The sequence below is a fragment of the Diplotaxodon limnothrissa genome, linkage group LG7 (genome assembly GCF_057381915.1).
Source record: "Diplotaxodon limnothrissa isolate DT_005_m linkage group LG7, D_limnothrissa_male_GT1.1, whole genome shotgun sequence".
Taxonomy (NCBI): Eukaryota; Metazoa; Chordata; class Actinopteri; order Cichliformes; family Cichlidae; genus Diplotaxodon; species Diplotaxodon limnothrissa.
In genome coordinates this window covers 33,494,690-33,638,868 of record NC_140602.1, presented here as the reverse complement: position 1 = coordinate 33,638,868, position 144,179 = coordinate 33,494,690, and the positions used below count along the sequence as shown (strand labels likewise).

Sequence of the window (144,179 nt, the reverse complement as noted above, 5' to 3'; positions counted from 1 at the left end):
GACATAAAGAGACGTTGTACACACGATCACACTCCACAAGCGTACTCTACAAACCGGGTCTAGGTGCCCTCGCCCCTGGAGGGGGGAACTGCACCCAGACCCAGGTGGTGTTTCCCTTTTCCCTGCGGTGGGGGGAGGCAGACCGCCCCGACTCCGCAGCAGCAGGAAGGCTCCACACTCCAGACCGCAGTCGGACGGCCAACTCCTCCTCCTAGCCCCCCTGCTCCAGCAGGTCGCAGAGAACGGGGGTGAGAGAAGACTCCAAACCTCCCTCCACCCGCTCATTGTAATGTTGATGCATGTGTGTTCTAAGGTGCATTTAAAACCCAGGAGGGCATGGAGCTACCTGCCAGAGAGCAGCAGGTAAGCGCATGGTCCCTCCTGCTAGCCCTCAATGTCTACGTGTATTTAAAATTGAGAGGTGGGCAACGATGCCAGGGGTGGGGTGTACACCCTGATGGTACTTTGGACTCCGTGTATCGTGCCCACCCCCAAGATCCTATATGTATGTGTAATGAGAGTGTGAGTAATGTGAATGTCTAAGTTGTGGGATAAAATTGAGGCAGAGGCAGCCAGAAGGGGACAGAGGGGGGGGTAGCCTCCTCTGCACCCTGGTGACATACCCCTACTCCAAGGCCCTGCATGTGTGGGTGGTTGTGGTGGAGCGGGAAGAGGGAGGCAGCTGGAGATGGGGAGGGAAGGAAGGGAGGGGCAAGTGACCCCTCCCTGGGGCCAGCTCCCCCGCTGACCCCAGTAGGCACCCCCATACTCCGCGACCCGCCAGGGAAAGGGGGCCCAGGCCCATCCAGACCGGGCCCAGTGCAGCAGCGCCGCCCGGCCCCACAGAGCCCGGGACAGTCCACCCAACCCCACCACAGAGAAAACTGCACCCACCCCACCATCCACTCATCTTCCAGACTACATAAGACAATAAACACCCAGGCTGAGATCTTCCTCCACCTCTCCTGTATCTCCCCCTCCTGCAGAGGGAGCTCCTGAGGAGAGGAAAGCTCCTGCAAGATGTGACAATCTCCCCCACCAGTTGAAGAGCCCCCCAGGTGGCTCGACGCACCGGCGGCACCCTGCTCCAGGGCTGGGCCCCCATGCACCCACCCGCCCACAACCCCGGCAACACACCAACCAGGACCCAAGCCCCCGAGGCCCAGTCCGGGACCCAAGCCCCCGAGGCCCAGTCCGGGTCCCAGCCCAGAGACGGAGCGCCCCCAGAACCTCACGCCCATCCCGGACCCACCCAGGGCCAGCCAGGCTACCAGGTCAGTAACCCACGTCCGTCAGCACAGACCCTCCCCTAGCCCCGCTGCACGCAGCCGCGAGGAAACAGTCACCGGAGAGCCAACAGAGCCCCTAACCGGACATGACCGCTACCCCGGGTTGAGCCCCCCAAGGAAGATGCCTCCGGGGAACCCCCCGACGCCCTAAGCCTGTCCCTACCCCCACACCAATCACAACAGTGAAGGCGGGACCAAACTATGACCCCCCACCCCCACTAGGTGATGGAGCTGATCAAAGGAGCCCAGAGCAATTGATCTGATGTGGTGGCAGAGGCTGTATCAAGACTAATGTAATCTAATAGATAATTTCTATATTGGTTAGAATTAAGATTATTTTTATTTTTCCAGTTCATGAGGACTGTTTTCTTGGCTATGCATAGGGCAGTGAAAACCATATGGGCTATATTCTTTTCTGAGGTGACATTATCTAAGCTGCCCAGTAGACACACTAAGGGGGAAGTTGGAATGTTACATTTCAGACACTTCGATAAGTCTTCACATATCTCGCGCCAAAACTTCTGAACTGGTGGACAGAACCAAAGAGCGTGGATATAATTGTCCGGTGAATTGGTTTGGCAGTGTGAGCAGTTGTTGGTAGACGTAAAGCCCATCTTGAACATCCGATGACCTGTATAGTGCACTCTATGTGATATTTTGTATTGAATTAATTGAAGACTGGGATTTCTAATTAGATGAAAGGTTTTTAAGCAAATCTGAGACCAGAAGTTTAGGTCTAAGTTAACTGATAAATCCGCTTCCCATTTTGCAATAGGAAGTGATATTGATTCATCTGTTTTAGAAAGCATTCTGTATATTTTGGAAAGTAATTTGGGGGTTTTAAGAGTAAGAAATTGAACCACACTTGGTGGTGTTTGTAGTTCAACTCCCATTCCTGAATCTTATTTTTTCCTTGTGTGAAACAAAAACTCCTCAGTACCATAATTGCGTCCAGCGATGGTGCACTTCTTGAACTGCATGATATTCTGCGTCAGAGTTCCTGTCTTGTCGGAGAAGATGTACTGGATCTGACCCAGCTCCTCATTCAGGGTGGTGGTCCGAGCCTGCAGACAGTTAAAGGAGTTTATGCAGCAGAGCTGTAGTGATCAACTGAGGGTGGAAAATCTGCCATTTTCACAAAATAATCTCCAATTAAAAAGGTCTGGTTTACCACAAAACAGCATATATTCTTCATTTATGTCATATGATTTTGGTTTGGTACAAAAAAAACAAAACACTCCCACAAATACTCTTCGCCTGTTTAAACGTCATTATATTCTTGAATACCGGAAATGGCCATTTAATTGAGGGGCAACACTCACAGGCCTTCAACAACATACAGCATAAAAGTGCGGTGAAAAAAATCAGTTAAAAAAGATAATTGAAAAACAAACATGCAAGTGTTAATGTACCTTAGCTGGGGTGTCTTTTTCTGCAAAATACATCTGCAGGTCCCAGTTGATGAACTTACTCTGGCCCAAGCGAATCACCTCCACGCTGTAGACAAAGCACAAAAACTTTTATTTGGTGTACTGTTGAACACACACAAATCTGAAAGTGAGCACAAAACGCATTAATATAATTGTTTTCACTTAATTTTGTCTGGCTTTATGTACCTGACATAGAGCGAAATGGGCACCATGGTGTTGAGAACGATGATGTATCCCCAGAAGCTAAGGAAGCCTCTGTAGCCGGGGGTCTGATCTTTGCCATCGAACAGATACCAGGCCTTGGTGCCGATAGCCTCATACCAGTATGTGTGACCAATAGCCAAACCCGCGGACACCAGGATGAGCAGTGCAAAGATCTATGGTGAGGAGTAACAGAGAGACACCAAATAGCTGTTGAGAAGACTTCATATACTACTTGTACGGCTTGACTTACTTATTGCAAATGTATTGTTTAAGTGTCAGTGCAAGAAATTTGGGGGGGGGGGGGAGACCTCAAAACATATTCAGAAAAAGCAAACATCATCAATAGCATATTTGCATCACTTAAACAGAAGCCTTCAGGAAGATTGGGCTTACACATTCAGTCATACAGGCCAACATTTACCTCAGTCTGTGGCGAGGAGGTGCATCAGATAATAGATATGAAAATAAATATACACTGTGTGTTAAAATGGTGATTGAAGCTTACTGTGTAAACCATGTAGTTCATCAGTTCATCAATTTTGGTCCTCTTGAACCTCGTCTTGCCACCATTTTTCATGATTTTGGTATCACCTCCTACAACAAGAAGTCAGTAAAATACGTTCATTATTTTAACCTTTACAATCAAATTAACCAAACTTTTGAAATACCAATGTTTTAAGAAGAGGAACTGCCAAACTACAACACAAGAAAGTACAATCTGGTATTGAGTTAGAAACAAAAACCAATAACACACACATTTATATTTAATTATTTATATACTTTTTAAACAAACAACAACAACAACAACAACAAACACACACCTGCAAAGATGACCAGCCCATGACACCAGTCAGTGTTTCTTATCTTGCAACCTCGGAGCAGCATGTTGTCCAGTTCCAAAGGGTAGCGCTCCCTGTCCCACAGCATCATCCCCGTAAACTTGTCAAGACGGTTGTTTGGCTCCTCGCACTCGATCAGGGCTACGGGACAGAAAAAAAGGCGTTGGTTCAGAGAAATAAAATAAGAAATAGCTTGTTTCTGTAAGCATGATTCAAACTGAATGAGTGTGTTGTGGTGATCCAGTTCTTACCATTGAAGTCAGCGAGCTGATGATCCTCCTGAAGTCTTTCATCAGTCACTCGAAGTCCCATCCTAAACTTGAGGTTGGTTTCGCTGCAACGGGAAAACAATATATACACAAAGACCTGAGAACTGATTCCAACCCCGTCTGGGAGAATGATTAAAAACAAAGAAAAATCCCCAGATCATTTCTTTGTTTTTGCAAAAAATAAATAAATGATTATGATCTTGTTTGTATCACTTTCTATTTCATTTCATTTCTATTCCCATTCACTGTAAACACGTTCTATTGGAGGATCTAACTGCACCACATATACAAGTATCTGTTTGATTTAAAGGTGTTCCCTCTTAAAAGCAGAACGCGTTCACACACCAGAGCAAAGACTGTTTGGTTCTTAGAAAAGGCTTTTCAAATTTGCTCTTCTCTTCTCAGTTAGTAATTTGTTGACTGAACACTTGGGAAAAAGACTGATTAAATAGAAATTCCTCAAACACAGTACTCTACTCCAACAGTCCATTGCATCGTTTGTACAGTTTAACCTAATATATGGTGATAGCACAGTACATGGCGTTTTCCCCCTCTTTCTTACCCGTCGAGTTCAGCTGTTTCAACATAACACAGGCTGTTTGGGTTGGAGCTGGACAACAGCAGGAGGTCAGCCTACAGAGTGAAAAATATATATATAAAATATCTGAAAATATAAACATTTGAGTTTTCAAATTTATAAAGCACTCAAAGGATTCAAGGCACACATCTGCGATTTCTTAAGACTTTCGCTTTTGCTCAAAACTAAATGATCAATCAGCTAATATTTTAAGTTCTGGATTATGCAATGCTGTATCATTTTATTCAGCTCATTTCTTTATACCTAGCAGATGTGGATACATTTTAATCCAAATACATTTGATGAGTGGAGTGCCTCCAGGATCGATCAGGAGTCCCTTTTAAGTAAAGTATAAAGAAAATGACTATACACTGAAGATTATATTTTTGTAAACGTATGTAGATGACACATTAGTTTATGTAACAGTGAACCTCATAATGGCCTCAGCATGTCCCTCTAAAGTCCATTTGCCATCTTTGAGTTTTCTTCTGTACCTTTTCTCTACAGTTAAATATATATAAAAATGGATGCAGCTGTTTGATGTTACCCATTAGTTTGTGAAATCTCAAGTTAAAACTGAGCACTGAATTTACTACATCATGAAAGTGACTGAAACCACACACACATCCTGGATAATGCTTTCTGATTCTAACGAAGACTATTATTTTAAAGATTACATCAATTTAGTGAGGTTATTGGTCTTCACGTAATAATATTTCATCTTAAAGTCCCATAGCGCTAAAAAAGTTGAAATTCAGTTCACATCGTAATAGGGATTTTTGAAGGAAATAAATTAAGTGTGTGCTCATTATGTGAGCTTGTTATGGCTGATTTAAATTAAAACTAATGCAACCTTGTAGGAAAAACCCCCACTTTGGGTGAATTATCATACCGGAATAAAGTCATTTTTCTTGAGACGAACCACATCTCCAACCTGGATTTCCCTCCACTTGGCCTCTTGAAACCTGAAGCAAAGAGAAAAGCACAAAAAAAAAAAAAAAAAAAAAAAAAAAATGGGAAATGGGTTTTGTTTTGTTTTTTTAAATTGATTTAAAAAAAAAAAAATTTAATAAGCAGCTTTCTTCCAACCTGCCATTTAGTAGAACCTCAGACTTCCTGTTGTTGATCTCGTTGTCCATCCTGTGGCGTGCCTGAAGTAAAAAGACATAAGAACATGAAGAATAAAACAATCAAAAACTATGCAGAGTAGCTGTAGGAGCATCCAGTCAACTTGAACCTTTTCCTCGTTCTTCTACAAAGGAAACTGAAAATATATCGCTAGGTTTTTTTTGAACTGATTAAAACAATGCTGCATGTTGTTTTGCCAAGATGAACAATGAGAGTAAGCAAGTTTGCACCTGAGGGCCAAGTCGAGAAGACAATGACAGAAGAATTAACCTCGCATGTCTTCCAAAGACCAAATCTTACCAGATCGTCCACCAGATCTTTGATAGCGGTGATTCCAAGCACGATGACCAGGGGAATCAGAGTAGTATACCAGGGCAGAGTAGAAATCTCTGGAATAATCTAAACAAACAAGACATTTGGTGGCACTCACTGATCCCCATTCTTTGCAAAACTGTCAGTCATAAAACAGATAATGCATAGAAGTAATATTTATACCTGTAGGATGAGCAGAGCCAGGAAGTAGACATTGGCTACTCTCCTAAACTGCTCATACAGATTCAGGGGCAGAAAGGTCAAGAAATTGTACTTGTACGTCTTAATGGCATTTCCCTGCAGAGAAAAGAAACAAACAATTTGCTTACTTCTCTATTCCAAAAAAACGAGTCATTTTAAACGCAAGAGCTTATTTTGGCAGCTTATTTAAAAACAACTTGATTTCAATTCTACTACAAAAGTAAATTCAGACTAGGCTTGAAGACTACATGTTTATGATAAAGCAAGAGTTATAAAATTCTCGATTCTGGTTAGAAAGACAAAGATGCTCTGCAGAAAGTAGGGTTGAGAAATTGTAAACTTATCATGCTGTCAGTACTGAGCTGATGCTGTGTTTCATTTACAGATAACCATCTAAACTCTGCTTATTACACCTGGTTTCCACTGAGCAAGACACTGAAGCTCTGCCACTGTGGGAGAGCTCAGAGTTTGATTTCACAGAGGGCAGACTCTCTTCTTACTGGTGCTGAATGATAAGAGCTGGCTCAGGGCAGATCCCCCCAGCTGGTGTCCAATGGGGTGATGGACATTGTTCTATCTGAGGCTATGCTTCCATTCTGTATCTGTGTTATGTTGAACCTTCACATAAATATCAAAGCAAACAGAAGCAGTTAGCCAAAGGTTCTAGTCTGGAACAGCGGATTGCTTTTTAGACTAAGACCTGCAGGTGAAGCAGGTTTTTTTTTGTTTTTGTTTTAATAAAAATTCATTTTCTGTTGCAAAATGTCATGGGAGAAAATGGGAAAGGTTTCCAAACTTGTCTTATTCAAGCTAGTGATCTCAGTCATCATCAATATGAGAAAAAAGAAGTATTTCCTCAGGAATATGTCCAGTTCTTTGAGAAACTACATACTATTAACCACTTTTATAGCAATTAACAGTAAGAAACGCACTGACGTTTTGGCATCTTGCTAGTCTGAAGCATTCAGGTTTTTATTCACGCCATAACACAATCTTGTCTCGCAGCCACAGGACTTGGGTATTATAAGTCAACCATAAACTCCTCTTCATGCCGAAGTATTATAGAGCTACATAAGAACTGATCCATTTAAGATTTTACCATGCCCACACACATCAATGAACTCTAGAAGCTACTAAATCATGGTGCATACTTGTGTTTTGCTTTTTTTTGTTTTTGTTTTTTAATTTACAGGACTGCACCTGTTTTTATTAAGACGTCAAGCTTTTGGCATCTGTTTACTACATGCATTAAATGTGAACTTTTTCAGAATATACTTGTACTTCTTTAGATTAACACACAAAAAAATATGGCGTCATCAACAGGTTATTATGCAGTGGTATTGATGTAATTTATTTATAATGTAATTTATGACACTTTAGCACCACCGGGCAACGCTATGTGGCTTCAATTATATAGTAGAGAAGGCAGCATATCCATTTTGGGCAGCTAATACCAAAACAATCTAGAGATCCACAGAACTACAGAAGAGCTACGAGTATTTTTAAACATCTCCTGGCATCAGGATCTACCGTATCTGACTGTGTTTGCTGGTGAAAGAAAGGCCGCCCCAGGTTTCAACCTTGACAAAGGCCAGTGACACGAAGCATAAAAATCTCTTCCGTGTTAACCGGCTGTCAGAAGGATAAACCACTACTTTAAATGGTTTTCCACATGAAGGGAGACAAATTTAACAAATGAACTGTGTGATGAACAAAAGCTGTACATAAATCAAAGAACAAGATTTTCTCATTTGACTCCAGTGTAGCACGCCCAACCCTCATCGAGTTACATCCACCTCATCCCATTATTCATCTACAGTTCCATTCATAACTGAACAGCGTACAAAATAAAAACATCATATTTTATAAAACACCCTCTCAGTGGGATGCCTGATGGAAAATACACACCTGCCCTGGTATTTGTTTAGGGTGTGCCATGTTCAGCTCTATATGCTGAGGGTTTGGTTTACACCACAACCAACAGTCAATCTGCAGATAAGTACATTAAATGGCCTGCTGACGTAATGTCTAAACTTACAGAGTATTTGCTCTTCTTTATACACAGAAAGACTTTTTTCTTAAACTCTGGCAGCTGGTGATAGGGTCGGTCATTGGCTTTCACTTTCCAGGTGACGTCTGCGAAACAAGAAGAAAAAAAGAAAAAAAAGACAGTGTTTTAAAAATATACCTAATGTTGATGAAGTAAACTATAGAATAAATAACATGTCTGTTACTTATATACTCTAGAAAGTTAGGCTAAAACACAGACTGTATGTGAAAGATGGATGTAATCAACATAACTTCACCCACCAGTTAAATTAAAAACAAGAAGAAAAAAAAACAGAACAACTCAATTTTCCAAAGTAAAAATCAAGAAACTAGAAATGTCTTGATGCATATGCTCAATCATCCAGGTAAGTAAATCAAAAAAGATTGATTCTGTTCATCTGGACGTAGCGTTTTGTGGGAGAAACGTTTCGTCACTCATCAAAGAGACTTCTTCAGTCTCAGCTGACTGCAGGTTTCCCCAATCCTATAAACAGGACATTGCACAGTGACTGAAACCAGCCAACTGAATGAACAATGGGCTGGGAGGTCAGTTCCTTGATCATAAATATGCAAACTGTCATAACCATTGATCAACAACCACTGATTAATGGCCACTAGTACCATTCACAGAGAGTTCGGGGATGGCTGCAATCACAGCATTATAAGATGGTGACAGATGTACCCTTAGGCCCCCTCCTCGATTCAGAGATGGTCTTTCCCTTTTCACGTAAATGGCCTCCTTGACTCTGCGCTCAAACCAGCGTTCCTCCCTGTCCAGGATGTGCACATCCTCATCATTGAAAGAGTGTCCACTGGCCTGTAGGTGTGAATAGACTGCAGAGTCCTGGCCTGACGAGGTGGCTTTTCTGTGTTGTGTCATCCGCTTCACCAGAGGTTGTTTGGTTTCCCCGATGTATAAATCCTGGCAATCCTCCTGGCACTTCACAGCGTACACTATGTTACTCTGTTTGTGTCGGGGACCCGATCCTTGGGGTGGACCAATTTTTGGCGCAGCGTGTTTTGGGGTTTAAAAGCTACAGAGACCCGGTGTTTAGAAAAAATGCGTCTCAACTGCTCCAATGCTCCTGACACATATGGGATCATTACAGGTTTTCACTTAGGCAGCGGTTGTCCTTCTCTCCTGGATTGGTTGGAGCTTTCTTTAGGCGCCTTCCCAGCTTTGACAAAAGTCCAGCTGGGATAACCACATTTACTCAGGGCCTTCTTGATGTGCTGTTCTTCTGCTTCCCTGGCCGCTGTCTCTCTGTCAGTGGGGATGGTGTTCGCTCTGTGTTGTAGCGTCCTGATGACACTCAGTTTATGCTCCAGTGGATAATGAGAGTCAACCCCTTAAATACTGATCTGTGTGTGTAGGCTTACAGTAAACATCAGCTTATCAATGGTCATAACAATTTGCATATTAATAATCAAGGAACTGACCTTACAGCCCACTGTTCATTCAGTGGTGCTAGTTTCCGTCATTGTGCAAATGTACTGTTTATAAGGTTGGGGAAAACTGCAGTCAGCTGAGGCTGAAGAAGTCACTTGGATGAATAACGAAAGGTTTCTCCCACTAAAAACGCTACGTCCAGATGAACAGAATCAACCTTCTCAGAAGAAACTAGAAAGTCCCCAAAAGTGGGTCACAGTATGATGTGATGCTAGGACATTTAACCACACATCAACCAGTATTATTTGCCTTATAGTGACATTAGTTATGCACATGTTAATAACACTTAAAAATCCACTGAGAATTTAAGGAGGCTCAAACATATTTGTCATTCACCTCAAATTAATCTCATGTCCATTAAAATCTGATCAATACTTTGGGAGAAATAGAAATTGGTATGAAACAGGAAAACTGCTATAAAATGACACATTCATCCCCTGAATCAGAAGGAGAAAAAAAAAAAAAAAAAAAAAGGATCAGCGCACGTCTTGAATAACTCACCAGTGGGTCTTGTCTCCACTTGGGGTTGCGGTGCTCTTTCTGGTGCCTCTTCTTCCCCTTCAGAGCTTTCCTCTTCCAATTCGTCATCCGTCTCATCGTCACTGTATGGCATGACCTCATCATCAGGCCCCAGGGAGCTCCGGGTGTCGACACGTCGTCGACTCATCTTGGCGGGTCAGTTATCTCTGAGAAAGGAAAAAATATGAAGAGATCAGTAGGTTCAATAATAATTTTACAGATTGTTTCACAGTGGAGTCTTCAGACCGTTTCTGAGAAGTTCTGCAACTTTTTAAAAACAATCAATCCAACAGCTACGTTGTGCAACGACTGCAATGATGCACCAGGTGCCTTTTTTTCCCAGACCTGCTTACAAAAAAAATAAATAATAATAATTAATGAATACATAAATGAATAGATGGAGTCAGCAGATCAGTTTAATCCAGACAAAACTAATATATGAATGATCTGTAGTGTGATTTCCTGAATAAAGGTTTATACTAAGGATGCATCAGACACTAGATATGACTTAGATGATAATACCAATGCTAAAAGCTAACCTGCTCAGGATGTGGGGCCTCTTACATATGTTAGTATCAAGATTGTCTTAAAGAAAATGTAAACTCACAATCTCCAGAAACTTAAACTGACAGTTTTCCTTAGGGCTCGTTCCACATAAGCCCTCAGATTCAGCATATTTTATTTGTACAATAATTATACAATTTGTTCTGGCCTCAGTTTTCAGACCCACACGTTGCATCCATCATTTATATACAGCTCATGAAGTCGTGATTTGCATTTTTCTTTTTAATTCCAAGTCTGTTTCATAAATGAGGAAGATGATGCAAACACTATAATGCATCATACAAAGTAGTACAGTTGAAATCAATGGGGCCTTCAGATTTCCATAATGTACACAGTAAACTGTAAATAAATGCATTGACTATAATGAAAACAATCTAAATAAATTTAAAACATTAATATTTCAATAAATAAAAGAAAAAAAAATTGGTCAGGTTGACAAGGATTAATGGTTCCACAGGCCTCAGTTTCTCAGACGAAGAAGTGAAAGTAAGAACACTGCAGGGGGAAAAAGAAGGGGGAAAAAGCTGTGACAGCAGTCACAAGTCTAACAGGTTTACAGATGCCACACACTGACTTAAGAATATGAAAAGAGCAGGAATGCAGCTGAAGCAGGAAATGCAGATCTGCCTCCAGCTGACTGATCAACTCTAAAAGTTTTCACGGCCGGAAAACTGACCGCCCACGTGTAGTATCATTATAGCCATTAATACTCAGTAATCAGTCACAAGAAGGGAGCTGTACTTCTGTTTTTCTCCCTACTTTGACTGACAAATGCCATGAGCAAAACGATGCAGTGTGATGACGTGGGATCCGTGTCGAAGTGATCGTGTCCATGTGAGGAATGCAATCACTCCCTCCTTGTCATCACCACCTCTCATTAAGGATGAGCTTTTTATAGCCTATTTGCGACGACTGGAACAGCAGGACAAACCTCCAACAGCAGTTTTCAGAGTTTAAAGCAAAGTCTTGTGTTTGAAAAGTTTATCTGAAGGGGAGGTGTGGTTCTGTGACATTTAATAAAGCAAACCTTGTTGGTCTTACCGCTGCACTGAATGGCATGACACAGATAATAACCTATGTGCTTCTGTGCGGTTCAGTTACTCAGTGGAACACAGATTATTTATCGACTGCTAATAATAGTTCCTCACAAAAGAAATGTTTCTGTCTTCTTGTTTCCGTCGTGTTCCCTAAAAACTACCGTGTCCACCTGTTTTTGGAAATTACAGAGGTCTTAAAGCACATCTTCAGAAATGAACCAAGCCGAGTGCAATTTACAGGATGGAAATATACAGGATTTGGTTTTCTCTGTTGATATTGTATTTTAACTGTTGTACAGTGCTTTGAGACTTATGTCTGAAAAGAGTTGTATAAATAAACTTTACTTTCTAACAAAACATTTTTCCAGTTTACTTAAACCTGGCATAGTTTTCATTTTTTCCTAATGTGACTATTTCTTTTGCCAACTTTGCACTCTCCACGACAAAGAAGAGAATCGGGGAAACATCCAGTCTCACAAAACAGCACGAGGCACAAGATCCACTTCAAAATATAGTTTGCCCTGATGAGGTAGCAACCTGAAATCCTCGCCAATAGTTAAAATGTGCAATTTTAGACCAGAAACATATTTACAGCCTGGTACAAAATGTTGTTGATCTCTGTAGCGACTTAGTGACAACTGTACACTGGTGACAAAACAAAAAAACAAAAAAACAAAAACAAAAACCCACTCATCCATTTATTATTAAAGTTTAAAGTTATGTATTTTAAGGGGAATAGCTGCCACCTGTCTTCATGCTACACCAGTCTCTGACCTCAACTGTGTTTTGTGTCTTTTGGAACATTTGTAATAGAGTTATATGATAATAATAACTTTATTTGTGTAATTAATCCCATTTACCTTTGGGTGACTGAAATTCTAATATTGGATGGTATGTTAATTAGCACTTATTAGCAAGTAACTAATCAACCAAGAAATTAACCAAGCTTTATAGCTTATTTTCTTTGTCAGCTAATACTAGAAAGCACAAATTCAGGGTTTAAATATCCAAAAGATGAAAATTTATTTTCATAATATCAATGTGTGTCCATCTTTTGTAGACAGATTAAAGGTGGATGTAGCTACAATGATGTCATCCACTGGTTTCTGAAGCCTCGAGATGAGCGTTTCCATTGTTACAATCTTGTGTGGGGGGAAAAACTGGATGTGACAAAGAAAGGCGGGTCTCAATGTGGAACTGTACGCTCATGGGCTCACAACTTGTAATTGATAAGTTGTTACCCAATAAGCTTGTGATTTCATGCCACAAATAAATTTTTAAACACTGGGGTTTCTTTGTTAGGTTTTTTTTTTTTTTTTTTTTTTAAATTGAGTGGACATATGTCTAACACCTTGTTTCAGTATATATGCAGCAATAGAGGCAATATGCATGACGCCATAGTTCATTTTAAATAAACTAGAGGGTTATAACTATAACATACATTACTGTTTTTAAAAAAAATAAAATAAAATTGTTTGGTCTTACCTCAGCTTTGATAGATAATGTAATGAATTGGCCATTTTATCTCCCTCTGACATCTGACTGACTAACAGTTCCTGATTAAAAGGCGCCAAGCTCAGATTGGCACGCTCAATCAGCTTAATGTTTAATGTTGTTAAAGAGTCTTTTAGCACAGCTGATAAGGTTGATTAATTTGGTTTCCAAAAACCAAACATAAGCACTGAACAATGTCAGGAGACACAGAAATGTACCAAACAGAGCTTAGCAGGCCACTCGAGGCAATTATAGTGCAGTCAGCATCCTGTTCTTCGTCTTCATATTAATGAACACTTTTTCCACTTTGAATTTAAACATCGGTCTATCTGTATGCAAGCGCTCTTCCCAAAAAGAGGTTTACGTCAAATTAAAACTGCACAATGAATAAATCAGTGGCAGCTAAATTTCAAGCAACTCATTCAGATTCAAAGCTTTGGTCACACTTGGAGCTTTTGCTAATATTGTTTTTTTACAAAACAGGTGTACTTAATGACACGTCAACACGTCTGCCATGTAACAGGCCCATCTGACAGCTGACATTGCCGGCTTGGACCAGCTTTTCTTGTGTTCCTATTATGAATGTGAGCCACACAAAGAAATTCCTTTCCACTTGTTGGGCAAGAAAATCGAGTTTTAAAGCCTTCTTAAGTCATAAAGGAAAAATATTTTAGTCATTGAGTCTTCAGTCTACACAACCATGGTTTCAAAGGTTTCTAAACCAGACGACATGTTACGTCTCAGTGCATTTATCACCTTTATCGCCACAATCAGTGTTCATGTAACAGCGTTTTTGCAGGAAATGTTCCATAGCTTGTAACTGATTGCCCAATTCTATGTTCTGCCAGCTTACATTTACTATTTATTACCAGCTCGGTGTCAACATTTAATTAAATATTAATCATGCTTTCCTTGCCAGAGCCTCTGTAAAGGCTATTTATTTATTAATTGGTAAGCACAGAAGTCTTCTCACAGACCAGGAACACAGCTCGGCACGCTTTGTGCATACATGTTTAAGCCCCGCCCTCCTCACAGCCTGTAGTGTGTTCCCATGCGTCGTGTTCGTCAACAGTATTTCACAACTTTAATTAACAGTTGCAGCAAAATTTCCACCAATGACTTGTTGGCACACATGAATTTCATGTCTGACCCACAAAAAACAGGGATGAACATATTTAACACACAACGAACACACAATATACTGTACATGCAAGATGGTTAATAGCTATGTATTCACTGCCGCTGAATAAAGCCGTTTTGCTTAAAAGGTTTTATGTCCCATCAAAGATAAAGCAGAGCCATAGAAAGGGAAAGAAAAAAAATGGGGCGGTAAGAGTATGTCTTCAGACTCTTGCTGTGATTATACTGATAATAATACACTCAACAAAAACAGCAGGAAACTGCTCAAACAGACTGAACAAACAAGGTAATATTCAGATCGCTCCTAAAAGTTTTCATTCAGCTAGAGATTTATATAAGAAGTTCATTTCTATTCAAGCTCTCCATTTACAGTGGGTGTTTTGGCTGAATGGGCCTTGTTTGAACATACAAGTCCAAACACGAAAACATGGGAACACAGAGATTTGATGACGGGAGGGGCGGGAGAGGAAGAGGGGGATCGAGTGTGTAGAGTAAAAACTTGCTGCTCTGACCTCACTTGGCATTTCCACCATCTCTCAGCAAAAACGCCACCTTTAAAAAAGTCAAATTATTCTAAACAACAGTCCGTCTAACCAGAAAAACTTTCATCACCCAGTCAAACAACACCACGCCAAAGGAACACACAATGCCAAATAATGCTCTGCGTCACTCCTGCATTCACGGATATATCCTTTAAGACACCTGTCATCACTGCAGGTATGCATGCCATCAAAACAACTTCTTCCAAGCGAGTTGGCTTCATAAATGCACAAGTCTAAAACTTCTGTTAAGTTACAGTTTTGCAGCTGCTTTAATAAAAAGGCAATTACTGGGAAATTTGTCAGGATATCCAGACCAAGACTTCCTGATGTGTCCATGCGAAGTACAAAGACAGCTGATGGTTACAAGAATGCACTCCAGTAAATGCAGCCGTCTCCAACAACTCCGTGTATGGTTGTAAGAAATAAACAGGGTCTTTATTTCAGTGTGACCAGCTGTAAAGACACGCTAAAGAGCAACACACCATGTCCACCTAAGCAATCCACTTAACATAAAAACAGCTCTGGACCAACGGAGTGGAGCTTTAGCCTTGCTTAAAGTCAGATGCATCAGTGTCAACATGCCCACAATATTAACTCACTCTTCATGTTTAAAGTGAAAAATCCACAGTGTTGTTTCAGAAAAAGCAAAAAAATACAACCAAAGAAGGCTCAATGATCCGTGGACTAATATTCAGTCAATTAACAAGGGGAGAACATGATATAGAACTCATTCAAACAAATGCAAAATAGATGTGTCTAAGAAAATATATATCTGGTACGGGAACTATACTTTTGCTGAAAAGAAGTCTGCAGCGCATAGTGAGGACAGCAGAGAGGATCACTGGAGGCCTCTCCCACCCGTCTCCCAACTCTACAACAAACACATCATCCGACGTGCGAACAGTGTAGTGAAGGACACTTTCCACCCCTCAGATGCACCTTTCTCCCTCCTTCCATCTGGCAGACGGTTTTGCAACATCAAAACCATAATGACCAGACACTGCAAGAGCTTCCCCCCCACCCCCCCAAGCAGTCAGAGCCCTCAACTCACTACCACCAAACAACTGATATACACAAACGCCTTACAATACTCACCAAAAGACTCAAAAACAATAAAAACTTGCACAAATTCACTACAAACTGGACCTGAGAACAACATGCTTATTTGCACACTCAGTGTGAAGTAGTCAGACTCGAACGTCAAAGAAGGTGGTAGGGAAGCAGACTATGCAGACATTTTAGGTTTCCAAGGTGAGCAATTTATTTACAGTGAACTTAATTTAATGTAACTTAACAAAACTTCCCCCAAATCAATTCAATTAACAAAACTCAACATAACATGGATCTGGTGACACAGCTCACCTCTCCTCTCTCCTGCATCTGGTAGAGACTGGCTTTAAATAGGGCCATCAATTTCCCTCCAATTGCCCAGCCAGTACCACTCACTCAACTGAGGGATCTAAAACTCTACACAGATTATCTAAAAACACAAAACCTCTACACACTTCTAATATGCACATTTACACAACTAAATGGCAGTATTAACGAAAGGAAAAACATTCAACAAATCACTTTAAACCTTAACACAAACAAAATGAAGTATCTCTATGGACAAAGAAACCCCTCCACTTGGTTTGACCTGCTGGTGTCATATGTGACATCATCAGGACTTTAAAATGAGGAAATGCCAGGCGGGCATTTCCCACACCTGACCCTTATGACGACTGAAAAGACAAACAAAGTAAGTATGAACAAATGACTTAATCTGTAACATAATAAAGTATGAAGAAACATAACTTAGTATTTGTCTTAATTTGCAGAATGTTTGATTTGCCGGCAACAAAACGCTTACACAAACAAACCCGGGATAGTGAGTGAAGCAATGTTACTTGACAAATAGCAAATCATAGCAAATACATAGAAACGGAATAACGTGTACAATGTGCAAAAAAAAAAAAAAAAAGTAAACACATGTGGGACAAATGGAGAGAATTATAACTGCTCCTCCACTTTGTCACACTCAGTCACACGGTTACTGAACACATCTACATAATACTATATTTGCACATTTTGGACCTTACACATGCCTTCGTCCTGTCTTGTCTACAATATCCTGACCATAACTTGAACCTGCTATTCAATACCTACTGCACAATCCACTTTGTATTGTCTCTGTCCCATCTTTGTTTATTGTACAGTTAGTATTGTATAGTTATTATTATAGTATTGTATACTTAGTAATAGTACTTTTTAATCTTTATTATAAAGACAATAACGATAACAAATAATCATTATTATTTATTTGTAATTCCTAGTTTTCTATCTCTTGGAGATAGATCTTTTATATTCTTATAAATACACCATGTAGGGCTTGGGGTGAAACAGCATTTCAGTACAGTGGAACCCCGACTTACGAATGCCCCATTTAACGAAAAATTCAAGTTACAAAGGCACTTAACGGCAATCTTTCTGCCCGTGTTACGGCAAAATGCCCGTGTAACAAAATTTGCTGGCTCTGATTGGCTGAGTCCAGAAGGCCCACAATGCCTTCCGAATCATGTGACAACCCCCTTGGCTTTCGTACTTGTGCTTCGCTGTTCCATTTGAACAACGTATTGTTGTTGCAGTTAGCAATTAGCCTATAGCCTATTGTTCACTCAAAAGGAGCGATGGGTGCTTCTACTTATGAAAATTTTTCACTTACGAAAGACCCTCGGGAACGAATTACTTTCGTAAGTCAGGGTTCCACTGTACGTTGTATACTGTGTATATTGTTGTACTGACAAAGTTCTTGAATGTTGAATCTTGAAAGAAGCATTGAATCATATGAAAATTATGTGGTTTTACAAAGCTGCAAATGAGCCGTTTATCAGGAAGTTTCCACTCCTTTTTAGTTTCCCCTCCTTATTAGCCATTCATGATTTTTGCATCAAAATTACTATAAATATGCCATTACTGCACTGAACTGGATGATGCTGAGAAATTTCCCAAGCATCTGAGAAAAATGCTTGTGTTTGGCCACGATGAGTCTGATGTTTAGCATTGCATCATGAGCTCCAGCTTCACACGGCTCTAAATGAGTCATTTGAGACCCTTCCTTTTCAACTTTTAAATGTTTATGGTGGTAATGAGACACACTCTTACCGTAGTTCAGGAAATAGTTTCCCTTATCATTATTTTTTATTTTACCAACATGTCTCATATCTGTTGATTTTAAAGGCTGGCAGGGCTTTTGTCTCACACCACAGACTGCACTTTATAATCCAGTTAACATGACACAGTTGAAATGTAGAAACCTGCCCTGTCAGAAACAGTATCAATGAATACTACTCTTTGGGTTTGAAAAAAATGAAAGAAAAAAGGTTTGAGTTGAAATATAATGGTAACAACTTTTTTTTAATGCTTAATTTTCTTGTCTCAACAACCACCATGCTGCAGAGGGGATCGTGCTTTTTGATGACCCTTTCCTTGTGTCATGACTCTGAGATGGCTGTTCAAATCTTATGTTTACAATGAACAGCCAGTAACAGGGGAAGAAAAAAAACAAAACAAAAGGGCACTTTGGGCTGTGCCAAAGACATGAAATAAAGATTATTTTGAACTGTGAATCATACAAAACTATTCTAGAACAGTGCAGTCGTTAAAATAAAGAGCTAGGTCCCCTTTAACTTCTGGAACTAGACCAGTGAAGTTAAATGTCTTTTCCTGCGGCTGATATCTTCAATCTGTTGTCAATATTAAATGTTAATATATTTTCAAGTTCTTTAGGAGGTATAAATAAATATATCAGACACTACTGTGAAATAACGAAGAAGCGGAACCTCATCAACTTGACCTAAAAAGCTGGTTTTATCACCTGGGAAGTCAACTGAGGATGAAATAACTATAATACAGAAAAGGGCCATTAGATTAATAAATAATGTAGGGTACAGGGACCATACAAATGCACTCTTTGTCAAAATGCAAGCTATTAAATTCCAAGACTTGGTGAAGCTTAAAACAGCGCAAATAATGTATAAAGTCAGAAATAAATTGCTTCCCAAAGAAATCTGTAAATTGTTCATAGAAAGAGAAGGTGGGTATAACTTAAGAGGGAGATGGAATTTAAAAATACAAAGTGCTAGAACAACTTTAAGAACTATGTCAATCTCAATTGCAGGAGTTAAATTATGGAACAGTCTAACAGAAGAAATAAAAGACAGTCAAAACATAAAACAGTTTAAAGTAAAATATAAAAACCTAATTTTAAATAAGTATAAGAATGAAGAAAACGGGGTTAACCCAGGACGGTAATGTTGCTGGTAATGGTGTTGCGGTTCTTTTTTGGTTGTTTTTTTGTTTTTTGTTTTGTTTTGGTTTGTTGTTTTTCCATAACTTGTGTATCTGCAAATATACACATTCTGTATTTTTCATATGAAAGAAACTATACTGTGGTGGGGCTTGCTAATTTCTTGTTTTTGATTTATGTATGTTATGTTTTGTTTTACTTCATATGTTTATATGTTTCATATGTTGTTTGTTTAATTTAAGACAAAAAAAAATTAAATGAATGAGAGGTAAAACTTGAGGGGGTAGGGACAAATAAGTAAATACTTCAGCCTACTCCTTTTCAAACAAATAATGGAATGATATTTTGTAATGATTGTGAAGGCACATGTTTGAAATGTTTGAAATAAAAATGAACTGAACTGAACTGAAAGCAGCCTCATTAACAAACAAATTCATCAGTTTTCTTTCCGGAGAGCTCAGCGGTTCCTGCACAGGTCTCCCTGATAACAGATAACGACCAAAGTGAGGCTTAGAGGCAGCCACGCTCTTCAGGATCGCTCTTCAGAAAACAGGTTTTGCTATCTGGTACAGGATATCCCTATGGCAACCAGGGGGAGCAGGAAGGGGTGGGGGTGGGGGGGGGGGGGGGGGGGGATTCACAGAGTGGGACAGAATAGAGCATACCTAACTGACGACACTGAAACCTGAGGAGGGAGGAGGTACAGCGCTCCGTGAGACTGCTCAGGTGAGCCTTCAGACAAGTCAAACAAGAAGCACAAGACTGCGGATCTGTAGATAATGACCCTTAAATATCAAATTTGCATTTGGCCTAATATTTAGTCTATGTCTTCTCTAAGATCTGCGCAGAAAGCCATCCAAAAAAAGTCAATTAAAAGATACAGAAATAAAAATGTAATCATAAAATAAATGACTTTGGGTGCCAGTTTGCAAGTAAACTCAAAGTTAGTCCCTTATTGATATAATGCCGTACCAGCTGTAAATATAATATTTACAGTTTGCAGCATTGCGGGAAGACCTCACTGGAAATAGTTATGCAGTGTGTGAAGTTTGAAGGCTGAAAGGCAGCTTTTGTTTTTAGTAAACAGTGTCTTCACATCAGGGTACATGAACAGGATCGAAGTGCACTTTTGTATGTGTGAAAAATGTGTTAAAGTCATGTGACTGCATGTTTGTTTAGGTGAAAAACAAGTTTGAAGAGCAAAACAAAAACAAAAAAAAAACAAACCACACACAGGCATGTATGAAAATATGAGCTCACCAGATGGTTGCCTGAGTTAAACTCTGCTAGCGTAGCACACCACATCCACTGTATTGTGGGTAATGTAGGCCTCAGGTTTCAGAAATGAAAAATACAAACCAGAGACGACTACTTCTCTAAATGTCCATCATTAATCTGAGAATATTGTGAAATATAAACACAACAGCAGGAACTCAAACAGCAGTCATCCACTACCAGCTCCAGTATTTGTGTTTCAGTTATTAGAAAAGAAAATAATCTGATAAGAAATTTCACTTGGCCCATTTCTACTTGGTTCATATCCAGAAGAACACAATTACAATAAGACTGAGGTTTATTCATGTTTTCTCAGTTATTTCCAAAGCCTAAAAGAGAACAGCATCGTTTTGGACTTTACAGCAGGAAAGATGGCTTCCATTATGAAGATTAGTGCTGTTAAAGGTGTCTGACATTTAAAAGTATGAAAAAAATCGTAAATAGCATTAAGTCACTGATCATTCCAGTTTTCAAGAAAAACGCATTTTTCTTACTGCTGTGCTTAAAACTCAAAACCATCTCTACATTTAGAGAAGTTTTTTAAAATCATGAAATATTTAAAATACTGCTGCTGACCTACAGAAAGCTCACACGAAATATACTGTACTGGTCTTAACAAGGTTGCAAATAGAGCTTCAACATGCAACAAGAAGAAATGGGAGTGAGACAAAACATTTCTTTGAGCATGCAATTTATTGAAAACAACGCTTAAACTGAAACAGGTTGTTTTATAGCTGATCAAAAGTTTAGGACCACACCTCCAAAAAACCTGTAACCACCCCCAAAACAGAAATCAAAGTAGCTCCACCATTATTGATGATCACTTCATTGCAGGATGCTTCATGCAAGCACTTCCATGAGGTGAGTGGGAACATTTCTCAAATTGGTGAAGAGCATCTCCTGTCTGGAACTGTTGTCCATTTTTGTAAACTTCCCTTGCCATCCATCCCCAAAGCTTCTCAATTGGATTTAAATCAGGAAAACACACAGGATGATCCAAAAGATTGATGTTATTCTCCTGGATATATTCCCTTGTTCTGTGTACTGTCTCGTTGTCCTGTTGAAAACCCCAGTCGTTACCACACAGATGAGGGCCATCAGTCATGAGGAATGCTCTCTGCAACATCTGGACATAGCCAGCAGCCGTTTGACGCCCCTGCATTGTTCCACTGAAGGAAAAAGCATCCCAGACCATTATAGTACCCACGCACTGTACATGTCAGTTGGGATCTGCTTGTCATGGCAGTGATGTTAGAAACCATCAGGACCATCAGGGTTACATTTTTTCCTCTCTGAGAATAAAACTTTCTTCCATCTTTCATTGTCCCATGTTTGGTGCACTCTTGCAAAGTCTAAATGATCGGTTCTGTGGCGTTCAAGGAGACGAGGCCTTTGTAGACGTTTTTTGTTTTTGAAGCCCTTCAGTCTCCGATGCCGTCTGATGGTTATGGGGCTGCAGTCTGCACCAGTAACTGCCTTAATTTGGGTCGAGGATCATCCAGTGTCTTGATGGACAGCCAGTTGGGTCCTCCGGCTCAGTGCTGGTAAAATTTTGGAGTCTTCCACTTAACTTTTTTTGTTCCATAACCCTCAGGATCATTTAAGAAGTCCCAAATGACTTTCTTATTGCGTCCCACCTCAGCAGGGATTGTGCGCTGCGTGAGACCCTGCTTATGCAGTTCAACAATAACACCACATTCAAAAAGGGAAAGTTTTTTTGCATTTGCCATCAGTACGTCATGACAGTGTGACTACCTGACAGAAAATGACAATGAATCCACATTTTTGCACAGATTTGGCCTTTTAAAGGGATGTGGTCCTAAACTATTGATCAGCTGTAAAACAGACTGTTTCATGTTAAGCGTTGTTTTCAATAAATTGCATGCTCAAAAAATGTTTTGTCTCACTACCATTTCTTCTTGTTGCATGTTGAAGCTCTGCTTGGAACCTTGTTAAGATCCAACCAAGCAAAATATGATTTTTTTTGCCATTTTTCAAGTGTTCTAAAACTTTTGATCAGGACTATACATAAGGAGAATACACTCAAATGCTGAAAAACTGCTCATTAAATGAAAAACATATTTAAGAAGAGAGGCATTTTTTGTTCTAAACAATTAGCAATAACTGTCAAACTAACAGGTTTGACTTTCAAATTTAGATGTTGAGAAGAAACATTTTGTATGTGAATTTGGGCATTTTGAAAAGGTTTGTTCTTAGTTTTTGTTTGTTTATATTTTTAAATAAACATAATTGGTTGTAAGAAAATGAGATTTTACAAGTCTGTGGTACTGCTGAGCCCTAATCCACAAAACCAAATCCCTTGTTCCTTGAATTAAAACCTAAACCTGACTTAACGCTTATGGAAGTCATTTCTGATTTTCCTGCTAACAGAGTCAAAAAGGGGGAAGAAAACAAAACCGATTTGGTTGACCTCATTTAAAAAACTGAAAGATATGTGTCTGTGGAACTTTGAGGACAGAATAGATGCGATTGGCCGCATTAACACAGAGTCGGGTTTCTGCAGCACCTGAGGGGAATCCGTGTGAGCTGATGTCTGTAATACCCAAAAAAAAAAAAAAAAAAAAAAAACCCCAACCTGAACAATGACTGCCTGTTCTCTGCAGAGTCGGTGTTAAATTCCAGTACAAAGCTAAACTATTCACCATATTCCTGCTTCCTTAACATCTTCTTTAATACTCAGTTCTTTTCAGTCAGCAGAGTCCATCTCTGTATTTTAATGTAAAACAACTGAGACTGGGGAAAAAAAAAAAAAAAAAAAAAAAAAAAAAAATCATAAAAAGGTTGTTTTTCAAAAATCAGTTTGATTCATTTGAGGAACATTTGTAAACTGTAATGTGTGGTCGCCTCAGCTCAACGGGAGAATATTATTCCTGCTTTTGTGTCATGACGTTTAGATGACTGTAGATTGTATTGTGATGACACAGACGAGTGTTTAAACAGGCTGTTGAGAATTTTTAGTGAATTGTTACTCACTCATTTTTAAAACAGTTGTTTATCCGTTTGTCTTATTGTATCTCTGTATTCAGAATCAGAATCAGAATCAGAAAGGGGTTTATTGCCAAATGTTGAGCAGGTTTACAACATTAGGAAATTGCTGCGGTGCTTCAGTGCAAACATAGTGTCATAAATAGCACTTAAATAGACATGAAAAAATAAAAGTAGGGATAAGAATTCAAAGTGCTACGTAGAAAGATATGTGCATGAGCTATACATGAGATATATACATGAGAATAAGAATTAAGAGTGCTACGTAGAAAGATATATACATGAGTGCAGGTGGTGATCAGTGCCAATCATGGAATGATGCAGTGACACAGCGTAGGGTCATGTGTTAGTGGCGGGGACAGTCATATGGTTATTGTTCATGTGTCCAACAGCAGAGGGGAAGAAACTGTTCTTATGGCGAGAGGTTCTGGTGCGAATGGACCGGAGCCTCCTGCCTGAGGGGAGCAGGTCAAACAGACTGTGTCCAGGGTGAGAAGGGTCAGCTGAAATCCGAGCTGCACGCCGCAATGTCCTGGAGGTGTACAGGTCCTGCAAAGATGGGAGTCTGCAGCCAATCACCTTCTCAGCAGAGCGCACAACACACTGCAGTCTCTGTTTGTCCCTGATAGTGGCTCCAGCGTACCACACGGTGATGGAGGAGGTGAGGATGGACTCGATGATTGCAGTGTAGAACTGCATCATCGTCCGTGTTGGCAGGTTGAATTTCTTCAGCTGCCTCAGGAAGTACATCCTCTGCTGGGCTTTCTTGATGACGGAGGTGATGGTGGGCTCCCACTTCAGGTCCTGGGTGATGGTGGTACCCAGGAAGCGGAATGAGTCCACAGAGGTGATGGGGGTGTCAGTCAGGATGATGGGGGGGGAGTGGAGCTTTGTGCTTCCTGAAGTCCACAATAATCTCCACTGTCTTCTGGGCATTCAGCACCAGGTTGTTGTGGCTGCACCAGGACACCAGACGTTCAACCTCCCTCCTGTAGGCAGACTCATCCCCGTCCGAGATGAGTCCAATAACGGTGGTGTCATCTGCAAACTTGATTAGCTTGACAGACTGGTGGGTGGAGGTGCAGCAGTTGGTGTACAGGGAGAAGAGCAGAGGAGAAAGAACACAGCCCTGAGGGGAGCCGGTGCTGATGGTCCGGGAGTCCGAGACATTCTTTCCCAGCCTCACATGCTGCTTCCTGTCCGTCAGGAAGTCAGTGATCCACCGGCAGATGGGGTCAGGCACATTCATCTGGGAAAGCTTGTCTCGGAGATGGTCTGGAAGGATGGTGTTGAAGGCAGAGCTGAAGTCCACAAACAGGATCCTGGCGTAGGTTCCTGGGGAGTCCAGATGCTGCAGGATGAAGTGTAGGGCCGTGTTGATGGCGTCGTCTACAGACCTGTTGGCTCAGCAGTATTGGCTATAATGACACTTATTATCTAATTAAGTAAAAAGCATTTAATAAATAAACTTATGTTTACATTATGAAATATATATTTTAACTCATTTACAGATACGTGCTTCCATATGTGTGTATGCTATAGCCAAATTTAACAGGTAAATGATTAAAGAAAGACTAATCTATAAAAGTTTGTTTGGTTTTTAAACAGTTGTTTAAAACAAGCGGCTGATTCAGCCGACGTGACGGGCTGAGGAAGGTGGTTCCAAAGTTTAGGCGCCATGACCTCAAAGCATCATCATCATCACGTTTGGATTTAAATTAAGAACACTTTAAAGACCTTAATCCTTTAATTAGAATAAGATCTGAGGAGTTCTCATATTTAAGCCACACAGGTTTATGCCATCACTGTTTCATATAGGAATTTGGTTGCTCAACAGTTTGTCCTCCATCACACTTTCTTTTTCACAATGCTCTTAATGTTTACATGAGTGGCTGAGTAAATATGCACATTAAATAAATAAAATAGATTAAAAAATAGAGGTTTAAAAAAAAGGGTAAAAGGTAGCAAAGATTATGAAAATTCTGTACTTTGAGAAATGTTTCATGTTTTGCCAACATGCTGGCAAAGTCCTCACCATCTGTACTCTTGAAAGTTGTCGTCTCTCTACACTTTTTTTTTTTTTGTTCCCACTCACATTAATGACCCGAGTATATTTTTTCGCCTCCAAGAAACTGATACGTTTTCCATGTTGCCCCATGTCTACTTCTTTTCAATAAAACAACCAGCGTCTTAGTGTCCCCATTTGAGATGTCGTTTTCGTACAACTTCTCTATTAAAGATAAAAGATGTAAGATGATTTGAAAAACATGTTTCTGTTTGCATTTAGATAGCTTGCAAAAGTCTTTTGGGGAAAGTGAATTCTCTGTCTATATAAAATAGAAGAACTGCGTGGCCCTGGGGCAAACCACTGTACCGCTAGGACTTTAACGTTTCTGTGGATTAAGATGAAGCTCTAAGACCGTGGCAGGAATCACAATAACTGGCTTTCCCCCCCTTTTTAAAATAACAAACACGCATAGACTTCATATCCTATGCAGTCAAATTCTATTTGACTCCTAGTTTGCATCTGTTTGCCTTTCCTCACATGTGAGCAGTGACTGAAACCTCAAGATGGCTCAAGGTTTGATTAAGAAAGATTCTGAACAGAAGTGGTTTTTGTTGGAGTGACCTATAGGGAGGCCTCAAGGCCAACAAAGACACCCACACTCAGTTTACATTCTTAAATCGGGGGCTCTTGGTAAGTAATTTTAAGGATTTTAAAGAGTCTGGGGCAGAGGGCCACAAAGGAAAAATAAAACCATCAAACCAATAATTTATTAAAAAGCTTCCACAAAGCTGCTTTAGCAAAACAGGTGAACTGGCAGAGACGTTGCTACATTCCCCTCTGGGCACAGTGAGTATGTCAGGGCAAGTGGTCACAAAAGTCTGCAAGAGAACTAAACGGAGCCTGTAATGACCTTGTTAAGAGTTTTACACTTTCCAATTCATTTACTCATTTATTTAAATTCAGTTTAGTCTCTGATGATTTCCAGAGTTTTGCTGGTTTGGTTTTAGTTTTTAAGTGTCTGAAAGTGAATGAAAATGAAAAACTGTGTACATTCATTTTTGTGTGTCTTCTAAAAACGGGTGGTATTGATTAGGGGCAAACCTTAAGAAGTTCAGAACAGGTACAAATAATACACTGAACTCACATCCCAAGTCTCAATAAACATCTGTATTAAAGGATGGCCATCTCTGGGCTACAGGCCATACTTTTAAAACCCTGGTGCTCACTTTAAATTACCCCCATATAGCAAAACTATTGCAGCTGGGCCATTGCATCTCTCGGGGGAAATACAGTTTAAGGACCAGGTGTCTTTGGATATGCAAATAACTCAGAGCTTAATGAAGGAATTAAGCGAGATTAATGAAGCGTACTCCTTACTTTATATGCCAATTTAAAAACATTATTTCCCTAATTATCAGTTCAAGGAGTAAATAAGCGATTAGTAATTACCCTAAATATTAATTAAAATACCTAAAGATGGACTCAGTGTTCAAATAGGTGTTGGAGGGGAGAGAAAAAGTTGATAGATTCACTTTCATGGTGACAAGAAGACAGATGTGAGCCTTCCTGTTATCCTATGTGTTCCTATTATTCCTGTTTCATTGTCATAATGTTTGTGAAAGTTCTTTAGCAGATATTTGCGGATAACTCAGTAGCAAACATCGGATTTATTAAGTACGCTGGCACAAAACACTTCCCGGTGTCGTCACGTTGTTAAATCTGACGCTTATCTCAAACATTAGCCATGGAAGCATTTCTTAAGCTTAGACATGGATGGTACTGGGGGGGGAGAAAGTATGATAACCTAATAAAAGAAGAAGGGCAAAAAATGAAATGAAATGAATGAAAATCTGTGATATTATTGAATAAAGCACTAATTTAAGAACAGACTCCTAAACCATGGATAAAAGCAGATAGACAGTCGTGACAGCACGAACAGAAAGCTTCAGATGGAGTAAGTGAAACCTGTCCGATCGTCCATATGGAAAATTTGAAGAAAATTTTAAAACAGCCTTCGTGAAGCCTTGACCTCACATCACTCTTCTGTCCATTTGCCTCTCAAGTCACGATTCAAATTCTCTGTCTGTGCTTTCAAGGTCAGGCATTTCCATAAGAAGTACGAATATTTCCCTAATCAAAGAGACTCCAACTTGCTGCGTCTGCTGAGGAAAAACTTCCTTGCATGTTTATGGAAAAAACATCCAGGCTGGCTGGGATGGGTGTACCCACCAGCCGCCATTGTGTTCACAAATACAACAGTAGCCACAATTGAGGGTGTCCAGGCTTGAATCACAGTGTTTTAACTGCAGACAAGACGTGTTTATATAGTAGCCATATGTAAAGGGCTCCACTTTTTTACTATCAAATGTTAGACCGTGAGAAGTTTGCAGCATGGAGAGGTTACGCAAGTTATAAAGAAGGAAATGGGGTGGCGTCAACACAACTAAAATTTATATGGAGGCCTAGAAGGGACACAGGGATAATAATAATAAATAAGTATTATTATTAATTCATTGTTTGAATAAATAACCTTCAAGTCATTCAAAAGTCACATTCCAAAATTAAACAATATGTCCTCCGCACACTAAAAACGCTGGGTTGTTACATCTAACCACACGTGGGACTGAGCCTGTTGAGCCACTGTCAGTTATATGTATATGTAGCTCAGATGCCAGTTTAGTGAGCGTAGTGCCAGCCCTCGTCACAGCTGATGTGCATCTATCCAAAGCCTTGGGTTTTATAATCACACAATGCATCTGTATAGCTGGGCTTTAGTTTTGTGCTTGTCTAGATTAACCTTGCATGGGCTCGGTCCAGTTAAGTGACGTCATTGATTGTTGACCATGTAGATACAAATACAATAAAAATAAGAACAATAGTGTAAACAGGTAAACAAAGAAAAGAGATACAGAGTTGCCCACAACACCAGGATGAAGTATAAATGTACTCAGTCCACTTGGTAATCCCCCTTTCATTTTATAATCTACATTCTTCAGAGTAAACACGTGCTGAAAACCCAGATTTTAAAATCAGTTTTTAATAGAGCCGTAAAATGAGGATGTGATGTTTAAGTTAAGTGCTTAATTTTTCTGTCTTCTGTGACAGCCAAATTCTGGAATTCACCTCAGTCAAGTTTCATTATTCTTATGGATTTTAATCAGAATTCCCAAACTTGAGCAAAAGCAAAAGATTTCATTGGAAGCACATAAAAAGATATTTTTGTAAAATGCAATACACTGGGGGTTTTTTTTTTTTGGACACATCTGTTCAATACACATGTCCATTTACCTCAGACACTGAACGAACACAGAAACACGAGGAATGGAAAACGTATGATAATTTTCGCAGCTGTGATTTGCCTTAGTCATTCTGGTATTTATTGTGGAACACAGCCACTTTTACCAGCCCTCCAAGTTTGTCTGGGTATCACAAATGTAACATGAATACAATTTGATACCACATTGAAATACCATAATAAAGACATGTCGCCCATCCAAACACAATCCAGACTGTATTTGGTCCTAATTGCAGCTACTTTTGGCGACCCACAGCTCAGGTAAGGCGCTGGTATGTGTTGTATGGCAGAGGTGTGGCCCAAATGTCAGGACCTTTGTCCCATACAATGTGGGCTTGTGGCAAAGCTGAGACTGCACCACTCAAACCTCATTAAAAGTGTTAGTGAAGACCAAATGTGGGCCAGAGAAAAGCACGGACGTGAGCCACAGCAGACAGAATAATCCACAGCATACTTCAAATTTATCTGATTTCAACCAGGAAGAAGAATGTGATTGTGACGAGACAGGTGATGCCCATGTTTTCATGCCCATGGGGCTTAATTTTATTTATTTGCTTATTTTAAATCTAGGGAACACATTAAGGTATATAAAAATATAGAAGTACTGAATATATCCCAACCCCACTCAGATTCCAGAGAGATTCCACTTGAGAGCAACTGGATCCTGTTAGGGAAATTCCTCCTAATGGATCATCATGTTATGATCATTTTTGAAGTTGTAAATTGCTGAATGATACTGACTTGAGAGCTTCTAACGTGTAGCCTTCCTTCACAGGAAACAAAAGAAACGTAAAAGTAATTGTTACTACCCAGAAATTTGGAAACAATTCAGACATCATTCAAACAGAACCAGCAGCTTTTTAAAATCATTTTTGTAAGTAGCCTAAAGCAGTGTTTCCGCTAAAATATGTAGTAGAGATTTTAAAGTTAACCTCTTCTTGGACATGACAAAAAGACCCTTATTTCAAAACATTCGCGATCATTGAGGAGTTTCCAGTGGGAAACTTTAACCGACAACAGAGGAAAGGTGAGCCGCCCAGGGGAAACTCTGGTTTATGCCCAATCTTTAACACTTACAAACCTCACAAACAGCAAAGTACTCAAAGCAACGCTTATACGTCTATATTTTAGCTCGACTTACTCGTTTCCTCGTCAGAATAGTATTAAAAAGGTGAATCCTGCTCTCAGTCGGTGTCCGGAGCGCTCTGTCACCGCACCATGTTGTCAGCTTCTTCCTGATTGTGCAGTCTCAGGCAGCGGCTCCCCGCCCTTCTTCTCCCGCTGCCTCACCTGGTTTAGTCCACACAAACCTGCCGGACCGGTCTCTCCTCCTGTCCCGAAAATAACAACGGAAAACGACGCGTTTAGGGGGCAGGCTGCAGCTGCGGAAGTGGGCGCGGAGGTGTTCTGGTCACGTGACGGACAGGTAAAGGCGTCTAATTGAATTTCTAATTAGACCATGTGGTGGCTCAAAGGGCGATGCTACGTGCCTGGATATATGATGAAACGTGTCGGGGGGTTTTATCGCCTTTACGGGGTCTTATCGGGGTCTTTGTAGTGGGGAAAAGTGGGGCAGACCACTGGTGCTGTGCACAGTGGTGGTAAATCCAATACCGATGCCAATGTTTTTTTACCTTTATCATTTGTGTGATGAATGTTTGTCAAGTTGCAAATTCTGAACACATTTTAATAACCACTAAATCACAGGGAGTTTTACTTCCCACAATAACTACACAACAAAACACAACTTTCAACTTTTAATGCAAGGTGGTTTTTTTTTTAAACCTGTAATGTAAACGTACCTGCCACATTTACATTTACAAAGAGGACTAATGTTGTGTTATTTAAATGTGCTGCACGCTATAAATTAAACAGACACGACAGTCAAGACAAAAATAGGTAAAAAACGACGTATCAGTCCTATCACACTGGTATCAATCTTATACCAATACCAGCATTGGCATCGATGTTCTGATCCGCTTACTTCTAAAGACTATCCAGAACCCTAATGAGAGGTGGGGCCTTAGCAAGCCTGCAATGGCCCATATCAAAATGAGTCAGCACTACGGCATGACACACATGGCCCTTCATTTTAGAAACAGCAGCAGGTCCCTCTTCAAATGATCTGATGACAGGGAAGCTCATATAGTAGCAGCTTAAAGTCAGTCCAAGCAGTCATGTATCAAAGCAGGTCCAACATTATACTTTAATGTTAGACAAATGAGGTAAGCCGGCATTGTGAGCAAGCAGGTGTGCTTCAGGCCGATGAAACCTAGCTTGCCACAATCATTGCTTCTCAATCAAATATTTGTTGGCAGTTTATATTTACATGACGATACCCAAACTTATTATAGTTCATTACAATTACAATTAAAATTTGATGTGAAACAAACAACCAAAATAAAATGTCCTTTTAAAAGAAATGTCCTTAGTTTTAGTATTTTCAGTATTTTTTAGTTGTCAAAGACTGATGAGGTTCTTCAGTGAAAACTGATGTCTGTGGTTTTATTGTGAGTTTAGACAATAAATTGAGTCTGAGTTTCCTAAATCTTGAGCCTTTTACATGTTCTCTATACCATAATACAGGGAGTGCAGAATTATTAGGCAAGTTGTATTTTTGAGGAATAATTTTATTATTGAACAACAACCATGTTCTCAATGAACCCAAAAAACTCATTAATATCAAAGCTGAATGTTTTTGGAAGTAGTTTTTAGTCTGTTTTTAGTTTTAGCTATTTTAGGGGGATATCTGTGTGCAGGTGACTATTACTGTGCATAATTATTAGGCAACTTAACAAAAAACAAATATATACCCATTTCAAACATTTATTTTTACCAGTGAAACCAATATAACATCTCCACATTCACAAATATACATTTCTGACATTCAAAAACAAAACAAAAACAAATCAGCGACCAATATAGCCACCTTTCTTTGCAAGGACACTCAAAAGCCTGCCATCCATGGATTCTGTCAGTGTTTTGATCTGTTCACTATCAACATTGCGTGCAGCAGCAACCACAGCCTCCCAGACACTGTTCAGAGAAGTGTACTGTTTTCCCTCCTTGTAAATCTCACATTGGATGATGGACCACAGGTTCTCAATGGGGTTCAGATCAGGTGAACAAGGTGGCCATGTCATTAGTTTTTCTTCTTTTATACCCTTCTTGCCAGCCACGCTGTGGAGTACTTGGACACATGTGATGGAGCATTGTCCTGCATGAAAATCATGTTTTTCTTGAAGGATGCAGACTTCTTCCTGTACCACTGCTTGAAGAAGGTGTCTTCCAGAAACTGGCAGTAGGACTGGGAGTTGAGCTTGACTCCATCCTCAACCCGAAAAGGCCCCACAAGCTCATCTTTGATGATACCAGCCCAAACCAGTACTCCACCTCCACCTTGCTGGCGTCTGAGTCGGACTGGAGCTCTCTGCCCTTTACCAATCCAGCCACGGGCCCATCCATCTGGCCCATCAAGACTCACTCTCATTTCATCAGTCCATAAAACCTTAGAAAAACCAGTCTTGAGATATTTCTTGGCCCAGTCTTGACGTTTCAGCTTGTGTGTCTTGTTCAGTGGTGGTCGTCTTTCAGCCTTTCTTACCTTGGCCATGTCTCTGAGTATTGCACACCTTGTGCTTTTGGGCACTCCAGTGATGTTGCAGCTCTGAAATATGGCCAAACTGGTGGCAAGTGGCATCTTGGCAGCTGCACGCTTGACTTTTCTCAGTTCATGGGCAGTTATTTTGCGCCTTGGTTTTTCCACACGCTTCTTGCAACCCTGTTGACTATTTTGAATGAAACGCTTGATTGTTCGATGATCACGCTTCAGAAGCTTTGCAATTTTGAGACTGCTGCATCCCTCTGCAAGATATCTCACTATTTTTGACTTTTCTGAGCCTGTCAAGTCCTTCTTTTGACCCGTTTTGCCAAAGGAAAGGAAGTTGCCTAATAATTATGCACACCTGATGTAGGGTGTTGATGTCATTAGACCACACCCCTTCTCATTACAGAGATGCACATCACCTAATATGCTTAATTGGTAGTAGGCTTTCGAGCCTATACAGCTTGGAGTAAGACAACATGCATGAAGAGGATGATGTGGACAAAATACTCATTTGCCTAACAATTCTGCACTCCCTGTACTTAAAAAGACTAAAACTAACAGTGAAACTAATGAAAAATACTTTTAAAATAAACATTTTCAAACAACAATCCACAAATTCAAATCAAAATTACAATAAAAACTGATTAGAAAATACAAACCTATAAAAACTCAGTGAATGCCTTTATTGAACTTTTTCTAATTTTGTGAAACATTATGAGGCAGCACACTGACACACCCATATACATATTTCTGTATTGCTTAATCATCCAGTATCTACAAAACAATTAGACTGCTTTATAATTTTTGAGTTTGATAAGATCCAAAGATTCAAACAGGAAGTGGCATTATGGGGCGATCGTAGCTCAAGAGTTGGGCGTTTGTCTTGTGATCGGAAGGTTGCCAGTTCGAGCCCCAGCTCCAACAGTCATTGTGTCCTTCGGCAAGACACTTCACCCGTTGCCTACTGATGGTGGTCAGAGGGCCCAGTGGCGCCAGTGTCCGGCAGCCTCGCCTCTGTCAGTGCGCCCCAGGGCAGCTGTGGCTACACTGTAGCTTGCCATCACCTGTGTATGAATGTATGTGTGTGTGAATGGGTGGATGATTGTGTATAGTGTAAAGCGCTTTGGGGTCCTTAGGACCAAGTAAAGCGCTATACAAATACAGACCATTTACCATTACTGTGCAAGAGTCTTGAGCCCCGGTGAAAGACTTTTTGGCAGGTTAGAAAACTACAAATACCATTCACTGTACAGTCATCCTTTAAATTAATAATAACAGAGACATTAAAAGAGAGAGGCGTGGAAGAAGTGTAATTTCTGAATCAAACTGCAAATGTTGGGCGATTTTATCAGATTTGGCTGGTGATTCTGTACATGATTTTTTTTAACTTCCTATTTACCACAAAAATTAAAGAGAAGGCTCTGATTGATCTGTAAAAATAGTTTCTCTGTCAGCACATCGTAATAATTGTGTTATACTTCATTTATTTCACTCTAAAGGCATCTATTGAACATTAACTGTTACATTTGTAATGTGATTTTGGAGTTTCAGTGAGATGCACTGTATGTTTAGCTTTGATTTAAAGCCTAAGTCACTGTGTCACTCTAACTCTCAATTCTTAAAACCCAGTGCAATTCCATGGGAAAGTGTAATGGGGCAGCATTACACCAAAAGCTGTGTTTAACAATATCTTAATATGTATTTTTTCTTAATCTGAGAGTTTACATGCTGCCGATGCTTCTGGTGCCTTTTTATGTTATCAAAATACTTTGCCAGCGCTGATTTTCTCCTCCGTTGTTGTTACACCTAAAGAGATTCTACAGATTAGCAAGTATAAAAAATATTTAAAGATCAAATGTATGTGCTTTATTTCCCTGTCAATCATAAATCTTTTTTGATCGGTTTAATATGAGGCTAAGCTCTTCTACAAATACTCATTATAATGATGTTTATTTATTTATTTTTTGTATATATATATAACACCCGACCTACTATTTACTATGAAGGCCTAAAAGTGCCTAAAAAAATAGTAAAAACTGCAACATATCTAAGATGATGATAATAATAATAATAATAATAATAATAATAATAATAATAATAATAATAATAATAATGATATTAATAGGCCTACTACTAATAATAATGTTAGCATTTATGAGTCTGTAAAGTGTGTTGTGATGAATTTTCTTTTTTTCTAATTGTCTTTTCTTAATTATTTCATTTTTCATGTTCTTCATTTGTCCATTGTTTCTTTATTGTTCATGTACTTTGCCTTTTAATTTCATTAATTTTTCTTTTTCTTTTATTTTCAATTTAATTAATGTATTGTATGCATGTATGTGGATTTAATTTTATTTATTTATTGCATTAATGGCCATGTTATTTTTCATTTTGCACTGCATATATAGTTAGCTAAATTTATGGAGCAGTCCATTGTTTTCTCTACAAAACTCAGTGGTGAGAAGTAAATGAAATTTGCAACATGTGAGGTTTGGATCAAAAAGCACATTTTCCTTTTTTGTCCTTTATTCATTCATTCATGCTTTACGGAATTTGTAAGATTTATGAGACCAGCGTTTGATTTGATTTGGTTTGCACTCCTTTCCCCCCTAAAAATTAAGATTTTTGTTGTTCGTTCCTGTTCGTAACCTGTTGAGGCCAATATAACGTGCGGACACAGACTCGGCGAGGACGAAGAAGAAAGCCCTACATTTCCGGTTGTGTAGTAGCCAATCAGGAGTCACATCCTGGAGCAACGCACTGTAACTGTAGTGTGTGGCTCGGAACCGGACGGCTAGTCGGCTAACCCACCGACAGAAGGCTAAAAACAAAACACCGTATATTTGTTAGGTTTCCCTGTTTGTTCGCTCTGAACATCACCCGGGTAACCGCCTCACATCGCAGCAGCACACTGCACCATGGTAGGCGTTAAAGTGATCGGGAGCGACCCGGACTTCCAGCCGGAGCTAGCCGCCGCCGGCTCCAGGCTCGCCGTGGTGAAGTTCACAATGGCCGGGTAAGCTCAGGCCCCTCGAGACTTAATCCTTAGCTTCGGGATATGACTGAGAAACATTCAGGGATAGTCGCTTAGCCGCTTTGAGGAGGTGACATGAGCTGAATATTTCTCTCACCGGCAGCGTTTATTGTATTGTAATTACGGCCGGCATGCTAGCGTTATGCTAGCAGTGAGCGAGGCGTTAGCTCACTAGCGCTGCTGCTTACAATGACACGGCAGTATTACAGCAACTTGGCTGCTGAGGTGTGCGAGTGAGCTGGCTGATTAAATAGAATGAGCTCTACTGTAGCATTGTCCTCATGAAAAGCAGAACTACTACCACTAGCATAACAAATGATCTGTTACGTGCGGGTTTTCAGGTCTTTGTGTGATTTTATGAACACTCTGATTGTAAGAGGCTTTGATTGATCTATAGGCCTGTTAAGCTGATGAAAAGACAGCAGATCAATAGTGATGATAATCAGTTTAAAGTATCTAAAGTTAAAGGTTATGTCTTTCGTTTGGGACACATTAAATGATGATAATGCTGGGTTCTTGTCCTGAGGGTAAACTCACGTACCCACAACAGCAGCAAAAAGGTCTAAATGAAAAGTTTAGACCAACATTAAAACTTGTAATTCATTTATTAGTTTACATTCTACTAAAGGTTTTTATGATATTATAATAAATAAAGGAGTAAGTTAAGCTTGTATTAGCTTCACTGAGCAGTGTTATTGTGTGTGGCAGATTTTCATCACATCTTGCAGGACAAGTACTGCAACAATTGATGCACTGATCCATCGTGAGACTAGAATTGACCGCTAACCTGCTCTGTCCTTCCTCCTCAGGTGCCGGCCATGCATCAGAATAGCTCCAGCTTTCAACACGTTGAGTAACAAATACCCACAGGTCGTCTTCCTCGAAGTAGATGTTCACGTCTGTCAGGTGAGTCTGATTCACCACGTTGTTGACATCCTGTGCAGTCCTGAAACAAGAAAAATACAGTGCTGTGAAAAAGCACTGTATTTTTTTCTCTACAAAATGAGTAAAAATATGAGTAAATACAGCCACCCAAACTTACATAGCCTTGTGTGAAAAAGTAATTGCCCCCTTTATTAAGTGAGATTAGCCACATTTTTTGGAAAGCTGAGTGCATTTTCATTAGCCAGACCCAGGCTGAATTACTGTCAGACCTGATGAGTCAAGACATGTAAATAGAACCTGTCTGGCAAAGTGAAGTAAGATAAAAGATCTCAAAAAGCAAGACATCATGCCACAAGCTAAAGAAACTCAAGAACTGCTGAGAAGCAGAGTCAATGACGTCTGTCAGTCTGAAAAGGATAAAAAGCCACTTCGAAAGCTTTGTGACCCCAGTGAGAGCTGTTATCCACAAATGGAGAAAGCCTGGAACAGTGCTGAACTTTCTCAGGAGTGGCCAGCACAGCAAAATTACTCCAGAACACCATCCAAAGAACTTCAGGTTGGCCTTAACTTGCCTTAGTTAAGGTCAGAGTTCTTGATTGAACAATAAGAAAGACTGGGCAAAAATGGCATCTATGGGAGATTTATAAGGACTCATTCTTTTTAACACTCTTTGCTATTCTCCATGGCCAGCTGACGGATCTACAACAACACAAGCAAGAGTAGCCCACAGAGCAGTTGTACCACATACTTTGTGTCATGTTTTTCAACCCTGAAAGTTTAATTGGGATGTCTCCTGCACTTATGAAGTCACGAGGGCTCAAAAAGGCTACAAAAAAATTTAAAAGGTTCCAAATTTCAGCCCAGATGAGATACATTGGTGGCCTATAAGTCAAACAATTGTCATACTGATGGTTGATTTCTATGGTTTCATGAAATTAATACAAAAAAAACAAAAGGGGGAGGGAGTGGGAAGCAGACCAAATTTACTATGAATATTGATTTTCGTCTATTAATGGGAAACAAGCTCAAACTTAACTGTGACCTAACTGACAATATTACTGATCGTCCACAATCCCTGAAGTCGTCATCATCATCCTCTGCAGACTGAGTCAGAGCAGCAGAAATGTATGCTTCTGTCGGGGGTTATGAAATAATAGACATGTGTGGTGCCGGTCAATAGTGAGACCCAAACAGGCAAGTTTAGTTGCACTAAAGTCTGATTATATTCTGAATTTTAAATATATATTTTTTCTAATTTCCTTAGGCAACGGCCGCAGCCAACAACATCTCAGCGACACCAACGTTCCTGTTCTTCAGGAACCGGGTGCGGGTCGATCAGTACCAAGGGGCAGACGCTGCAGGTCTGGAGGAGAAGATCAAACAGCACACAGAGAACGACCCTGGAAATAGCGAGGACTCTGACATTCCTAAGGGATATGTGAGTGGATAATGTTCCTGATGGCTTTCGATTGCTGATGAGGACAGCTGGATTGTCCGCTGGCCATCAGCAGTGTTCAAATAAAGAAATAATCTGTGCATTTATTGCTAGTTGAAGACAGCAGTCACGAAGTTAGGGAAAAGGTCATTAGTCATTGTCTCCTTTAGGGATGTGCTTTTGCTTATGAATGCCAGCTCAGTACGTTCCCCTATATTTACATTTCTCCTGAGTTATTTTACAAAGTTAGAAAAGCTGTTTAAGCTGAGCCTGGTGTAAAGAATGGTTCACAGTCTCTTCCTCACAGTGAGAAATAAAGCTATTTCTCACTGTGATTATTGATCAGTACTCTACATCAGCATTTGAAAAAGTTGGACCAGTGCATCATGAGCCAACTTGACTACCAATAAAGGTGTGAGTCAATCCAGTTGTCCCATATTTCTGTATTTTTTTCAGTGTAAGATATATATTCATTGTGGTATTATTTAGAAAAAGCAGCATGTCGGATAGCATTGTTTTTTAAAAATGAACTTTAATTAAAATAAAATGCCATTAAAGTTCATATTTAATAGTTCTTATGTCAATTTTCATCAAACCCAATAAGACATTCTTACATTTTTTAGTACTCTTAAGGCTTTACTGAAGGTTCTCATCAGTGTTGGTGTGTTATTTGTGGTAGATGGCAGTGGGTCACGCCCCCAAGCAGACAGCATAACATTTTCACTATTTTCAGTGCTGGCAGCTCTTTCCAACAAGGAACTGAAGTCACTGCTAAACCACAAGACTATTGACAAAAATGTGTGTTTTACCTCACCTGACACAGGAGCTGTTTCGTCCACTGCTTCCTAAACAAGTTAATTATTTTGTCTTAATGTGTAACTTCTGTGTTTTAATAGTTAAGTTTGAATAAAAGATAAAGTTATAAAATACGAAGTCCACACAAAAACAGACCAACAAACTGTTATCTGTGATAAAAAGCATTGTTTTGTCAGCTTTATTTCTTCACAGCGGCTGAACTTTGTCACCTGTTGCCACTTATGACATTATAAGTTAAAATGTACCTTTAAAGTTTGAGTTAGTGTTCAGATGAATCACCACCACATCATGTCACCATTAATCATACTGTCTAATCTTATCTCGATAATCCACTCATATGTTTCAAAAACTAAACATCATCCAGCCATACTCTGTACTAAACCAATGTAAGCACTGATTTGACAGTAATGCTCTCTGATTCAGTAAAAAATGATAGAAAAATACCATAAATAGCCCAACTCTGTGAAAACACGTGCAAGCTTTGCCACAGATGAATGAAAAGGTTAAACAAATGTGTATGTAAACCTGCTGCAGTACACACATGAATCCAGCTTCATAAATATCGAGCCATACACGAAGTTTGAACTGAATAAATGAGTTTGCCTCCTCTGCTGTGTTTCAGATGGACCTCATGCCTTTTGTGAACAAAGCCGGTTGCGAGTGCCTCAACGAGAGCGACGACTGCGGCTTCGACAACTGTTTGATCAAAGACTCGTCCTACCTGGAGTCTGACTGCGATGAACAGGTTCGATTTTTCGCTTCATGCGGGAAGTTTAAACATTACAAGTTTAAAGTTCTCACGAAATCAGTACCTCGCTCAGCCTGGATGTTATTTCCTCAAAGAAGCTGGTTTCACATTGAGAATGTCTAATAGATGAGTTGTCTCTTAAAAACATGTTTAATTTGTTTGGACCTCTTAAAATGTGACGATACATTTTCAGGGGTTTATCCTCATATGAAATATCTGGGTAATCATGATACTTTTAAAGTGGTGTTCCTGATAATTGTTTTTTCTTATTCTTTCTAATATTTGTCTCCTGAATACTCAAGAGAGAAATTTTTAGCATATGGTTTTAATGACCCTGAATTTAGATTTTTTTCTCTTTATGTTCATGACACTTTTAAACAGGAATGTAAACTAGCTAAAACATATTGTGCGTTTAAAAAATGAAACAAAAATATACAACAAATATCTTCATTTCAGACAACATAACCAGCACGAGAGGCTTTGCTGATTATATTTATTGATTTAACAAATCCCTGAAACTCTCAGGTTTGTTCAGGAAACTGAAACAAAGCTAAAACTAACTGAAACCCTTAGTCTGCTCTCATTCTGTTTACCTCCTTAATAAACTTTGTTATATGTGGAGCATCAACCTGATGGATGTTTTCCTTTTTAAATTTTGTCCAGTTCTTGATAACGATCGCCTTCAATCAGCCTGTGAAGCTCTTCTCTATGAAACTACTGTCCTCAGACTTTGGTGAGTGTTTCTCCTGCTGACATTAATCACAGCCTCTGGAGCATCTGGAGGCGCTGATATGAACTTTGTCAGTTTCTGAGTGGTAAAAAAAAATCATCATCTTCTTTCTGTGTCTCATTTTTTCTTTATTTTTCACTCTCTGTCAGCCCAAGCCCCTAAGGTGGTGAAGGTGTTTATCAATCTCCCTCGGTCGATGGGGTTCGACGACGCAGAGCGGAGCGAAGCCACTCAGACTCTGGAGCTGTCTGAGGAAGATTACAAAGAAGACGGTTTGATTCCTCTGCGCTATGTCAAGTTTCAGAACGTACAGAGTGTTACAGTAAGTGTTACCAACAGTACCTCTGAAACATTACTGCAGTTAGATCTTAATGCATTAGAAATGTATTTTAAGAAGGTTGTTAATGAGCAGCAGAAGAGGCCGTGATGCAAACGGCAAAAATGCTCAAGTATATACAATAGAAGTAAATCCTGTAGGTGGGGGGAAAAGCTTTTAGAGGTTTATTTGTGGGATGGTCACCAAAATTGTGAGTTATAGGAAAAAGACTTCCCTCTTGGAGGAATTTGGAGAAGTAGCTTGGGAAGGGTTGCCCTATGGACACATTGCACGCTGGCAGAATCAATGAACAGTTAAAGAAAAACATTTTTTGTGTGTTTTTGTTGAATTGTTAAATCATTTTCTTGTTTTTTTTCCCCTTCAGTTGTTCATTAAGTCAAACCAAGGAGGCGAGGAGACGACAAAAATCAACTACCTGACATTCATAGGCACTCCGGTGCAGGCCACTAACATGAACGATTTCAAAAGGGTGAGGAGCAGCTGCAGCAGCCTGTGCTCATTTGTGTAGAGCAGTGTTTGACACTCACCCATGTTTTGTCCCCACGCAGGTCGTAGGGAAGAAAGGCGAGAGTCACTGAGCAGGAGAACAAAGGGGAGGATGAGGAGGAGGCTGAAGATGCATCCAAGGACTTTCCCCCTCTCTGCCAAAGCTGTCACACACATGATGCTCACATACAAACACACACAAACACACAGGGCCTCCAACTGTCCTCCTCGAGCTCTGAATGAATGCTCCACCTGTGGAGTCTATAAATCATTTGTATTTTAATTCTGATGGAACCTCTGTAAATAAAACACGATCCTTTTTCAAAGGCACGTGCGTCAGTCTTGATTTCTTTTAGTAGTAGCACCACGAAGACATGGCTGCTGGAAGGTTATACTATTATTCACTATTATTGAGTCAGAACAAATGGTATTGGTTTACTGATGCATGACAAGCTGCAACCTGAAAAATGGAAAACAAAACGTGCTTTCAGTTTTATCACCACTCAAACTATTCCTCTCACAGGTATCAGCCATGACCTGAAAATCCACTTGCTCTTTCCTCTCGGTGGTAAAGTTTCTTGCACTCCATGTTTCTGAGAGGTGAAATGTCAGCGCTAACTATTTGTTTGGATCAGAACAAATTCTGATGTTCAATGTGTTTGAGTGTTTCTCCTGAAGGACCCGGTGATTATTCCCTGTGGACACAACTACTGTATGAACTGTATTAAAAGCTACTGGGATGAAAAGGATCAGACTGAAACCTACAGGTGTCCTCAGTGCAGACAGACAGATCGTATTAAGTATGAAGAGTTGGACAGCACCAGAGCCAGACATGATTCACACCTACTGGCTGAAGAAGCTAACTGCACATGGCAGCACAAATGAACCAGTTGCTGATCATCTGCTAGAAACTGATTTCTGATGTTTCCTTGTGTTTTTATATGTAATTTTTTTACTTATTTTGGTTTGTTGCTTCAAGGCAACACTGTGTGACAAGGGTAGTCAAACAAGTTATTCTATAATATGTTTTATTAGTACAACAAGGATGAACAAATAAACAATAAATAAACAATGTAAACATTTCACAGAACAATAAAACACCAAAGTACATCCAACATTTGACCCTAACCCCATGCACACACACACACACACATGATGTGTTTCCATCACTTTTGGGGACATTACATTAACTTACATTCATTTCCTGGAGACTTATTCTACCCATCACAAGTCCCTGCCTGAACCTAACCCTGAATCAAGCCTTCACCCTAAAATGTAATGATTTACCTTGCAGTTTGTCCCCATAAAGTAAGCGAGACCTCACAATGTGAGTGTGTAAACAGATTTGTGTCCCCACAACGATAAGTAATACACGTCACACACACACAATTACTTTACCAACTGACCCCTGACTGCCTAAGTGTCCCTAAAAAAAAAGTAAAGTAAAAGTAAAAAACATTGACTATGATCATATACATGCACACAAACACATCTCTACACACATATGCTAATGCATTATATTGCCTGAAAAAAAATTAGGCTAACTACACAGTGTTGCCTTGAGGCAACAAGTGAAAATTAACAGTTTTACTGTATAAATAAATTTCAAAAAGTAGAACAAACAATCAAATATACTTCCTAACATATTAATGCACAAAGTATTTTTATATACATTTATTTCACTATAAACATGTAAAATAGTGATCTTTATCTTACCTCCTAATGGAAATGTCTCATCTTGCAGAAATTGGTCGCCCCCCCCCCCCCCCCCCCCCCCCCAAACTTAAAGTCACCACCTTCAACTCATCATTTTATTGGAAAGAGATGTGCCTCGTAGCATTATTTGAAGAAAAAAAAGTTTGTTTATTTTGAAGGGCCAGCGTGAGACATGGAAATGTGGTTTGTTGCCTCAGGGCGACGCTAGCAGTAGTGGGATAGTTCATGACAACACGACTCAGTGCCCACACACATGGATACTGGAATGACTGGACACTAGGGGCTCGAGCCCTTAACAGGAACTCAGTGGGAATGTGGCGAACATCGCTAAAAGATGCATTTTCACAAAAACTGTATTTTCATAGCTTTTATAACCGCGTACTGCAGCTGTTATGTCACCTAGCTATGTTACACAAAGCAATGAGCTGTCATTTCCAGGACTACGCATTTGTTACGTAGCTGCTTCTGGTAACTGGCGTGAGACACTAACTTCCCCGTGGTGCTCGGTTATAAAAGGGGACTCAAAAGGACCGATTATAAACCTGCAGCTTTTTCTAGAACTGCTCCCTGCCAAACATTTAGTGTGGTGAGTAAGAGCGGCTCTGTTCAGCAGAGCTACAGTGGGCTAGAGACAGACAGAGGGGTAGACTCAAACATTACATCGATTTACCATCTATTCATTCTTAAAAAAGCTCTTAAGTTCATTTATATCTTTTAATTTATATTCAAATCCTATTACAAATCTGTTCTCAACTAATGCTAATGCCAGGAATTGTTCTTTTAAACAGATTTATATTTAGAAGTTTGCAGTTGTTTACTTATTGTTTTCGCTGTTTAATGTAATTACTAATATGTGCGGAGCCCACTGTTTTGTTACTGTTTCCTCGGACGTGCTGATGGAAATACTGTTCAGGTTAGGCAGATTGTGAATGATGTGAGCAGATGCGCAACCTTGCACCATGCCTCTGAAGCGTATTAGAACAAAACCAATAAACGTTATTTGTTGTATGATGGGATGTAAATATGAGGGGGGAAACTCGCTATTTTCAACCAGTTCAACGGACACTATGTGTCACACTATGTATCTAAAAATGTTGTTGAACAACTTTTAAACTTCAATTAAGTTGTGAAACATGCTCAACAGACTGCATTAAATAAGCTGTATTATGTTCACGGTCTGCCTGAAGAGGACGCCATTACACTGCAAGTTCTTATATATGTAATTATATATTATACTACGATGCAGTTACTTTAGTTTAACTTATCGATAACATTTACATGAATATATAACTCAAGGTTTACCTGTGTTGAAACGTGAGCACAACACACTTGCATTTCTTCTTCTCCTTTTCCCCTCTAAGGCTGTGGGCGTTTACGTGGAGCACGTGAAGGCGTCACGTTCGGGTCCGTTTAGCTCCGTCCGCTGCTCCCTGACAGTTGAAGAGGACACACCGAGGCACGAAGCAGCGAGAAAGACAAAATGAAGGACGTCAATATTCTGCGGATTCTCGTCATAATCCTGTGTGCGGTGGTTTTTGTTGCCGTTTTAGTCTTTAACGCTTTGGCCGGAGCGGGCAAAGGTAGGTGAAATATCGCTGTTCAAGAAGTGAGTTTCACAGAGCTCGAAAAAGATTAAAAACATAACTGCAAGACTGTTAAAACTGCACACGGTGGTACATTCTCGGTGTTTTATTTCTGGTTTTAGTTTTCTTCCTTCACAAAAGCTGTATTTTCAGAAGTTTTGTTAACTGTTTACTGCAGCTGTTATGTCACCAAAGCATGTTACACCAACCAGTGAGCCGTCATTTCCAGGACTGCGTATTTACATAGCTGGTACTGCTAACTGGCAGGAGTAACAATAACAGCTCACAAACTTCCCACAGTTTGTTATAGTTATGAGAGGGGGCTCAAATTAACCAGTTATTAGTACGAAGTTTATATTATTTTTATCCTAATAAATAGTCTAAGTAAAGTGTAGGAATAGTGACTGTGGTATCCCTCCGCCCACTGGTTCTGCTGGACGGGAAAGATCCAACAGTGATTTATTTATTTTTATATATATATTCAGGGTGTGGCCGAGAAAATGCTCCGCTCCCACATGGATAAGACTCATTTCCTTCCTCAGTGAGCTGGCAAATAGTAACAGTGTATCCACTTTTTTTCTATTTTAATCACAGTTTTTACTGTGATCAATTTGTTTTATGTAATGATAGATATTAAGTCATTATTTTAGAGATCTTTTAGGAGCAGCAGGCACTGTGATTCATGTAAAAAGTGTAAGAGCTACTCTGCAGCAGAGAAACTGTGAGCTTGAGACAAAGAGGTAGTTTAAAACGCACACGTTAAATTTAAGCCTGCCTTCTAAAATAGAAGTGCATTACATTAATGGAAACGAAAAGAAGTCCTTATAATTAGGACACATTGATGTTTATACCTACGAGAGGTGATCCTGCATAGGTCACCAGTCCGTCACAGAGAAACGATCGTCCACATTCATGCTGACACCCACAGCCTTGCCTCTTACAGTCACGTCTTTGGACCGTGGGAGGAAAGTGGAGCACCCAGAAGTCACAGTGTTTAGGATAGATTTAGATTTTTTTTATGGCAGGAGGTTGTTATGTGTGCACGCATCAAAAGGAGGAACACACGCTTTGTTATATGAATTGAATGCATATGTGTTTGCCAAGCCTTTTTGTGACTGACGCATAACTGAACATAATAATCAGCTGCTCCTGAAGTGAATCTCCTCCATCTTGGACTGCAGCAGGCCTCTTGTACTCCTTGTTCTGCTCTCGAGCCTCACTGTGGCAGCAGCTCTGCATCTGCTTTAAGTTAAGACTAAGACTTAGGAAGTTGTATAAACCTGAACATTGTCTCCCTGTTAACCTAAGATCTTTTCCTGTGAGGTACTTTTTAAAAAGTAGGAGAGCCGTTCTCAGAATTCTGTAATGCTTTCAAAATGACAAAGTAAGGGTCAGTTTTTTTCTGTTGTAGCTTATTGTTTATCAGTGATTTTACTACTTAATAAAGGTCTTTATGTTTGAGTAGTTATAAAGGCTCAAAGGGAACATCTACAAACAAAATGAGGACTTTCTTTAGTTTACTTCGCATTTAAGATGTTGCTAATTTAACAAACAGTCCCAAAAAGTTGGAACAGGTAAATAAAAGTTTGGAAAAGTAAGTGGTACCAAAAAATACTGGAGGAACATTTTGCAACTAAGCATTTGATTGGAAACAAGTCTGTAACATGACTGGGTTTCTCAGATGTAAAGATGGGTAGAAGACGTTCATCAGTCAGTAAGCAGTAACCCTGCTGATCTGAGACATTTCTCTTTAATCCAGCTGAAGTAGTTCTGTTTTTCTGCATTTCCCCCTGTAACATCTAGTCACATCACATCAGTTTTCTTCCATCTTTGTGTTTGCTGCTTTGTTGCCCCTGTAAACAAACCCGCTGGAACTGGAATGCAAACTCCACCAGTGCACATTTGTTTATTCTCTCTGTCTGTTTTCCAGGTCCCTTTCATACTTCTACAGGAAATGTATCAGCCCGCTATGAGACAGGCATCACTCCAGCTGGCTGGACCTTCTCCATCTGGGGTGTTATCTATACCTGGCTCACCCTGATGGTGATTTATATCACTTCATACACATGCAGAGGGTAAGCTAGCATCAAAACACCTGGACTAAATCTAAACACACAGGATGAAACTGATATTTCTCTCTCTGTTAATAGATCCTGGGCTCAGTGTCTGCTGCCCTACGGCTTCCATATTTGCTGGCTCTCCAACATGGTGCTGAACATTATATGGCTCCTGCTGTGGGACGCAGAGTATGTCTTCATTTTATTTACTACTACCTGTTCTTATGCTTCTTTTGGCTGCTCCCTTTACGGGTCACCACATCGACCTCTTATCTCACCCTGTCGCCAGAGTCCCTAGATCCATATTCAATATCCTTTATCCAACATATCTATAATCCTTCTTCTATAAATGTCCTTGTCTCTCTATATTTGTCTCCAAAGTGCCTGACTGCCTATTCACTCTTCACCCTCTACATAGCTGCCTTCACTTCCTCCCTACTAAATATGCATTCATGAATCACTAACTTTCCATCTGTTCTCTTCTCTCTCTCTTATTTTCTTCATTTATGCACTCCTCAGAGTACTTTTCCATCTTCTCACAACATTCACTGCACTCATTAGTACATTTCCATCTCTATTCTTAATCACCCTAGTCAGAGATTGAGCTGGAAAGGATGTGCAGCAGGTTACCGCTCAGAGTCTCCTGTGCTCTTGTCTTTGCTTCTCTTTCAATTTGTCTCTTGCACACACCGTATATCTGCTATAACCCGATTGATCTAGGATTTTTTTGTTAGGCAAATATCAATATTTTGTGATTTTTAAAAACCCAATGAGTCCTTACCTTAATATGATGACAATACAGGTGTGATCTTGTGTTGTCGCTGCACTCATAGATTACTCATTTCCACACTGCCTGAGTCTGCTTGGAGCAGCTAGCTGTTGTGTTTGTGGCATTCCTAACAGGGAAGTTGCAGAGTGTGGTGAACAAACTCATAACACTCATAATGTAGTTGAACTTTTGTGTCTCTTGTCTCGCCTTTACTTTTAAGATGCTCATATATGCCATTACTGATTTATTGTTGGATGGCTAATATCAGCTGATACATTATCTGCTGTTTACAAGAGCTCCAGCCCATCCAGTATGAATATCTTATTCTACATATTTGATTTAGCACTGCATGTCTTTCCTAATGTACCTCAGCAGTTATCCATTTGTGGCTTTTGGCTCCACCCTGGCTGGGTTCTGCTTACTAGGAGTTTAATTTGTTTTTACTATTTTTCTGCAGCACAGTACAAAATTGAAAACTTCAAGACTGTTAAATTATACATGTGGTCGTATCAGAGACATAATAAGAAGGAATGGACCCTGGAGTTAAAGTTTAGTTAAAGAGAAAAAGGTTTAGCAAGAGCAGCACATGGTTTAAATTGTTCCACGAGCTTCATGAGGTCGTAAACTGGAGCTTTTTCAACATTCCTGAAGTAGTTCTCACATATGCTGAACACTTGTTTTTCCTCACTTGTGCGTCTCTCTGCACTCAAGTTCATCTGATACACTCTCATCACCCTGCTGGTGGGTTAGACCTCGCAGGTGTGTTTTGGCTCGTTGTGCTCTTGGAAAAACAAATGATGGTTCCAGACCAGGTGTGTCTGTGAAGACTGGAATAAATTCCACATGTGTTACTAGCAGAGCACGAGCACTTGTAGGACGAGCTGTTCATCCAGACTGAGTCATGCAAATAACTGGAACTCGTTTGAGCCAGAACTGAAGTTATATCTTTGATGATGGCTCCAAAACAGTGGTTCCTCTGTATCGGACTTTGTAACACTTGGCGACCAAACAAAAATTCAGACAGGACAATTTAGGATGATCATCCTATACTGTGAATACTAAAAAAACAATAGTCAGTGCAGTGCAGCATGAAATGATGTGCCGTTCCAGCCACCATGGAAAAGAAAACATAATAAATAGTTCTCACGTTTCGTAGTTCTCATGTGGCACAGCGGTACTTGCAGTAAACATACAGTACTGACAAAAGCCTTTTGCACAGTACACATGCATCTACCCCTTCAGTTGACTCATCCACTGTTTGCTGAAGCCTCATCAGAAATGGTCTCAGTGGAAAAGTGGCTGCCAAGAAGCCATTCTTATGAAAGGAAGAGAAGGATGACATATGCCAGATTTCACAAGAACTAGACTGAACTGGTCTGATGGAGTGGTGAATCCAAATCCAAACTTGTATCCAAGTTTTTGGTTCAGCTCATTATCAATATGTATGGAGGAGGACAGGAGAGAGGTATAACAATGAGTGTGTACAGCCACCTGTAATCTCTATTATGGTTTGGGGCTCCATTTAAGCCGGTGTTGCTGGGAATCTTTTCCAAATTGATGGAATTGTGAACGTAGAAATGTGTTCACAATGTGCAGATTTTGATCCATCAAGTAATACCATCCAAAAAAATCATGTCATTGGCAACGACTTGATTTTTCATCATGGAAAGAATCTGAAACACACTCCCAGTAGATTAAAAACATACCTGAACAGGAAAAACACACAGATTGGCCTGCCTAGAGCCTGGATGTCAACATTACTGAAGCAGTGTGGAATCATTTGGACAGAGAACAGAACAAAAGGCAGAAACATCCAAAAAGATTTAAGTGTCCTTAAACATGAAGATTAAAGATGGCCAATGGCCATAACAGGCATTGCCTTTAAGGCTCATTAGAAATGTACAGACTGTATGCATGCACGTTTCAATAAATCACCATACTTAGTGATAAAGATTTATTATGGATGTGCAAAGAATCATACTGATAGCTGTGCCAAAGTATGCTACAGTGGGGCAAAAAAGTATTTAGTCAGCCACCGATTGTGCAAGTTCCCCCACCTAAAATGATGACAGAGGTCAGTAATTTGCACCAGAGGTACACTTCAACTGTGAGAGACAGAATGTGAAAAAAAATCCATGAATCCACATGGTAGGATTTGTAAAGAATTTATTCGTAAATCAGGGTGGAAAATAAGTATTTGGTCAATAACAAAAATACAACTCAATACTTTGTAACGTAACCTTTGTTGGCAATAACAGAGGTCAAACGTTTACTATAGGTCTTTACCAGGTTTGCACACACAGTAGCTGGTATTTTGGCCCATTCCTCCATGCAGATCTTCTCGAGAGCAGTGATGTTTTGGGGCTGTCGCCGAGCAACACGGACTTTCAACTCCCGCCACAGATTTTCTATGGGGTTGAGGTCTGGAGACTGGCTAGGCCACTCCAGGACTTTCAAATGCTTCTTACGGAGCCACTCCTTTGTTGCCCGGGCGGTGTGTTTTGGATCATTGTCATGTTGGAAGACCCAGCCTCGTTTCATCTTCAAAGTTCTCACTGATGGAAGGAGGTTTTGGCTCACAATCTCACGATACATGGCCCCATTCATTCTGTCCTTAACACGGATCAGTCGTCCTGTCCCCTTGGCAGAAAAACAGCCCCATAGCATGATGTTTCCACCCCCATGCTTCACAGTAGGTATGGTGTTCTTGGGATGCAACTCAGTATTCTTCTTCCTCCAAACACGACGAGTTGAGTTTATACCAAAAAGTTCTACTTTGGTTTCATCTGACCACATGACATTCTCCCAGTCCTCTGCTGTGTCATCCATGTGCTCTCTGGCAAACTTCAGACGGGCCTGGACATGCACTGGCTTCAGCAGCGGAACACGTCTGGCACTGCGGGATTTGATTCCCTGCCGTTGTAGTGTGTTACTGATGGTGACCTTTGTTACTTTGGTCCCAGCTCTCTGCAGGTCATTCACCAGGTCCCCCCGTGTGGTTCTGGGATCTTTGCTCACCGTTCTCATGATCATTTTGACCCCACGGGATGAGATCTTGCGTGGAGCCCCAGATCGAGGGAGATTATCAGTGGTCTTGTATGTCTTCCATTTTCTGATGATTGCTCCCACAGTTGATTTTTTTCACACCAAGCTGCTTGCCTATTGTAGATTCACTCTTCCCAGTCTGGTGCAGGTCTACAATACTTTTCCTGGTGTCCTTCGAAAGCTCTTTGGTCTTGGCCATGGCAGAGTTTGGAGTCTGACTGTTTGAGGCTGTGGACAGGTGTCTTTTATACAGATGATGAGTTCAAACAGGTGCCATTCATACAGGTAACGAGTGGGGGACAGAAAAGCTTCTTACAGAAGACGTTACAGGTCTGTGAGAGCCAGAGATTTTCCTTGTTTGAGGTGACCAAATACTTATTTTCCACCCTGATTTACGAATAAATTCTTTACAAATCCTACCATGTGAATTCATGGATTTTTTTTTGCACATTCTGTCTCTCACAGTTGAAGTGTACCTCTGGTGCAAATTACTGACCTCTGTCATCATTTTAAGTGGGGGAACTTGCACAATCGGTGGCTGACTAAATACTTTTTTGCCCCACTGTAAATATCAAGGTGACTATGTAGGGCTGCTCAATTAATCGAATTTTAATCACGATTACGATCTGGGCTTTCAACGATCATTAAAAATGACGGAGCCGATTATTAGCCCCTCCCTCATTTATCCGCGACACCTTAAAGGCCGGTCCGTGAAAATATTGTCGGGCATAAACCGGTCCGTGGCGCAAAAAAGGTTGGAGACCGCTGATTAAGAGGACTCGAGGGAAGCTCGGAAAGCTAAGCAGAAGTTATTTGGAGAGGAGAGTGACTGCCGTTGGTTGAAAAGAGAGGTAAAAAACAACTTCAGTGGTGTTGCACACTATTTTATATTATTTTTTTAAAGTCATTGTTAACCCTTTAAAGCCAGTCAGAGCAGCACGCTCCGTTTTGTGCAACTATTTTTAAATCCCTGTAGAACCGGAACCGTGTAAGCTAGCGCAATAATTTGTTTTGCATATGAAACCGGAGGAGTTGTACTTACATCTGATGCCATCAGCTTGTCCTCGGTCACGGTTTCCTTCCACATAAAGCTTTGCAAAAATTGCATAAAAAGCTCTTGCAGCAACAAAAACATAATATTCCAGAAACACGCTTTGCCGATCCGATCAGCTGTTCGTAACACTTCCCACATTGAAACAGATGTCAGCGCGAACTGTCGCATGTCCGCCATTTCCTGCTCGAAACTGGAAGTGACGTCATTTTCGCGGAAATTGTAGTTTTTTACTCGTAGGCCTTAAAAACCTATACTGGTCATGTTTGACTTTTCTGAATAGTTTCTGGGATGCTTAGAACTCGAATTGCACTGCTGGAAATAGTTTATTTTGATGCACCTGCTGTTTTCTTTGCAAATTTGCATCATAGGATTGTTTTTTCGTTTTTCCTGCAGTATATAAAAACTGGTGTATCTCCAAAATAAAACTATGAAGACACTCAAAATAAATTTCCTGTTGTTGTAAACTATTTTTTGCAACTTTTTTGTATTTAAAGTTTTGAGGGATAAACCTCTTAAATTTCTCCAAGTAGATATTTTACAAATATGTAAAAAAAAAAAAAAAAAAAACGATTTTCAATTTTTTTGTAGTTTATTGCACTTTTTTGCAATTAATGTATTTACTATGGACTTAATGCATACATATTATTAAAATATGGGCTATAACAGTTGCATAGCAAATTGAAATGCTCCCACAAATGGCACTACAACATGTAAAAAAATAATATGAGCTCTGGCGGATTTGGTTCTATAGTAGGTCTTAAAGGGTTAAATAAATATCGTCAAATAATCGAGATCTCAATTTCAGTGAAAATAATCGTGATTATCATTTTTGCCATAATCGAGCAGCCCTATGACTATGCATATCTGCAGAAAGGCAAATAAATATCCTTTGAGATCTTTGTGAATGGAAGCATTTATGTTAGTTTGTGAATAATGAGTAGTGCATGAAATAAGAATGACCAAAATGTAGTATAAATAATATGAATATGCAAATAATGAACATGCAATTATGTACTGAAAGCTCAGTTTGCCTGAAAGTCACTGTGGTAAATTATGTTCAGTTACTACAATGCGGACACACCATTCAGTTAATAACAAAAGGAATTGTTGCCCCTTTGTCAGCTCTGTCTCTCTGATGTCTGACCTTGTAACTTAATAATCTGTACTTTATTAATCACATTCACTCAGTTAAGCAGTGGGCAGCCACCAATCCAGTGCCTGGGGAGCAGTGTGTAGGGACAGCACCTTGCTCAGGGTAGCCGTTCAGTGGACTTGAACTCCCAATCTTCTGATCATGGGGTCACCGCTCTACCTACAGAGCTGTTTCTGCCCCCTATTTATTGCATTCATTGTTTCTTTCTGTTTCTCTGTCTTCCAGGATGATGCTGGCGTCTTTGGTCGTTTTAATCCTGATAGCGGTTTCCGGCTACAGCGCTCTGTTCTTCTGTTGCTTTGCCACAGATTACTATGGACTCTGGTTACAGACATACCATCGCAAAGACCTGACCTTTCTCAGAGTACTGGTAGGACACAGTCAGTGTGAAAATTTCTTTGACTTTTGCATATTCGTCACACTTTAGTGTTTCAGATCATCAGACAAATGTTTATATTAAAATACCCATGGCAAATATGTTTTTAAAAAAAAGAAATTAGGAAGGGGGCAAATACTTGTTAGATGAGTGTCAGCTCTGTCCCCAAAAGGCAATAGTAAGAAACTGTTTGTCTCATTTTCTTTTTTTCAGGTCCAAAATGGTTTGGCTGTCTATGCTACATGGACTTCTATCGCCTCTCTGATCAATTTCTCTGTAGTTCTCCACCTGTGGGGTGTGGATAAGAGCACGGCAGCAACTGCGTCACTGTGCATCCTGTTTGCAGAGGTGGTGGCATGGTAAGCTCTGATTGGATGAGGTTCAGGCACAGGGATGTGGGAGCTAACAAGAAATTACCTTGAAGATAATTTCTATGATCAGGGAGACAGAAGAAAGTCAAATATAGATTCACCAGTTAAATCTGATTTTTTTTTTTATATATAAACGAAAGCAAAGGTTTGCTTTGCCCTAAAATTCACCCTTAAGAAGCCACTTAAATTATGTGATCTCCCTCCATCTTTTGTGACTCTAAAAACCCCAAAACACTGATGGTGTAAGAACGACACGCATAACTGAATAAAAGTCTGTGAGAGAATCTCCAAACAGTTTGTTTCAACAGTAAACAGAAACACTGTTTGATGATGGCAGGTTCATTCTGGAGAACTGGGTGCTGGACCGCTGGGTGCGCAACATCCTCACAATCTACCCGGTGGTGATCGTGGCTCTGGTCGGAAACGTCTACAAGCACTTCAACCCAGCTGATCCCACTCCAAACGCCATCTTTATGGGTGAGTTCAGCAATACTTATTTATCAATAATGATTATTAATGAGCTAGTATTTTTTGTTTGGTTTGGTTTGGGGTTTCTGTTCCATTTGAATATTATACGGGTGTTTCATGCATGGAAAAGCTGCTTTCTCCACTGAAATGCTGCTTATGAACTACTAGAAATGTGTAAACTTTATAAAATAGTGAATCTGTTTTTGTCACCCCTGAAACACAAATATAACTAGAAAGTGCATTTTCTGAAGAAACTGCAGTGTGAATGCTTGAATCTGAATGTATGCACTGAAATGAATTAATTGCTGAATATTAAGCTAAAAATGTTGAATTAGCTGGAAAATAAAGAATTTTTAACCTGAAAACAAAAGTGCTGAACTTTTGAAAGCTGATGTTCACACAGAAGAAGTTGGAAAATAACTGAAAATGTTTAAAATTTTAATTAGAAAAAGATGAGTAATGACAAAAAGAAAATGTAGTCAGCAAACCTCTGAATGAATAACAAAAGTTCATATTCTTCTAATCACTTAAAGAGTGGAATTATGTTTTATAAATCTCTAATTCATAAAAAAAATAATAAAAATAAATGTAAAAACAAATTTGTTAAATTGAACTGAAAAGATGAACAAACATTCTGGAGAAAATACAAACTTTCATATACAGCATAATGTTTTTCAGACATATACACATATGTATATCATGTTTAATAGTACCGGTATTATATACATCAATTTGTTTTGTATGTCATAGAAAATAACATAAAAATCTTAAGTCATATTTTACAGCTTCTTTCTGAAAAGGACTAGTAGAATAAATAAAAATAACTAAATTAAATAAGTAAATAAAAATAATAAGCAAGATATGAAATACATGAAAATTCCACTTTTAAAACCACAATCCTGAACCTTTAAACTGTGTTGGTTTCTTAGAACATGGCTGAACAACTGTTTCTATTGGTCTACTTAATCTACTGATCTGTCTACACATCTCTTTATTACTCATTCTTTTTTATGTTTTAATGTAAACAGAGTCCACACAGTGGTAAAAGAGAACTGTATAGAGACTTTTGAGTAAACTCAAATGAAAGCGTAAGGTGGTGACACAGTTTAACACATGCAAATAATCAAATAAAAACATTAGTCCTTTTTGTGAACATGGATAAATAAGTATCAATAGTTTACAGCATTGTTCAGCCATGCCGCTAAATGCTTTTTTACACAGTGTTTTAACCTGGGTCAGACACAAAGTCCCAAATTTAGTTAGTCCCTGACTTTGAGTTGTGCTTATGACTAATTATTATACACAAGTCTTTATCTATCTGAACTCTAAGGACACAAATATGAAAAAACCTATACTTACCAGCTGATACTCCACACTACACACTAGGTGTGCCATGTGACCTGAAACTTTGGTACAAACTCATCATAATCATTCTGTTAACACTGTTTTTTAACACTGTTTGTGTTGCTGTTCAGCAGTTTAAAATGTTTTAGATTGGATTACATGGAATGAATTTGAATTTTCTTGGGGGGTTTTGTGTGTGTTTTGTTCTTAGCAGATTTTTTCTTCCATACTGTTGAATTCCAGTTACCACATTTCTGGTCATATGACATCCCGAGTGCCCACTTAAAAAATCCCTACAGTTAATTCAACATTAAAACAAAATAAAAATATGTTAAATAAATAAAGGTTTGCTCTGTGATGAAATACTAAATAAGCATACATTGTACAGAGCACTAACAATGAAAACAATCCTTTAGCCTGTTGATCAGAGAGAGGCAGTCATTGTATCCATTTAAAACCTGTAATCACAGAGCACAATGTTACTGTGAAACTATGAAGTCCCATATGATCCTCATCATGTCCAGTGACTTCAGAGTGGATCCTCCCTGTCATCCGGCCAGAGTTTGATGTGTGGCAAGCAGCACAGAAGCAGGATAGCTGAGGACTTTAAAAGAAGAGCAGAAAACAGCAACATATGTAGTTGTAAATGTAAATATCAGTGATACTTGTCTTGTCAAAGGGAATAAAATAATGAAAATGTTAACTTACACACTCATTTAGGGAGGATCTTGACACTGCACAGAGGAGGCACAGTCAGTCTGACAATGATGGTGATCTCCAGGGATGTTTTCCTGCAGCAACATTCCTGCCAACTGGCCGTATGATCCAGAGTAGTTGGTTTGTAGTGAACAGAAAGGTGTATATGTTAGGTAGTGTGCACTCAGAGCTGGTCCTAAGAAACAAACACATCCTGTAATAAACTGAATACCTGTAGTAGTGCTGCTGCAAATATAAAGCCCTTCTATCATGAGTGGTTTCAAAGGTGTTTTGGAGGCTCGGTCACAGAAACTGTGCAGTCTGTTCAGTCCTGAGTGTCTCAGCTCTGAAGGGGATGGATCACAGAGGGAAACACCTGAGTACAGACATTACAATACACTCTAACACTCCTAAGGTCAAGTGAAAACACAATTTAAACAGTTTACAAAGAATGAACACATGTTTTCATGGAAATTATGTCATTAACCCTTTTTGTTGTGAGTAAATCTCTCCGACTGCTTGTGGGACAAGCTAGAAGGAGGACTTATCACAGAATGTCTCCTGTGCTCCAGATGTGAAGTCTCACGCTCTGATCGTACGGTGATGAAGATGGTGATGATGAAGCCTCTCTGTTCTTTGGCATTACAGTTTCTGGCTGCTATGTGCCTCACACTGTTGGATCTTACATGTGAAGATTGGAGAAGACACAGGAGGACTGTGTCTCTCTTAAAAAAAAAAAGGAAAAAAAAAGGAAACCTAACCCCCCCCCCCCCCCCCCCCCCACACACACACACACACACACACACACACACACGTACACACTCAACTCCCCAACCTCACACTGTCCATTGTCTATACAAATGTAGGGTATCAGCTGGTAACAGAAAGCAAGTGTAACATATGTGCTACATATGTAACACTGCTGAAACATTTCTGGACAGAAATGTGCAGTTATCAACCCAGACCCACCCTGATGATTACACTGGCCGAAACATGATAAAAGCTCATAAAAATGTATGTTTTATAGAATAATTGGTCCAAAAATATAATCGTATACTTTTGAAAAAGTTTAAAGTTTATAACAAACCAAATAATAACATTTTTGTAAATAGTATTTCAAAATAAAGTGGCTTAACTGTCATTATTGCTGTAATTAGGTTTGTTTGTTTTTTAAAAAGCAACCTTTAGTCATTGTTGTTCTCTCAGAAACAATGAAGAAGCTGTTGAACATTTATGTGTTGTGTGGGCAATCCTCTGGTCCACCCTCCCTCCCTCCCAGCCACAGTGAGACTGGGGCAGCCTGGCAGGATGTTGAAGCCTGGCTGCAGAGAGGATATGCCTACACTGTTCGTTTTAAACTGCTATATTTGATTTTTCTGACATTTATAGGTTACTGTTAGTGAATTTTAGATTTTCTGTAATAAATAAAATTGTCATCTTTTACTGATATCATTACTTAATTCATGTAATTGTATTTTATGTAAACAATTCAAACATTATACTGCAATGCAGGGCGTCAACTTTTAAATATCGCTCTACTTTATGTCTGTGAAGGTTCTCAGTCATCCAGGTCATCGTAGTCAAAGGAGCTTGCAAAGAAAAGCGTCTGGACTTCTTTCTGGAGTTCAAGCATCGCTCTACTTTCTTAAGTCATTCAAAAATATAGATATTACTTACTGTATTCAAAGATCTAGATCATGAATCATCACAGGACAATACACAGTATACTGGGTCATGGTAACTATGGTATGTCTTCATGACTCCAGAATGGAGACATCGATCTGAGTGAGAAATGAAAATTAGGTCAAGCAGTGTGTTCTTCTCTGTGGTAGGGGCAGTGATGACCTGTGCGTATCCCCTAGACTCAAACAGCTCCAGGATTGGTTTGTTTGCACTGGATAAAACATTCTCATTAAAATCACCACAAACTATGATGGGATGACAGTCCATGATCTCCAATGAGTCTAATAGGCTTACCAGGTTTTTCAGGAATGGCCTCAGAGTGTAGTCTGGAGGTCTGTATACAACTGCAATCAGAGCACTGACTGGTGCTTCAACCTTTAAAGCCAGAAATTCAAGGTCAGTTACATTATGGATGTACTGTTTTTCATGCACTTGAATGTCACTTTTCACATAAACAGCAACTCCACCACCACTTCTGTTTGCCATCTGGGGAAAGTTTGTGTAGGACAGGTGTCTGTTGCGTTTGAACAAATTGTAATTTTCCAAGTGGAGACTCTCTGCGACAAAAGAGCCCCGCAGGTGTGTTTCTGTTAGGCACAAAACATCTGCTAGACACAATTCATGGTGACTTTTGATGTCATTAATGTGAGCTGGCAGTCCCTCTGTATTATGATGAACAATGGTGAAAACCTCTGACCTGCTCAGTGTTTGCCTCACGTGTAGAAGAGGCATCATGTCATCAAGGTTGGCTTGTCTCATGTTCTCAAGCGCTGCAGTGATTTCTGGGTTGGTGAATATTTTTTTCTCTTCCATATCAAGAAGATACAGTCCACTGAGAGACGTCACTCTACTGACAGCTACGTAGGCCATGCCGGGCTCAAAAATGCTCTTAAGAGAGACAACAGCTGATGTAGTTGTCATACCCTGTACCTTATGTATTGTACATGCAAAGGCCAGCTTCACTGGGAACTGTCTTCGTACCACTCCTTTCTGCTTCAGATTCTCCTCTGCTCTCTCAATGTACACCATGTCGTCTGCTGGTGTGCGGTTATTCTTTCCAGATGTCTCATTATCCATTTTAAGTCCAAGCTTGATGATGTGTTGGTCGTTTTCAGAGTGAACTACTCTAAGTAGTATTCCAAAAGCTCCATTAACCAAACCATTTTGTATGTCAATGTTTCTGGTGAGCATGACACGAGCTCCTTCTGCAACTTTCAGTGTGTCTGGTAACTCGTTTTTACCTCCTTTCAATGGTCTGTCTTGAAGTGCCATTCTGCCAGTTCTAGGATCTTTTCTATAATCATCTGCATGGATGTCAATGATATGAGTGTGGAGCAGAGCCAGTGTTGCAGAGTTGTGTGCATCCACTTCTTTATTAGTTGCAAAAATGTGCAACGCATCAGTTGGACAAAGGGCTGGTTCAGTTATGGCCTGTGACAACAAATTTCTATCTGCTTCGCAAAGCTCATCCAACTTTCCTTTCACACGAATTCTGTTCAGCATCTCTGCAAAGACAACATCATCTTTCTGACGCATAATCTCAGTCAGAGTGATCATCTGAAAATGCTCCCGCCACAGGTCGATCTCAGACGGGTCGTGCACACAGAGAGGTTTAGACTGTCGCACTGGGGGTAGCTGATAGAAGTCTCCGACAGCAATGACTGACATGCCTCCAAAGGGTCTCCGAGTCCCTTTGATCTGTTTGAGTCTTGCATCTACATATGCAAACAGATGTCTTGACACCATAGACACTTCGTCAATGACGATTATTTCAGCATTCAAAAGTTCTGATCTGACTTCATCCAGCTGATTGCCAAGTCCCTGAATGGGAGGTTTTAAGCTTCTAGGCAGCTTGAGAAGAGAATGCAGTGTTGTTCCAGAAATGTTAAAAGCTGCAGTCCCAGTGAAAGCAGTTAACAGGACAGTGGGTTTTGATATGTCAACGTCGTCTGCATATCTGGGCACTTTGCTCAGTATCTTAGATGCTTCTGAGTAGATGCATTTGATAAGATGTGATTTTCCTGTTCCAGCACCACCATTAATATAAAAGAAAAACTGCCCTGGATTTAGAGCACAGACTCTTTTAATGCACCAGTCTCTAACTGCATAAAATATGCAGGCTTGCTTCTTATTCAGATTTTGAAACATCTGACGTAACAATGTGGGATCAATAGCAGGGGGTTCCCTGATGGCTCTGACTTCTGTTGAAGCATCAGCCTGACGGCTGTAGTCGGGCACATCTTCCTGTTCATTTTCATTGTCTCGCTCTCTTTCTTGTTCAACAAGTGGCAACCTTACGAGATCTGATTCAGGTGCCAGATTACACCATTCGTCAGTCACACCTCTGTTCTGCTCATATTCCTCAACAGCGCTCTCGATCTCTTCACTGTTTTTCTCATATTTTTCTCTGTTTCTTTTGACAATGTGTTGCACGTACTCAAGATGGTCAGTACCTGGTAGCTGTACACAGCCAGCACCATAGAAAGCCTGATAGGTTGGCAACGATGGTGTTTTCAGTTCGTGGTCTGAACGATGAGGAAGGTACAGTTTAAGCAGTCTTCCGTAATATTGCTCTGGATGTTTTTCTTGTGAGCAGCGGTGAAATCTGATGATAGCAGGCTTATCATTTTTGCGCCTTTGCACAAACCCCATCTCATTGAGAAGGGGCAAAACATCTTTACCTTTTTTCTGTTGGCCATAGACAATCCTGCAAGTAGCAGCAAAGTCTGCCATGCACATCTCCTCATACTCTGGTGTTTCAGGTCTGGCTTTGTATTTGTCATTCAAAGATGTCATCCAAACATTGGAAGACTCAGGTGTTGTGTTGTCCAGAACTGACAGGGGACGACTCATTTTCACAGGATTATCATCAGTTGGAATGAATATTACAGCACGTGAGCATTGCTTCATGTGAAGACCACATGCACGAGCAACACACTCCTGTGCACTGATCTCTCGCTTCTTTGAATATGCCTGCATGACGGCTCTCATTTCATCGCACTCATTTACACTGTCTTTATGGGAGTTCTCAATGACAGTTTTCAGGTACTCAGATAGCCCGCCCTCTTTTTTTGATATATATTTCATTAAATAATTTGCAGCACCAAAAGCATCTAAAACAAAGCTTATGTCGATATTACTGTTCCAGGCTTCAAGCAGATGTGGATTATAGCCGTTTATCCAAGAGTCTTTTGGATCACGCTTTAGTATGATCGTACTCCTCATGTTCATTTTATTCAGGTATCTCTGATATTCTGCATGTGTCAACTTGCATCTTTCCAAGAGCTGCTCTAAACTCATGGAAGCAGTTTCAGGTTCATTCAGCAGCTGGTTCAGTGGTCTGAGCTTGTTCTTTGCCGTTTCTACTTCCAGTGCATCATCCTCACTGGGTCTTGTGATCATTGTCTCATTGCAGGGTGGTTTGGGAAAACCAAAACGGCACCCGGAGCTTAAACTCCTAAAGCACGTCTTTGTGTGGTTCTTACTGTGTTTTTGCACTTCTGTTACTTTCTTGTACAGTTCAGGTTGTTTATGTGGATCAGGCAGCTGAGCTGTGATGTATTTGTTTATAAAATCAACAACAGTTTGCTCATCATCCTCCTCAAACACAGGAGCACCTTCTACCCACAGGAGGCAGTGTATGTGTGGGCTTCCTCTGTGCTGAAACTCAACTCTGTAAAAGTAGTCAATGACTTTGCCAAGTGGCTCTGCGGGAGATAAGAGTAAATCTCTGAATAATGCTTCAACTCTCTTGTCAAACATGCGCATTGTTGTGACAGGATTGCTTCTCAGGATGTCACACTTCGCTGACCAGTCAAGTCCTTCAAAATTGACTTGTTCACCTTGCTGCCTTGTTATTGCCTCAATCACTTCAGGCCAGCGCATTTCAGCAGCTGAAAATGTGCAAAAGAACGTGGGAGTACCCAACTGTCTGATCATGGCAAAAAGATCTCTTGTTGTTTTCTCCCAATAGGCTGGGGTTCCTCTCAGAGGCTGCATGAATCTCACTGCATCTTTATTTCGCACCAGTTTCTCCACCTCATGTTTATCTTGTAACATGCCTGAGGTTATTTTTCTACCATCTCTGGTCAGAGGCTTTGCCTTCCTTAACTGTACTGTCATGCTGGATGTAGCCAAGTGTATTTCAGTCACAAACTGTGCAAAGAATAAATAGTTTGTGTCTTTGGCAAAACGATCATCAATGCAGAAAAGTCTTGATTTGAAATACCCACTGGGGGATACTTTGATCAGCCTTCTTTCATCAAGTGTGTTTTGGCCTGTAGGAAACTGCACAGGGAAGGCCATGGCCTCCAGTTTAGGTGTTTTGAAAAAACTTATTGGATTGTTTCTCTCTGCAGGAGCAACAGAGTAGATTCCTTCACTGAAACATAATATCTCCTCAGCCACATCAGGGGGCTGCAAACAGGACTCGAGTGCAAAACCACCATTAGTCAGTCCATCTTCTTGCTCTGAATCATCTCTCATCTGTTCATGTGATTGTTCACCATCACAGGGTAACATGTCAATATCCTGTTCATTTTTATTTTGTGCTTCACTCAGTGCATTTTTCTCACAGCTGTCAATTTCCATTAAATCAGCCTCATCATAATCGTCCTCATTCATGTTTTCATCATCATCATCATCTTCATCAGGAAGTGTTGGGTCACACAGCTCAGGATCATCTCTGATGCTCACATCCTTATACTGTGGATGAATCTGCTTGAGTTTATGCAGTGCTTGCACAAGTTTAGACCAGCTTACAGTCTGAAACAGCTGATGACCTTTGTAAGACAAGCGTCTCTTCAGTTTTACTCTCATGACCTGAGAATTAATTCTTAATCGAGGCAACGCTTCAACAGTTTCCTGTACCTCTGATGGGACACAGACCACATTTCCTCTAATGGCTCTTTGTCTGCCTTTGGGAAGAGGAATAATCTTTGCAAATGGTATGCACTTGGCTATGAGATGTCTCTCCAGGATGTTGAGATCAGACAGTTCAGGTGGAATATCAGCAAGCTCCAGTTTATTGGCAACAGCAAGTGCTGGCATGGATCCATTTTTAAGATGATTGTGGCAGGTGTGACAAATCCACTCTCTCTTTCTCTCATCGGGAACATTGCACTGCTCATTTCTGCAGTTTTCATCACAAACATGAACAAACTTTCCTGTCAAACATGTTGCAGCCACATGTGGGTTTTTGACATAATTTGACCTTGTGCAGGGTCGTACTTGGTTTGGAAATGAAGCCTTCAAACAGACAGTACATGGGTATGATGGTCCAACTTTGATTTGTGATTTGAACACAGATATGGCCTCGTTGATTACACTGTTGTCACTCTCTTGGGTTTGTCTGTTCACCCATCTGTATTTCCTTTTTATTTTCATGGCACATCTCATGTTGTGCATAATCCTAAATGCAAGATTACTTTGATACCTGTCTCGCATTAGTTGTTTCATCAGTTGTCTCTGTCTCTCTCTGAATTCAAAGTTTTCTCGATACCTTTTAGTGATGTAGCTTTTTTTCTCCTCTCTGAAATCAGTATTCTCATAGTAACGTCTTTTTATATATTGTTTTTGTTTTTGTCTAACTTTAGCATTCTCACAGTAACGTCTTCTAACATACTGTTGTTGTTTCTGTCTGAATTCTGCATTCTCACAGTAACGTCTTTTAACATACTGTTGTTGTTTCTGTCTGAATTCTGCATTCTCACAGTAACGTCTTTTAACATACTGTTGTTGTTTCTGTCTGAATTCTGCATTCTCACAGTAACGTCTTTTAACATACTGTTGTTGTTTCTTTCTGAATTCAGCATTCGCATGGTAACATCTTTTCATATACTGTTGTTTTTTCTGTCTAACTTCAGGATTGTTTTTATATGCCTTGCTTGTGCAAGATTTTTTCTTTTCTTTGTAATCTTTATTTGAAGCATACTTTTGTCGTTCTTTCCTTTTTTGGTTTTCTTTTCTCTGATTTCTGGGTTTCTCTGATGCCATTAATCTTCTTTTCATTTTGTGCCTTTGTTGTTTATTAACTTTTTTCACTTTTTGTAAAACTATATCAGAAAGGTCACAGGCAGCAACATTGTTTATTGCAGCATTTGATTGACATGAAAAAACATCATTTGATGGAAGCAAATTTAATTCACTGCATAGTTCGTCAGTGGGTATATTAGGAGGTTCATTCTGATCTTCATATGATGTGAACTGAGTCATGTGGACTTCTTTTTGTTTCACCAGTGGCGTACAAATGGACATTTGACAAAAGATGTTCTCAGTCAGATCAGTGGTTGTGTTTCTCCTTGGAGTAGAGGAGTTTGCTTCATCAACAGTTGTATCAGAGTCAGTAGGTGCCACAGTAGTGGCAGCTGTTGGTCTGCAGACTGTGTCTGTGATACTATCACTCAGGTTGACTGTGCTCATACTGTAGAATTGCACAGGCTTCAGTTCATAGGTACAAGAAGGTGATATCTCCATCATTTCATAAGAATCTTGGAGCCTCTTAATCATGTCACTGAGGAGTGTGAATTTCAGCATCACAGCTGTACCACGATTACGTGACCATAGTGCTAGAGGAAGACCACTGGGTGTTCTGGGGTGTGGGTCAAAGAACCCATATTTGCCTGATGTGGATCTGAACACTGCAATACACAATCCACTCATAATCAGTAAGGCATACTGCACATCTGACAACAGGCAGCTCAGTCCTGCTTCTAAGCTGAGAAAGGTATCTACTGCCTCCTCTGGAGGTTCTTCAAATGTCCCATACCGGGAAAGCTGTGTCATGTTGATATGATACATAGACCTGCGAGCATCAATTTTGCCTGGCAGCTCATCGGTTGCCAAATGAATACTTTTGGGGAATCTTTTCTTGGCCTCTTTGTACATCACATCACCTTTATCCAAGACCAGATTAAGGTCAACTGTAGACATGTTTTCATTCTCATGAAGGAATCCAAGAAATGTGAGTGAGTTACATGTGCACTGCTTGTTTCTGGAGTCTCCATATTTAGGATGTGCCTGGCTGTGAGATGCACAGACATGTGTTACAGAGGGCTGGTTTTCAAAGTTCACTTTTTCTGCATGAGATGGTCCTGCCACATCACTGTGACGGCCTCTTTTCACAATATCAGCATAACCCACCTGTGGGGCACTTGAAACCTCATGTTGGTCTCTGTGGTTTACCAGATGTTCATTAAATTCATGCTGCAATCCAGTCTTCACAGCATCTGCATAGGATATCTGTTGTACATGTGCAGGAACATGTTGACCTGCCTGTTTGACACCATCAGCATTGGTCTTTGCAGACACAAAGTCTTCTGCAGAGCTCTGAGGAAAATCACACTCAGCTTGTTCACATGTTGGTACTTTTTGAAACTCATGGAACTTCTTCCAGCGTTGTTTTGCAGCTTGTGACTTTTTCTGCTTTTTTGGCATTTTTACACACCTTTAAGTGTTTCTGTTAGTCTTTAGAAAATGTATTTGAAAAATAAGAGTGGCACACAGCAGATGTTTTCTTTGTCTTTATATTTCAGTTTTTATTTCTCAGAAACAGATGTCTTTGTTTGTTTGACAGTTTGTTCGTCAGTCGAGAGAATAATATGCACTCTCTTTATTGGCTTGGCACAACTTAGCAGCAAGCCCAGAATGAAAAACAGGTAGAGAGAAACTTTAGAAGAGAGAACAGACAGAGCAGGAGAGACACGGCTGGGAAATCACAATCAAACCGTGAATTAGAGTTTTCTTTGTTTGTTCAGTTTGTTCTCAGGTAGAGGCAATATATGCACTCTTTATTGCTTTAATGGCTTGGCGTTTTTCAGCAGCAAGCCAAGAGTGAAAAACAGGTAGAGAGAAAATTTAGAAGAGAGAACAGACAGAGCAGGAGAGACACGGCTTTAAATCAAACCGCAGAGTTTTCTTTGTTTGTTCAGTTTGTTCATAGGTTGAGGCAAAATATGCACTCTTTATTGCTTTATTGGCTTGGCGTTTTTCAGCAGCAAGCCAAGAGTGAAAAACAGGTAGAGAGAAAATTTAGCAGAGAGAACAGACAGAGCAGGAGAGACACGGCTTTAAATCAAACCGCAATAAGATTCTTGGTTTGGCAAAATTTCTCACAAACCACAGAGTGAAATACAGATGGAAAGAAGGCAGAGACAACAGGTGGAGCAGGACAGAGGATAGAGGGGTTGGGGGGTTGGGATGTGAGAGAGAAGACTAGAGATCTGGTCCTTGTTCTTCTTCTGCACACTGTGAACAAAAAACAAGAAAAAATAATAATTTTATTAAAATGATATCACATGGTAATTGTATAAACTAATTGTGACTACTGAAAAAGGACAAAATAAATATACTGCCGTCGGCTGCCACGTGCAAAAAGTTGCATAATTGGGCACTTTTTAAAAGAATAAATATTTAATTAAATTCAGCAATAATATTTTTAAATACAAATATGATTGAGTGAATTGTTAACTAATCACATGTAATGTGCAAAAATGTACGAAAAAAATATTTTAGCCCAATTGTTAAGCTGAACTTATGTGTATTTATTATAAAAATGTGTTTAAAAGGTCTAGCACAAAGTTTGAACCCATCACTTTAAAGCTTATATTAGTCAGACTCTTTTTTTTTTATTTTGGTGTACTTCTCTAACAGTATGTGCACACCTACCAGGCAAAGCACAGATGTGAGTCAAGTTCCTGAAAGTGTAAGACGAGAAATAACATGTTAGTTGTCTGTACAGTGTTATCAGACTAACAAAAAAACAAAGCCCACACGACATGATACACTGAACTTATAGTCAGCAGGGTAATTATAGAGTAATATAGCACACCAGCTGATACAGCAGCCATTTTATAATTCAAACTAATTAACTGAAGTATTTATTTAAGTACTTATATAAGGCTACTGTTAGACTGTTACTAGCCTTAGCATCGCTGCTAACGCTAGCATTCCTGCTAGCGTTAGCACTTCAGTTAGTGTTAGCACTGCTGGTAGAACTAGCACTCTTACTGTTAAAACTGAGGCACAATGGCAATAATAAAGCTCATTTGTTACTTTTGTCTCACTGACCGCCAATAAATATCACAGGAATATCACAGGAATATTCTTTTTGTCAGTTAAAAACTGCTAAGGCTAGTGTTGGCACTATAGCTAGCGTTAGCATTGATGCTAGCATTAGCATCGAAGCTAGCATTAGCACTGCTACTAACAGCAAAAGTCATGAAGTACTCTTACTGTTAAAACTGAGGCACAATGGCAATAATAAATCTCATTTGTTACTTTTGTCTCACTGACCGCCAATAAATATCACAGGAATATCACAGGAATATTCTTTTTGTCAGTTAACAACTGCTAAGGCTAGTGTTAGCACTATAGCTAGCATTAGCATTGAAGCTAGCGTTAGCATTGAAGCTAGCGTTAGCATTCCTGCTACTAACAGCAAAAGTCATGAAGTACTCTTACTGTTAAAACTGAGCCACAATGGCAATAATAAAGCTCATTTGTTACTTTTGTCTCACTGACCGCCAATAAATATCACAGGAATATCACAAGAATATTCTTTTTGTCAGTTAACAACTGCTAAGGCTAATGTTAGCACTATAGCTAGCATTAGCATTGAAGCTAGCGTTAGCACTGCTGCTAACAGCAAAAGTCATAAACCTATATAAATGGTAGCAAAGGTTATTCTTTTTTTGCTTTCTTTATTCTTTGAACTCTGTTGAACTTTAAAAAGACTTGATATGTGAGTTTAAATGTCAAACATGTATTTTTACCATCATAAAATTAAAACAGTGCTGTACTGAATGTATTGTACTTACCACAGCAGAGAGCAAAGCGGAATGACAACCGTTGGTGTAGTGATTAGTTAAAGACCGATGAGGCGTTCAGGTGGTGCTTGGAAATTTGAGCATCAGTTTGAACATCAATAATGAGCATATATATTTCTCTGTCATAGAGAGACAGAGAAAAAAATACACAAGACTCACCAGCATACAAATTGGTACTTTTTCTCTTTATGTCACTCATTCGCTTATACTCAGGAAAGAGGGCAACTGGCATTAAATGAGCAAATAAAAAGTCATCATCTTGAACTGTTTTATGGATTTTATTTTAAGACTACTTTGAGCGTATTTGTGGGGAGACATTAAATGAGATTAGATTATTTAAAATGTGGGAAAATACACTACAGACAGGTAGATGCTGTGAGCTTTAATTATCCAGTCAGAAAAGATTATTTTAAAGTCATCAACTGACTCAAACTGCCCAGATCTGAAAAACCTGTGTGGAGAAGACAAGTCCACCAATACACAATCAACTTGAATTTAACAGGGCAATAATTCAGGGCACTATTCAGTTAGCCTATACTAACTACTGACATACTGTTAATCTGTGGCAAAAGCCTGTCAAACCTGTCTTATTGTACCTATTGAAAAAGTTAATCTTACTACAACTGCTTAGATATAACACACATTTTTGATTTAATCTTGGCAGAGAGAGAGAGAGCTCGTTCAGCAGGCAGGTGTGAGCCTGGTTGCTATAGTGACTGCACCCAATGGCTCCATACACACGACACAGACATGCACCTCACTTTTGCTGCTTAAAATGAACAGAAAAGTCAGGCCCAAACAAATCGTTCCCATATGAAAAGTACAAGTCGTATTGACGAAATTCTTTCACCGTGAGCGACAGCAGCTTCTAGTCTACTGAATTCTCAGTTTTCATGCCTGTGGAGTTTATTATATGGACGTGGTGACAGTGGAAAGACACCATGCTCTTCTGATTTTCAAACGAACCTTCTGAGCCATTTTAACATTAGAGTCTATGGAAGAGTTGGAGGGAGGAGGCTGTGCATTGGTGACATTTACGAAAGAACCATAACACCTAGGACAATAGTAAACACATTGGATGAAAGAGGACAGCGATGGCTACGTTTTGAGGGTAAAATCATACCTGTAGAGCAAACGCTGTGGACACAGCAGCAGTTTTAAAAAAGATTTTAAGATTAATTTTTTTGCTCCTCTCACTCTAGCAGTTGAGCTGCCTCACTCTAGCCCCAACATTCCGTCCCATACACACCCATTATAAACTTTGAAACGGGTGAAAAAACATCATGAAACTTAAACTGGAACTGAAGAAAAAGTATAATAGATATTGAAAAGATAAATACAAGTTGAATAGTTGAATGTCTTGTCTTCGTTTTAAAGTTTGAATGGTGGCTCTATGTCAATGTATGTGGAAGTAGATACAGTTTAAAGAGGAGGAAGTTGAATGAGAATTTGAAGGGTCTCCCCATTGAAATACATTATAAATTTTTGTTGAAAAAAGTTGAATAAAATTAAAAATATAAATGTTAAAAATGAGAAAAATAGAAGCAATGTTGTCCAAAAGAATAGGAATCTAACGGTGTTTGAATGGTTTTTCTAAGTTGAACGGTTTTGAAGGAGATAGATTACAAAAAACGTACGGAATACAGAATAATAACTAGAAAGTGCATTTTCTGAAGAAACTGCAGTGTGAATGCTTGAATCTGAATGTATGCACTGAAATGAATTAATTGCTGAATTCTAAGTTAAAAATGTTGAATGAGATGAAAAATACAGAAATTTGTACCCGGAAAAAAAAAGTGCTGAACTGCTAAAAGCTGAAAACCACACAGAAGAAGTTGGAAAATAGCTGAAAATGTTTTAAATGTAAATGAGAAAAATCTAAGAAATGAGAAAAGTAATTTAGACTAAAAACAAAAAAGAAAACATCTGAATGAATATTAAAAGGTCATATTCTTTGAATCACTGAATGACTCAAATGTGATCCCTCCACTTTGATCCACACAGTTTAAAAAGTTTAAATGCCTGAGCTTTGAAAGATACGGTTTTGGAAAGAGAACAATAATGGCGACAATTTGAGGGTAAAATGATGGCTGTAACACTGTGGACACAGCAGCAGTTGAAAGAGAAGTGTTTAAGATGAATCTTGGTACAGTGGCAGGCAGAGCTCGTTAAGCAGGCAGGTGTGAGCCTGGTTGCTATAGTGACCGCACCCAATGGCTCCATACACACGTACACAGACATGCGCCTCACTTTTGCTGCTTAAAATGAACAGAAAAGTCAGGCCGAAACAAATCGTTCCCAAATGAAAAGTAAAAGTCGTATTGACAAAATTCTTTCACCGTGAGTGACAGCAATGTCTAGTCTACTGAATTCTCAGTTTTCATGCCTGTGGAGTTTATTATATGGACGTGGTGACAGTGGAAAGACACCATGCTCTTCTGATTTTCAAACGAACCTTCTGAGCCATTTTAACATTAGAGTCTATGGAAGAGTTGGAGGGAGGAGGCTGTGCATTGGTGACATTTACAAAAGAACCATAACACCTAGGACAATAGTAAACACATTGGATGAAAGAGGACAGCGATGGCTACGTTTTGAGGGTAAAATCATACCTGTAGAGCAAACGCTGCGGACACAGCAGCAGTTTTAAAAAAGATTTTAAGATTAATTTTTTTGCTCCTCTCACTCTAGCAGTTGAGCTGTCTCACTCTAGCCCCAACATTCCGTCCCATACACACCCATTATAAACTTTGAAACGGGTGAAAAAACATCATGAAACTTAAACTGGAACTGAAGAAAAAGTATAATAGATATTGAAAAGATAAATACAAGTTGAATAGTTGAATGTCTTGTCTTCGTTTTAAAGTTTGAATGGTGGCTCTATGTCAATGTATGTGGAAGTAGATACAGTTTAAAGAGGAGGAAGTTGAATGAGAATTTGAAGGGTCTCCCCATTGAAATACATTATAAATTTTTGTTGAAAAAAGTTGAATAAAATTAAAAATATAAATGTTAAAAATGAGAAAAATAGAAGCAATGTTGTCCAAAAGAATAGGAATCTAATGGTGTTTGAATGGTTTTTCTAAGTTGAACGGTTTTGAAGGAGTAGGCTTTCAAAAAACGTACGGAAAAATAATAAAATATAACTAGAAAGTGCATTTTCTGAAGAAACTGCAGTGTGAATGCTTGAATCTGAATGTATGCACTGAAATGAATTAATTGCTGAATGTTAAGTTAAAAATTCTGAATGAGCTGGAAAATACAGAAATTTTCACCTGAAAACAAAAGTGCAGAACTTTTGAAAGCTGATGTTCACACGGAAGAAGTTGGAAAAAAGCTAAACATGTTTAAAATGTAAATAATAAAAAGATGAGTAATGACAAAAGAAAATTTAGAGTCAGAAAACCTCTGAATGAATATTAAAAGTTCAAATTCTTCTAATTGAAATGAACTTAAAAGATGAACAAAAATTCTGGAGAAAATACAAACTTTAATATACAGCATAATGTTTTTCAGACATATACACATGTGTATATCATGTTTAATAGTATTACATACATCAATTTGTTTTGTATGTCATAGAAAATAACATAAAAATCTTAAGTCATATTTTACAGCTTCTTTCTGAAAAGGACTAGTAGAATAAATAAAAATAACTAAATTAAATAACTAAATAAAAAATAATAAGCAAGATATGAAATACATGAAAATTCAACTTTTAAAACCACAATCCTGAACCTTTAAATTGTGTTGGTTTCTTAGAACATGGCTGAACAGCTGTTTCTATCGGTCTACTTAATCTGTCTACACATCTTTTTATTACTCATTCTTCTTTATGTTTTAATGTAAACAGAGTCCACACAGTGGTAAAAGAGAACTGTATAGAGATTTTTGAGTAAAGTCAAATGAAAGCGTAAGGTGGTGACACAGTTTAACACATGCAAATAATCAAATAAACACATTAGTCCTTTTTGTGAACATGGATAAATAAGTATCAATACAGCATTGTTCAGCCATGCCACTAAATGCTTTTTTACACATTGTTTTAACCTGGGCTCAGACACAAAGTCCCAAAATTAGTTAGTCCCTGACTTTGAGTTGTGGTTATGACTAATTATTATACACAAGGCTTTATCTATCTGAACTCTAAGGACACAAATATGAAAAAAAAACCCCTATACTTACCAGCTGATACCCCACACTACACACTAGGTGTGCCATGTGACCTGAAACTTTGGTACAAAATCATCATAATCATTCTGTTAACACTGTTTTTTAACGCTGTTTGTGTTGCTGTTCAGCAGTTTAAAATGTTTTAGATTGGATTACATGGAATGAATTTGAATTTTCTTGGGGGGTTTTGTGTGTGTTTTGTTCTTAGCAGATTTTTTCTTCCATACTGTTGAATTCCAGTTACCACATTTCTGGTCATATGACATCCCGAGTGCCCACTTAAAAAAAATCCCCACAGTTAATTCAACATTAGAACAAAATAAAAATATCCATCCATCCATCCATTCGCTTCCGCTTATCCTTTCCAGGGTCGCGGGGGGCGCTGGAGCCTATCCCAGCTGTCATAGGGCGAAAGGCGGGGTACACCCTGGACAGGTCGCCAGTCTGTCACAGGGCCAACACACAGGGACAGACAACCATTCACACTCACATTCATTCGCACATTCACACCTAGTGACAATTTGGATTAATCAATTAACCTATCCCCACAAATAAAAAAATAAAAATATGTTAAAGAAAAAAAGGTTTGCTCTGTGATGAAATACTAAATAAGCATACATTGTACAGAGCACTAACAATGACAACAATCCTTTAGCCTGTTGATCAGAGAGAGGCAGTCATTATGTCCATTTAAAACCTGTAATCACAGAGCACATCGTTTCTGTGAAACTATAAAGTCCCATATGATCCTCATCATGTCCAGTGACTTCAGAGTGGATCCTCCCTGTCATCCGGCCAGTGTTTGATGTGTGGCAAGCAGCACAGAAGCAGGATAGCTGAGGACTTTAAAAGAAGAGCAGAAAACAGGAATATGTAGTTGTAAATGTAAATATCAGTGATACTTGTCTTGTCAAAGGGAATAAAATAATGAAAATGTTAACTTACACACTCATTTAGGGAGGATCTTGACACTGCACAGAGGAGGCACAGTCAGTCTGACAATGATGGTGATCTCCAGGGATGTTTTCCTGCAGCAACATTCCTGCCAACTGGCCATATGATCCAGAGTAGTGGGTTTGTAATGAACAGAAAGGTGTATATGTTAGGTAGTGTGCACTCAGAGCTGGTCCTAAGAAACAAACACATCCTGTAATAAACTGAATACCTGTAGTAGTGCTGCTGCAAATATGAAGCCCTTCTATCATGAGTGGTTTCAAAGAAGGTGTTTTGGAGGCTCAGTCACAGAAACTGTGCCGTCTGTTCAGTCCTGAGTGTCTCAGCTCTGAAGGGGATGGATCACAGAGGGAAACACCTGAGTACAGACATTACAATACACTCTAACACTCCTAAGGTCAAGTGAAAACACAATTTAAACACTTCACAAAGAATGAATACATGTTTTCATGGAAATTATGTCATTAACCCTTTTTGTTGTGAGTAAATCTCACCGGCTGCTTGTGGGACAAGCTAGAAGGAGGACTTATCACAGAATCTCTCCTGTGCTCCAGATGTGAAGTCTCACGCTCTGATCGTATGGCGATGAAGATGGTGATCATGAAGTTTCTCTGATCTGTGGCATTACAGTTTCTGGCTGCTATGTGCTTCACATTGTTGGATTTTACATGTGAAGCTTGGAGAAGACACAGGAGGACTGTGTCTTGCTTAAAAAAAAAAAAAGAAAAAAAAAGGAAACCTAACAGGAAAGGAACCCCCCCCCCCTCAACTCCCACCGTACCCTCCCCCCCCCCCCTCCCACTCAACTCCCCAACCTCACACCATCCAATGTCTATACAAATGTAGGGTATCAGCTGGTAACAGAAAGCAAGTGTAACATATGCACTACATATGTAACACTGCTGAAACATTTCTGGCCAGAAATGTGCAGTTATCAACCCAGACCCACCCTGATGATTGCACTGGCCAGAAACATGATAAAAGCTCATAAAAATTTATGTTTCATAGTAAAATTGGTCCAAAAATATAATCGTATACTTTTGAAAAAGTTTAAAGTTTATAACAAACCAAAATAATAACATTTTTGTAAATAGTATTTCAAAATAGAGGCACACATAAAGTGGCTTAACTGTCATTATTGCTGTAATTAGGTTTGTTTGTTTGTTTGTTTGTTTGTTTTTTTAAAAAGCAACCTTTAGTCATTATTGTTCTCTCAGAAACAATGAAGAAGCTGTTGAACATTTATGTGTTGTGTAGGCAATCCTCTGGTCCACCCTCCCTCCCTCCCAGCCACAGTGAGACTGGGGCAGCCTGGCAGGATGTTGAAGCCTGGCTGCAGAGAGGATATGCCTACACTATTCATTTTAAACTGCTATATTTGATTTTTCTGACATTTATAGGTTACTGTTAGTGAATTTTAGATTTTCTGTAATAAATAAAATTGTCATCTTTTACTGATATCATTACTTAATTCATGTAATTGTATTTTATGTAAACAATTCAAACATTATACTGCAATGCAGGGCGTCAACTTTTAAATATCGCTCTACTTTATGTCTGTGAAGGTTCTCAGTCATCCAGGTCATCGTAGTCAAAGGAGCTTGCAAAGAAAAGCGTCTGGACTTCTTTCTGGAGTTCAAGCATCGCTCTACTTTCTTAAGTCATTCAAAAATATAGATATTACTTACTGTATTCAAAGATCTAGATCATGAATCATCACAGGACAATACACAGTATACTGGGTCATGGTAACTATGGTAGGTCTTCATGACTCCAGAATGGAGACATCGATCTGACTGAGAAATGAAAATTAGGTCAAGCAGTGTGTTCTTCTCTGTGGTAGGGGCAGTGATGACCTGTGCGTATCCCCTAGACTCAAACAGCTCCAGGATTGGTTTGTTTGCACTGGATAAAACATTCTCATTAAAATCACCACAAACTATGATGGGATGACAGTCCATGATCTCCAATGAGTCTAATAGGCTTACCAGGTTTTTCAGGAATGGCCTCAGAGTGTAGTCTGGAGGTCTGTATACAACTGCAATCAGAGCACTGACTGGTGCTTCAACCTTTAAAGCCAGAAATTCAAGGTCAGTTACATTATGGATGTACTGTTTTTCATGCACTTGAATGTCACTTTTCACATAAACAGCAACTCCACCACCACTTCTGTTTGCCATCTGGGGAAAGTTTGTGTAGGACAGGTGTCTGTTGCGTTTGAACAAATTGTAATTTTCCAAGTGGAGACTCTCTGCGACAAAAGAGCCCCGCAGGTGTGTTTCTGTTAGGCACAAAACATCTGCTAGACACAATTCATGGTGACTTTTGATGTCATTAATGTGAGCTGGCAGTCCCTCTGTATTATGATGAACAATGGTGAAAACCTCTGACCTGCTCAGTGTTTGCCTCACGTGTAGAAGAGGCATCATGTCATCAAGGTTGGCTTGTCTCATGTTCTCAAGCGCTGCAGTGATTTCTGGGTTGGTGAATATTTTTTTCTCCTCCATATCAAGAAGATACAGTCCACTGAGAGACGTCACTCTACTGACAGCTACGTAGGCCATGCCGGGCTCAAAAATGCTCTTAAGAGAGACAACAGCTGATGTAGTTGTCATACCCTGTACCTTATGTATTGTACATGCAAAGGCCAGCTTCACTGGGAACTGTCTTCGTACCACTCCTTTCTGCTTCAGATTCTCCTCTGCTCTCTCAATGTACACCATGTCGTCTGCTGGTGTGCGGTTATTCTTTCCAGATGTCTCATTATCCATTTTAAGTCCAAGCTTGATGATGTGTTGGTCGTTTTCAGAGTGAACTACTCTAAGTAGTATTCCAAAAGCTCCATTAACCAAACCATTTTGTATGTCAATGTTTCTGGTGAGCATGACACGAGCTCCTTCTGCAACTTTCAGTGTGTCTGGTAACTCGTTTTTACCTCCTTTCAATGGTCTGTCTTGAAGTGCCATTCTGCCAGTTCTAGGATCTTTTCTATAATCATCTGCATGGATGTCAATGATATGAGTGTGGAGCAGAGCCAGTGTTGCAGAGTTGTGTGCATCCACTTCTTTATTAGTTGCAAAAATGTGCAACGCATCAGTTGGACAAAGGGCTGGTTCAGTTATGGCCTGTGACAACAAATTTCTATCTGCTTCGCAAAGCTCATCCAACTTTCCTTTCACACGAATTCTGTTCAGCATCTCTGCAAAGACAACATCATCTTTCTGACGCATAATCTCAGTCAGAGTGATCATCTGAAAATGCTCCCGCCACAGGTCGATCTCGGACGGGTCGTGCACACAGAGAGGTTTAGACTGTCGCACTGGGGGTAGCTGATAGAAGTCTCCGACAGCAATGACTGACATGCCTCCAAAGGGTCTCCGAGTCCCTTTGATCTGTTTGAGTCTTGCATCTACATATGCAAACAGATGTCTTGACACCATAGACACTTCGTCAATGACGATTATTTCAGCATTCAAAAGTTCTGATCTGACTTCATCCAGCTGATTGCCAAGTCCCTGAATGGGAGGTTTTAAGCTTCTAGGCAGCTTGAGAAGAGAATGCAGTGTTGTTCCAGAAATGTTAAATGCTGCAGTCCCAGTGAAAGCAGTTAACAGGACAGTGGGTTTTGATATGTCAACGTCGTCTGCATATCTGGGCACTTTGCTCAGTATCTTAGATGCTTCTGAGTAGATGCATTTGATAAGATGTGATTTTCCTGTTCCAGCACCACCATTAATATAAAAGAAAAACTGCTCTGGATTTAGAGCACAGACTCTTTTAATGCACCAGTCTCTAACTGCATAAAATATGCAGGCTTGCTTCTTGTTCAGATTCTGAAACATCTGACGTAACAATGTGGGATCAATAGCAGGGGGTTCCCTGATGGCTCTGACTTCTGTTGAAGCATCAGCCTGACGGCTGTAGTCGGGCACATCTTCCTGTTCATTTTCATTGTCTCGCTCTCTTTCTTGTTCAACAAGTGGCAACCTTACGAGATCTGATTCAGGTGCCAGATTACACCATTCGTCAGTCACACCTCTGTTCTGCTCATATTCCTCAACAGCGCTCTCGATCTCCTCACTGTTTTTCTCATATTTTTCTCTGTTTCTTTTGACAATGTGTTGCACGTACTCAAGATGGTCAGTACCTGGTAGCTGTACACAGCCAGCACCATAGAAAGCCTGATAGGTTGGCAACGATGGTGTTTTCAGTTCGTGGTCTGAACGATGAGGAAGGTACAGTTTAAGCAGTCTTCCGTAATATTGCTCTGGATGTTTTTCTTGTGAGCAGCGGTGAAATCTGATGATAGCAGGCTTATTGTTTTTGCGCCTTTGCACAAACCCCATCTCATTGAGAAGGGGCAAAACATCTTTACCTTTTTTCTGTTGGCCATAGACAATCCTGCAAGTAGCAGCAAAGTCTGCCATGCACATCTCCTCATACTCTGGTGTTTCAGGTCTGGCTTTGTATTTGTCATTCAAAGATGTCATCCAAACATTGGAAGACTCAGGTGTTGTGTTGTCCAGAACTGACAGGGGACGACTCATTTTCACAGGATTATCATCAGTTGGAATGAATATTACAGCACGTGAGCATTGCTTCATGTGAAGACCACATGCACGAGCAACACACTCCTGTGCACTGATCTCTCGCTTCTTTGAATATGCCTGCATGACGGCTCTCATTTCATCGCACTCATTTACACTGTCCTTATGGGAGTTCTCAATGACAGTTTTCAGGTACTCAGATAGCCCGCCCTCTTTTTTTGATATATATTTCATTAAATAATTTGCAGCACCAAAAGCATCTAAAACAAAGCTTATGTCGATATTACTGTTCCAGGCTTCAAGCAGATGTGGATTATAGCCGTTTATCCAAGAGTCTTTTGGATCACGCTTTAGTATGATCGTACTCCTCATGTTCATTTTATTCAGGTATCTCTCATATTCTGCATGTGTCAACTTGCATCTTTCCAAGAGCTGCTCTAAACTCATGGAAGCAGTTTCAGGTTCATTCAGCAGCTGGTTCAGTGGTCTGAGCTTGTTCTTTGCCGTTTCTACTTCCAGTGCATCATCCTCACTGGGTCTTGTGATCATTGTCTCATTGCAGGGTGGTTTGGGAAAACCAAAACGGCACCCGGAGCTTAAACTCCTAAAGCACGTCTTTGTGTGGTTCTTACTGTGTTTTTGCACTTCTGTTACTTTTTTGTACAGTTCAGGTTGTTTATGTGGATCAGGCAGCTGAGCTGTGATGTATTTGTTTATAAAATCAAGAACAGTTTGCTCATCATCCTCCTCAAACACAGGAGCACCTTCTACCCACAGGAGGCAGTGTATGTGTGGGCTTCCTCTGTGCTGAAACTCAACTCTGTAAAAGTAGTCAATGACTTTGCCAAGTGGCTCTGCGGGAGATAAGAGTAAATCTCTGAATAATGCTTCAACTCTCTTGTCAAACATGCGCATTGTTGTGACAGGATTGCTTCTCAGGATGTCACACTTTGCTGACCAGTCGAGTCCTTCAAAATTCACTTGTTCACCTTGCTGCCTTGTTATTGCCTCGATCACTTCAGGCCAGCGCATTTCAGCAGCTGAAAATGTGCAAAAGAACGTGGGAGTTCCCAACTGTCTGATCATGGCAAAAAGATCTCTTGTTGTTTTCTCCCAATAGGCTGGGGTTCCTCTCAGAGGCTGCATGAATCTCACTGCATCTTTATTTCGCACCAGTTTCTCCACCTCATGTTTATCTTGTAACATGCCTGAGGTTATTTTTCTACCATCTCTGGTCAGAGGCTTTGCCTTCCTTAACTGTACTGTCATGCTGGATGTAGCCAAGTGTATTTCAGTCACAAACTGTGCAAAGAATAAATAGTTTGTGTCTTTGGCAAAACGATCATCAATGCAGAAAAGTCTTGATTTGAAATACCCACTGGGGGATACTTTGATCAGCCTTCTTTCATCAAGTGTGTTTTGGCCTGTAGGAAACTGCACAGGGAAGGCCATGGCCTCCAGTTTAGGTGTTTTGAAAAAACTTATTGGATTGTTTCTCTCTGCAGGAGCAACAGAGTAGATTCCTTCACTGAAACATAATATCTCCTCAGCCACATCAGGGGGCTGCAAACAGGACTCGAGTGCAAAACCATTAGTCAGTCCATCTGCTTGCTCTGAATCATCTCTCATCTGTTCATGCGATTGTTCACCATCACAGGGTAACATGTCAATGTCCTGTTCATTTATATTTTGTGCTTCACTCAGTGCATTTTTCTCACAGCTGTCAATTTCCATTAAATCAGCCTCATCATAATCGTCCTCATTCATGTTTTCATCATCATCATCCTCATCATCTTCATCAGGAAGAGTTGGATCACACAGCTCAGCATCATCTCTGATGCTCACATCCTTATACTGTGGATGAATCTGCTTGAGTTTATGCAGTGCTTGCACAAGTTTAGACCAGCTTACAGTCTGAAACAGCTGATGACCTTTGTAAGACAAGCGTCTCTTCAGTTTTACTCTCATGACCTGAGAATTAATTCTCAATCGAGGTAGTGTTTCAACAGTTTCCTGTACCTCTGATGGGACACAGACCACATTTCCTCTAATTGCTCTTTGTCTGCCTTTGGGAAGAGGAATGATCTTGGCAAATGGTATGCACTTGGCTATGAGATGTCTCTCCAGTATGTTGAGATCAGAAAGTTCAGCTGGAATATCAGCAAGATCCAACTTATTGGCAACAGCAAGTGCTGGCATGGATCCATTTTTAAGATGATCGTGGCAGGTGTGACATATCCACTCTCTCTTTCTCTCATCAGGCACTTTGCACTGCTCATTTCTGCAGTTTTCATCACAAACATGAACAAACTTTCCTGTCAAACATGTTGCAACTACATGTGGGTTTTTGAAATACTTTGACCTTGTGCAGGGTCGCACTTGGTTTGGAAATGAAGCCTTGAAGCATACAGTACATGGGTATGATGGTCCAGCTTTGATTTGTGATTTGAACACAGATATGGCCTCGTTGATCACACTGTTGTCACTCTCTTGGGTTTGTCTGTTCACCCATCTGTATTTCCTTTTTATTTTCATTGCACATCTCATGTTGTGCATAATCCTGAATGCAAGATTACTTTGATACCTGTCTCGCATTAGTTGTTTCATTAGTTGTCTGTGTCTTACTCTGAATGCATTGTCACGTGCATAACGCTGAGTCACTCGAGATCTCTGTCTCTCTCTGAATTCAGGGTTTTCTTGATACCTTTTAGTTATATAGTTTTTTTGTTTTTGTCTAAATTCAGCATTGTCACAGTAGCGTCTTTTAATATATTGTTGTTGTTTCTTTCTGAATTCATCGTTCTCACAGTAGCGTCTTTTAATATATTGTTGTTGTTTCTTTCTGAATTCATCGTTCTCACAGTAGCGTCTTTTAATATATTGTTGTTGTTTCTTTCTAACTGTAGCATTCTCAGAAAAACGTTTTTTAACATATTGTTTTTGTTTCTTTCTGAATTCATCATTTTCACAGTAACGTCTTCTAATATATTGCTGTTGTTTCTGTCTGAATTCATCATTTTCACAGTAACGTCTTCTAATATATTGCTGTTGTTTCTGTCTGAATTCATCATTTTCACAGTAACGTCTTCTAATATATTGCTGTTGTTTCTGTCTGAATTCATCATTTTCACAGTAACGTCTTTTCATATACTGTTGTTGTTTTTGTCTAACTTCAGGATTGTTTTTATATGTCTCGCTTGTGCAAGATTTTTTCTTTTCTTTGTAATCTTTATTTGAAGCATACTTTTGTTGTTCTTTCCTTTTTTGGTTTTCTTTTCTCTGATTTCTGGGTTTCTCTGATGCCATTAATCTTCTTTTCATTTTGTTCCTTTGTTGTTTATTAACTTTTTTCAGTTTTTGTAAAACTATATCAGAAAGGTCACAGGCAGCAACATTTGTTATGGCAGCATTTGATTGACATGAAAAAGCATCACTTGATGGAAGGAAACTTAATTCACTGCATAGTTCTTCAGTTGGTATATTAGGAGGTTCATTCTGATCTTCATATGATGTGAACTGAGTCATGTGGACTTCTTTTTGTTTCACCAGTGGCGTACAAATGGACATTTGACAAAAGATATTTTCAGTCGGATCAGTGGTTGTGTTTCTCCTTGGAGTAGAGGGGTTTGCTTCATCAACAGTTGTATCAGAGTGAGTAGGTGCCACAGCAGTGGCAGCTGTTGGTCTGCAGACTGTGTCTGTGATAGTATCACTCAGGTTGACTGTGCTCATACTGTAGAACTGCACAGGCTTCAGTTCATAGTTACAAGAGGGTGATATCTCCATCATTTTATAAGAATCTTGGATCCTCTTAATCATGTCACTGAGGAGTGTGAATTTCAGCATCACTGCTGTACCACGATTACGTGACTGTAGTAATAGAGGAAGACCACTGGGTGTTCTGGAGTGTGGATCAAAGAAACCATATTTGCCTGATGTGGATCTGAACACTGCGATACACAATCCACTCATAATCAATAAGGCATACTGCACATCTGACAACAGGCAGCTCAGTCCTGCTTCTAAGCTGAGAAAGGTATCTACTGCTTCCTCTGGAGGTTCTTCAAATGTCCCATACCGGGAAGGCTGTGTCATGTCGACATCATACATAGACCAGCGAGCATCAACTTTGTCTGGCAGCTCATCGGTTGCCAAATGAATATTTTTAGGAAATCTTTTCTTGGCCTCTTTGTACATCACATCACCTTTATCCAAGACCAGATTAAGGTCAGCTGTAGTCATGTTTTCATTCTCATGAAGGAATGCAAGAAATGTGAGTGAGTTGCATGTGCACTGCTTGTTTCTGGAGTCTCCATATTTAGGATGTGCCTGGCTGCGAGATGCACAGACAAGTGTAATAGAGGGCTGGTTTTCAAGGTTCACTCTTTCTGCATGAGATGGTCCTGCCACATCACTGTGACAGCCTCTTTTCAAAAAGTCAGCATAACCCACCTGTGGGGCACTTGACACCTCATGTTGTTCATTAACTTTATGCTGCAGTCCACTCTTTACAGCATCAGCATAAGATACCTGTTGTACATGTGCAGGAACATGTTGACCTGCCTGTTTGACACTGTCAGAATTGGTCTTTGTAGACACACTGTCTTCTGCAGAGCTCTGAGGAAAATCAAACTCAGCTTGTTCACATGTTGGTACTTTTTGAAACTCATGAAACTTTTTCCAGCGTTGTTTTGCAGCTTGTGACTTTTTCTGCTTCCTTGGCATTTTCACACACCTGCAAGTGTTTCTTAGTCTTTAGAAAATATGTTCACAAGATAAGAGTGGCACACACCAGGAGATGTTGTCTTTGTTTTTATATTTCAGTTTTTATTTGTCTTAAACAGTTGTCTTTCGTTTGACAGTTTGTTCTTCAGTTGAGAGAATATTATGCACTCTCTTTATTGGCTTGGCATTTTTCAGCAGCAAGCCAAGAGTGAAAAACAGGTAGAGAGAAAATTTAGAAGAGAGAACAGGCAGAGCAGGAGAGACACGGCTGGGAAATCACAATCAAACCGTGAATTAGTTTTCTTTGTTTGTTCAGTTTGTTCTCAGGTAGAGGCAATATATGCACTCTTTATTGCTTTAATGGCTTGGCGTTTTTCAGCAGCAAGCCAAGAGTGAAAAACAGGTAGAGAGAAAATTTAGCAGTGAGAACAGGCAGAGCAGGAGAGACACGGCTTTAAATCAAACCGCAGATTTTTCTTTGTTTGTTCAGTTTGTTCATAGGTTGAGGCAAAATATGCACTCTTTATTGCTTTGTTGGCTTGGCGTTTTTCAGCAGCAAGCCAAGAGTGAAAAACAGGTAGAGAGAAAATTTAGCAGAGAGAACAGACAGAGCAGGAGAGACACGGCTTTAAATCAAACCGCAATAAGATTCTTGGTTTGGCAAAATTTCTCACAAACCACAGAGTGAAATACAGATGGAAAGAAGGCAGAGACAACAGGTGGAGCAGGACAGAGGATAGAGGGGTTGGGGGGTTGGGATGTGAGAGAGAAGACTGGAGATCTGGTCCTTGTTCTTCTTCTGCACACTGTGAACAAAAAACAAGAAAAAAATTATTTTATTAAAATTATATCACATGGTAATTGTATGAACTAATTGTGACTACTGAAAAAGGACAAAACAAATATTCAAGCTAAACTGTTGTCGGCTGCCATGTGCAAAAAGTTGCATAATTGGGCACTTTTTAAAAGAATAAATATTTAATTAAATTCAGCAATAATATTTTTAAATACAAATATGATTGAGTGAATCATTAATTAATCACATGTAGTGTGACTACAAAAATGTACGAAAAAAATATTTTAGCCCAATTGTTAAGCTGCACTTATGTGTATTTATTATAAAATTGTGTTTAAAAGGTCTAGCACAAAGTTTGAACCCATCACTTTACATCTTATATTAGTCAGATTATTTTATTATTTTGGTCTACTTCTCTTACAGTATGTGCACACCTACCAGGCAAAGCACAGTGTCAGTCAGGTTCCTGAAAGTGTAACACGAGAAATAATACGTTAGTTGTCTGTACAGTGTTATCAGACTAACAGAAATACAAAGCCCACACGACATGATACACTGAACTTCTAGTCAGCAGGGTAATTATAGAGTAATATAGCACACCAACTGATACAGCAGCCATTTTACAATTCAAACTAATTAACTGAAGTATTGCCACTTATGTAAGGCTACTGTTAGACTGTTACTAGCCTTAGCATTGCTGCTAGCGCTAGCATTCCGGCTAGCATTAGCACTTCAGTTAGTGTTAGCAATGCATCTAGCGTTAGCATTGCAGCTAGCATTAGCAATGCTACTAGCGCTAGCACTCTTACTGTTAAAACTGAGCCACAATGGCAATAATAAAGCTCATTTCTTACTTTTGTCTCACTGACCGGCAAGAAATATCACAGGAATATTATTTTTGTCAGTTAACAAGTGCTAAGGCTAGTGTTAGCACTATAGCTAGCGTTAGCATTGTTGCTAGCATTAGCATTGTTGCTAGCATTAGCATCGAAGCTAGCGTTAGCACTGCTGCTAACAGCAAAACATCATAAACGTATATAAATGATAGCGAAGGTTATTCTTTTTTCTTTCTTCTTTGAATTCTTTTTAACTCTGTTGGACTTGATATGTGAGTTTAAATGTCAAACATGTATTTTTTCCATCATAAAAATAAAACACTGCAGTACTGAGTGTACTGTACTTACCACAGCAGAGAGCGAAGCGGAATGACGACAGTTGGTCCAGTGATAGGTTAAAAACAGATGAGGCGTTCAGGTGGTGCTTGGAAATTTGACCATCAGTTTGAACAGCAATAATGAGCATATACATGTCTGTGTGTTGGTCTCTGTGTGTGACAGACATAGAGAGATAGAGGGAAAAAATACACTATACTAGTGTACAAATTGGTACTTTTTGCCCAAGTATAAGCGAATGAGTGACATACAGAAAAACAGGGCAACTGGCATTAAATGAGCAAATAAAAAGTATTAAATCTTGAACTGTTTTGTGGGTTTTATTTTAAGACTACTTTGAGTGTATTCGTGGGGAGATAAACTATACAGACTATAAACAGAAACATTAAATGAGATTAGATTAGTTAAACGTTAGTTAAAAGGTGGGGAAATTAACTACAGACCAATAGATGCTGAGAGCTTTAATTATCCAGTCAGAAAGGATGATTTTGAAGTCATCAACTGACTCCAACTGCCCAGATCTGAAAAACCTTTGTGCCAATCACAATGCTCTACTTAGTTGGCATATACTAACTAGTGACAAACTATTAATCTGTGGCAAAACCCTGTCAAATCTGTCTTATTGTACTATTGAAAAAGTTAATCTTACTACAATCTAACATTTTTAGGTTTAACCTTGGCAGAGTGAGAGAGAGCTCGTTAAGCAGGCAGGTGTGAGCCTGGTTGCTATAGTAACTGCACCCAATGGCTCCATACACACGACACAGACATGCACCTCACTTTTGCTGCTTAAAATGAACAGAAAAGTCAGGCCGAAACAAATTCTTCCCAAATGAAAAGTACATGTCGTGTTGACAAAATTCTTTCACCGTGAGCGACAGCAATGTCTAGTCTACTGAATTCTCAGTTTTCATGTCTGTGGAGTTTATTATATGGACGTGGTGACAGTGGAAAGACACCATGCTCTTCTGATTTTCAAACGAACCTTCTGAGCCATTTTAACATTAGAGTCTATGGAAGAGTTGGAAGGAGGAGGCTGTGCATTGGTGACATTTATGAAAGAACCGTAACACCTAGGACAATAGTAAACACATTGGATGAAAGAGGACAGCCATGGCTACGTTTTGAGGGTAAAATCATACCTGTAGAGCAAACGCTGTGGACACAGCAGCAGTTTTAAAAAAGATTTTAAGATTAATTTTTTTGCTCCTCTCACTCTAGCAGTTGAGCTGTCTCACTCTAGCCCCAACATTCCGTCCCATACACACCCATTATAAACTCTGAAACGGCTGAAAAAACATCATGAAACTTAAACTGGAACTGAAGAAAAAGTATAATAGATATTGAAAAGATAAATACAAGTTGAATAGTTGAATGTCTTGTCTTTGTTTTAAAGTTTGAATGGTGGCTCTATGTCAATGTATGTGGAAGTAGTAAGAGTTTAAAAATGAGTAAGTTGAATGAGAATTTGAAGGGTCTCCCCATTGAAATACATTATAAATTTTTGTTGAATAAAGTTGAATAAAATTAAAAATATAAATGTTAAAAATGAGAAAAATAGAAGCAGTCATGTCCAAAAGAATAGGAATCTAACGGTGTTTGAATGGTTTTTCTAAGTTGAACGGTTTTGAAGTAGTAGGATTATAAAAAACGTACGGAATAGATAATAATAATAAAATAGAATAATAATAATAAAGATTAGAAGAACAATACTGTGAATGCTTTTCAAGCATTCACACTAATAATAATAAAGATTAGAAGAACAATACTGTGAATGCTTTTCAAGCATTCACACTAACTAGAAAGTGCATTTTCTGAAGAAACTGCAGTGTGAATGCTTGAATCTGAATGTATGGACTGAAATGAATTAATTGCTGAATTTTGAGTTAAAAATTTTGAATGAGATAAAAAAAACAAAAAAAAAACAACCTGAATTTAACCTGAAAACAACAGTGCTGAACTGCTAAAAGCTGAAGGTTACACAGAAGAAGAAGTTGGAAAAAAGCTGAAAATGTTTTAATTGTAAATTAGAAAAACCTAAGAAATGAGAAAAGAACATTTAGAGTCAGAAAACATCTGAAAGAATATTAAAAGGTCATATTCTTTGAATCACTGAATGACTCAAATGTGATCCCTCCACTTGGACCCACACAGTTTAAAAAGTTTACATCTCTGAGCTTTGAAAGACAAGATGTTGGAAAAAGAACAACGATGGCGACGTTTTGAGGGTAAAATGATGGCTTTAACACTGTGGACACAGCAGCAGTTGAAAGAGAAGTGTTTAAGATGAATTTTGGCAGAGTGGCAGAGAGAGCTCGTTAAGCAGGCAGGTGTGAGCCTGGTTGCTATAGTGACCGCACCCAATGGCTCCATACACATGCACACAGACATGCACCTCACTTTTGCTGCTTAAAATGAACAGAAAAGTCAGGCCGAAACAAATCGTTCCCAAATGAAAAGTAAAAGTCGTATTGACAAAATTCTTTCACCGTGAGCGACAGCAATGTCTAGTCTACCAAATTCTCAGTTTTCATGTCTGTGGAGTTTATTATATGGACGTGGTGACAGTGGAAAGACACCATGCTCTTCTGATTTTCAAACGAACCTTCTGAGCCATTTTAACATTAGAGTCTATGGAACAGTTGGAGGGAGGAGGCTGTGCATTGGTGACATTTATGAAAGAACCATAACACCTAGGACAATAGTAAACACATTGGATGAAAGAGGACAGCGATGGCTACGTTTTGAGGGTAAAATCATACCTGTAGAGCAAACGCTGCGGACACAGCAGCAGTTTTAAAAAAGATTTTAAGATTAATTTTTTTGCTCCTCTCACTCTAGCAGTTGAGCTGTCTCACTCTAGCCCCAACATTCCGTCCCATACACACCCATTATAAACTCTGAAACGGGTGAAAAAACATCATGAAACTTAAACTGGAACTGAAGAAAAAGTATAATAGATATTGAAAAGATAAATACAAGTTGAATAGTTGAATGTCTTGTCTTCGTTTTAAAGTTTGAATGGTGGCTCTATGTCAATGTATGTGGAAGTAGATACAGTTTAAAGAGGAGGAAGTTGAATGAGAATTTGAAGGGTCTCCCCATTGAAATACATTATAAATTTTTGTTGAAAAAAGTTGAATAAAATTAAAAATATAAATGTTAAAAATGAGAAAAATAGAAGCAATGTTGTCCAAAAGAATAGGAATCTAACGGTGTTTGAATGGTTTTTCTAAGTTGAACGGTTTTGAAGGAGATAGATTACAAAAAACGTACGGAATACAGAATAATAATAAAATAGAACTAGAAAGTGCATTTTCTGAAGAAACTGCAGTGTGAATGCTTGAATCTGAATGTATGCATTGAAATGAAATAATTACTGAATTTAAGTTAAAAATTTTGAATGAGATAAAAAAAAAAACCCCGAATTTAACCTGAAAACAAAAGTGCTGAACTGCTAAAAGCTGAAGGTTACACAGAAGAAGAAGTTGGAAAAAATCTGAAAATGTTTTAATTGTAAATTAGAAAAACCTAAGAAATGAGAAAAGAACATTTAGAGTCAGAAAACATCTGAAAGAATATTAAAAGGTCATATTCTTTGAATCACTGAATGACTAAAATGTGATCCCTCCACTTGGATCCACACAGTTTAAAAAGTTTACATCTCTGAGCTTTGAAAGACAAGATGTTGGAAAGAGAACAACGATGGCGACGTTTTGAGGGTAAAATGATGGCTGTAACACTGTGGAGACAGCAGCAGTTGAAAGAGAAGTGTTTAAGATGAATCTTGGCAGAGTGGCAGAGAGAGCTCGTTAAGCAGGCAGGTGTGAGCCTGGTTGCTATAGTGACTGCACCCAAGGGCTCCATACACACGTACACAGACATGCGCCTCACTTTTGCTGCTTAAAATGAACAGAAAAGTCAGGCCGAAACAAATCGCTCCCAAATGAAAAGTAAAAGTCGTATTGACAAAATTCTTTCACCGTGAGCGACAGCAATGTCTAGTCTACCTAATTCTCAGTTTTCATGCCTGTGGAGCTTATTATATGGACGTGGTGACAGTGGAAAGACACCATGCTCTTCTGATTTTCAAACGAACCTTCTGAGCCATTTTAACATTAGAGTCTATGGAAGAGTTGGAGGGAGGAGGCTGTGCATTGGTGACATTTATGAAAGAACCATAACACCTAGTACAATAGTAAACACATTGGATGAAAGAGGACAGCCATGGCTACGTTTTGAGGGTAAAATCATACCTGTAGAGCAAACGCTGTGGACACAGCAGCAGTTTTAAAAAAGATTTTAAGATTAATTTTTTTGCTCCTCTCACTCTAGCAGTTGAGCTGTCTCACTCTAGCCCCAACATTCCGTCCCATACACACCCATTATAAACTCTGAAACGGGTGAAAAAACATCATGAAACTTAAACTGGAACTGAAGAAAAAGTATAATAGATATTGAAAAGATAAATACAAGTTGAATAGTTGAATGTCTTGTCTTCGTTTTAAAGTTTGAATGGTGGCTCTATGTCAATGTATGTGGAAGTAGTAAGAGTTTAAAAATGAGTAAATTGAATGAGAATTTGAAGGGTCTCCCCATTGAAATACATGGGAAATTTTTGTTGAAAAAAGTTGAATAAAATTAAAAATATAAATGTTAAAAATGAGAAAAATAGAAGCAGTGTTGTCCAAAAGAATAGGAATCTAACGGTGTTTGAATGGTTTTTCTAAGTTGAACGGTTTTGAAGGAGTAGGCTTTCAAAAAACGTACGGAATAGATAATAATAAAATAGAATAAAGATTAGAAGAACAATACTGTGAATGCTTTTCAAGCATTCACACTAATAAAGATTAGAAGAACAATACTGTGAATGCTTTTCAAGCATTCACACTAACTAGATAGTGCATTTTCTGAAGAAACTGCAGTGTGAATGCTTGAATCTGAATGTATGCACTGAAATGAATTAATTGCTGAATTTTGAGTTAAAAATATTGAATGAGATTAAAAAAAAACGAATTTAACCTGAAAACAAAGGTGCTGAACTGCTAAAAGCTGAAGGTTACACAGAAGAAGGAGTTGGAAAAAAACTGAAAATGTTTTAATTGTAAATTAGAAAAACCTAAGAAATGAGAAAAGAACATTTAGAGTCAGAAAACATCTGAAAGAATATTAAAAGGTCATATTCTTTGAATCACTGAATGACTAAAATGTGATCCCTCCACTTTGATCCACACAGTTTAAAAAGTTTACATCTCTGAGCTTTGAAAGACAAGATGTTGGAAAAAGAACAACGATGGCGACGTTTTGAGGGTAAAATGATGGCTGTGACACTGTGGACACAGCAGCAGTTGAAAGAGAAGTGTTTAATATGAATCTTGGCACAGTGGCAGGCAGAGAGAGCTCGTTAAGCAGGCAGGTGTGAGCCTGGTTGCTATAGTGACTGCACCCAATGGCTCCATACACACGACACAGACATGCACCTCACTTTTGCTGCTTAAAATGAACAGAAAAGTCAGGCCGAAACAAATCGTTCCCAAATTAAAAGTACAAGTCGTATTGACAAAATTCTTTCACCGTGAGCGACAGCAGCTTCTAGTCTACCGAATTCTCAGTTTTCATGCCTGTGGAGTTTATTATATGGACGTGGTGACAGTGGAAAGACACCATGCTCTTCTGATTTTCAAACGAACCTTCTGAGCCATTTTAACATTAGAGTCTATGGAAGAGTTGGAAGGAGGAGGCTGTGCATTGGTGACATTTATGAAAGAACCATAACACCTAGTACAATAGTAAACACATTGGATGAAAGAGGACCGCCATGGCTACGTTTTGAGGGTAAAATCATACCTGTAGAGCAAACGCTGTGGACACAGCAGCAGTTTTAAAAAAGATTTTAAGATTAAATTTTTTTGCTCCTCTCACTCTAGCAGTTGAGCTGTCTCACTCTAGCCCCAACATTCCGTCCCATACACACCCATTATAAACTCTGAAACGGGTGAAAAAACATCATGAAACTTAAACTGGAACTGAAGAAAAAGTATAATAGATATTGAAAAGATAAATGCAAGTTGAATAGTTGAATGTCTTGTCTTCGTTTTAAAGTTTGAATGGTGGCTCTATGTCAATGTATGTGGAAGTAGTAAGAGTTTAAAAATGAGTAAGTTGAATGAGGATTTGAAGGGTCTCCCCATTGAAATACATTATAAATTTTTGTTGAATAAAGTTGAATAAAATTAAAAATATAAATGTTAAAAATATGAAAAATGGAAGCAGTGTTGTCCAAAAGAATAGGAATCTAACGGTGTTGGAATGGTTTTTCTAAGTTGAACGGTTTTGAAGGAGTAGGATTACAAAAAACGTACGGAATACAGAATAAAATATAATAATAATAATAACTAGAAAGTGCATTTTCTGAAGAAACTGCAGTGTGAATGCTTGAATCTGAATGTATGCACTGAAATGAATTAATTACTGAATTTAAGTTAAAAATCTTGAATGAGATAAAAAAAAAAGTCTGAATTTAACCTGAAAACAAAAGTGCTGAACTGCTAAAAGCTGAAGGTTACACAGAAGAAGAAGTTGGAAAAAAGCTGAAAATGTTTTAATTGTAAATTAGAAAAACCTAAGAAATGAGAAAAGAACATTTAGAGTCAGAAAACATCTGAATGAATATTAAAAGGTTATATTCTTTGAATCACTGAATGACTAAAATGTGATCCCTCCACTTGGACCCACACAGTTTAAAAAGTTTACATCTCTGAGCTTTGAAAGACAAGATGTTGGAAAAAGAACAACGATGGCGACGTTTTGAGGGTAAAATGATGGCTTTAACACTGTGGACACAGCAGCAGTTGAAAGAGAAGTGTTTAAGATGAATTTTGGCAGAGTGGCAGAGAGAGCTCGTTAAGCAGGCAGGTGTGAGCCTGGTTGCTATAGTGACTGCACCCAATGGCTCCATACACACGACACAGACATGCACCTCACTTTTGCTGCTTAAAATGAACAGAAAAGTCAGGCCCAAACAAATTCTTCCCAAATGAAAAGTACATGTCGTATTGACAAAATTCTTTCACCGTGAGCGACAGCCATGTCTAGTCTACCAAATTCTCAGTTTTCATGCCTGTGGAGTTTATTATATGGACGTGGTGACAGTGTAAAGACACCATGCTCTTCTGATTTTCAAACGAACCTTCTGAGCCATTTTAACATTAGAGTCTATGGAAGAGTTGGAGGGAGGAGGCTGTGCATTGGTGACATTTATGAAAGAACCATAACACCTAGTACAATAGTAAACACATTGGATGAAAGAGGACAGCCATGGCTACGTTTTGAGGGTAAAATCATACCTGTAGAGCAAACGCTGTGGACACAGCAGCAGTTTTAAAAAAGATTTTAAGATAAATTTTTTTGCTCCTCTCACTCTAGCAGTTGAGCTGTCTCACTCTAGCCCCAACATTCCGTCCCATACACACCCATTATAAACTCTGAAACGGGTGAAAAAACATCATGAAACTTAAACTGGAACTGAAGAAAAAGTATAATAGATATTGAAAAGATAAATACAAGTTGAATAGTTGAATGTCTTGTCTTCGTTTTAAAGTTTGAATGGTGGCTCTATGTCAATGTATGTGGAAGTAGTAAGAGTTTAAAAATGAGTAAGTTGAATGAGGATTTGAAGGGTCTCCCCATTGAAATACATTATAAATTTTTGTTGAATAAAGTTGAATAAAATTAAAAATATAAATGTTAAAAATATGAAAAATAGAAGCAGTGTTGTCCAAAAGAATAGGAATCTAACGGTGTTTGAATGGTTTTTCTAAGTTGAACGGTTTTGAAGGAGTAGGCTTTCAAAAAACGTACGGAAAAATAATAAAATATAACTAGAAAGTGCATTTTCTGAAGAAACTGCAGTGTGAATGCTTGAATCTGAATGTATGCACTGAAATGAATTAATTGCTGAATGTTAAGTTAAAAATTCTGAATGAGCTGGAAAATACAGAATTTTTAAAGTGAAAACAAAAGTGCAGAACTTTTGAAAGCTGATGTTCACACAGAAGAAGTTGGAAAAAAGCTAAACATGTTTAAAATGTAAATAATAAAAAAATGAGTAATGACAAAAGAAAATTTAGAGTCAGAAAATCTCTGAATGAATATTAAAAGTTCAAATTCTTCTAACTGAAATGAACTTAAAAGATGAACAAAAATTCTGGAGAAAATGCAAACTTTAATATACAGCATAATGTTTTTCAGACATATACACATGTGTATATCATGTTTAATAGTATTACATACATCAATTTGTTTTGTATGTCATAGAAAATAAAAAAAAAATCTTAAGTCATATTTTACAGCTTCTTTCTGAAAAGGACTAGTAGAATAAATAAAAATAACTAAATTAAATAACTAAATAAAAAATAATAAGCAAGATATGAAATACATGAAAATTCAACTTTTAAAACCACAATCCTGAACCTTTAAATTGTGTTGGTTTCTTAGAACATGGCTGAACAGCTGTTTCTATCGTCCTACTTAATCTGTCTACACATCTTTTTATTACTCATTCTTCTTTATGTTTTAATGTAAACAGAGTCCACACAGTGGTAAAAGAGAACTGTATAGAGATTTTTGAGTAAACTCAAATGAAAGCCTAAGGTGGTGACACAGTTTAACACGTGCAAATAATCAAATAAACACATTAGTCCTTTTTGTGAACATGGATAAATAAGTATCAATACAGCATTGTTCAGCCATGCCACTAAATGCTTTTTTACACATTGTTTTAACCTGGGCTCAGACACAAAGTCCCAAAATTAGTTAGTCCCTGACTTTGAGTTGTGGTTATGACTAATTATTATACACAAGGCTTTATCTATCTAAACTCTAAGTACACAAATATGAAAAAAAAACCTATACTTACCAGCTGATACCCCACACTACACACTAGGTGTGCCATGTGACCTGAAACTTTGGTACAAAATCATCATAATCATTCTGTTAACACTGTTTTTTAACACTGTTTGTGTTGCTGTTCAGCAGTTTAAAATGTTTTAGATTGGATTACATGGAATGAATTTGAATTTTCTTGGGGGGTTTTGTGTGTGTTTTGTTCTTAGCAGATTTTTTCTTCCATAACGTTGAATTCCAGTTACCACATTTCTGGTCATATGACATCCCGAGTGCCCACTTAAAAAAATCCCCACAGTTAATTCAACATTAAAACAAAATAAAAATATGTTAAATAAATAAAGGTTTGCTCTGTGATGAAATACTAAATAAGCATACATTGTACAGAGCACTAACAATGACAACAATCCTTTAGCCTGTTGATCAGAGAGAGGCAGTCATTATGTCCATTTAAAACCTGTAATCACAGAGCACAACGTTTCTGTGAAACTATGAAGTCCCATATGATCCTCATCATGTCCAGTGACTTCAGAGTGGATCCTCCCTGTCATCCGGCCAGTGTTTGATGTGTGGCAAGCAGCACAGAAGCAGGATAGCTGAGGACTTTAAAAGAAGAGCAGAAAACAGGAATATGTAGTTGTAAATGTAAATATCAGTGATACTTGTCTTGTCAAAGGGAATAAAATAATGAAAATGTTAACTTACACACTCATTTAGGGAGGATCTTGACACTGCACAGAGGAGGCACAGTCAGTCTGACAATGATGGTGATCTCCAGGGATGTTTTCCTGCAGCAACATTCCTGCCAACTGGCCGTATGATCCAGAGTAGTTGGTTTGTAATAAACAGAAAGGTGTATATGTTAGGTAGTGTGCACTCAGAGCTGGTCCTAAGAAACAAACACATCCTGTAATAAACTGAATACCTGTAGTAGTGCTGCTGCAAATATGAAGCCCTTCTATCATGAGTGGTTTCAAAGAAGGTGTTTTGGAGGCTCAGTCACAGAAACTGTGCAGTCTGTTCAGTCCTGAGTGTCTCGGCTCTGAAGGGGATGGATCACAGAGGGAAACACCTGAGTACAGACATTACAATACACTCTAACACTCCTAAGGTCAAGTGAAAACACAATTTAAACACTTCACAAAGAATGAATACATGTTTTCATGGAAATAATGTCATTAACCCTTTTTGTTGTTAGTAAATCTCACCGACTGCTTGTGGGACAAGCTAGAAGGAAGACTTATCACAGAATCTCTCCTGTGCTCCAGATGTGAAGTCTCACGCTCTGATCGTACGGCGATGAAGATGGTGATGATGAAGTTTCTCTGATCTGTGGCATTACAGTTTCTGGCTGCTATGTGCTTCACATTGTTGGATTTTACATGTGAAGATTGGAGAAGACACAGGAGGACTGTGTCTCTCTTAAAAAGAAAAAAAAAGAAAAACAAAGGAAACCTAACAGGAAAGGAAACCCCCCCCCCTCAACTCCCACCGTACCCTCCCCCCCCCCCTCCCACTCAACTCCCCAACCTCACACCATCAAATGTCTATACAAATGTAGGGTATCAGCTGGTAACAGAAAGCAAGTGTAACATATGCACTACATATGTAACACTGCTGAAACATTTCTGGCCAGAAATGTGCAGTTATCAACCCAGACCCACCCTGATGATTGCACTGGCCAGAAACATGATAAAAGCTCATAAAAATTTATGTTTCATAGAAAAATTTGTCCAAAAATATAATTGTGTACTTTTGAAAAAGTTTAAAGTTTATAACAAACCAAAATAATAATATTTTTGTAAATAGTATTTCAAAATAGAGGCACACATAAAGTGGCTTAACTGTCATTATTGCTGTAATTAGGTTTGTTTGTTTGTTTGTTTGTTTGTTTGTTTGTTTGTTTGTTTGTTTTTTTAAAAAGCAACCTTTAGTCATTATTGTTCTCTCAGAAACAATGAAGAAGCTGTTGAACATTTATGTGTTGTGTGGGCAATCCTCTGGTCCACCCTCCCTCCCTCCCAGCCACAGTGAGACTGGGGCAGCCTGGCAGGATGTTGAAGCCTGGCTGCAGAGAGGATATGCCTACACTATTCATTTTAAACTGCTATATTTGATTTTTCTGACATTTATAGGTTACTGTTAGTGAATTTTAGATTTTCTGTAATAAATAAAATTGTCATCAAACATTATACTGCAATGCAGGGCGTCAACTTTTAAATATCGCTCTACTTTCTTAAGTCATTCAAAAATATAGATATTACTTACTGTATTCAAAGATCTAGATCATGAATCATCACAGGACAATACACAGTATACTGGGTCATGGTAACTATGGTATGTCTTCATGACTCCAGAATGGAGACATCGATCTGACTGAGAAATGAAAATTAGGTCAAGCAGTGTGTTCTTCTCTGTGGTAGGGGCAGTGATGACCTGTGCGTATCCCCTAGACTCAAACAGCTCCAGGATTGGTTTGTTTGCACTGGATAAAACATTCTCATTAAAATCACCACAAACTATGATGGGATGACAGTCCATGATCTCCAATGAGTCTAATAGGCTTACCAGGTTTTTCAGGAATGGCCTCAGAGTGTAGTCTGGAGGTCTGTATACAACTGCAATCAGAGCACTGACTGGTGCTTCAACCTTTAAAGCCAGAAATTCAAGGTCAGTTACATTATGGATGTACTGTTTTTCATGCACTTGAATGTCACTTTTCACATAAACAGCAACTCCACCACCACTTCTGTTTGCCATCTGGGGAAAGTTTGTGTAGGACAGGTGTCTGTTGCGTTTGAACAAATTGTAATTTTCCAAGTGGAGACTCTCTGCGACAAAAGAGCCCCGCAGGTGTGTTTCTGTTAGGCACAAAACATCTGCTAGACACAATTCATGGTGACTTTTGATGTCATTAATGTGAGCTGGCAGTCCCTCTGTATTATGATGAACAATGGTGAAAACCTCTGACCTGCTCAGTGTTTGCCTCACGTGTAGAAGAGGCATCATGTCATCAAGGTTGGCTTGTCTCATGTTCTCAAGCGCTGCAGTGATTTCTGGGTTGGTGAATATTTTTTTCTCTTCCATATCAAGAAGATACAGTCCACTGAGAGACGTCACTCTACTGACAGCTACGTAGGCCATGCCGGGCTCAAAAATGCTCTTAAGAGAGACAACAGCTGATGTAGTTGTCATACCCTGTACCTTATGTATTGTACATGCAAAGGCCAGCTTCACTGGGAACTGTCTTCGTACCACTCCTTTCTGCTTCAGATTCTCCTCTGCTCTCTCAATGTACACCATGTCGTCTGCTGGTGTGCGGTTATTCTTTCCAGATGTCTCATTATCCATTTTAAGTCCAAGCTTGATGATGTGTTGGTCGTTTTCAGAGTGAACTACTCTAAGTAGTATTCCAAAAGCTCCATTAACCAAACCATTTTGTATGTCAATGTTTCTGGTGAGCATGACACGAGCTCCTTCTGCAACTTTCAGTGTGTCTGGTAACTCGTTTTTACCTCCTTTCAATGGTCTGTCTTGAAGTGCCATTCTGCCAGTTCTAGGATCTTTTCTATAATCATCTGCATGGATGTCAATGATATGAGTGTGGAGCAGAGCCAGTGTTGCAGAGTTGTGTGCATCCACTTCTTTATTAGTTGCAAAAATGTGCAACGCATCAGTTGGACAAAGGGCTGGTTCAGTTATGGCCTGTGACAACAAATTTCTATCTGCTTCGCAAAGCTCATCCAACTTTCCTTTCACACGAATTCTGTTCAGCATCTCTGCAAAGACAACATCATCTTTCTGACGCATAATCTCAGTCAGAGTGATCATCTGAAAATGCTCCCGCCACAGGTCGATCTCAGACGGGTCGTGCACACAGAGAGGTTTAGACTGTCGCACTGGGGGTAGCTGATAGAAGTCTCCGACAGCAATGACTGACATGCCTCCAAAGGGTCTCCGAGTCCCTTTGATCTGTTTGAGTCTTGCATCTACATATGCAAACAGATGTCTTGACACCATAGACACTTCGTCAATGACGATTATTTCAGCATTCAAAAGTTCTGATCTGACTTCATCCAGCTGATTGCCAAGTCCCTGAATGGGAGGTTTTAAGCTTCTAGGCAGCTTGAGAAGAGAATGCAGTGTTGTTCCAGAAATGTTAAAAGCTGCAGTCCCAGTGAAAGCAGTTAACAGGACAGTGGGTTTTGATATGTCAACGTCGTCTGCATATCTGGGCACTTTGCTCAGTATCTTAGATGCTTCTGAGTAGATGCATTTGATAAGATGTGATTTTCCTGTTCCAGCACCACCATTAATATAAAAGAAAAACTGCTCTGGATTTAGAGCACAGACTCTTTTAATGCACCAGTCTCTAACTGCATAAAATATGCAGGCTTGCTTCTTGTTCAGATTCTGAAACATCTGACGTAACAATGTGGGATCAATAGCAGGGGGTTCCCTGATGGCTCTGACTTCTGTTGAAGCATCAGCCTGACGGCTGTAGTCGGGCACATCTTCCTGTTCATTTTCATTGTCTCGCTCTCTTTCTTGTTCAACAAGTGGCAACCTTACGAGATCTGATTCAGGTGCCAGATTACACCATTCGTCAGTCACACCTCTGTTCTGCTCATATTCCTCAACAGCGCTCTCGATCTCCTCACTGTTTTTCTCATATTTTTCTCTGTTTCTTTTGACAATGTGTTGCACGTACTCAAGATGGTCAGTACCTGGTAGCTGTACACAGCCAGCACCATAGAAAGCCTGATAGGTTGGCAACGATGGTGTTTTCAGTTCGTGGTCTGAACGATGAGGAAGGTACAGTTTAAGCAGTCTTCCGTAATATTGCTCTGGATGTTTTTCTTGTGAGCAGCGGTGAAATCTGATGATAGCAGGCTTATCATTTTTGCGCCTTTGCACAAACCCCATCTCATTGAGAAGGGGCAAAACATCTTTACCTTTTTTCTGTTGGCCATAGACAATCCTGCAAGTAGCAGCAAAGTCTGCCATGCACATCTCCTCATACTCTGGTGTTTCAGGTCTGGCTTTGTATTTGTCATTCAAAGATGTCATCCAAACATTGGAAGACTCAGGTGTTGTGTTGTCCAGAACTGACAGGGGACGACTCATTTTCACAGGATTATCATCAGTTGGAATGAATATTACAGCACGTGAGCATTGCTTCATGTGAAGACCACATGCACGAGCAACACACTCCTGTGCACTGATCTCTCGCTTCTTTGAATATGCCTGCATGACGGCTCTCATTTCATCGCACTCATTTACACTGTCCTTATGGGAGTTCTCAATGACAGTTTTCAGGTACTCAGATAGCCCGCCCTCTTTTTTTGATATATATTTCATTAAATAATTTGCAGCACCAAAAGCATCTAAAACAAAGCTTATGTCGATATTACTGTTCCAGGCTTCAAGCAGATGTGGATTATAGCCGTTTATCCAAGAGTCTTTTGGATCACGCTTTAGTATGATCGTACTCCTCATGTTCATTTTATTCAGGTATCTCTGATATTCTGCATGTGTCAACTTGCATCTTTCCAAGAGCTGCTCTAAACTCATGGAAGCAGTTTCAGGTTCATTCAGCAGCTGGTTCAGTGGTCTGAGCTTGTTCTTTGCCGTTTCTACTTCCAGTGCATCATCCTCACTGGGTCTTGTGATCATTGTCTCATTGCAGGGTGGTTTGGGAAAACCAAAACGGCACCCGGAGCTTAAACTCCTAAAGCACGTCTTTGTGTGGTTCTTACTGTGTTTTTGCACTTCTGTTACTTTTTTGTACAATTCAGGTTGTTTATGTGGATCAGGCAGCTGAGCTGTGATGTATTTGTTTATAAAATCAAGAACAGTTTGCTCATCATCCTCCTCAAACACAGGAGCACCTTCTACCCACAGGAGGCAGTGTATGTGTGGGCTTCCTCTGTGCTGAAACTCAACTCTGTAAAAGTAGTCAATGACTTTGCCAAGTGGCTCTGCGGGAGATAAGAGTAAATCTCTGAATAATGCTTCAACTCTCTTGTCAAACATGCGCATTGTTGTGACAGGATTGCTTCTCAGGATGTCACACTTTGCTGACCAGTCGAGTCCTTCAAAATTCACTTGTTCACCTTGCTGCCTTGTTATTGCCTCGATCACTTCAGGCCAGCGCATTTCAGCAGCTGAAAATGTGCAAAAGAACGTGGGAGTTCCCAACTGTCTGATCATGGCAAAAAGATCTCTTGTTGTTTTCTCCCAATAGGCTGGGGTTCCTCTCAGAGGCTGCATGAATCTCACTGCATCTTTATTTCGCACCAGTTTCTCCACCTCATGTTTATCTTGTAACATGCCTGAGGTTATTTTTCTACCATCTCTGGTCAGAGGCTTTGCCTTCCTTAACTGTACTGTCATGCTGGATGTAGCCAAGTGTATTTCAGTCACAAACTGTGCAAAGAACAAATAGTTTGTGTCTTTGGCAAAACGATCATCAATGCAGAAAAGTCTTGATTTGAAATACCCACTGGGGGATACTTTGATCAGCCTTCTTTCATCAAGTGTGTTTTGGCCTGTAGGAAACTGCACAGGGAAGGCCATGGCCTCCAGTTTAGGTGTTTTGAAAAAACTTATTGGATTGTTTCTCTCTGCAGGAGCAACAGAGTAGATTCCTTCACTGAAACATAATATCTCCTCAGCCACATCAGGGGGCTGCAAACAGGACTCGAGTGCAAAACCACCATTAGTCAGTCCATCTGCTTGCTCTGAATCATCTCTCATCTGTTCATGCGATTGTTCACCATCACAGGGTAACGTGTCAATGTCCTGTTCATTTTTATTTTGTGCTTCACTCAGTGCATTTTTCTCACAGCTGTCAATTTCCATTAAATCAGCCTCATCATAATCGTCCTCATTCATGTTTTCATCATCATCATCATCATCATCTTCATCAGGAAGTGTTGGATCACACAGCTCAGCATCATCTCTGATGCTCACATCCGTATACTGTGGGTGAATCTGCTTGAGTTTATGCAGTGCTTGCACAAGTTTAGACCAGCTTACAGTCTGAAACAGCTGATGACCTTTGTAAGACAAGCGTCTCTTCAGTTTTATTCTCATGACCTGAGAATTAATTCTCAATCGAGGCAATGCTTCAACAGTTTCCTGTACCTCGGATGGGACACAGACCACATTTCCTCTAATTGCTCTTTGTCTGCCTTTGGGAAGAGGAATGATCTTGGCAAATGGTATGCACTTGGCTATGAGATGTCTCTCCAGTATGTTGAGATCAGACAGTTCAGGTGGAATATCAGCAAGCTCCAGTGTATTGGCAACAGCAAGTGCTGGCATGAATCCATTTTTAAGATGATCGTGGCAGGTGTGACAAATCCACTCTCTCTTTCTCTCATCGGGAACATTGCACTGCTCATTTCTGCAGTTTTCATCACAAACATGAACAAACCTTCCTGTCAAACATGTTGCAACCACATGTGGGTTTTTGACATAATTTGACCTTCTGCAGGGTCGTACTTGGTTTGGAAATGAAGCCTTGAAGCATACAGTACATGGGTATGATGGTCCAACTTTGATTTGTGATTTGAACACAGATATGGCCTCGTTAATCACACTGTTGTCACTCTCTTGGGTTTGTCTGTTCACCCATCTGTATTTCCTTTTTATTTTCATGGCACATCTCATGTTGTGCATAATCCTAAATGCAAGATTACTTTGATACCTGTCTCGCATTAGTTGTTTCATCAGTTGTCTCTGTCTCTCTCTGAATTCAAAGTTTTCTCGATACCTTTTAGTGATGTAGCTTTTTTTCTCCTCTCTGAAATCAGTATTCTCATAGTAACGTCTTTTTATATATTGTTTTTGTTTTTGTCTAACTTTAGCATTCTCACAGTAACGTCTTTTAACATACTGTTGTTGTTTCTGTCTGAATTCTGCATTCGCATGGTAACATCTTTTCATATACTGTTGTTTTTTCTGTCTGACTTCAGGATTGTTTTTATATGCCTCGCTTGTGCAAGATTTTTTCTTTTCTTTGTAATTTTTATTTGAAGCATACTTTTGTCGTTCTTTCCTTTTTTGGTTTTCTTTTCTCTTATTTCTGGGTTTCTCTGATGCCATTAATCTTCTTCTCATTTTTTGCCTTTGTTGTTTATTAACTTTTTTCAGTTTTTGTAAAACTATATCAGAAACATCACAGGCAGCAACATTTTTTATTGCAGCATTTGATTGACATGAAAAAGCATCACTTGATGGAAGGAAACTTAATTCACTGCATAGTTGTTCAGTGGGTATATTAGGAGGTTCATTCTGATCTTCATATGATGTGAACTGAGTCACGTGGACTTCTTTTTGTTTCACCAGTGGCGTACAAATGGACATTTGACAAAAGATATTTTCAGTCGGATCAGTGGTTGTGTTTCTCCTTGGAGTAGAGGAGTTTGCTTCATCAACAGTTGTATCAGAGTGAGTAGGTGCCACAGCAGTGGAAGCTGTTGGTCTGCAGACTGTGTCTGTGATAGTATCACTCAGGTTGACTGTGCTCATACTGTAGAACTGCACAGGCTTCAGTTCATAGTTACAAGAGGGTGATATCTCCATCATTTCATAAGAATCTTGTAGCCTCTTAATCATGTCACTGAGGAGTGTGAATTTCAGCATCACAGCTGTACCACGATTACGTGACTGTAGTAGTAGAGGAAGACCACTGGGTGTTCTGGAGTGTGGGTCAAAGAAACCATATTTGCCTGATGTGGATCTGAACACTGCGATACACAATCCACTCATAATCAGTAAGGCATACTGCACATCTGACAACAGGCAGCTCAGTCCTGCTTCTAAGCTGAGAAAGGTATCTACTGCCTCCTCTGGAGGTTCTTCAAATGTCCCATACCGGGAAGGCTGTGTCATGTTGACATGATACATAGACCTGCAAGCATCAACTTTGTCTGGCAGCTCATCGGTAGCCAAATGAATATTTTTAGGAAATCTTTTCTTGACCTCTTTGTACATCACATCACCTTTATCCAAGACCAGATTAAGGTCAGCTGTAGTCATGTTTTCATTCTCATGAAGGAAAGCAAGAAATGTGAGTGAGTTACATGTGCACTGCTTGTTTCTAGAGTCTCCATATTTAGGATGAGCCTGGCTGCGAGATGCACAGACATGTATAACAGAGGGCTGGTTTTCAAGGTTCACTCTTTCTGCATGAGATGGTCCTGCCACATCACTGTGACAGCCTCTTTTCAAAAAATCAGCATAACCCACCTGTGGGTTACATGACACCTCATGTTGTTCATTAACTTTATGCTGCAGTCCACTCTTTACAGCATCAGCATAAGATACCTGTTGTACATGTGCAGGAACATGTTGACCTGCCTGTTTGACACTGTCAGAATTGGTCTTTGTAGACACACTGTCTTCTGCAGAGCTCTGAGGAAAATCAAACTCAGCTTGTTCACATGTTGGTACTTTGTGAAACTCATGAAACTTTTTCCAGCGTTGTTTTGCAGCTTGTGACTTTTTCTGCTTCCTTGGCATTTTCACACACCTGCAAGTGTTTCTTAGTCTTTAGAAAATATGTTCACAAGATAAGAGTGGCACACACCAGGAGATGTTGTCTTTGTTTTTATATTTCAGTTTTTATTTGTCTTAAACAGTTGTCTTTCGTTTGACAGTTTGTTCTTCAGTTGAGAGAATATTATGCACTCTCTTTATTGGCTTGGCATTTTTCAGCAGCAAGCCAAGAGTGAAAAACAGGTAGAGAGAAAATTTAGAAGAGAGAACAGGCAGAGCAGGAGAGACACGGCTGGGAAATCACAATCAAACCGTGAATTAGTTTTCTTTGTTTGTTCAGTTTGTTCTCAGGTAGAGGCAATATATGCACTCTTTATTGCTTTAATGGCTTGGCGTTTTTCAGCAGCAAGCCAAGAGTGAAAAACAGGTAGAGAGAAAATTTAGCAGTGAGAACAGGCAGAGCAGGAGAGACACGGCTTTAAATCAAACCGCAGATTTTTCTTTGTTTGTTCAGTTTGTTCATAGGTTGAGGCAAAATATGCACTCTTTATTGCTTTGTTGGCTTGGCGTTTTTCAGCAGCAAGCCAAGAGTGAAAAACAGGTAGAGAGAAAATTTAGCAGAGAGAACAGACAGAGCAGGAGAGACACGGCTTTAAATCAAACCGCAAAAGGATTGTTGGTTTGGCAAAATTTCTCACAAACCACAGAGTGAAATACAGATGGAAAGAAGGCAGAGACAATAGGTGGAGCAGGACAGAGGATAGAGGGGTTGGGGGGTTGGGATGTGAGAGAGAAGACTGGAGATCTGGTCCTTGTTCTTCTTCTTCTACACACTCTGAACAAAAAACAAGAAAAAAAAATAATTTTATTAAAATTATATCACATGGTAATTGTATGAACTAAATGTGACTACTGCAAAAGGACAAAACAAATATTCAAGCTAAACTGTTGTCGGCTGCCATGTGCAAAAAGTTGCATAATTGGGCACTTTTTAAAAGAATAAATATTTAATTAAATTCAGCAATAATATTTTTAAATACAAATATGATTGAGTGAATCATTAATTAATCACATGTAGTGTGACTACAAAAATGTACGAAAAAAATATTTTAGCCCAATTGTTAAGCTGCACTTATGTGTATTTATTATAAAATTGTGTTTAAAAGGTCTAGCACAAAGTTTGAACCCATCACTTTACAGCTTATATTAGTCATATTATTTTTTTATTTTGGTCTACTTCTCTTACGGTATGTGCACACCTACCAGGCAAAGCACAGTGTCAGTCAGGTTCCTGAAAGAAACGAGAAATAATACGTTAGTTGTCTGTACAGTGTTATCAGACTAACAGAAATACAAAGCCCACACGACATGATACACTGAACTTCTAGTCAGCAGGGTAATTATAGAGTAATATAGCACACCAACTGATACAGCAGTCATTTTACAATTCAAACTAGTTAACTGAAGTATTGCCACTTATGTAAGGCTACTGTTAGACTGTTACTAGCCTTAGCATTGCTGCTAGCGCTAGCATTCCGGCTAGCATTAGCACTTCAGTTAGTGTTAGCAATGCAGCTAGCGTTAGCATTGCAGCTAGCGTTAGCATTGCAGCTAGCATTAGCATTGCAGCTAGCGCTAGCAATGCTGCTAGCGCTAGCACTCTTACTGTTAAAACTGAGCCACAATGGCAATAATAAAGCTAATTTCTTACTTTTGTCTCACTGACCGGCAAGAAATATCACAGGAATATTATTTTTGTCAGTTAACAACTGCTAAGGCTAGTGTTAGCACTATAGCTAGCGTTAGCATTGTTGCTAGCATTAGCATTGAAGCTAGCGTTAGCACTGCTGCTAACAGCAAAACGTAATAAACGTATATAAATGATAGCGAAGGTTATTCTTTTTTCTTTCTTTCTTCTTTGAATTGTTTTTAACTCTGTTGGACTTGATATGTGAGTTTAAATGTCAAACATGTATTTTTTCCATCATAAAAATAAAACACTGCAGTACTGAGTGTACTGTACTTACCACAGCAGAGAGCAAAGCGGAATGACGACAGTTGGTCCAGTGATAGGTTAAAAACAGATGAGGCGTTCAGGTGGTGCTTGGAAATTTGACCATCAGTTTGAACAGCAATAATGAGCATATACATGTCTGTGTGTTGGTCTCTGTGTGTGACAGACATAGAGAGATAGAGGGAAAAAATACACTATACTAGTGTACAAATTGGTCCTTTTTGCCCAAGTATAAGCGAATGAGTGACATACAGAAAAACAGGGCAACTGGCATTAAATGAGCAAATAAAAAGTATTAAATCTTGAACTGTTTTGTGGGTTTTATTTTAAGACTACTTTGAGTGTATTCGTGGGGAGATAAACTATACAGACTATAAACAAAGACATTAAATGAGATTAGATTAGTTAAACGTTAGTTAAAAGGTGGGAAAATTAACTAAAGACCGATAGATGCTGAGAGCTTTAATTATCCAGTCAGAAAGGATGATTTTGAAGTCATCAACTGACTCCAACTGCCCAGATCTGAAAAACCTTTGTGCCAATCACAATGCTCTACTTAGTTGGCATATACTAACTACTGAAAAACTATTAATCTGTGGCAAAACCCTGTCAAATCTGTCTTATTGTACTATTGAAAAAGTTAATCTTACTACAATCTAACATTTTTAGGTTTAACCTTGGCAGAGTGAGAGAGAGCTCGTTAAGCAGGCAGGTGTGAGCCTGGTTGCTATAGTGACTGCACCCAATGGCTCCATACACACGACACAGACATGCACCTCACTTTTGCTGCTTAAAATGAACAGAAAAGTCAGGCCGAAACAAATTGTTCCCATATGAAAAGTACAAGTCGTATTGACGAAATTCTTTCACCGTGAGCGACAGCAGCTTCTAGTCTACTGAATTCTCAGTTTTCATGCCTGTGGAGTTTATTATATGGACGTGGTGACAGTGTAAAGACACCATGCTCTTCTGATTTTCAAACGAACCTTCTGAGCCATTTTAACATTAGAGTCTATGGAAGAGTTGGAGGGAGGAGGCTGTGCATTGGTGACATTTATGAAAGAACCATAACACCTAGTACAATAGTAAACACATTGGATGAAAGAGGACAGCCATGGCTACGTTTTGAGGGTAAAATCATACCTGTAGAGCAAACGCTGCGGACACAGCAGCAGTTTTAAAAAAGATTTTAAGATTAATTTTTTTGCTCCTCTCACTCTAGCAGTTGAGCTGTCTCACTCTAGCCCCAACATTCCGTCCCATACACACCCATTATAAATTTTGAAACGGGTGAAAAAACATCATGAAACTTAAACTGGAACTGAAGAAAAAGTATAATAGATATTGAAAAGATAAATACAAGTTGAATAGTTGAATGTCTTGTCTTCGTTTTAAAGTTTGAATGGTGGCTCTATGTCAATGTATGTGGAAGTAGTAAGAGTTTAAAAATGAGTAAGTTGAATGAGAATTTGAAGGGTCTCCCCATTGAAATACATGGGAAATTTTTGTTGAATAAAGTTGAATAAAATTAAAAATATAAATGTTAAAAATGAGAAAAATAGAAGCAGTCATGTCCAAAATAATAGGAATCTAACGATGTTTGAATGGTTTTTCTAAGTTGAACGGTTTTGAAGGAGTAGGCTTTCAAAAAACGTACGGAAGAATAAAATAGAATAAAGATTAGAAGAACAATACTGTGAATGCTTTTCAAGCATTCACACTAATAACTAGAAAGTGCATTTTCTGAAGAAACTGCAGTGTGAATGCTTGAATCTGAATGTATGCACTGAAATGAATTAATTGCTGAATTTTGAGTTAAAAATATTGAATGAGATTAAAAAAAACCAAAAAAAAACCCCGAATTTAACCTGAAAACAAAGGTGCTGAACTGCTAAAAGCTGAAGGTTACACAGAAGAAGGAGTTGGAAAAAAACTGAAAATGTTTTAAATGTAAATTAGAAAACCCTAAGAAATGAGAAAACACAATTTAGAGTCAGAAAACATCTGAATGAATATTAAAAGGTCATATTCTTTGAATCACTGAATGACTCAAATGTGATCCCTCCACTTTGATCCACACAGTTTAAAAAGTTTAAATGCCTGAGCTTTGAAAGACAAGATGTTGGAAAAAGAACAACGATGGCGACGTTTTGAGGGTAAAATGATGGCTTTAACACTGTGGACACAGCAGCAGTTGAAAGAGAAGTGTTTAAGATGAATCTTGGCAGAGTGAGAGAGAGAGCTCGTTAAGCAGGCAGGTGTGAGCCTGGTTGCTATAGTGACCGCACCCAATGGCTCCATACACACGGACACAGACATGCACCTCACTTTTGCTGCTTAAAATGAACAGAAAAGTCAGGCCGAAACAAATCGTTCCCAAATGAAAAGTAAAAGTCGTATTGACAAAATTCTTTCACCGTGAGCGACAGCAGCTTCTAGTCTACCTAATTCTCAGTTTTCATGTCTGTGGAGTTTATTATATGGACGTGGTGACAGTGGAAAGACACCATGCTCTTCTGATTTTCAAACGAACCTTCTGAGCCATTTTAACATTAGAGTCTATGGAAGAGTTGGAGGGAGGAGGCTGTGCATTGGTGACATTTATGAAAAAACCATAACACCTAGTACAATAGTAAACACATTGGATGAAAGAGGACAGCCATGGCTACGTTTTGAGGGTAAAATCATACCTGTAGAGCAAACGCTGCGGACACAGCAGCAGTTTTAAAAAAGATTTTAAGATTAATTTTTTTGCTCCTCTCACTCTAGCAGTTGAGCTGCCTCACTCTAGCCCCAACATTCCGTCCCATACACACCCATTATAAACTCTGAAACGGGTGAAAAAACATCATGAAACTTAAACTGGAACTGAAGAAAAAGTATAATAGATATTGAAAAGATAAATACAAGTTGAATAGTTGAATGTCTTGTCTTCGTTTTAAAGTTTGAATGGTGGCTCTATGTCAATGTATGTGGAAGTAGTAAGAGTTTAAAAATGAGTAAGTTGAATGAGAATTTGAAGGGTCTCCCCATTGAAATACATGGGAAATTTTTGTTGAATAAAGTTGAATAAAATTAAAAATATAAATGTTAAAAATGAGAAAAATAGAAGCAGTCATGTCCAAAATAATAGGAATCTAACGATGTTTGAATGGTTTTTCTAAGTTGAACGGTTTTGAAGGAGTAGGCTTTCAAAAAACGTACGGAATAAGAAAATATAATAATAAAGATTAGAAGAACAATACTGTGAATGCTTTTCAAGCATTCACACTAACTAGAAAGTGCATTTTCTGAAGAAACTGCAGTGTGAATGCTTGAATCTGAATGTATGCACTGAAATGAATTAATTGCTGAATTCTAAGTTAAAAATGTTGAATGAGATGAAAAATACAGAAATTTGTACCCGGAAAAAAAAAGTGCTGAACTGCTAAAAGCTGAAAACCACACAGAAGAAGTTGGAAAATAGCTGAAAATGTTTTAAATGTAAATGAGAAAAATCTAAGAAATGAGAAAAGTAATTTAGACTAAAAACAAAAAAGAAAACATCTGAATGAATATTAAAAGGTCATATTCTTTGAATCACTGAATGACTCAAATGTGATCCCTCCACTTTGATCCACACAGTTTAAAAAGTTTAAATGCCTGAGCTTTGAAAGATACGGTTTTGGAAAGAGAACAATAATGGCGACAATTTGAGGGTAAAATGATGGCTGTAACACTGTGGACACAGCAGCAGTTGAAAGAGAAGTGCTTAAGATGAATCTTGGTACAGTGGCAGGCAGAGCTCGTTAAGCAGGCAGGTGTGAGCCTGGTTGCTATAGTGACCGCACCCAATGGCTCCATACACACGTACACAGACATGCGCCTCACTTTTGCTGCTTAAAATGAACAGAAAAGTCAGGCCGAAACAAATCGTTCCCAAATGAAAAGTAAAAGTCGTATTGACAAAATTCTTTCACCGTGAGTGACAGCAATGTCTAGTCTACTGAATTCTCAGTTTTCATGCCTGTGGAGTTTATTATATGGACGTGGTGACAGTGGAAAGACACCATGCTCTTCTGATTTTCAAACGAACCTTCTGAGCCATTTTAACGTTAGAGTCTATGGAAGAGTTGGAGGGAGGAGGCTGTGCATTGGTGACATTTACGAAAGAACCATAACACCTAGGACAATAGTAAACACATTGGATGAAAGAGGACAGCGATGGCTACGTTTTGAGGGTAAAATCATACCTGTAGAGCAAACGCTGCGGACACAGCAGCAGTTTTAAAAAAGATTTTAAGATTAATTTTTTTGCTCCTCTCACTCTAGCAGTTGAGCTGTCTCACTCTAGCCCCAACATTCCGTCCCATACACACCCATTATAAACTTTGAAACGGGTGAAAAAACATCATGAAACTTAAACTGGAACTGAAGAAAAAGTATAATAGATATTGAAAAGATAAATACAAGTTGAATAGTTGAATGTCTTGTCTTCGTTTTAAAGTTTGAATGGTGGCTCTATGTCAATGTATGTGGAAGTAGATACAGTTTAAAGAGGAGGAAGTTGAATGAGAATTTGAAGGGTCTCCCCATTGAAATACATTATAAATTTTTGTTGAAAAAAGTTGAATAAAATTAAAAATATAAATGTTAAAAATGAGAAAAATAGAAGCAATGTTGTCCAAAAGAATAGGAATCTAACGGTGTTTGAATGGTTTTTCTAAGTTGAACGGTTTTGAAGGAGTAGGCTTTCAAAAAACGTACGGAAAAATAATAAAATATAATAATAATAAAGATTAGAAGAACAATACTGTGAATGCTTTTCAAGCATTCACACTAATAACTAGAAAAATTTGCATTTCCTGCGAAAATGCAGTGTGGATGCTTAAAGCTGAAGCTGTATGCAAAAAGTAGCTGAAAAAGCTGAAAAGTTGCAGAAATTGTAAAAACTTTGCAGAAGCAAAAGAAGTTTGCTAAAATGGAATAACTTAGCAGAACTGCAATATCTTAGAGGAAACATAATACTTGGCAGAAATACAATAGCATAGCAGAATTTAGCAGAAATATTGTAACTTACCAGAAACATGATAACTTCTCAAAAATACAAGAATTTAGGAGAAATAGTATAAGATAACAGAAAGAATATATTTAGCCAAAAATACTTAAACATTACAGAAACACTATGATTTAGAAAAATAGTACAACAGAGCAGAAATATTGTGATTTACCAGAGACACTGTGATGAACTATGAATATTGTAATTTTAAATTGAGACTATGTTTTAGCACAAATATTATAATTTGGCAGAAATACTATAATTTAGCAGAAATACTATATTAAGCACAAATCCTATAAAAAGCAGAAATGGTATGATTAAGCACAAATACTACATTTAGTAGAAATACTTTGTTTTAGCACAAATCCCATAAAAAGCAGAAATACTGTACTATGATTTAGTAGAAAAACTATAATTAATCAGAAATACTAAATTTAGCAGAAATACTATATTAAGCACAAATACTATGAAAAGCAGAAATAGTATGATTAAGCATAAATACTACATTTAGCAGAAATACTATATTAAGCACAAATCCTATAAAAGCAGAAATAGTATATTAAGCACAAATCTTATAAAATAGCAGAAATAGTATATTAAGCACAATAGTAATAAGTTAAACAGAAAAATTGGAAAAGCAAAATGGACAGCTGAAAAAATGCTGAACATGCTGAGGGTCCCTCAAATATACTTGTTAAATGACAAAAATCTGCAAAAAAATTTATTACAGCCACACAATCAGAAATATGTACACATGAGGAAACACACATGCACAGAGAGACCCACACACAAGATCCAATTCAGTCAACCAGTCTAAATATATTGAATTTAAATCTTAGAATGAGATCATCCCATTAAAAGCCTTTCTCTCTCTCTCTCTCTCTGTCACACACACACACACACACACACACACACACACACACACACACACACACACACACACACACAGGGAGAGAGAAGTAAGTTTCTAGGTCAGCCTGGGAGTTGGTGAATTTGAATCCACCAATCAGAGAGGCTGTGCACTTTTCCCCACCAAAACAGGTGCATCTGTTTACACACGCAGCAGCACAGAGAGGCACAGGATTTTTGCAGTCTAATGTCTCAGTCCTCACAGAGGATTGGCTGCCTGGGGACCTGGCAGAAATATATAGAAATACTATTATTAAGCATAAATACTACATTTAGTAGAAATACTATGTTTTAGCACAAATACTATAAAAAGAAGAAAAACTATAATTTAGCAGAAATACTATATTAAGCACAAATCCTATGAAAAGCAGAAATACTATAATTTAGAACAAATAGTATAAAAAGCAGAAATACTATATTAGGTACAAATCCTATAAAAAGCAGAAATACTATATTAGGCACAAATCCTATAAAAAGCAGAAATACTATATTAGGCACAAATAGTATAAAAAGCAGAAATACTATAATTTAGCAGAAATACTATATTATGCACAAATCTTATGAAAAGCAGAAATAGTATGATTTAGCAGAAATACTGTATTTAGCACAAGTACCGAAAAGTACCAGAAATACTATGATTTAGCAGAATAGTAATAACTTACAAAATTACAAATATGGAGGCATATTGAAACACAAATGCACAGAGGGACACACAAACACAGGCTCTAATCCAGTCAACCAGTCTAACTATATTCAATTTAAATCCTACAATGACATGCTGCCAAATAAGGGCAGGGTCCTCTCTCTCCCACTAAACACACACACACACACACACACACACACACACACACACACACACACACACACACACACACACACACACAGGGAGAGAGCTGCCGAATTTAAATCCACCAATCAGAGTGGCTGTTTACGTTTTTCCGCCAAAACAGGTGCATCTTTTTACACACGCAGCAGCACAGAGAGGCACAGGATTATTGCAGCCTATTTCTCATAGTGAGGACTCCCCTCAAACAAATGACCATAATTTCCTAACCGTAGGGGCTAGAGCGGTCATTCTTACACTGTTTTGTTCAGAAGAGATGGGGGAATCTTCCAGTGTTAACAATTTATCATTAAAATGTGAATTTTTAGAGATATATGACATGGATGACTTGTTGACTTAGAAGCCACGAATTCCCCAATATGCAAATATGAATGCCTGAGACCACATATATGATTGGCTGGCTGGGAAGCCGTGCAGGCCCTGATTTGTGGATTTGAATTCCTCAGCCCTCAGATATGATTGGCTGGCTTAGAAGCCATGAAGGCCCCAATATGCAAATTTGAATGCCTCAGGACACATATATGATTGGCTGGGAAGCCGTGCAGGCCCTGATTTGAAAATTTGAATTTCTCAGTCCTCACAGAGGATTGGCTGCCTGGGGACCTGGCAGAAATATATAGAAATACTATGATTAAGCATAAATACTACATTTAGTAGAAATACTATGTTTTAGCACAAATACTATAAAAAGCAGAAATACTATAATTTAGCAGAAATACTATATTAAGCACAAATCCTATAAAAAGCAGAAATAGGATGATTAAGCATAAACACTACATTTAGTAGAAATACTATGTTTGAGCAAAAATCCTATAAAAAGCAGAAATACTATATTAGGCACAAATCCCATAAAAAGCAGAAATAGTATGATTAAGCATAAATACTACATTTAGTAGAAATACTATGTTTTAGCACAAATAGTATAAAAAGCAGAAATATTGTAATTTAGCAGAAATACTATATTAGGCACAAATCTTATAAAATAGCAGAAATAGTATTATTTAGCACAATAGTAATAAGTTAAACAGAAAAATTGGAAAAGCAAAATGGACAGCTGAAAAAATGCTGAACATGCTGAGGGTCCCTCAAATATACTTGCTAAATGAAAAAATCAGCAAAAAAATGCACAGGGAGAGAGAAGTAAGTTTCTAGGTCAGCCTGGGAGCTGCTGAATTTGAATCCACCAATCAGAGAGCCTGTGTACTTTTTCCCGCCAAAACATGTGCCTCTTTTTACACACGCAGCACAGAGAGGCACAGGATTATTGCAGCCTATTTCTCATAGTGAGGACTCCCCTCAAACAAATGACCATAATTTCCTAACCGTAGGGGCTAGAGCGGTCATTCTTACACCGTTTTGTTCAGAAGAGATGGGGGAATCTTCCAGTGTTAACAATTTATCATTAAAATGTGAATTTTTAGAGATATATGACATGGATGACTTGTTGACTTAGAAGCCACGAATTCCCCAATATGCAAATATGAATGCCTGAGACCACATATATGATTGGCTGGCTGGGAAGCCGTGCAGGCCCTGATTTGTGGATTTGAATTCCTCAGCCCTCAGATATGATTGGCTGGCTTAGAAGCCATGAAGGCCCCAATATGCAAATTTGAATGCCTCAGGACACATATATGATTGGCTGGGAAGCCGTGCAGGCCCTGATTTGAAAATTTGAATTTCTCAGTCCTCACAGAGGATTGGCTGCCTGGGGACCTGGCAGAAATATATAGAAATACTATGATTAAGCATAAATACTACATTTAGTAGAAATACTATGTTTTAGCACAAATACTATAAAAAGCAGAAATACTATAATTTAGCAGAAATACTATATTAAGCACAAATCCTATAAAAAGCAGAAATAGGATGATTAAGCATAAACACTACATTTAGTAGAAATACTATGTTTGAGCAAAAATCCTATAAAAAGCAGAAATACTATATTAGGCACAAATCCCATAAAAAGCAGAAATAGTATGATTAAGCATAAATACTACATTTAGTAGAAATACTATGTTTTAGCACAAATAGTATAAAAAGCAGAAATATTGTAATTTAGCAGAAATACTATATTAGGCACAAATCTTATAAAATAGCAGAAATAGTATTATTTAGCACAATAGTAATAAGTTAAACAGAAAAATTGGAAAAGCAAAATGGACAGCTGAAAAAATGCTGAACATGCTGAGGGTCCCTCAAATATACTTGTTAAATGAAAAAATCAGCAAAAAAATGCACAGGGAGAGAGAAGTAAGTTTCTAGGTCAGCCTGGGAGCTGCTGAATTTGAATCCACCAATCAGAGAGCCTGTGTACTTTTTCCCGCCAAAACATGTGCCTCTTTTTACACACGCAGCACAGAGAGGCACAGGATTATTGCAGCCTATTTCTCATAGTGAGGACTCCCCTCAAACAAATGACCATAATTTCCAAACCGTAGGGGCTAGAGCGGTCATTCTTACACCGTTTTGTTCAGAAGAGATGGGGGAATCTTCCAGTGTTTACAATTTATCATTAAAATATGAATTATTAAAGATATTTGACTTGTAATGCACCATAACTGAGTAGAGCGAAGCAAAAACTGCCTTGACTTGCCCTCAAACAACGCTTTCTAACTCGAAATCTATTTGGAGTATCGATATCATTCTTTCACCGTAAGAGACAGCAGGCTTTGGTGAACAATCATGGAAATTTTCAGGTCTCTGTGGAAATCCAACAAAAAGTTATGACGAGAGAAAAAAGTGGTTCATTTCCACAGTTTGAAATCTGAAGAAATCTGAGCGAAGGACGAATTTCCTACCCTCAAACAAGTCCAACTCATTTCAGAACGGTAATAGGTGAGAAAGAAATTCTTGAATTGTGAGCGTCAGGGGTGTCTGAAGATATTCGGGGACAAGCCTCATGTCTTAACTTTGCTTCGTTAAGGAGATATGACGATTCGAATATGCCTCTCATTACAGAAATCCAGCGGTGATTTTGAACAAGCTCTCCATTCACTTTATATGGAGAGTTTTCTGAACTTGTGTTAGTCTGAGGAGATTTGCAAAAATTCTATAAATCCCACAACAATGATGGTGACATTTTCTGAAAGCCAGCAAAAATACCTACATTTTGATGTATAATTTGTGGAAGTTGAGTGAAAATTGAGCAAGTAGCAGGAAGTTGTTCGGACATGAAGTGAAAATTGCAAAACCTTCAGTGGCACACTGGAAGCCAAGAGCATAGCAACCATAACAACACATGTATTTTGTGAAAAATCACAATTTTGCAACTCAAAACTTTAAGAGGCATAAAAGTAAAACAGTAAAAGATTTGAAAAAGCTGAATCATACCTGAATAGCCAAATAATTTGTGAACATTTTAAAATTTGAATGGTTGTTCTAGGTGAAAATATGAGGAAGTAGTTAAGTTTCAAAAACAGGCAAAATTTAGCAGAATTGCAGAAGTTTCCCATTCATTTCAATGGGACAAATTAAAGGAAAAAAGCTTAATATTTTAAAAAGTATAATAGTTAAAAATAGCAAAAATCGTAGCAGGAATTAGCAAAAATAGCTGAATAGTTTAAAGTTTGAACGGTGAAAATAGCACAAAAATTGTGGAAGTAGTTAAACGGCGAAAAGTGTACGGAAGCAACTAGAATAAAGTATAAAGAATAAAGAGAAACAGGAACTCAATAGTGTGGATGCTTAAAGCATCCACACAATAAAGATTAGAAGAACAATACTGTGAATGCTTTTCAAGCATTCACACTAATAATAAAGATTACAACAACAATACTGTGAATGCTTTTCAAGCATTCACACTAATAAAATAGAATAAAGATTAGAAGAACAATACTGTGAATGCTTTTCAAGCATTCACACTAATAAACTTGTGTCACAAGAATCATCAGTTTATTCAGTGAACAGAGGCAGAGAGGAGTTCAGTTAATTTAATGTCCAGCCTTGGCCGACCTAACCACTAGCTGCCCTGCTTGTTTTCTCTCTGCAGTTGTGCTGTTGGTCGTGGCGTGCATCCTTTTCGTGTCCAGATTCTTCACGGTGCTCTGGAGGAACAAGTGGCGCCCCCTCCACTCCCCGGGCTCAGCACGGCTAATGGTGTCACCCCTCGACGGCAGGACGTTCAGAGTCCTTTCTTAAACGAAACTCGTGCCTCCCCAGACCCACTGAGTTACATGTTCACACCACCTCCACAGTCATGTTTGAAGGTAGATCTAAATGTTAAACAGAGTTTATCTGTCAGCATGGGGAACAAATGTATTTCTTCAGTAGAAGAAAGAGTCTGCACGGGAAGGCAGGAAACCCACAAATCTTTTCTATCTGTTCTTCAGCTGTACTGAAGAAAATAGAAAATAGAAATACCGTCTTTAAAATACTTTAAATTCTTTTAAAAACTACTACAACTATTTAATACACTGCTTAATTTTATCTTAATGTACTTTATTCATGTATTTCAGTGTTCCCCACTCACACACTTTAGTTTGCAGGTTTATTAGTGGTTCCCACAGTATATTTGGCAGCTCATTTTTGATTTCTCTTTTGTTTTAGTTTTTTATCCATCTGAGACAAGTTCACACTCCATGACTTCATGATCTCTGTGCTCTTATTTTGAAAGTTCGATCACTGCTAAATAGGGATGGGTATGGTATTGCACCGGTTCTGACATAAACGGTAGTAACCAGACCGAAAAGCAGCGCACATTTTGGTGCTTTTTTTTTTTTTCCTGAAATGTCATACATCTGTTTGTCCTGACAGATTCTGGTCCTGAAATCAGGATGAGAAACTCCAACTCCAGCTTCTTGGACTGCAGATAGTTGATGTTAGCTGGGTATCATGAACCTTTTTTTTTTTTTTTTTTTTAAATTTAAAATAAATAAATAAGATTGTAGTCATACCAGAATGCCAAAACACCCGGCCATACTAAATGTGTGTGGGGAAAAACTTCATTGCATTAGATTCATGTTTTATATTCTAAGACTGTTTGTTATTTGCTTTTGTACATGTATATCAATGCTGTGGCACTAAACCTCACTGTACAGTATGATGACGTTTGACAGTGGAACTTGACTAACTCTTCCTGAAGCACTTACAGTTTTGTTGACCTTGAACGTTGAAATAAATAAATGAATGCAGCCTCTCTTGTCTCCTGACTCTTTCAGTGCATGTAGAATCAGGCTCAGCAGGGCTTTATGTTCTTTGTGTTCGGCTGCTCCTGTCTGATCCGCTCAGCTTGATCCACATGCGTTTTCCTTGGTGCTTAGAATGTTTTTCACTATTAACACATCCACATTTGATTCATACACTCGGGTCTGTGAGTACAGTCTGTTTCTGATTGGCTGCGCTGTGATCCCAATGAGGCCCTGATTTAGTGGGCGGAGGTTAAGATTTAAGATACTAAGTGAATCTTTCCAACAACGCTCCGTCTCCTGGTAACTCCTGTGTTATTATGTTGTCTGGCTGATATTGTATGGTAAGACTTACCATACAATATCAGCCAGACAACACTTACCAGGTAAGTGTATTGCTGGTTTAGTTGGTGTAACCTTCTGTTTCTCATGAGGAAAGAAAACCATGTTGTTTTTAATTCCAGCGTAAAGTTTTTACAAATACTTGAACCAGCTCGACTGACTCTGCATGTGTGCAACATGTCTGGTTCAGTCCCTGTGGGTGGCATCTCTGCCAATCTCTCATAAGGGATTTCCTGTGTTATGTACTTTGGCAGTAGCCACAGCCATTGTCACATCCTCCAATTATTAAAAAGGTTGGAGATAAAATGCCTCTCCACCAGCCTTTCCTGAAGTTGTCTTCCAAAACCTGATTTTGAAGTCCCCCCCCCTTCTTCAGAACAAAGCCACTTTCACAGCACACACTTCTGCCCCACACAGGCTGAGCAGCTGTGGAGTTCTTTGAATGCAGCTCCTATATTCGTTAGTCTGCGTTCAAATATCAAGCAGAATATTGTGATTGCCTCAACCTAAACCCATGTGTATGAAGGGAATACAGAGCTGAGGAATAATTCATTCAAACCAGTTAACAACAACTGCCATCTCAATGGCAAAGACCCCAAAACTATTAGAGAGAGACCTCCAATGCTCAGACTATAATGTTAACAGGAAAAGGAAGAATTCCTTTTTAACAGGAAGAGGCCTCCTTGGCATCAGGATCAGGGAGGTGCTGCCACCTGCTGGAAGTGGTTCAGGTTTGAAGGGAAAAGAAAAGAGAAAACAGGAGCTTTAACCACACCAACCCTGACTGTAAGCTTTCACACACATGAAAAAACAAAAAAACAAAACATTGATGTTGACATTATACATTTAAATGTTGATCGTGTAAACTCCGTTTTTAAACTGTGTCACCTCTCTGTGGTATGTTCGATGCTCACCTCTTCTTCAGCTTTCCTGCTCTTTTGGTATCTCGTCAATCTGCTGCAGTCTGGAGATGTGAACCCAGTGTGGGAACTAAAACTGTCACCATTATACAACATACCAGCTTGCATATGACTGCTTCATTGACATCATGGCTTTATACAGCTGCTTCAAATAAAGACAAAATAAGAGGTTTGACAAAGTTGAAGAAGTCAAACTTCACTGATTGCTTATTTTACATCATTCTGTGAAATACAGACTAACACACCTGACTTCAACCTTTAGGTCGTGGACAGTGTCTGACATTTATATTATTTTCCTATAAATTATTGTAAATAATTTTAAAAAGGTCTGTTTATCGAGTGACAGGAGCAGGGCACGAAAAGTGGGTTCACTGTGAGACAAGGAGTTGTAGGACATGAGTGTGCTTGTTTGATACAGTGACTCATCAGTCTGTGAGGACCTGTGATTCATGCTTGCAGACAATACAGTTGTTTCGTCGTTACTTTAATGAGGCTAAATCTGTTTGGGCTTGTGGCAGCCAAGCTGAAGAAGATGAGAGTTTATAGCATGAAGTTACATAAATGTGTTCGTCCCACGACCTCTGACTGCAGGAGCTCGCTGTTGTTCCTGATGCTGATCTAAAGCTGGAATGATGTGTGTTTGCTCCGGTACAACATGGCAGTAAGAGACAAGGAAATAACAGTTAACTAAAAGATTTTAAAGATTAGTATTATACAAGGTTATAGAAATTTGGTTTGTTAAATTTTTTTTGTGTTGATTTAATTTCTTGATTTATCATTGATTTCTTTTCAAACTGTTATACAACTTATTTATCAATGCTATTTATTTTCTTGGTTAAGGATTTGATTATTTCTATGGGGGTAAGGGATAGGATAAGTATAAGCCATAAGGCTTCAGCCTATTCCTTTTTCGGTTACTGTTTGAGTACTTTTATGTAAAATTATAATCTGTTGTTGTTGTTGACTGAAATAAAAATTTCAATTCAATTCAAAAGTGGATGTGAAAAAATAAAATAAAATAAAAATAGAGAAAAGATCCTTAGTTCTGGTATTTGTTAATTTGGTGAGACGTTAATGTCTAACGGACTGCGAGACAATTGCTTTCTAAAAGTTCTGTTTGTTTTGTAATATCTATACTTGCTTGCCCCTGTGTGACACCCAAACTCAGGCCAGTCACCCTCCAGTGTCAGCTCTTGGTTAAGTGTGGGACAGTTTTAGTGATAAATAAATCCAGATCACACAGACAAACACTGATTTGGATTTTTAACTCCAAAGGAAAAGCTCAGAATCAGACATTACAGATTACAATATTACTGCCCGTTGAGACTGGATAGAAACACACTGACTGACTGACTGACTTTCCATGTTTTGATACATGAAAGGTTTTGGTTGCTTAACATTATTATTTATTTTTAGTGTATTGTGTATATCATTTAATCTGGCAGACTTCAGCATTATCCAGTTTATTTTTAAAGCCCTGCTAATAATGCAACTTAATCTGTAAACAAGTTAAAGATTTCCTAGTGTATGTACACTCACCTACAACTTTTTTAGGCACACCTGATCAACTGCTCATTAATGCAAATATCTACCACATGGCAGCAACTCAATGTATTTAGGCATCTAGACATAGTCAAGGAAGCCTCCTGAAACTCAAACCGAGCATCAGAATGGGGATGAAAGGTGTTTGAAGTGACTTTGAACATGTCTGTTGGTTCCAGACGAGCTGATTTGATCTCATAGGGTTTTCCAGGATTTGCAGAGAATGATGCTGTCAGCTAAGAACAGGAAACTACCGTTCACACAGGCTCACTGAAACTGAACAGCGCATCTGTAACCGGAAGGTCGCCGGTTTGATCCCCGGGCTCTTTGTCCTGGTCGTTGTTACCTTGGGCAAGGCACTTTACCCTACCCTTTACCCTATCGGCCCCTCTGGATGGTGCGATATGGCAGCCTTGCTTCTGTCAGTCTGCCCCAGGGCAGCCTCCACCAGTGTGTGAATGTGAGAGTGAATGAATAGTGGTATTGTAAAGCGCTTTGGGTGCCTTGAAAAGCGCTATATAAATCCAATCCATTATTATCCATCCTGCCTTGTATCCACAGCTCTGGCTGCAGGTGATGGTGTGGGAAATATTTTCTTGGCACATTTTTTTATGAACTGAGCATCATTTAAATATCACAGCCTACCTGAGTATTGTTGCTGCCCATCTCCATCCCAGTATGGCCACACTGCACCCACCGTTTGATGATTGCTTCCACCAAGATAACGCGCCATGTCAAAAAAACTCAAACTAGTTTCTCAAACATGGCATTGAACTGACTGCACTCACATGGCCTCCACAGGCACCAGATCTCAGACCTTTATGATGTGGTAAAAGGGAGATTCACATCAGAGTTGTGCAGCTGACAAATCTGAAACAACTCTGTGACACCATCATGCCAATCTGGACCAAAATCTCTGAAGCATGGTTCCAGCACAGCGCTGGACAAATGGAAAAAACTTGATTGAAACTGGAAACTAAATAATTTTGAGTAAAATCAGCAAACACTGTATCAGGTAGGAAAGAAAAACACGCTCCAAAGGTCCTGGTCATTTTCTCTCATTTACTGGATTATATGATAAATACGTCTCATAAATTTCTAGATGTTTTAGAAACACTGCCTTTGTTAACGATTTGCTAGACAATAAAACACTGGCCATACGAGACAATCAAATAAAAGTTATTTAAACTAAAACACTGTTTTGAAGCACTTTACCTTACTCTCCATGGATGAAATATTCCCAATAAAAACATCAGCAGACAAGAAGCTGTTATGGCGTCACATGACATTAAGTTTTAATTTTGAGATGTTTTACAATCAAATCTGTTACACATACAATATAGAAATGAATTGAATATTTCCATGAAATATCATTGTTTTGTTTAATAAACATTCTGATAAATAAATTGTGAAAATAAACCCAAAAACTTGACACAATCAGAAAGATAAATTTTCAGTTTCTATTTAGTCAGTTATTGCAAACAATATCAGAAGTCTGTCACAAATCAAGAAAAGATTTAAAAATAATATTTATTATCTTTAGAGAAATGAAGATTTCAATAAAAACTGAGTTTTTATTGTATAAAATGTCTGTGCTATCTTCTAACAATGAACTGATGAACAATCACTTGTCTGTTTTTCCTAGGCCACTTCTTATAATAAAAAGTATAAAACAAAGACATTTTACCTTCAAGTGAGTATCTTGATTTATGGAGCTTCTTTACTTTTTGTTGCATAAGATAACGATTTTATGACTTTTATCATTTTTAACTTAAAATCTCACAGATTTCAGCGCTACCGCCGTATACACCGAGCCCAACCAGGAGTGGGCACCTAGTCTGGACTCTGTGGAGGAGAGTCATGGTTCGAGTGCTTTCAGAGACGCTGTAGAAGGACAGATAAGTGTAATGATTAAAATGATTCAGGAACACTCCAATTCTTGAGGACTGTGGACCTTTAATGAAAGTGCTTCTGCCTGAATTTCTGAATGTATAACCGCCACTGAAACACTCCAGCGCCCATGAACTGTTATTGTTTCCAAAAGCACTCTCTCTTCCTGATCTGCTTACACTGCTGTCAGCTAATGCTATAAAGACATCGTCCCCGCTCCACTCCACCTCCCAGTAACAAGGTCCTGTGAAACTCTCTCTGCTCAACACCTGAGGCCAGTCAGTGAATCTGTCAGTGTGATCATAGCGCCTGATTGTCTGAGTATATTTTGCTTTTAAGCCAGGCCCAAGCACAACACGCTGGTGTGCTGTGTTTGGGTTAAATGTGATTTCACATTTATATTTTAGGAATTCAGCTCTGGTCTTGGGCTCTGTCTCTGACAGTGAAACATCCCCCTGAGTTTCTTTCACAGCAGTTATGGTCCATTCAACATTGTCCTGCAGTTTCTCTCTGGTCTCTGACACAGCTGCTGCCACATCCTCGGTGTAGCTCTCAGGATGAATATTGATGCTGGCTGAGTCTGGAGCTTCACTGAGACGTGACAGCAAGGTGTAGTTGTGTAGAAACTGGGTGGGGTCCTCTGTGTGAGAGAGCTGCTCCAGCTCAGCTTTTCTCCTCCTCAGCTCAGAGATCTCCTGCTGCAGGACCTTCAAGCTTTTCTCTTTCTCTTTAATTTTCCTCTCGATGTCCATCTCTCTCTCTTTGAGCTCTCTCTGCTTCTCGCTCATTTCTGCTGCAGTTGAAACTGTGTCGTGGCCTTTATGTTCATCCATGGAGCACAGATAACAGATACACTGCTGATCAGTGCGGCAGAAGATCTTCATCACCTCATTGTGGCGAGGGCACATGATCTCCTGGAGCTTCTGGGAGGGGTCCACCAGCTTGTGTTTCTTTAATGCTGCTACTTCATAGTGAGGCTGGAGGTGCTGCTCACAGTAAGAGACCAGACACTGCAGACAGGACTTGACAGCTTTCAGCTTTGTCTCAGTGCAGAAATCACAGCTCACATCTTCATGTTCAGCATGACAGAGATCAGCTTTAGCAGCTTGGAGTCCAGTCTTCTTTGTTTCCTCCACTAAATCTGCTATCACGGTGTTTCTCACCGGTGTGAAGGTCTGTCTGCACTGAGGACAGCTGTGGGTTTCCTTCTGATCCTCTTCATCCCAGTAGCTTTTAATACACTTCATACAGTAGCTGTGTCCACAGGGAATAGTCACCGGATCCTTCAGGAGATCCAAACAGATCGAACAGCTGAGTTTGTCTCGGTTCACCTGGTTTACTCGCTGCGCCATTTTCGGGATGATAAATGTAACTCAGCTCGTTGTCCCCTCACCTCTCCAACTCGTTTCAAACACTCGACGTCGGTTGGAAGAACACAGGAAAGCTTTATTCATTAATTCTGCGAGGATAATAAGCAGGTCAAACTGGAAAAGTTTGTCTCTCTGGAAATCTGAAAAGTTAGCTTAAGTAATCCAGACCAGTCTGTCTCTTAAAGCAACAGCACACAATTAACACAAAGGTACCGAGGAGGCGCAAAAAGGTTAGAAAGTTCCTCCTCCTCTTTTTGTGAGCGTGAAGAAGGAGATCAAAATATGTTAAAAGGTACCCCGGCTGTTAAGACATGTTTGCGCTAAAATATGCACTGTGCTTTTAATAATATATATGTGGTATTAAAATACGGCAAAATGTTTTCCTTTCAAGCACATTTTATATAAAACCAATTACCAGTAGGTCACCATTGTTATTTACTTCTCAATGCACTTTGGGCAGTGACGTCATACGGTTGCACCGCATCGAGTTCACAGTTAGCAGCGCCCTGGAAATGGCTTCTGTTCAACCTTTCCAGTTTGAACCAGAGCAAACCGAGAGCGAGGATGAAGATAGTCAACCAGTACTTATTTTAGATGAAGATGAAAACAGTCCGTCACACGAGGACGCGAGAGTGAGGGAAAACTACTAGTGTCTATGCGGCTACTGAGAGCGTTTGTTGTAAAGAGCTCAATTTTATGGCAGCATCTATCCATGGTATCGCATAACCGCACGATAAATACATTAATAGAATTCGAATTTTTATTATACAGTGAAATTATGATATTGTTATTTTTACAGATTCTCCATGCAACACAGTGCACCAAAACTTTGAAGTCGTATGTCTTAATCCAGATGTTCTTTGGTATAGTGCTGGTCTACCAAGTCATAACCAGGTCACTAGGCAAGTTAATTAATACCGTTGCTACACTATAAAAAACAGGCTAGCTGAATGAAAGCCCCTATGACAACCAATACATGTCATTGTCCCAGAATTCATTGTGTGGGAAAAACATGGCCGCTCCCACGGCTCCAAAATAGTTTTAAACAACAAAGATTTAATGAATAACAAAAAATTGTAGATATTCTCAAGTATGTTTTTATGTAGTGGAGATAATTCGTAACATATTTAGAGTAACTTGGTAATTACTTCCTTTTAAAGGAACTAATTACGAAATGTCGGTATCTTGATTGATCTTCATTTTGATTAAACAGAGATGAATTTCTGCATCAGCCTGAATCCATGAGCCACACTGCTTTAATCTGTAAACACAGTGAACAAGTTTCGGCCTTAATATCCATAAAAAAAAATCCAGTAATTTAATTAAAGTGAATTCTTTTCATCATGTCAAGAAAATCTGGTATGGTGACGGACCTGAACAACACATAAAGCCAGTCCAGGTGTCCTGGGATGGAGTTAAATTCCTGTATTATCTGAATTATTGTGTCCCCTGGTTGTGTTACTGTGGATAAAACTACACAGCACAACTTACTTCAGTCATCTCTGGCTGCAACATTAAACTGACATACACATCAATGCTCTCATTTCCTGTCCTAAACGTCTGTGGATCATGTTGAAGATATCAACAGAAATATTGTAGTATTGCTGAGCAGTGCTTTTTTCTAATAGCACTTTGTACTACAAGATGGTGCAACCTCATTTTAAACCAGACATCACAACATGCTCACTGGTGAAATTCTGCCCTCTTGTGGTGAAAGATAAGTTAATTTCTACCAAAAAATGATCATAAAAGTAACTTTAAATGAACAGGAAAAATACAACATTCAGAAAAAATATCAAATTGTTATTATAAGTACATCTCTGCATAACATTGTAGCTTTATGAACATTAAAGAAAACAAAAAAGAAATATAGATTACACACAAAAAAAAGAATAACTTTATTGATATTGTATTTTTAGTCTGTAACTGAAAAGATTTAAAGTGCATGTAGTCACAGTGAAGCCAAGCGCTACATACACTGGTCATATTTCCCCGTTTTAGCTTTCGGGAGACTTTTGTTTGTCTCATTAACTCTGTCTCTCTCCTCCTTTCTCTTTGGCACTGTTAAATATTTTTCATTTTTTCTTCAAGCTTTGTTTTCTGCACTTCATTTCTCCTGCTCTGTGCTGTGCGTGCACATGCTTGGAGCAACAAAAAAAAAACCCCAAAACAACAAAACCCTGCCACCTACTGTAGTGGATGTGCAATTACAGTTTATTCTAGTACGGCAAAAAAAGAATCTTCCTCGCCCCCCGGCATCGGGCCACACTATTTGAGAGGGACTGCTCTGGGGTCTTTACCTGACAGTACAGCAAGGCTTGAGGTGGTTATTGTGATTTGGAGCTATATAAATAATATTGAATTGAATTCAAATAAAGAGTAGAAAAACTAAACAAAATTTAAAAAAGTAAATATTTTCAATATTTTATCTATTACTCAGTTGTCTTAATGAGTTTGGTAGTGATAGTGTTAAACTGTCAAAAGCATGTTTAATACATAAATTAATCAAATCTTGTTTTGCCTTTAAAGTTCTATGCCATGGAATAAAGTCCTCTATGTTTTACAGTGGATTTGAGTTAAACATGCATACATCTACAGTGTTTTTATTCTGCTAACAACAAAATTACCTAGTAGATGAATATGTCGGACAATAAATTTTGTCATCTTAATGTTAAGATTTATAGCTCAGACAGAGCTGATCAATGGGGAATTGACAAAAGGCATTAAAGTCCTGTTCAGAGCTCTAGATGAATGTGAAGTTGAAACGTGCTCGCTCCCACAGAGGAGAAACTGTTGTGTTAAGGTTGTAACCATGAAGAAAGTGGTGGCCTGTCGGTGCAGTGGATCACATCTGGACTGTGTAAAAGGTGTATTTCCCTGACCTTGACTGGATTTCATTTGGCATTTAACTTTCATTGCAGCTCTGAGCGCTTTGCAAAAACACAAAAAGACATTTTCTTTTTTGCACCCCTCCTCTTCAGGGACTTCACTGGCTCCCTGTGAAATTCCAAACAGTATACAAGCTTCTTCTGTTCAGCTGTACTGAGTGTGAGTGTGAATGAGGTGATGCTGCCCATTCTAACCACCTGAGGTCTGTCTGTTCACCTTCAAGGCCCTTTATAAGCGTGCTCCTCCTGACCTGTTAAGCACTGCCTCTTCTGCCCGCTCACTTCGAGCCTCTTCTTCTATCCAACTTGTTGTGCCTTGTTTTGGCCTCAGCACCATGGGAAGCAGAGCTTTCAGTTGCTCTGCTCCCAGGCTGGGGAACTCTCTACCGCCAGATATAAGAAACACTGGTTCTCTCCCCCAGTTTAAATCTCAACTCAAAACCCATCTGTTCAATGCTGCATATTCACTGTGAACCGATTGTTTATTTTATCTCGTGTTTTTTAAATTATTGTTCTCTGTACTCCATTATTAAGTGTCCTTGGGTGTCTTGAAAGGCATTTTTAAATAAAATCTTTTTTATATGAAGCAGTAATTGAGAAACTAAGGAGCTTTAATGTGAGAAAAAAAATCCACTATTGTTAAATAGTAACCAGCATCATAATTCTGTGTTTCTTAGTGATGTCATGAGAATCCAAACTAGGAACACTGCCAATGCAGTAAAGTTTTATTGTCATGTACAGATAAACAGTGTAGCCACATTTACCCGTAATGAAACTCGTGCTCCTCAGCTTTACATGAACATGTAGAAGTATGCAGTTATATTAAAGAAGATAACAATAATAATAATAAAATCATAAAGTATTAAATATTAAGAGAATTTAAGACAATTGTTTAATATTTACAGTTTCGTTTTTTTCGGGGGGTTTTACAGTTGTGCAAAAACCTGTGCAGTGAGGATTTAAAGTGATTTAAAGTGGCAGTGTGTAGAGTCCAGTAGTTGTAGTGAGTGTGTAATGGTGTGTATAGAATGTAAACAGTTCCAAAGCCTGATGGCTTGTGAGTAGAAACTGTCTCTGTGTCTGCTAGTGCTGTCCATATTGATCCTGCATGGCTGGCAGTTCAGTCCTGGTGATGCCCTAGGATCTCACAGGGGGTGTGATCTCACCACCCTGTGCAAAGCTTTGCGGTCCAGAGCGTTACATCTGCCATACCTGGTTGTGATGCAGCCAGTAAGAATACTTTTAATGGTGCATCGGTGGAAGTTTGTAAGTATTCTGGAGTTCATGCTGAATCTTCTCAGGCGCCGCAAGACGAAGAGCTGCTGTCTTGCTGCTTTTGTGTGACCAACGCAGATGGTCGCTGATGTTGATGCCCAGGAATCTGAAGCAGCTGACTCTCTCCACCTCTGCTCCATCGATGTGGATGGGGGTGCGGCCTCCTATCTGCAGTCTCTTGTAATCCACGATGAGCTCCTTGTTTTTGCTGACGTTAAGCAGCAGGTTGCTATCGCAGCACCATGATGTCAGGGTTCTCACCTCTGCCCTGTATGCCATCACATCTTCTTCACAATGCAGCTGATGATGGTGGTGTCATCTGCAAATGTGATGATGGTGTTGGAGCTGTGTGTTGCTTTACAGTCATGGGTGAACAGGGCTGAGCACACATCCCTGTGGGCCACCTGTGCTGAGTGTGGATGAGGTGATGCTGCCGATCCTAACCACCTGAGGTCTGTCTGTCAGGAAGTCCAGGATCCAGCTGCACAGGGAGGAGCTGATGTTCAGATCATGGAGTTTCATTCTGGATGATATGATGGTGTTGAAGGCGGAGCTATAGTCTATGAACAGCATCCGCACATATGTGTTTTTCTGGTCCAGGTGGCAGAGGGGAGTGTGAAGTGCAATTTCTATTGCATCGTTTGTACATCTGTTTGGCATGTAGGCAAACTGGAGCGGATCAAGTGAGGCAGGGAGTAAGGATGTGATGTGAAGAAGGTGTTCAGCTCCATCAGGTAGAGAAGCAGTTACCTCCCTCAATCTGACGCTGTTTCCCCTTGTAATCTGTGATGGTCTTCAAACCACTCACATGTTCCTGGTGTATAACACAAAATCACTCCTTGCTGTCCCCATGTCGAGACTGAAACACTGGGGGGGACTGAGCTTTTGCTGTTGTTCTGTTCCTTTCTTGAAGAAAGATTAAAAGAAATTGGTTCAAGAGACTTTTAAATGATCTGTTTTGTGCCCATTTTAATGAATCAGTTCTTTTGGCCACTTAGGATCCCATGTGAACATGTGTGACCAACACTTACACATGTGCTTAACAATCATTAATAATCTTCGACTGCTTTTTCATTGCACAAAGATCCTTCACTCAACATAATGTCAAATGTTCAGTGCTTCTGTTTCACAGTAGAATATTTAGATTATTTCAACATGAAGGAAATAAAGACATAAAAAGAGCTTTGTTCATCAGCTGACTATGAACTAACAATCTTACATCTTATTTTCAATTTCACATTTTTTAAAACTCTGATGTAATGCATAATCTCAGTCTTTCAGGTTTTTTCTTCTTTACATCAGACTTTTCATGCTGACAGTTTCTATTTAATAGTTTCTACATTTTTCTGTTTCAGGTCTCTTTACTGTTTCTTTGTGTTGTACGCTAAGGTTAGAGCAGTAAAGCTAACAATAAAGCATACAGGCACAGTGATGTGATTAGCAGTTACTATTTTGTGTCTGCGTGCCTCAAACAGCCAGCCAGGTTGTAGATTATATTCATTCCTGAACAGGAATGACCTTTAGACATCTATGGATGTAAGTATCATCATCTCATTAAATTATCCTTTTGAATATTTGTTGAGTATGAATATAATATGAAAAATATGATAAAATATTATACTATGTGAAAATAAAGGAAATAGGCACCTATTTAGAAATGGATTATTTAATACAGCCCTGCCAGAACAAAGCCAAGTTTTTATGAACTCAGCTGTGCGATGTTGGTGAAACTCGATGTCAGACTCAGACATGTAATTTTAGTTTTAGTTTCTCGTTTGTGTGCACAAATAGTGTTCGGGTTAATGATGAAAATTTCTTGTTATGTTTCTAAAATGTAATCGGTTTTAACTTAAAGATAAAAACATTACAATTGACAACTGAATTTCATTTCATTTATTGGGATTTATCTTGACACATTTCAGTGGCAAGTATTTGATTTTTGTTCAGCCAAATGAGAAAAAGACGTCCTCCTTACATTTATTTTTAAAGAGACTAATTTCAGGCATCTTTACACTTTGTTTCAAGATGTTCTCAGGTTTTCAGGGACATCTTCCTGACAGCATAGCCATCATTGGTATTTTTTTCCATGATTCCGTCTGTACTGCAGCACTTGTGATTAGCTGTGGCACTGAACGTTGGGCAGCAGTAAGCAGTCCAAAAGTACTCAGGAACAGTCACCCTGTTATTGATCTTGGGTTCATCTTTCTCATAAGGCATGACTCCAGTGATAACATACATTTTTGGCATGCAGACATTAAACCTTTCTAACATCTTCTCGTCCTGTAGACTCCAGGGGCCATTATTGAACTTTTCCATTTGAGGAACAATATTTGTCAGGGTGAATGTAGCCTCTTTGTCTTCTTCTGTCTGTTGGTGACCACTGGGGGCGAGGTGGCCTCTGGTATAACCAGAGTGTTTATAGTCTTCATTGACTGCCTGGCTGTTCTTCACATTTTGGTCAGGATGTTTTTGGTACTCCATTCCTGTGTTGACTTTGTCTGATACCAGCTGAATGACAACAAAGACAGACTTTTTATTTCTTTAGAAGCTACAAAGATTATTTATCATTCTTCATGTTGCGTGAGCAAATTGTCCTTCACTGCAGGTTTGTGGGGATGTGTAACATTGAGAGCATACTGTTGGGCTTAGTTGTGTAATATTTAAATGTGAGCAAGCCAATCAAATCCTAAATGCCTTTTTTAATCATCATTTTATTAAAGATCATCTTATTTTGTGTATTTTTTCTTCTTTATCATGTCCTGTTATTTATTCATTTATATTTGGGTTGTTTCAGTTATAGTTATATAGTTCATTATATGTTATTACATTATATTACATTACACATCATTGTAAGATGTGGTCTAAGGCAGGACAGAGAGGTCAGGATTTGTAGAAGGTTCTTAGTCCCTCAAATCAATCGTGTCATCCTTCTGCTGACCTGTCAGTAAAATCAACCAAACACAAGGTTAGCGTGAACACACTGTTAGCTTTAATATTTCCTGCTGTAGACTAACCTATGAAGAAATGTAATGGGAAGCCTCCACACTGCAATATTTAGTAGAAGACTGGTCCAAATGTCAGTTTATCACAGCAAAATCCACCACCAGTGCCAGATAAACTGATGGGATCTCGTGGGACTTTAAACACAACCATCTCCAGGATTTACAGAGAATGATGCTGTCAGCTAAGAACAGGAAACTATTCACGCTCACTGAAAATAGAGCATGAATAGTTTCACGAGACAATCAAATAAAAGTTATTTAAACTAAAATACTGCTTTGAAACAATTTACCTCACGCTCCATGGATGAAATATCCCCCCCAAAACATAATCCACACTAAACAACATCAGCAGACAGGAAGCTGTTTTGGCATCACATGACATTAAGTTTTATTTTTGAGATGTTTTACAATCAAATCTGTTACACATACAATATAGAAATGAATTGAATATTGAAATGAAATGCAAACAAAAATATCCAGGAATTTTGTGATCATCTTCAATTATCAGAAGTCTGTCACAAATCAGAAAAGATTTAAAAATATGCTTTAGTATGTTTAGAGAAATGAAGCTTTATTGTACAAAATGTGCTATTTTCTAAGATTGAACTGATGAATTATCATTTGCCAGTTTTTACTAATCCACAACTTAGAACATGAAAATGTATAAAACAAAGACATTTTACCTTCAAATAAGTGAGTATCTTGTTTATGAAGCTTCTTCACTTTTTGTTGCATAAGATAATGATTTTATGAATTTTATCGTTTTAACATAAAAGCTCACAGATTTCAGCGCTACCACCGTATACACCGAGCCCAACCAGGAGTGGGCACGTAGTCTGGACTCTGAGGAGGAGAGTCATGGTTCGAGTGCTTTCAGAGACGCTGTAGAAGGACAGATAAGCGTAAAAATGATTCAGGAACACTCCAATTCTCGAGGACTGTGGACCTTTAATGAAAGTGCTTCTGCCTGAATTTCTGAATGTATAACCGCCACTGAAACACTCCAATGCCCATGAACTGTTATTGTTTCCAAAAGCACTCTCTCTTCCTGATCTGCTTACACTGCTGTCAGCTAATGCTATAAAGACATCGTCCCCGCTCCACTCCACCTCCCAGTAACAAGGTCCTGTGAAACTCTCTCTGCTCAACACCTGAGGCCAGTCAGTGAATCTGTCAGTGTGATCATAGCGCCTGATTGTCTGAGTATGACTATATTTTGCTTTTAAGCCAGGCCCAAGCACAACACGCTGGTGTGCTGTGTTTGGGTTAAATGTGATTTCACATTTATATTTTAGGAATTCAGCTCTGGTCTTGGGCTCTGACTCAAAGTTTGAAACATTACCCTGAGTTTCTTTCACAGCAGTTATGGTCCATTCAACATTGTCCTGCAGTTTCTCTCTGGTCTCTGACACAGCTGCTGCCACATCCTCGGTGTAGCTCTCAGGATGAATATTGATGCTGGCTGAGTCTGGAGCTTCACTGAGACATGACAGCAAGGTGTAGTTGTGTAGAAACTGGGTGGGGTCCTCTGTGTGAGAGAGCTGCTCCAGCTCAGCTTTTCTCCTCCTCAGCTCAGAGATCTCCTGCTGCAGGACCTTCAAGCTTTTCTCTTTCTCTTTAATTTTCTTCTCGATGTCCATCTCTCTCTCTTTGAGCTCTCTCTGCTTCTCGCTCATTTCTGCTGCAGTTGAAACTGTGTCGTGGCCTTTATGTTCATCCATGGAGCACAGATAACAGATACACTGCTGATCAGTGCGGCAGAAGATCTTCATCACCTCATTGTGGCGAGGGCACATGATCTCCTGGAGCTTCTGGGAGGGGTCCACCAGCTTGTGTTTCTTTAATGCTGCTACTTCATAGTGAGGCTGGAGGTGCTGCTCACAGTAAGAGACCAGACACTGCAGACAGGACTTGACAGCTTTCAGCTTTGTCTCAGTGCAGAAATCACAGCTCACATCTTCATGTTCAGCATGACAGAGATCAGCTTTAGCAGCTTGGAGTCCAGTCTTCTTTGTTTCCTCCACTAAATCTGCTATCACGGTGTTTCTCACCAGAGCAGGCCTCGGTGTGAAGGTCTGTCTGCACTGAGGACAGCTGTGGGTTTCCTTCTGATCCTCTTCATCCCAGTAGCTTTTAACACAGTTCATACAGTAGCTGTGTCCACAGGGAATAGTCACCGGATCCTTCAGGAGATCCAAACAGATCGAGCAGCAGAGTTTGTCTCGGTTTACCTGGTTTTCTTGCTGCGCCATTTCCGGAATTTAGCTCGTTGTTGCCTCAATAATCCAACTCATTTCAAACACTCGATGTCGGTTGGAAGAACACAGGAAAGCTTTATTCCTTTATTCTGCGAGGATAATAAGCAGGTCAAACTCACAAGTCTTCTTGCTGGATGATATAAAACTGGAGAAGTTTGACTGTCTGGAAATCTGAAAGTTAGCTTAAGTAATCCAGCGAGGGTTGGTCTCTTAAAGCAACAGTACGTGGTTAAAGGCACAAAGGCACAAAGGCACAAAGGCCTTTTTACGCCGAGGAAGCGCTAAGTTCCTCCTCTTTATGTGAGCATGAAGAAGGTACAGAAGTACGGAAGCGTAGAGCTGCCACCCAGGCAAAAGAAAAATACAAGTGTATCACGTTGTAACGTGAAAAGTTTATTGTTCTAACAAGATACTTTTCACGTTTGAATAACATAATATCACGTTATTACAATATACATAATTATCACGTTCATACAATATAAATATTATATTGTGCGAACGTGATAATTACATTGTTTGAACAAAAAAGTTTTCACGTTATAACATATCTTTTATTGTTCGAGCATGATATATTGCCGTAAAACATCGTGAAGTGGGTGACAGTGCAGATCAGAGTGTGAGAAAATGGCTCGTTTATTGGAATTAATTAAGTTCTATTTTATGCTTGGATTGAGGCATGGGGAGATTTGGCTGTTATTGGGCAGTTTGGACAGTATTGTGATAAGCATGCGGACACTTAGAAGAAACCTAAAACGCATGGGACTGTACAGGAGAAAGAATGAGTCCGATTGAGGTGGCAGGATTTCTTATTGATCAACTGGAGGAACACGGGAGGCTCCATGGATACAAACTACACCACATTCAGGCAGGTTATGTTGTCACGCAGAGTACTGTGAGACATTTACTGAAATATCTTGGCCCTTACGGTGTTGAGCAACGACGCAGAAATCGCCTAATGCGATGTATGTAACACGTATGTAAATCCTGGACCAAATTTTATGTGGCATATTGACTCCTATGAAAAACTGAAGCCTTTTGGAATCTGTATAAATGGAGCTATTGATGGCCTAATCAAGAGTTATGATTTGGCTTCATGCCTATTCAACAAACAATGATCCCAAGGTCATTGCTGGCTATTTCATAGCAGAAGTTGAAAAGAGGATGGGAACACCTGCTAGGATTCGCTCTGATTTGGGAACAGAAAATGTCATAATGGCGGAGATGCAACGATTCTTGCGATGGACTATGGATCAGAACGTCAGAAACTGTTTTATTACTGGGTCCAGCCAGGGCCCCGGCCCGTGCCATAGGCCGTATAGGCAAATGCTATGGGCGCCGTCCATCAGGGGGCGCCACGCCAGTGCCACAAATGTTGAAAAAAAAATTGGTACTATTATTTCTAAATACAAAAAATAATCCCACGTTAATTAAAATGCAAAGTAAAGCTTATTTAATAGAAATATTATTTGTTACAACATTACGCCCCCCCCCCACCACCACCACCACCACCACTTTCCCTGCCAGTGGCGGACTCCCTCAGACATCGGTGCGTTGGTGGTTCTTTGTGTCTGGGGGTGGGCGTCCAGGTACACACCGGCTCACTCCTTGGCGGCCGCTTATCGGGGCCTGGAGCCTGGGGTTCGCTCGGGCCACTTCGGAGGTGGGGTCACTCAGGCACAGCTGGCTGCCGGCGGAGCTCACGGGCGCGTCACTGCAACTCCCCCTGGCTTCTGCTCCGCGGCTGCTGAATGAGCCCTCATCTGGGACTCTCCTTAGCTCTTACTGGGACAGTGGCGCAGCTGCCCCTCTGTGGGTCTTCCTTGGTCTCTTGTGTTCTGGGGGCCTCTGGATGTCTGGAGTTTTGATCTCCTCCATACCTGCTTGATACCATAAAGGACGGGGCTGTGGCCCCCCCACACTCCCTAGCAGATCATTACATGGAGAAACCTTTGGAATGCAAGCATGCTGATCCACACAGGTATGCACACAGGTGTACACATGGGTATTCACAGACGCGGACTACAGCTTTCTTGGCCTCTGCCTCAAAGCACACTGTGCGCTGTCTATCTTGCGTGCTGCACAATATCGTTTATTACTTAGTAACTATTGATATCTACTGCTAGCTAGTTCATTGTGATGGTGTTTTTTTTTCCTTATTATGTTGCTCTTTGTTGTTTGCTTTCTCTTCTGTTTTTTTTTCTCCATACAGGTGACCCAGGTGTTTTTTTGTTTGTTTGTTTGTTTGTTTGTTTTTCTCTCTTCCCCCCCTTCTCACCGTCTCTTCTCCCCTTTGGTTTTCTTTCTCTCCCTCTCTTTCTTTCATTCTTTCCCCCTGTCCTATCCCACAGTCATGTCTGTCCCGTTTGTAGCAACTGAAAATAAAATAAATTCATAATTATAATAAAGGTCAATCAAATGGACCAATATGGCAAGGCCATGATGATCCACTTGGTAAAATAAATCCGCTTGGCATCTTTCTTGGCCTTAAGACAACAATTCTGATGGCTATAGATCCAAACGGGACAAAAACAAACAAACAAACAAACAAAAAAAAACAATAACGAGCGACTGTAAAATGATACCCACTGCAACAGCATAGTAACTTTTTGTATGTGTGTGTGGTTCTGGCTTTGCTGAGGATAGTTACAAGCACAACAGCACTGGATGCTCAGAAATGGCTGTGCACTTCATCCTCTTCTCTCCGACAGAATCGTCTGTTGTATTATTAGGATTTATTCACGTCTTGTTGCTATGCATTGTGTGTTTTTTGTACTGATGTTCACGCTGTGCTTATCTCCTCCTGGTGATAAATACCGGGGTGATGGAGAAATGAGAACACAATGTACCTATCCTTCTCTATTGCCTGTGGTGCTGGAAAAATACAGCTTGGTTAAGTGACCCTTTAATCCAGAAGGGGGCAGCACTACATCGTGTCAAACTGGTTTAATATGAACTTTAGCCAGCCTAAATCCTGTTTGTCTGTGTGAGCATGTGGAAATAACTGGTGTTAAGTTTAAAAGGAGAGAAGTGAAAATAAGATTTAATAATCAATGAAAAAGTGGACTTACATGGTAATGTTAATGAAGTTGTCAGCCCACTGATATGGATGGAAATATTTTGCTTTTAATATAAGGTTTTAAAAGAGAAAGAAAGAAAGAAAGTGGATTCATTTTGTTGTTTTATTGTGTATCAGTATAAGCGTGTGCCAGAAACACACCACAGAATTTATAGTCTTAGCTTATTTGCAAAGGCCCGTGGCCTTTAAAATACATGAAACTCAACCACAAACACAGAGGTAGTACAACACACAGTCTGCACAATACAGCTCACAACTGAACAACAGCAAAGTTGGCAAGTCACAAGAAAACCATTGAATAGAGAGCAGCAGATCATCCATAATTGCATTGCTCAGAGTTTCAGGTGTAAATGATCTCAGTCAAAATCCAGACAAACAGCGGTTTGCCGAAATGGGGATTTACATAGAGCCCTTTATACTCCTCACTGGTTGCTCATCATGTTTCTGAGTACAGTCATCTTAAGGGTAACTAAGCACCTGAGGAGCCTGATCATGTGATAATTTGCATACCCTGCATCCTATTTAAAGCATTAAATTTTGGCTCCTGAGCTTAGCTGTGCAGTATGATTCTCAATGGCATAGATGAAGTTGCTTGAAACATTCCTTAGAGATTTTGCTCCATATTAACATCATAGCAACCACTAATGCAAATCTCCCATTTCACACCATCCCGAGGGTGCTCAGTGGACTGCGATGGTTACTGTGGAGACCACTTGAGTACAATGAGTAAATGGTCTGGTTCTTATATAGCGCTTTTCTACTCTTCTGAGCACTCAAAGCACTTTACACAACTTGTGCATTCACCCATTCGCACAAGCACATTTTTCCTAGGTGCTTTCTAACTGACATTAACACACATTCATACTCCGATGAATGCATCGGAGAGCAATGTCGGGTTAGTATCTTGCCCAAGGATATTTGGCATGCAGACTAGGGGAAGCCAGGAATCGAACCACCAACCTTCCAATCAGTAGATGACCTGCTCTACCACCTGAGCTACAGCCACCCTGTCAGTTTGCTGTCATGTTCAAAAAAAATAGTTACAAATGATCTGACCTTTATGACATAGTGTAATCCTGGTTGAAGCAGCCATCAGACAGTACACAGTACTTTATGGCCACAGTGCACTGTGGTCTGTAACAATACTCAGGCGGGCTGTGGTGCTTAAATGATGCTCAGTTGGTATGAAGAGGCCCAAAGTGTTCCCCACCACCATTACAGGGTGACCGTGGCTCAGGGGGTTGGGAATCGCATCTGTAACTGGAAGGTCGCCGGTTCGATCCCTGGGCTCTCTGTCCTGGTCATTGTGTCCTTGGGCAAGACACTTTACCCTACTTGCCTACTGGTGTTGGCCAGAGGGGCCGATGGCGCGATATGGCAGCCTCGCTTCTGTCAGTCTGCCCCAGGGCAGCTGTGGCTACAACCGTAGCTGCCTCCACCAGTGTGTGAATGTGAGAGTGAATGAATAGTGGCATTGTAAAGCGCTTTGGGTGCCTTGAAAAGCGCTATATAAATCCAATCCATTATTATTATTATCAACAAGCTGAACTGTTGATACAAGTTGTTTACACCAAATTGTGACTCTCTTCTGCTGCTGTAGCCACCTGCTTCAAGGTTCAGTGTGATGTGCATTTAGAGATGCTCTTCTGCATACCTTGGTTATAACAAGTGGTTATTTGAGCTACTGTTGTATTCCTATGAGGTCAAAGCCGTCCGTAAAACCTATTCTGAGATTGATATGTGAGGAAAATCCCAGTAGATCAGCAGTTTCTGTAATATTCAGACCAGCTGGTCTGGCAGCAACAACTATTCCATGTTCAGAGTCACTTAAATCACCTTTTTTGCCTATTCTGATGCTCAATTTGAACTGCAACATGCCTAAATGCAGCTCTGTGGCTGATGTTAGAGTCCTAATCTATGCTTTTTTTACACATGACCTTTGAATTTCTTTATTTCCAGATAAAGAGTGGGGTAATGACAGATTAAAAATCAAGATAAAGGCTAATCGATCAGGAAATAAGTGACTAATCATCCAAGATTTCATTTGAAGAAGTTTAACATAAGTTTTAATATAAGAATGAGCGTTATAAAAAATAAACGAAAAAGAGGCTATGGTTAGAACTGGAGGATCAATTGCTGGAGTAAAATAAAAAGTATATGTAAAAGGACATGGGTACAGTGTCCATTTATCCAACATCAAATGCAATAAATCACAATAAGAAGGCACACCGCGTTGTAAGCACGTGGATGATTTTATTTACAATATTTTCTTGTGCAGCTGCCTTGTCCCATTACAGCACACTGCTCTCCTGTTAGACCCCAGCATCCTACTGAAGCAGGGAAGGTGTGACCAGGTAATGGAGAACAGCTGTGTGGGTCAGCCTGCTCTAACACCACACCCTGAACTAGCTGCTCCACCCCTTCCCCTAGAGCTGAGCTACAAACCACACCCCACCACAGTGGGTCCATATAGTAGAATAAACAACCATGACAAATATACCAGTTAAGGTTAATTTACCCATAAGTTCCATTCCAAACAGTTCAACAGGCTCAGTTGCCTATCTGGGGGAAGAGGACAGTGTTGCATTACTATTAATGTATTTGAAAACTGTTCCAAGTGTTTAAGTGTTTGATTTCCTTCTATTGGAATAGATCTTTTCTCCTCAATTCACCTCAATCCACTAATGTTGACACTGAGCTCTCAGCTTATCTCTTGATTGCAAACCTTTCCCTGCTGACTGTCTGGTCAGAATAGCAGATTTGTTTAAACTCAAGAAGATCCCACAAAGTTTCTGGAGAACCCCTAGCCACTTATCTAAGAGTTAGTGCAACGTGACTGTATCACCAAATGTCTGGAAATCTAATTGTACTTTACAAAGCTTCACTTGTCCTCACTTTTACATTTTAGAGATGCCTTTTTGAATGAGAGTGGTTGCTGATCAATGGGCATGAGAATTTGCATAATTATGATGAATAAACTGACTTCTCAGCTCATTGTTCCTTCAGTGGGCTGGTTTCAGTCATTATGCAAATCTCCAAAAGTTGATTCTGTTCATCTGGACGTAGCGTTTTGTGGGAGAAACGTTTCGTCACTCATCCAAGTGACTTCTTCGGTCTCAGCTGACTGCAGGTTTCCCCAATCTTATAAACAGTACATTTGCATAATGACTGAAACCAGCCCACTGAAGGAACAAAGGGCTGGGAGGTCGACCGTTTAAATATTTTGTTACTCTGAAAATATGGCAGTATGAAGCTAAACCTTTAGCTTGACGGCTAAAGCAATGCTAAGATTTCCACGGAAACGATCAGCGGACATCGTTAAAGTACTATTGGTCTACATTCTTCTTCTATGGTAGCAGCCTGGGCAGAGTAACAGCCAACTTTAAACTGCGCCATCTGTTGGCACAAATTACAATAGAAAACATTATTGCGACAACACGTTTTTTGGGGAAAATAACAGAGATTGAAACTTTATTGATAATTTGTCCAAGTTGAAAAATGCCCTCCTCCAAAAATATCATGTGACAACCTCATTGCCTTACAGAATTATGACGTCACACACATGTAGAATCTTACCACCATTCTGATCCTTTGATCCTTTGATCCAAAAACCTATAAATAGCGGTGAAGAGCAACGACTTTTAGTCCGTTTCTCGCAGCATTGATGTGTGCAGCATTGAACCGTTCGCCAAAAAAGCCTTTTGAAATATTTGGATCCTTTGCAATTCTAACTGTATCCAGACCCAACATGTCTCAAACAAATCCAAAGGGACAAGAAGTTGACCCCTACACTCTTCCCTGGGATGAGCCACTAGACTCTTCCCTTTCCTCTCTTCCTTGGTGTGACCAAGTGGAACTAGAGGAAAAGCGTTTGGAAGAAATGGAGGATGAAGCGCTCAGAAACACAGAGAAGATGAAGTTCTTGATGGAGGAAAATGAGCAAAAGAGCGCTCAACTAAAAAAGTTGTCATGCCAGCTTCAAGAAAAGGAAGCTATTATTGAGGAGAAACAACAAGATCTCCATGACATGGACAAAAAGAACCAGGAGCTCCAAGGAAAGCTTGATGAAGCCCTGCAACAAAATAAAAAACTTGTCCAAGAGAAGAAACAAGACGCCACGAAGAAGAGAGGGCTGCACAGCAATCTCCAAGAAATGGAGCTAATGTACAGTGTATACAAAAAAAAGCTTGATCACACACTGCAAGAAAATGAAAAGCTTCTGCAAGAGAAAAGGCAACAGGAGTTAAAAGAGAGAGAAATGCATTCCAAGCTTCAGAGTATCAAGCAACACAATGAAAGCTTGCAAGGAAAGCTTCATGAAGCTCTGCAACAAAATAGAAAACTCCTCCAAGACAAGAAAGAAGATGGCATGAAGAAGAGAGGGCTGCACTCCAATCTCCGAGACATGGAGCTAATGTACAGTGTTGACAAAAAAAGGCTTGATCGCACAGAGCAAGCAAATGAGAAGCTCCTCGAAGAGAAAAGGGAACAAGAAATCAAACAAAAAGAAATGGATTCCAATCTGCAGAGCATCAAGCAACAAAATGAAAGCTTGCAAGGAAAGCTTGATGAAGCTCTGCGACAAAATAAAGAAATCCTTCAAGAGAAAGAGCAGCTGGACAGAAAGCAGGGAGACATGGAGTGCCAACTCCAGCTCATGGAGGGAAACGACAGGATGCTGCAGGTAAAGTTGGATGAGACACTGCACAAATATCAAGACCTGCTTCAAGAGAGAGAACAGCTGGTCAGTAAGCAGCGAGAAGAAAAACTTCTTCTCCAGGAGTTTGAGAAGAAAAACCTAAACCTGCAAGAACTTTACAACAAAATGAAGTTCAAAGCATCTGAGCTGGAAGGAGAAAATGAAAAACTACAAAAACAGGAGGCAACATCTAAAGTGCTGACAGAAAGGTTGGAAGAAAAACAAGCCGAAAAAGAAGAAGTGGTGAAAAAATGCAACAAGCTGCAGAAGCAAAACACTGAAAAAATCGAGGAGCTGATCCTCATCCTCGAGAAAAAGCAGAAAAAGAAAAAACGCTTCTTCTGGAGGAAGAACACTCCTTCTTTCACTACTGCCAATGTCACCTCTTCTTCCCCCACCTCTATTCCAGCTTAATTCCCCCCCCCCCCCCTTAACTACTAACACCTCTCCCATCTCCCCCATCTCCCTCCCCTCTCTTCACAGTCACCCCCCAACCAGTCCCGACAGTTGACTGCCCCCTCTAGAGCCTGGTTCTGTCATAGGTTTCTTCCTTTAAAGGGAGTTTTTCCTATCCACTGTCGCCTCGTGCTTGCTCAGAGGGGATTGTTGGGGTTTTCTCTCCTCTCTCCCTTTACATCCCACCCACCCCCACCTTTTCTTTTTTCTTAATAATTGAACAATAAAAACAATTGGCCGCTAATTAAATGTGTCAAATCAATGTCTTTATTCAAGAATACAAGAAATGGGTAATAGCTGCATGTGTGTTTGTGTGTGTGCATAATATGCATACTTTACGTGTTGGATCCAAATCCCACAAGGAATTAAATAAAACAAGAAGACAAACAAAAACAAATATTTCTCTCCCTTCCCAGGTCAGGAATCAGGATGAGGAAGAAATGAGGTCAGATCAGTGCAGGTTTTTGCACTACTGACATAAAGTTTCTGCTGATTAAAAAAAGTATGTCGATATTTCTGAAATACATTTGCAAACAAATAACTTTGACAACTTGTGTTTTTTCATAAAAGAAAAATCAGAGAGCAGAGCTGGTAAAACAGCTTAGCTCCGCAGGTTACAGGAGATCAGATGCCAAATACTTTTCATGACAGTCTTCGTTATTGCATAAATCTCCCCTTTTATCATTGATCAGTAAATCACTGCATATACATTCATCTAACCGTTATAATTTCATGAGGAAAGATTCTCAGATGACTGAATGGCGGTTTTAGTAAATGTTGAACTTTATTGTGATTTCTATTTTTAGAATCAATAGCACACATTTTGATTTAGTTTTGCAAGCTGCTGATTTCACACAGATCCACTGCCCAAACGTGCCTTTGAGTTTTTCATCATTTAACAAGAATAGGCTCAGGCAATCATTGTGTAATTAGGCTTTGGGAAGGTCTGGGGACAGGTATGATGGTGGTGGTTTTAAAGCACTGTGGCACAACCGCTTGACTCAGGGAGATGTTAAAGATGCCTGCTAGGACATCAGTCAGCTGGTCAGCACGGGCTCTGAGCACGCGTCCAGGTATATTGTCTGGTCCAGCAGCTTTGTGTGGGTTGACTTTAGTGAGAGTCCTTCTCACACTGGCCGTGGACAGGGACAGCACTTGGTTGTCTGGCAAGGGGGTGGCCCTCTATAGTCCGTCTTGCGTCCCATTTAAACAAGTGCGTGTTCACACTGCCCCTGGATGTCCTGGCCTCTGAGGTTAAGGTGTACGGCTCCTGGTTGTCAACTGACCAATTTATCATGGCAAAGCCTGTGGTGGACAAAAGATAAGAGGCTGATGATAAAAATGATCCATGCACGCCTTATGACCTACAGCATGTGCAGTTAACACAGCTAAATGGCTGTGAAATTGTAAAATTACTTTTGAAATAAAGCTATTCAAAGTCAATTAACTGTGACTATAATAATAGCAATGTTAGCCAGCAAACACAACGTTAGCACTAATTAAAATAAGCTGCTAGGTGATGTTACTGTTTCAAGTTCTCTCATTGTTTGACATGTAGGGCAGATATTTTGGTGACACTGAGATTAGCCAGACACTAAACAGCAGTGTAATATCAACGCTAGATTAGATGTTTTCTAATCCGATAAAATGACATTATTCCTGTTTATAGAAGATGTTTGTCGTCTGTTTGTTTGACTGACAGGAACAGGAAATAGTGGTTGGAAATTACTGTTGGTGTTACATGAGGGTAAAGAAGGGCTTTAAGCACCTGGGTAAAAACTGGACCCATGATGAAACACTACAACAAGTACAACATATTCTCCAGTTTTAATATGTGACCATACTGTGCAGACTGCTGATGAGTTACACGGTTACATTTCATTAATCATTGTTAAACTAAAGTGGTAAGCAGTTACTTTATCCTTTCACTTAAAATTTCCAGGAAAAACACGACCTTGGCTACTTTTGTGCTTACATTTGATCTATGCTGGGTCACTACTTTTGCACTATAATGCTGCTGCTGACACCTTGGTTCACACTGACAATTAGAAAAAAGCTGATAGGAAAAGAAGGATGGAAAATGCCTGGAATTTAGTTACACTTGCAAATACTGCTTCCTCCAAACTGCAAGCATCAATAAAATGTTACAGTATTGTTTTCTATATCTGTGCATATATCCTTATTGGTAGTTTTCTCGAAATAGAAGATCTTCATTTAAAAAAAAAAAAATCTCTGATAACATTGCTGAAGCTAGCGCCCACCCCTACTGCACGTACTGCAAATATAAAACTGATATATACTTACATCATGAAGCAGTTGATGTCTGGTTTCTGACAAATACAGTAAAGAGGTGCGTTCTCCCCCTCCATACCAGTGTTCTCAGGCACTGGTACATGGTCAGTGTCAGACACTTCACTGTCCTACAACATACCACATAGGACCACATTAGAAATGACATGTATGTAGACATGCTAATTATACCTGGCTAAATGGATGCAGTAACAAAATGTTACTTAACTACTCTAGTTATTGGTTTCCAGATGTGTGCAGTTGCTCCAGTCTTACTGACAGTATACTGTTTCAAACACCAGTGCCAACATTTTATTTTTTAAATCTTAGTATGATTCTGCACCAAGACTTGTGGCCTGTTGCTCGGTAACTTATTGTCTGACTACATTAACTACAGTTCATAAACATCATTCATTTTCTCCTGCTTATTTTATTCAGGTTGTATTCCAGCTGTCATAGGGCAAAAGTACACCCTGGACAGGTCGCCAGTCTGTTGGAGGGTTATTAGAGAGACTCAGACAACCACTCACACCAACAGCCAACTAACCTAACCCCGCGCATGTCTTTGGAGTTCAACACCAGTCTGGCCGAATCACAGATAAGCAGGGTGTCTGTGCTGCAGAGCACAGCTGTGTCAGAGACTCTCGACATCAATGTAGCGTTAAGGATGCGGAGCGATGGGTGCACTAACGTAATGAAATTATGAGAGTGATCGTCATTGTCTCTATGCTGTTGCGCTCTTATTCGTATTACTGAAACCATATATCTATTCTAGCTCACCCTAAAACTGTGGAGAAAATTGATCTGTTAATAAACGTGGTCAATTATTTGGGAATGTTCTGGCAAGAACGTCGCATTCTTCCGGTGGGGAAACTAATCATAATACATAATAATTATTATAATAATAATAATAATAATAATAATAATGACAACAATAATAAATATAATCACCGGTAAAGTCAGTTAGCGAACACTACTGGCATGTAATGCCAATGACGACCATTTCACAAACTGTCGAAAATGCTCAAAATGTTGTCGGCACCAAAAGTGAAGGGCTGACAGTTGTGTTATATACGAACCGTAAGCGCTAATGTTGGTTAGCATCAGCTAAAGCGAGGAAGTTTGACACTTGCAGAGGCAGTGAACACAGAGAGAGCTTAAAAACGCATTGTGGGGTTTTTTAGTCTTTTCTTCGTTGCTTTGGGATATTTTTTTTTTTTTTTTTTTTTGCATTAAGACGTTGCCCACAAAATTACAGATATAACGGTGATTTAGCTGCTCGTTGGATAAACCCATGGACCTTAGAAAAGATCAACACTACTCGGATCTAAGCACCCGTGTATAACACAATAGGCAAAATTACGCTTGCTAACCTTTCCACATCACAGGCTTCACATTAAATAAACATTTTTTCAAATACTCACCATGATCTGAGACCGTTTAAATATTTTGTTACTCTGAAAATATGGCAGTATGAAGCTAAACCTTTAGCTTGACGGCTAAAGCAATGCTAAGATTTCCACGGAAACGATCAGCGGACATCGTTAAAGTACTATTGGTCTACATTCTTCTTCTATGGTAGCAGCCTGGGCAGAGTAACAGCCAACTTTAAACTGCGCCATCTGTTGGCACAAATTACAATACAAAACATTATTGCGACAACACGTTTTTGGGGAAAATAACAGAGATTGAAACTTTATTGATAATTTGTCCAAGTTGAAAAATGCCCTCCTCCAAAAATATCGTGTGACAACCTCATTGCCTTACAGAATTATGACGTCACACACATGTAGAATCTTACCACCATTCTGATCCTTTGATCCTTTGATCCAAAAACCTATAAATAGCGGTGAAGAGCAACGACTTTTAGTCCGTTTCTCGCAGCATTGATGTGTGCAGCATTGAACCGTTCGCCAAAAAAGCCTTTTGAAATATTTGGATCCTTTGCAATTCTAACTGTATCCAGACCCAACATGTCTCAAACAAATCCAAAGGGACAAGAAGTTGACCCCTACACTCTTCCCTGGGATGAGCCACTAGACTCTTCCCTTTCCTCTCTTCCTTGGTGTGACCAAGTGGAACTAGAGGAAAAGCGTTTGGAAGAAATGGAGGATGAAGCGCTCAGAAACACAGAGAAGATGAAGTTCTTGATGGAGGAAAATGAGCAAAAGAGCGCTCAACTAAAAAAGTTGTCATGCCAGCTTCAAGAAAAGGAAGCTATTATTGAGGAGAAACAACAAGATCTCCATGACATGGACAAAAAGAACCAGGAGCTCCAAGGAAAGCTTGATGAAGCCCTGCAACAAAATAAAAAACTTGTCCAAGAGAAG

The 144,179-nt window shown here is 39.3% G+C and overlaps 5 protein-coding genes and 1 pseudogene across 5 annotated transcripts in view; 2 read left to right on the top strand and 4 right to left on the bottom strand.

Moving 5' to 3' along the window:
- atp8b1 (ATPase phospholipid transporting 8B1) overlaps positions 1–10,415 on the bottom strand; it is a 19,698-nt gene extending 9,283 nt beyond the window's left edge. Inside the window, exons 1-13 of the mRNA XM_085357956.1 lie at positions 10,250–10,415; positions 8,288–8,385; positions 6,232–6,345; positions 6,037–6,135; positions 5,698–5,759; positions 5,501–5,573; positions 4,594–4,664; positions 4,014–4,096; positions 3,745–3,903; positions 3,429–3,517; positions 2,906–3,096; positions 2,702–2,786; positions 2,230–2,353 (exon numbers count right to left, since the gene is read on the bottom strand). Coding sequence (XP_085214082.1) covers positions 2,230–2,353; positions 2,702–2,786; positions 2,906–3,096; positions 3,429–3,517; positions 3,745–3,903; positions 4,014–4,096; positions 4,594–4,664; positions 5,501–5,573; positions 5,698–5,759; positions 6,037–6,135; positions 6,232–6,345; positions 8,288–8,385; positions 10,250–10,415 — 1,414 coding nt within the window. The remainder of the gene's footprint in view (positions 1–2,229; positions 2,354–2,701; positions 2,787–2,905; positions 3,097–3,428; positions 3,518–3,744; positions 3,904–4,013; positions 4,097–4,593; positions 4,665–5,500; positions 5,574–5,697; positions 5,760–6,036; positions 6,136–6,231; positions 6,346–8,287; positions 8,386–10,249) is intronic.
- A 24,863-nt stretch (positions 10,416–35,278) lies between these two features.
- On the top strand, positions 35,279–41,315 carry txnl1 (thioredoxin-like 1). The gene is made up of 8 exons (XM_085357955.1): positions 35,279–35,539; positions 36,367–36,463; positions 37,707–37,880; positions 39,316–39,438; positions 40,105–40,174; positions 40,321–40,493; positions 40,873–40,977; positions 41,057–41,315. Exons 1-8 carry the CDS (start codon positions 35,442–35,444, stop codon positions 41,084–41,086), a joined length of 870 nt encoding a protein of 289 aa, XP_085214081.1. The 5' UTR covers positions 35,279–35,441; the 3' UTR covers positions 41,087–41,315.
- A 2,810-nt stretch (positions 41,316–44,125) lies between these two features.
- Positions 44,126–115,847, top strand: LOC146628627 (uncharacterized). Its single transcript, XM_085359622.1, has 7 exons — positions 44,126–44,290; positions 46,224–46,368; positions 46,444–46,539; positions 52,597–52,741; positions 52,961–53,106; positions 53,456–53,595; positions 114,708–115,847. The coding sequence occupies exons 1-7, from the start codon at positions 44,191–44,193 to the stop codon at positions 114,854–114,856; spliced, it is 921 nt and encodes a 306-aa protein (XP_085215748.1). The 5' UTR covers positions 44,126–44,190; the 3' UTR covers positions 114,857–115,847.
- Positions 115,848–120,412: 4,565 nt separating this feature from the next.
- Positions 120,413–121,888, bottom strand: LOC146628626 (tripartite motif-containing protein 16-like). The gene has a single exon (XM_085357062.1). It carries the CDS (start codon positions 121,886–121,888, stop codon positions 120,413–120,415), a length of 1,476 nt encoding a protein of 491 aa, XP_085213188.1.
- A 6,124-nt stretch (positions 121,889–128,012) lies between these two features.
- On the bottom strand, positions 128,013–128,550 carry LOC146628625 (endonuclease domain-containing 1 protein-like; annotated as a pseudogene).
- Positions 128,551–129,790: 1,240 nt separating this feature from the next.
- On the bottom strand, positions 129,791–131,517 carry LOC146628624 (tripartite motif-containing protein 16-like). Its single transcript, XM_085357954.1, has one exon. It carries the CDS (start codon positions 131,321–131,323, stop codon positions 129,836–129,838), a length of 1,488 nt encoding a protein of 495 aa, XP_085214080.1. The 5' UTR covers positions 131,324–131,517; the 3' UTR covers positions 129,791–129,835.
- Between the last annotated feature and the right edge of the window lie 12,662 nt (positions 131,518–144,179).

Excerpts from the sequence above, each read along its gene's own strand:
- txnl1 (XM_085357955.1), top strand. The coding sequence starts at position 35,442 with ATGGTAGGCGTTAAAGTGATCGGGAGCGACCCGGACTTCCAGCCGGAG. Across the intron at positions 36,464-37,706 it reads TAGATGTTCACGTCTGTCAG|GCAACGGCCGCAGCCAACAA; the intron begins GTGAGTCTGATT and ends TAATTTCCTTAG. Across the intron at positions 40,175-40,320 it reads ACTACTGTCCTCAGACTTTG|CCCAAGCCCCTAAGGTGGTG; the intron begins GTGAGTGTTTCT and ends ACTCTCTGTCAG.
- LOC146628627 (XM_085359622.1), top strand. The coding sequence starts at position 44,191 with ATGAAGGACGTCAATATTCTGCGGATTCTCGTCATAATCCTGTGTGCG. Across the intron at positions 46,540-52,596 it reads CTCCTGCTGTGGGACGCAGA|GATGATGCTGGCGTCTTTGG; the intron begins GTATGTCTTCAT and ends TCTGTCTTCCAG. Across the intron at positions 52,742-52,960 it reads TGACCTTTCTCAGAGTACTG|GTCCAAAATGGTTTGGCTGT; the intron begins GTAGGACACAGT and ends TCTTTTTTTCAG.
- LOC146628626 (XM_085357062.1), bottom strand. The coding sequence starts at position 121,888 with ATGGCGCAGCGAGTAAACCAGGTGAACCGAGACAAACTCAGCTGTTCG.
- LOC146628624 (XM_085357954.1), bottom strand. The coding sequence starts at position 131,323 with ATGGCGCAGCAAGAAAACCAGGTAAACCGAGACAAACTCTGCTGCTCG.